Genomic DNA, 144,179 nt, shown 5'->3' on the forward strand with positions numbered 1-144,179 from the left:
AATGTATACACAAACATATGTATACAGGATTTTTCCAGCTTTATTGAGATATAACTGACATAGAACCTTATATAAGTTTAAGGTGTGCACCAATCTATGGTACTGTACTGTAAAAAAAATCCACATTTAAGTGGACCCTGTGCAATTCAAACTAGTGCTGTTGAAGGGTCAACTCTTTATCTTTCTCTCCTACTTATGTCACTCAGCATAATGCCCTCAAAGTCCATCCATGTTGTTGCAAATGGCAGTATTTACTTCCTTCTCATAGCTGAATAATAATTCATTGTATATGAATTATATACAATACAATAATACAATACAATAATAATTCATTGTATTGTAATGTATCTACAATTATATGTGTGTGTATCTTTATCCATTTATCTGTCAAAAGACACTTAGGTTTTTTCCATGCCTTGGCAATTGTGAGTAATGCTGCAGAGAACATGAGAGTGTAGCTACCTCTTTAAGATAGTTACCCTTTCCTTTGGACATATACCCAGAAGGGGGATTGCTAGATAATATGGTAGTTCTATTTTTAAATTTTTGAGGAACCTCCATACTATTCTCCAGAGTGGCCGCACCGGTTTACATTCCCACCGGCAAGGCACAAGGACTTTTTATTCTCCGTAACCTTGCCAGCATTTGTTGTCTCTGGTCTTTTTTACTTTTTAAATTCTTTATCTGGTAAATTGCAGAACGCTGTCTTTGGGTTTGGGTACCAGGAAATTATTGTGATCCTTTAGCGGTGTCACGTTGCTTTGATTTTTCATGGGCTTTGAAGTTTTGCGTTGCTGTCTTGTCATTTGAAATAGCAGACACCCCCTCCAGTTTTACTAGCTTCAAGATAGAAATACTTTCTGTCAACCTTGCTGGAGATTCCGAGGCGATCTCAGACCTTGTAAGTGTGTACCTGTTCTTTCTCGCTCTTTCGGCAGAATGCTTAAGCCAATGTGCCTTCTCTGGAGCCTCAACACATCCAGCTGAGTGCTGACAGCCTCTCTTTTGTTCTTCCAAAGCTGACACTAAAGCTCAAATTTGTGGTCCCTGTCTGGCCCACGTATTTGGCTGACTTTCTGCACTTGTTCAGTAGCCTTGACACATGACTTCACACATGTCAGAAATGTACACAGGGGGCTGGCCATAGGGTAAGGAGAGTGTGTGGGTGAGACACAGAGCCCTGGGGGGCCTGTGGGCCAGTGAGGCGTTCCCAGTGGTCAGAGCTGGGCTTCTTGATGGAATCTGAGACACAGTTAGGATCTGTGTTCCTTTAATGCCCCAAGAGTACTCTTCAGCCTCTCCCCACCCCCCTGCCCCAGTCACATAGCTCACAATTCAGTCCTCTGAATGTGGTGAGAGAGAAATGCGCCCCTTCGGCAGCATCCCACACAGAGAAACTCGAGTGCTCACTCTCATTCTCTCTCTTTCCCCCACAGGGTAAAACATAGGCAGAGAAAGATCTTTTTTGGCCCTCAGCTGGGCCACTTTAAGGTAGAGGTGATACAAGCAAAGTCAAATTGTTCCTCTTATCAATTCAAATGTGGCCAAACTTGTTTTGTTTGTCTGATTTTTTTTTTTTTTTTTTCTCTCCAGTGGAGTGCTGGAACTTTTCCTCTGGAAACGTAGAGGTCCACAAAGGTTCTCTCACCTAGGAGTGATTGTCTTAGTCAGTGTTCTCTAGAAAGCACAGCAGCCAAGGGGAATTAGAGGTGGTTCATAGACCACTGGAGGGTCCACAGCTGGGACCAAGGCTTCTCTGCCTATTACCTGGCATACAGGTGGGCTAGATGCCTCTTGGGTCCCTTGGTATATGGGGCTGGATCCCACAGCTCCCTCAAAGGCACTCTTGTCCATGGATGGATGCCAAATTTTTGTTGTTGGGGGAACAGGGCCAAAAACAAGGGATATCTTATGCTACCATGATGCTGATATCACTCCCTACACAGTATTTTTTAAAATTTTATTATCTCTTTAGCTTCAAAATTATAGACACCTCTCTGTGATGGTATTTTAAAAAGCTACTTAATGAAGTCTAATGACTTAATTGTATTCCATTCTTTTCATAATTTACTTATGTTTAAATTATTATAATGTATCTACAATTATATCATGTTAAATTATATTTATATTAATAATTTAAACAAACTATTCACAAACTTTTTAAATCTCTCCTGCCCATTCACAAACTTGTAAACAGAACTTTAATAGTGGTTAAAATGGATTTGTCATGATAATGAAACATGCTAAAAAGAAAAAAACTGTATATATTCTGTATAACTTCTAATCGTTTTACATTTTTTAAGCATCTAGCAAAACTTTCATATTATTATGGGTACATGTGAATTTTCATCTTTAGCATTTAACAGTTAGTTTGTTCTTATTGCTAGTTATATATTGTGTAAAGAAGTTTTATTTTTTTAATTTTTTTTTAATTTTTTTTTTAATGTTTATTTATTTTTGAGACAGAGACAGAGCATGAACGGGGGAGGGGCAGAGAGAGAGGGAGACACAGAATCTGAAACAGGCTCCAGGCTCTGAGCTGTCAGCACAGAGCCCGACGCGGGGCTCGAACTCACGGACCGTGAGATCATGACCTGAGCCAAAGTCGGATGCTTAACCAACCGAGCCACCCAGGCGCCCCAAGAAGTTTTATTTTTGAGTGAGGGGCCAGAAACTGTTGTATGCAGTTTGTTTACTATCTTATCCCCAGTTGTAATAATTCTCTGGCTTACAGAACACAACTTTATTCGCTGTAAAAGTTAAATATGTAAAAACTGATTTATGTAATCTTGTTTCATAAATGGGGAGACAGGCACTAAGAACAAAAAACTAAGTCTAAAATATTTTAAACATTTGGGATCAAGTGATTAGCTTTAGCCGACAATTACAGAACTTTGGGGGTGGGGGAAATATTGTAATATCTGAATAGTTTTTTTTTTTTTAAGTCACATGTATGAATAAGTATTTGTTTAGAGATTTGCAATATGTAGTTTAGTTTTACAATATTATCATCTGGTCCTCAAGACAACCCCATTTGTGGTGGGGGAAGGTGGGGAGGCTATTACTATCTAAAACAATAGAAACAAACTGATAGGGTCGAGATTTCCAACATCAGAGCCAAAATCTAAGTCTTCTGCTTCTCTCCATATCACTACTCTGTACAATAGATTGTTTCATACATTCACATACAACAATATTTCTCAGGCCTGTAGAATGAAAGAGTGCTATGTGAATTGTGTTGAGCTTAGGGCAAGATACTCAATAATAAACTTAGACAAGCAGGCTTACAAGATCTTGTCCATTTTTGCTAAAACCAGCACTCCATGATGCTTTATATAACTTTGAAGTGTTTGGACCAAATGGATGTGGTCCTGTGGCGACTCAGGGTGGATCATAAAGATAACTTTGGTCAAACTTAAATGGCTTCTTTGCTGTCCTTTCCCCTGGGCCCACATTCATGTGTAACTGATAAGAGGGAAAGAATGGCAGGTTTAGACAAATGCCTGTTAGGAAAGTGTAAGCACCAAAAGAAGAGTGTTTGCCTCAATACTGAGTGGAGACTAAGACTTCTCAAGGCAATGTAGCCTCCAAGTTGATGCAGATCTTTCGGCCTGTGGGACAAAAGAGTATTATTAGTCAGCTAGGACCACCATAATAAAATACTACAGATTTGGTGGCTTCCACAACAGAAACCTATTTACTCCCATTCTGGAGACTAGAAGTCCAAGGTCAAGGTGCAGACAGATTTGATTTCTCCTAAAGCATCTTTCCTTGGCTTCCAAATGGCTGCCCTCGCATTGCCTCTTCACAAGGCTGTCCTGGGAAGCCCCTGGTGTCAGCCCCTGCTGTCTTTCCTAATCTGTTTTTATGAGGAAATCACTCAGATTAGACTAGGGCCCACTCCCCTGCCCTCATTTTAACTTAATTACCTTTTTAAAGGCCCTATCTTCAAATATGGTCACATTCTGAGATAGTAGGGGTTAGGGCTTCCCCATGAATTTGAGACGATAGAGTTGATCCTATAACTGAATCCGAAGATAGAAAAACTTCCAGGAGGTAGACACAGTGAGTATACACACCGAGCCCTTGGTCCTGGAGTGTTCCCTACCTGGACACAATGGTAGGGAAGAAGTGGATTGGGGATCCCTTAGCCCTCACTACAAACTAGCTTTCTCAGCCTTTTTGTTTCTTCTGTTAACCCAGTGGACATAAAGACATAGGGTGTGATCAGCCAGGCCTGCTGCTGTGCCTCTCAGGGAAATCTGTATATGCTTTCAAGGACCTCTTCAACGACCTTTCTCTCCTCTCCTGTAAACCCACCTAGTAACAGAAACGATCAGATCCTTAGGTCAAACCCTCCCTGGTGTGGTCTTCAGAAGCCTTGAAATCAGGTTAAGATAGTCCATAATCACTGTCAGTGCTATATCACAACAGGGCCAAATCCAATTCATTCCATTTCCCCTCTCAAATAAAGCTCCCACAATCTTGCCCATCCACACTCAGGAAAGCTTATAAAAACTACACTAGATATTATCAGAATTCAAATAAGACATTTCCAACATTTGAAATGCTCAACTTCTGTCTGAATGTGATTTCATGTAATAAAATGAGAACATTCTCATTATGCTCAGAGAGAAATGAATGCTTCAACACGTCTTGATTCCACAGGAAAATAAAATCCACAAAATCTATACCAAATGTCTGTCTGCTGCCTTTTTCCCCTAAATTTTCTCTATATCATCCAGGAGGGCTTGGGGGAGGGGGTACTTCCCAGTTGGGGGCCCTTCCAATGTTGGTTGATTCCAAAGCCCTTCCCCATGTGTCCCCCTTTCTAGCGTTCAGAATAATCTACAAATATTAAATTGTGCCCCCACAAAAGAAAATACAGTACACATCAGGATCTAATGTGACCACAACAACTAATTACTATAAAAACCTAAATCTCCTTAGGCAATAGTGTTTTTAAAACTCAGCCCTGTCATTGTGGTACTTAGAATTCACAGTCCCCGGTGTTATGAAGTAAATTATATGTAAATATAAGTAAATGATATTTTTTATGTAAATGAAAAACAAGTTTTCCAAATGTTGATTTATCAAAGCTTGGTGAAGGCCTAAAATATGTCTTTTTTTTCCCCTTTTTTTGCTTTGCATCTCTTATAATGCTGGCTGGCAGTATGGGCAAAAGATGCTGGATGAATGATGACTTTATAATAAATGGGCAGAGACTTGAGTCATGATAAAAAAAAGAAAGTGAGAAGGAAGAAATTAAATTACAAGATGAATGTCTTGATTCTGCTTGAAAATGTAAATATGGTTTTTTTTCTGTGGGGTTCTCTAAACAGTAAATGATCCATTCACTGATGCCAGTCAGTGACCTGATCTTCTACGAAGCTGACACTTTGTTTAATTCACCTTATAATGCAAGCACACAGAAAGGTGTAGAGCTTAGTCTGGATGAGGTGTCCTGGAGTAGGCTGGGGGTATGTGGGCCGCACCTAGAACAATGGAGAACTGTAGCCTGATACCTAGGCAAGGGCGATCTTAGAAGGAAGAGGGTCAAGTTAAAGTGTTACATAGAAGTTAATCTTAAATCATGGTGTAGACGCAGAGACTAGGAAACAAGGAGAGAATAGGAGAGAAGATGAGAGATGACAGAACACAGGATGATAGGAGGTAGACTGGTAGAGCCTGGACAAACTCCTAGGGGCAGGATTATTCAAAGGCATGATCCCTTTATAGTAAGGGCCCCAAGCCTTTCAGCGGTGAAGGAGTAAATAAGAACTCTAAGTTAGTAGAACAAACAGTTTTTTAATGTTTCTGGTCTGTGATGTAAATGCTAACATTTTATCTCTTTTTCTAATATAGTTTAGAAAAGTGTTTACCTTGGGTATTTTTCATCATGATTGGATTCCGTTTCTTTCTGGTATTACCACCATCTGTTTTCATGTAATTAGAGAATTGGACTTAACTTGAAGGAGTTTATTATTCATTCACCACCATAACTGCAATTGGTTTTGGAGACTATACAGTAGGTGAGGCTTAATAATTTTGAAATAAGGTTAGCTATCATAGAAACAGATTGAAACAGGATGTAAAATAAATGATCAAAGGGAAATTTTAACAGATTTCTTTAAGAGAGAAGATAGAGGTCAACCCCTTTTACATAAATGATCTTCATTGTATAAATAAACTCACCCTGTCCAGCTCCCTCTCTCCGCACACCACAGTGATCACTGACCATGGGAATAAGATACAGAGTAATTCCTGTAAACTAAGTATCTCTGCTTGATCACACATAAGCAAAAGACATATATAATCAAAACACCAGGCTTAAGTGATTAACCCTATAGCATGTACCTTATATAAATTTTTCAGAAAGCATTTCAGATTGCTTCCTAAAATAAAGGGGGGAAAGGAAATGGATAGATCCATACAGACCCTAAATGTTTTCATAAATAGCTGAGTCAAGATTAAATAGCGCATAAGTCCTTTTGGATATAGATTTGTAAGCTAGTACTTTAATAACTCCATTTCATTCTCTGGTTTCCATCGATTTCTGATAAGTCAACTGTTAGTTTTATTGTTGGTCCTTTGAGGTCCAGAGCCGTCCCCTTGCACCTCATACTTCCCCAGCACCACACCTGCTTTTAAGCTTTTCTCTTTGTCTTTGATTTTCAGCAATTTATTATCTACTTCAATGTGGTTTACTTTGTATTTATTTTGCTTGGGGATCACACAGATTATTGAATTGAGGAATTGATATTTTTCATCTGTTTTGAAAATTCTCAGCTACTATCTGTTCAAATATTGAGTATTCCTTGTTGTCTGGGACACTAATTACATGAATGTAAGACCTCCTCACTGGGTTTCACATGTTCTGATGTACTTTCTGTGTTTTCCTTTTTTTTTTTTTCTTTTGTCTTCTCTTAAGATATTTTTTGTTAACCTTCTAGTTTACTAATTCTAATTTCTATATGTAATGTGCTTTTAAATCCATTTATTGAGTTCTTAGTATCATATTTTTTTTTTTTAGTTCTAAATTGTGCTTTTGTTCTCCCACCCTTTCGGTGTATTTGAATTCTCCGGTGAAATTCTTCATCTTTCCATCTATTTTTCCATATTATCTTATATTTAAGAATATATAATCATGGTTATTGTCAAGTTCTTATCTACTAATTTCAATATCTGGAACACCTGTAGGCCTATTGAATAGTCTTTTTTTCTTCTGATTTTTGGCCATATTGCCCTGTCTCTTGGCATGCCTGCTAATTTCTGGTGGGAGGCTGTACATTGCATATTTTAAAAATTGTAGTTGCTTCAGGTAATGTTATCTTCCTGTGGAGAGGTTTTACTGTTTCCTCTGTTAAACATATAGAGATATAGGAGTGTGGGAGGATAATTGAACACTTTAATTCAGTCAAGGAATGATCTGATTTGAGACTAGATTGAAAATTTGGTAAGGCTGGGGCACCTGGGTGGCGCAGTCGGTTAAGCGTCCGACTTCAGCTCAGGTCACGATCTTGCGGTCCGTGAGTTCGAGCCCCGCATCAGGCTCTGGGCTGATGGCTCAGAGCGGAGCCGGCTTCCGATTCTGTGTCTCCTTCTCTCTCTGCCCCTCCCCCCTTCATGCTCTGTCTCTCTCTGTTTCAAAAATAAATAAACATTAAAAAAAATTTTAAAAAATAAAAAAATAAAAAAATAAAAAAGAAAATCTGGTAAGGCTTAGTCTCCTTTTGGTTTCTTCTTATTCCCAAATCATAGTTCTTCATGACCTTCAAATGAAAGCCTGTTGTGTTCAGAGGGTCATTCCCTTAGGTTGATCTTGAGGCTAATTCTTTTGTTTCCTGATGCTTGGATCTACTGGAAATTCTGTTTTGCTTTTTAAGGTCTTTGGCTTAACTTTTTAGCCTTCAACCTCATGCAGCTTCAGAATATGGCAGTATATTGGAGGGGAAAATGAACTGTAGATTTCAAACCCTTAAATCTGCAACTTTGTCAATCTAGCCATGTAGGACTACCAAAAGCTCTGCTGATGTCCCTGTTCCTCAGTCATGTCTTTCTTCTTAGATAAAGCCCAGATCCATAACCTCTTGCCTGTGCCCAGAATTAGCAAAAATGCCAAGGGAAAAAACAGTTGCAGATTTTCTGCCTTATTTTCCTTACCTGGTATCTTAATCTTTTTAGTCTTTATTACTTTAGCAACTCTTTAGTGCCTTTAAACGTACAATCTTTTAAAATTTATCTGATTTCTCTAGTTCTCATCTGGAGCATTGTTCTATCACTAGCTACTCCATTCTACCCAGAAATGAAAGAGTCCCCATAATATTTATTTTTAATCTAAATAGGACTAAAAATTAAATCATGAATAACATCTAGGTTGATAACTTTATAAAAATAAACATTTTGAGGCTACACCTAAAACTGTAAGAACTATTTTTTAAATGTTTATTTATTTTGAGAAAGAGAGAGCATGCACAAGCAGGGGAGAGGCAGAGCGAGAGCGAGAGCGAGAGAGAGAGAGAGAGAGAGAGAGAGAATCCCAAGCAGATTCCATGCTCGGTCCAGAGCCCAAAATGGGGCGTGATCCCATGACCATGAGATCATGACCTGAGCCGATATCAAGATTCAGATGCTCAACTGACTGAGCCACCCTGGCAGCCCTCTAAGAACTATTTTTAAATTTTTTTTTTCAACGTTATTTATTTTTGGGACAGAGAGAGACAGCATGAACGGGGGAGGGGCAGAGAGAGAGGGAGACACAAAATCGGAAACAGGCTCCAGGCTCTGAGCCATCAGCCCAGAGCCTGACGCGGGGCTCGAACTCACGGACCGCGAGATTGTGACCTGGCTGAAGTCGGACACTTAACCGACTGCGCCACCCAGGCCCCCTCTAAGAACTATTTTTAAATATCACTCAGAAAAGTCTGTTACATTTTTCCCAGAGCAGAGATAGTTGGTACTTTCTAGGCATTCCCATAGAAATTTTCTACTAATTTTATTCTAGAATTTTTCATCTTATATTATGTAGCTTACTACCCATTTTTCTAATCATATTCTCTTATCATAAAAAGAATAATAATTCAGGGCGCCTGGGTGGCTCAGTCGGTTGAGCGTCCAACTTCGGCTGAGGTCATGATCTCGCGGTTGATGAGTTCAAGCCCCGCGTCGGGCTCTGTGCTGATGACTCTGTGCTGATGGCTCAGAGCCTGGAGTTTGCCACAGATTCTGTCTCCCTCTCTCTCTCTGCCCCTTCCCCGCTCATGCTCTGTCTCTCTCTGTCTCAAAAATAAATAAACATTAAAATTTTTTTTAAAAGAATAATAATTCTATCAGCTCCTATCAATATGTTACCTGAATTCTCTACATCTAAAAAAAATCTTCACCCACTTGACATAATTAGTATGTATAATTCTGTATCCTTTTATGTAGATCAGGATTTCCCTAAGTCATTAAAAAGTCTTCATAAATGGAAATACCTGCTATTTTAAATAAAATTTAATATTTCACTTACAGCTGATTTTAAAGTTCTTGTCAGCTATTTCAACATTTTCTATCATTTCTGAGTTTATTTCTATTGATTGATTTTTTTTCCTCCTGGATAAGGATATTTTCCTGCTTCTTCGCATGGCTGGTGAGATTATTTCTGATTCAAATATTGACTTTGTTTCATGTTGCTTTTACCACACCACCGGGAGCTGCCAAAACCAATCCTCTAGTGTTCTAGAATCGGAAAATACCTTCAAAGAAAAAATGGCTTAGGTACTTTGGTATTCATAACGTGGCCCAGTATTTCCCTAAACTTTTATGTTTTCTGATGACTTTAACATTTTAAAATATGTAATCAAATGTTTTCATTTGTCTTTAGTGTAGAAAGTTGGTCTAAATATCCTTGGTTGCCAATACCATAAATGGAAGTTTCTTTAAATATGCTTTCTTTTGAAATTGAGATGTAACTTAACTATGGTAAAATACAGATATAAGTATTCAGTTCAGTGACATTTGGTTAGCATATGCCTCGGTACAACCGCTCAGAAAACAGTATATAGAATATCTCAGTGTTGTGATCGCTCTGGAGAGGCAGAATAGACCTTGTAACAAAAGTTGGTTTAGATGTTGAGATGATGCCACACACATACCCCAGGAGTATATGGGGAGTAGTGGTAGACTGTTGTATATAGAGTAATGTGTAATACAGTTGACCGTCGAACAACATGGGGGCTAGGGGCACTGACCCCTGCACAATCAAAAAATGCATGTACAATTTTGGACTCCTCCAAAACTTAACTACTAATAGCCTACTGTTGACTGATGGCTTTACCAATAACATCAACGGTTGATTAACACATATTTTGTATGTCCTATCTATTATACATCGTATTCTTACAATAAAGTAAGCTAGAGAACAGAACATTTATTAACATCGTAAGGAAGAGAAACACATTTACAGTACTGTACTGTGTTTATTTTTTAAGAAGCTGGGTATAAGTGGACCCATGCAGCTCAAATCCATGTTGTTCAAGGGTTAGCTGTAGTGGTATAAAGTCATCACACATGATGAAGCTTTTTGGGTAGAGCAGGACAACTCTCAAGCAGGTCTACAAATTGCCCGAGAGAGCAAGAAAGAGTGGCTGGCTTTGGCTTTTACCGTGATGAGGGCGTGGGGAAGGGATGAACCCCCCCCCCCCCGAGTGGGCCAGTGTCAGTGTGGTTGAACTTCCCACCATCAGCAAGGGAGGGAACATGAGGGCTTTCTTGTAAGTTTGCCCAGATGTGAACCAAGACAGAAAGAAGGAGAGATGAGGCTTGGAAACTGTCAGCAAATACCAAAAATGAAGCCAGATTTTGTCACATTCCGTCACCTCAACAGTATCATTATGATCCTTTACTATCAATTCCTGCAATGAATTCAGATTCCTGAACTGATCGAGGGGTTGGATATGACCCTAAGGTGGCAGTAGCATGCATGAGCTTTACTTGAGCTGCACTCTGACAGGTTTGCAGGTAGGGTAAATTCCTCACCACATGAAAGCATCTAGAGGCTACAACATGGAGGCCATTGCCCAGGACAGGAGAGAAAGGGAACTTCTGAGCAGAGGAGAATCAGGGGGTCTTGTGGATCTAGGCAGTGTTGCTCAGCAGCCTGGAGTTAGGGTCTCTGTGTGGGAGAGCTCTAAGAGCAGCAGTGGTTTGGAGGCTTTTATAGCTACTATGTTTATCTTATGGTTACCAGGTGCTGGGTACAGTTTCACAGGATGTGCAAAGCATGCAGGTGCTAAATGACTAAAAATTGGCTTAGTTAGGCTATTTTTAAAACAGTCAGGTGTAGAATAGTTCGAGTTAGTGCTTGTGGGCTTTTGAGCCAGTGGCCCGGCCTTCTGTGAATAAATAACATAGGGCTAATATACAAAAATTTTCTTTGGCTCATTTCTATAACACTTCCCTCTCATTCAAAGAAGCAACCACTTTCTGATTTCTGTCAGCGGAGTTATTTTGCATGTTTCAAATTTCAAATGAATAGTAGTATAGAGTATGCTTTTGTGCTTGTCTACTTTTGCTTGATGTGTTTTTGAGATTCATTCACACTTTTGCATTGTTAGTTCATTGTTTTTGTATTGCTGTATAGTATTACATTGCATGAATATACCACAATTTAAAAGATCTAGTCTCTGGTTGATGGACATTTGGGTTGTCTCCAATTTTTGGCTATTATAAATAAGGTTGCTACGAACATTTCATACAAGTTTTTGTGAATCTGTGTTTTAATTTTTTCTGAGTAATTAGGTAAGGGTGGAATTTTATCGGATCATAAGTTGATGTATATTAACTTTATAAAATAAAGCTAAAATCGTTCTTCAAAGGGGTTATATCATGTTACACTTTCATCAGCAATATATGAGAGTTCTAACTGTCCTACAAACTTACCAATATTTGGTATCGTTTGTTTTTTCTGAATTTGACCATTGCAATGGGTATGAAATTATATGTCATTGTGGGTTAGTTTGCATTTCCCTGGTGACAAATATGGCTGAGCACATTTTTATGTGCTTATTGGTCATTCACACATCTTGCAGTGTGAATTTTTTCCAACTATTTTATTGATCCTAGGTATTTCTTCTTTTAAATTTACAGATAGTAAAATTCACATTTTTATATGTAATTCAGTGAATTTTGAAAAACGCATGAAGTGCATGTAAGCACTACAAAGAGGATACAGATGGTTCAAATACCCCACCTGTAACACGTATGTGCACGCACACATACAAATTTCTCCTGTGCTAACCTTTTATAATCGAATCCCCTCCTTCTCATTAGTCCTTAGCAACTACTTATTTATTCTCAGAATGTTATTTAAATGGAATGATACAGAATGTTGAGTTGTTAGACTGGTTTCTTAGCATAATGTATAGGAGATTCATCCTTATTGTTGCATATATCAATAATTCTTTTTTTTTTTTTTTTCAATGCTGAGTAGTTTCCCTGGTATGGGATATACCATTTGTTTATTCAGTCCCTAGATGAGGGACAGTTGTGTTGTTTCCAGTTTGGTGCAATTATGAATAGCACTGCTATAGATATTTACATATAGTTTTTTTGCAACAAACTTAGGTTTCCATTTATGTTGAATAAACAGCCAGGGGTGAAACTTCTGGGTCATATGATAAATGTATCTGTATAAAAAAATTACCAGATTATTTTCTAAGTATCTGAACAACTTTAATTCCCAATAGCAATATAGGAGAATTTGTTATTGTTCAACCTTTGGATTATGCCTTTTCCCTCTCTCTCTCACTCTCTCTCTCTTTTAACTGTAACCATTTTAATGGATTCGTGGGGGATCTCTTTGTAGTTTCAGTTTGCAAGTCCTTAGTACCTAATGATATCGAATGTCTTTTCATGTGCTTATTTGAAATCTGCATTCTTCTCTTTTGAAATTTGTTCAAACCTTTTGTTTTCTTACTGAGTTTTAAGAATTCTTTGTATATTCTGGATACAAGTCCTTGGCTAGATATAGTATTTGAAAATATTTTTTAATATAATTTATTGTCAGGTTGGCTTCCATACAGCACCCAATATTTACTTCCAGTCTATAATTTGTCTTTTAGTTCTTTTATCAATCTCTTTTGCAGATCAAAAGCTTTTAATCTTAACTGAGAACAAACTGAGGGTTGATGGGGGGTGGGAGGGTGGGTGATGGGTATTGAGGAGGGCACCTTTTGGGATGAGCACTGGGTGTTGTATGGAAACAAATTTGACAATAAACTTCATATATTGAAATAAATAAATAAATAGATAGATAGATAGATAGATAGATAGATACCAAAAGGAAAAACAAAAGCTTTTAATATTAATCAAATATCACTTACCATTTCTGCCTGATGGACCATGCTTTTTATATCATAAGAACATCTTGCCTAGTCCCAGGTCCCAAAGATTTCAAACGGAGATCCTGGAGATTCTGTTCTTTTTTGTTAAGTTCTTTTTTTTTTTTTTCTCTTTGTCCTTAATGTTGAATAATATCTATTGAACGGTCTTCAGTTTCACTGATGATTTCCTTTGCTGTATCCACGATAAGCCCATCACATGATTTCTTCACTTCCTATTCTAGCATTTCTATTACTTTTACATTTCAATTATTTCTAGCATTTCCATTTACCTCTCATTAGTTTCTTTCTCTCTGCTGAAATTTCCCCAACTGTTATCCCCTATATGTTATCCGTTGTTTCTACTATATCCTTTATCATATTTGTGGGAATTATTTTAGATGCCTATCTGATCGTTCTAATACTTTGTCCATCTCTAAGACTGTTGACTGCATTTTCTCTGGAGCCTGTGTCACATTTTATTTCTTCTTTACATTTTTATTGTATGCCAGCCTCTGGTAGTAGAGACTGCAGAGAATAATGTTTACCTTCAGAAAAAGGCATACCCATACCCTTTCTTTTTCCAGGCCACTAGTATGGGGGGGGGGCGGTGTCGGGGTAAAACTATCGCATTTTTAGATAGTCTGGATCTGGGCTTTGTTGCATGAAGCATTGGCTAGATTTAGTCCACCACTGGCTTGTTAATATTTTGAGGCAAAAATGAAAACATACCCTTTGGCAAGGTTTGGTTACTGAATGCCGGTGAGACAATCACAGGATTGCATCTTTTTCTAGTTCACAGCCTGGTTACAGCCGTTTGCGTTGCTGGGTTGTTCTTGTTGTTCTCCAGCTTCTCTGCTGTCCCGGCTGCTGCCTTCGCTCAGTGAAACCTGGTGTGCTTCAGGCAGGTTCCCTCTGTTCTCCCGCCCCGCTTCCAGGCTTCGGCGGACAACCTCTCTTGTACTTGGAATACACCCACAGCGGGTATCACTCCACAGGAAAACAAGTCGCCACGCATAGCTTCTCTCCTAGGAACGGCTGTCACTTTCTAACGTTTGGTTCATTTAGGATTTTTTTTTCCATCTCCTCAGCTCTCTGATTTTTTTTTTAAAATAAAGTCTGATCTTGCAGTTTATCTGGTCTCTTTCTCTGTTAGTGTGGCGATGATCATCTCTTGTGATTTTCCACATACTAATGCAGAAATTCCTTACATTTGCTTTTTTTAGCTAGTAAACAATGCACTCAGATTATGTCAATAGATTGGACTCTCAGTCTTAGATATATTTTGCTTTTATTAGTGGGTGTGTCTGCGCATGCACACACATACACACGCACACATGTTTTGGGAGGCCGTATTTTGGAGAAGCTACATCAGGGACAGTTAACCAAATATCCTTTTAAATCAAAAGTGAGTGTAGCCTTCCAGTTGTCCTTATTCAGTTTACTCTCTGATAGTTATACTTCACCGATCTTAGCTGATTAACTTATGAAATTATAGGTAAATACTGAATAATTTAATGTCTGATAATTTAAAATATTTTCTGTTATTTTATGCTCTCATAAGCACAGTTAAATTGCATTCTTGTGATACATCACAATGTGTTTATTGGGTTATTGGTTTTTGGTTACTTCTCTTTGCCTTCAAAGTTCACACTCTTTTCACCGCGTCTCTTCAAACATGTAGATTGCAGTCATGAAAAACAAATGACAAGACCCAAAGGGAAGGTAAAAGTTACAGTATTGAAGTATTAGGATAATTGAATTATGAGTGATTTTCTTTTCCTTCTTCAGAGAGTTCCTCAGGATTTCTAATGACAAAGGCAATGAATTTCTAGAATTTTAAACTCAGAAGTACAGATAAGTGGCACAGTGAAATGAACCGTAATTTTGTTAATAAAATCTGAATCCAATTTTAAATGATTTTGTTACATACTTATCTTTTCCTTCCCTCATTTCAAAGGTTTCCTAGCAGTAACAATGGTAAATAAATTACTAACTGCAAAATATTATACTTATTATGGTATTCAATAGGATAATTTTCAAAGGGAAAGAGAATTTTTACCCTCTAGATGTGCTCTAAAAAGCAAGAGTCTGAATATGTGTAATTTATAGTCTTTCCTTGAAAGCAATGATAATTTTAGATATACCTTATTTTATTTTATTTTTAATGTTTATTTTTTTTAATTTTTTTTTTAACGTTTATTTATTTTTGAGACAGAGAGAGACAAAGCATGAACGGGGGAGGGTCAGAGAGAGGGAGACACAGAATCTGAAACAGGCTCCAGGCTCTGAGCTGTCAGCACGGAGCCCGACGCAGGGCTCAAACTCATGGACCATGAGATCATGACCTGAGCCGAAGTCGGCCGCTTAACCGACTGAGCCACCCAGGCGCCCCTGATGTTTATTTATTTTTGAGAGTGGGTGCATGCACACAAACAGAGGAGGGGCAAAGAGAGAGGGAGACACAGAATCCAAAGCAGGCTCCAGGCTCTGAGCTGTCAACACAGAGCCAGATGCGGGGCTCAAACCTGTGAACCATGAGATCATGACCTGAGCTGAAGTCAGATGCTTAACCGACTGAGGCACCCAGATATACGACTATGCCCCATATGCCCCTAGATATGCCTTATTTTAACTAATTTGTCCTCAGAATCAGATTCTAAAAGGAGGCATTTTTCTAGGTACTAATGAATAGAAAGAAAATATGGAGAAAAGTCACCATCTGAGTATTTGCATGTTATTTCCATCCTGTCTTTAGTTTCAAATCCTGTGAAAGAGAATAGGAACATCATTTATTCAATCTTATTATTAATTTGGAATCTCCAAGGTCTTGCCTTGATTGCTCTTCTGTTTAACTTAATAACCAATTGTTTTCAAGAAATGGAATCAAAGCTACATAAAGACACATCTGAGATAGAAGTTGGAGAAGGAAAAAGAAGTCAGGTGCTAGATATCAATATTTAGGAGGTTTCCTCCACCCAAACTGCAAAGGGTTTATATGGAACACATCCAAAAGTGTCAGAACAGGAAGAAGGAATAGTAAAACAACCAAGTGTTTCTCCCTAAACCTCTTGTGCACATTATATTTGCACAAAAAACATTTATTTATTTTAATTTTGTGTTGTCATTAAGAAAAATACCTTAAAAATATAATGCAAATCTCAGCTCTCCGTGTCAACTTTCCCCATATCTGCCTTACCCCACACTTGGACTCACACTGGCATTTGTATACAATAGAAGCTCATTCTGAAAGCCGGGTTTGCATTGTTTTTGTCCCCTCATGTATTTCAGTAAAGGTAGAAATACACACGTACAAAACTGTATAAGGCTCTTTTCATTGAGATCTGTTTCTTCACATATTATTTCTAATTATCAATCCATTGCCTCTTAAAATTTTGTGCATTAAACAAAAAGTATGTTAACCCTAAAGTTAGGGCATGAGAGATTTATTTCAGAAGGTATGATCCATAAATTGTAGCATTACCCTTTTTGGGAAAGTGAGGAAATTTAGTCTTTAACACTATAAAATATTGCTCACTGTGTTCCTTTAAAAAAATTTTTTTTTTATTTTTAAAAAAAATTTTTTTTTCAACGTTTATTTATTTTTGGGACAGAGAGAGACAGAGCATGAACGGGGGAGGGGCAGAGAGAGAGGGAGACACAGAATCAGAAACAGGCTCCAGGCTCTGAGCCATCAGCCCAGAGCCCGACGCGGGGCTCTAACTCACGGACCGCGAGATCGTGACCTGGCTGAAGTCGGAGCTTAACCGACTGCGCCACCCAGGCGCCCCCAAAAAATTTTTTTTAATGTTTATTCTTTGAGAGAGGGGAAGAGAGAGAGAGAGCATACAAGCAGGAGAGGGGCAGAGAGGCAGAGACACAGAATCCGAAGAAGACTCCAGGCTCCGAGCTGTCAGCACAGGGCCCGACATGGGGCTCGAACGCAGGAACTGGGAGATCATGACCTGAGCTGAAGTCAGACGCTTAACTGACTGAGACACCCAGGTGCCCCACACCGTGTTCCTTTTAAAAGACCGAGTGTGATTTCTCTCTATGTAGACATAGGTGTGGGTATGGACATAGACAAAGGTGTGTTTGTGTCTACAGTTAAGAGCCTTTCTGTAGCTTACAAAAAGCCCTTTATCTCTACAGTGGAAGGTCATAGCTGAACAACAGCCTGAAAACCTAGTTCTTAGAGTCACAGCACTCTAGAAACCTTTGAATGCTCAGTCAAAGCAGGTATATTATGCAAAAGCTTGACTCTACATCCTTCAGGCGTGGACCCCCTGCGCCTGCAGAATTGATTCACATTTTTCCCTGTTAAGAGAAGCCGTTCTGCTAGAAAATGCTTCAGGGGGTCTCTCTCAGACAAGCTACTAAATGTTCCCCTCAGAAGTAACATCCACTGCCTTTCCTGTCTGCCAGGCCAACAACTAGAGTTAAATCCCTGCATAAACTTCCAGGGGACATGGTGGTCTGTTAAGGAAGAATAGATATTGTAAAACCAAAGAATTGCAAGAATCATTGGCCTGTACTTGGGACTGGATTTGGAGTGTATGTGACCAAGAATGTAAAACTGGTCATTCAAGAATCATAGGCTCTTGACAGCATTTGACCCTGTATTAGTCTGGGTTTTCCAGAGAAGCAAAACCAATCTTTTGTTTATATATATGCATATGCGTATGTATATATATATATATACATATATGCGCATATATATTGTTAAAGTAAACAGGGAGGCCATTAGACTGGGGTGATTTTTTTTTTCTTTTTGTTTTTTTTTTTCAACGTTTATTTATTTTGGGGACAGTGAGAGACAGAGCATGAACGGGGGAGGGGCAGAGAGAGAGGGAGACACAGAATCCGAAACAGGCTCCAGGCTCCGAGCCATCAGCCCAGAGCCTGACGCGGGGCTCGAACTCACGGAAGGCGAGATCATGACCTGGCTGAAGTCGGACGCTTAACCGACTGCGCCACCCAGGCGCCCCTAGACTGGGGTGATTTCTAATGCCTTGGCAGCCTAAGGAAGCAAACCCAATCTAAGCCTGCCAGTGCCTCAAGGTTAAGAAATCAAAAAACCTGAGGACAACCAATTACAAACAGCCAATTAGATTTTCCCAAGTAAGGCAACTTGCCTGAGCTATAGCCAATCAATTAATTTCCTTGCTTTGCTTCTGGGTCTTTCCTATAGCTCTTTTTTTTTTTTTACTTCTATGCATTTTATTTATTTTTTTTATTTTTTATTTTTTTTAAGATATCACTGAAAATTTATTTTCTTTCAATATATGAAATTTGTTGTCAAATTGGTTTCCATACAACACCCAGTGCTCATCCCAAAAGGTGCCCTCCTCAATACCCATCACCCACCCTCCCCTCCCTTCCACCCCCCATCCACCCTCAGTTTGTTCTCAGTTTTTAAGAGTCTCTTATGCTTTGGCTCTCTCCCACTCTAACCTCTTTTTTTTTTTCCTTCCCCTCCCCCATGGGTTTCTGTTAAAGTTTCTCAGGATCCACATAAGAGTGAAACCATATGATATCTGTCTTTCTCTGTATGGCTTATTTCACTTAGCATCACACTCTCCAGTTCCATCCACGTTGTTACAAAGGGCCATATTTCATTCTTTCTCATTGTCAAGTAGTATTCCATTGTGTATATAAACCACATCTTCTTTATCCATTCGTCAGTTGATGGACATTTAGTCTCTTTCCATAATTTGGCTATTGTTGAGAGTGCTGCTATAAACATTGGGGTACAAGTGCTCCTATGCATCAGTACTCCTGTATCCCTTGGGTAAATTCCTAGCAGTGCTATTGCTGGGACATAGGGTAGGTCTATTTTTAATTTTTTGAGGAACCCCCACACTGTTTTCCAGAGTGGCTGTACCAGTTTGCATTCCCACCAACAGTGCAAGAGGGTTCCCATTTCTCCACATCCTCTCCAGCATCTATAGTCTCCTGATTTGTTCATTTTGGCCACTCTGACTGGCATGAGGTGATATCTGAGTGTGGTTTTGATTTGTATTTCCCTGATGAGGAGTGACGTTGAGCATCTTTTCATGTGCCTGTTGGCCATCTGGATGCCTTCTTTAGAGAAGCGTCTATTCATGCTTTCTGCCCATTTCTTCACTGGGTTGTTTGTTTTTCAGGTGTGGAGTTTGGTGAGCTCTTTATTCTATACCTCTTGTACCCAGCTCCTGTTGGCAGAGTGCTCCTAAGCACTTCTGTTTTGGCACTGACATTTATTTTTGCTCACATTTATTTTTGCTCACATAAACTCACATTTATTTTTGCTCACATAAACTCCTAAAATATTTAATATGTCTCAGTTTATCTTTTAACAGTATAAACCTTCCTTGACTTACAGTGAGGTTGTGTCTGGATAAACCCATCATATGCTGAAAATACCATAAGATGAAAATACATTAAGTATACCTAACAAACATCATAGCTTAGCCTAGCCTACCTTAAATATGCTCCGGACACTTGCATTAGCCTACTTTGGCCAAAGTCATCTAACACAAAGCCTATTTATAATGGAAGGATGAGTATCTCATGTAATGTATTGAGTACTGTGCTGAAAGCGAAAAACAGAATGGTTGTATGAGCACAGAATGGTTGTCAGCCTATTGGGTGTATGTCCTTGTGATTGCGTGGCTGACTGGGAGCTGGTTAGTTTGGGATTAGCTCTCTTGTTGGAGAGATCCCACAGAGATCCCCAGCCCCCTTCCACCATGTGAGAAGGCTACAAATCAGGAAGAGAGCCCTCACTCCGCCATGCTGGCACTCTGATCTCCGATCTTCCAGGCTCCAGAACTATAAGAAATAAATTTCTGTTGCTTATAAGCCACCTAATCTATGGTGTTTTGTTACAGCTGCTTGAACAGACTGAGACACATGGGTCAAATCTGACCTGAATGGCCTGTTCGCCCCAGCAGACCCCAGGATCAAGGGGAGAGAGGCGACAAGGAAGAACACTGCAGCCTTCTTTTTTCTTTCCACTTCGGGATGTATTTACAGGTATGATATAGAGGGATCAGATGCAACAAGTAACTTCTATCTTCTGGTTTCAAGAATGTTTAATGAAGCCCTGTTATTCCCCTGGCTGCCTCATCATGACAAGAAGGCAACTATGTTGCAATAAGCAAATCTGTCCAGTAATGACCCTGGGAATTCATTCCAGGTAGCATGGAGATTAAGGTGGCAGGAACTAGGGGTATCTACCCTTGTGCCAGAGCTTCCCTCCCCTGGCCCTGACACCATCCCCAGAAGGGGCTACAACTTCCCACAGGTCCCAGCATCTCCAGGTGCTGGGCAGCCGTGTTTCCCAGGCCACTCCCTAAAGGGCTGCATCTAAAGCCAGAATGCCTGGCACCTAAACACTCGTGTTTGTTTCAACGTTTATTTATTTTTGGGACAGAGAGAGACAGAGCATGAACGGGGGAGGGGCAGAGAGAGAGGGAGACACAGAACCGGAAGCAGGCTCCAGGCTCCGAGCCATCAGCCCAGAGCCCGCCGCGGGGCTTGAACTCACGGACCGCGAGATCGTGACCTGGCTGAAGTCGGACGCTTAACCGACTGCGCCACCCAGGCGCCCCTCGTGTTTGTTTCTAGTAAAGTCAGCCTCATGCCTAACCAGTAAGAAGTGTGGAAAGAAATGAAGACAACTCAGCTGAGAACAAACAAGGGTTATCAGAGCTCCCCAAACTTTTAATGGCTGAACCCTTAAAGAAAGATCTGTGTCATTAATACATTACTAAGCTTTAGGCTGAGTGTTTGGGCGATCTCTTTCTGCTTCGTTGTACTTCTCACAAAAGGTTTAAGGTGCCAAGCCAACCTCCCTAAAATGTACAAATGTATCATGCAAGTGTATTGGCCTAGACTTCAGAGAGGATAAAAAGAATTTCTTTGAGGTCTCCTTCACTCAATTACCTATGAATCCTCACTAAGCTATTTGCCTCCTTAGTGGAAAAGTCTATTTATACTCCTACTGATAAAGATTCTCTAGGAATCTTTTAGACAGTGGGTACACGTACTTCACCTAGAAGCTAGTTTAGGGATTGTACATAACAAATATTACTTCCCCACTGCCGTGTATATGTAATAATTTGATCCTTTACATTGCTGAACATAACCCCATACGGCCCAGACTTTACTCAAAGACTGAGTACGTGATCTGAGTGTTGTTAATAATTTAAGTCTGTAGTTAGTATCTTCCATGGAAGGCAAAAACTTGTCCTGGTGATCCTAGGTAGCTAGAAGTTGCCTTGTTCCTTAAGAGGAAATGGTCTTGAAGAAAGCAAAATTATACTATCACCTATGAACAGTACTGGACATTATTAGAATCAACAGAATCAAGGGAACCACACTGGAAAAGGAGAGAAAAGAATCAACTAGCATCTTTTAAGTAATTGTTGTGTGATCCTTTCTATTTCTTAGTCCCTGTTAAGCTGTGTGTTCAGTCTTCATACCCAAAGTTTTTGAGCCTACGGCTAACCCAAAACATGCTTCTGTTTGACCTCAAGGACTTTCTACTTTGCTTTAATCCCTTCCGTGATTGGTAATATCAAGACGCTCTGTCCAGGGTTAGTCAGCGTGGTTGACCTAAAATGGATCCCTCTGATTTTGTGAAACAAAAATGTATATGGCTATTTCTGTCCTAACCAACGTTTGGGGTTTTTTGTTTTTTGTTTGTTTAGTCAGATTTTTTTTCTCATTGAACAATGTCCTCTTTATCATGGAAAGTAAATGAGGCTATTCTAATTTTACTTCAAGTTCAAAGCTCTTTATTACATATTTGCAAAGTTCTTCATGGTGGGTGTGGCCAAACACCACCCAGACTATTCCCTCTTTTGTCTTTTTCTACTACATGCAATAGACAGAGGATCTTGTCCTGATGCCATCTTCCTGAGAAGATAATCTGGATAAGTGAACATGAAGAGAGTAGAGGGAGAGTAGAGCCCAGGCCAGATTCACCCTGGGCTACCTCATAGTCCTGAGTGTATGGAGGTAGAGGGCATGCGGTTCATTCACCATCAAGCTTTGAAGGGCCACTGCAACTCAGGAATTCACACAGGGGACTATGGCAGTGAACAGAGCAGGAGCTCAATGGACGTGTCATTTTGGACACAACAGGGGACGAGTGCTTCGGCTGTGGCCAGAGAGGCTGCCTGCTCAGCCTCTCTGAGTGTAGCTTTGATATAATTTCAAAGAACCAGCTTCGAGTAGTGGGTTATGGGTTCAGCTTTTGGCTTTGTCCAGCAGAGCTGAGGACGGCAAAGGACTAGTCAAGACTCCATGCAAGTCAAGAGAGGTGAGCAAGAGGCTATGAGAAGTCTCCCCAAGCTGATCTCAAGCTCCCGTACTTATTAAACATACATTCAGGGAAACAATGTGCAATAAATTGGTGGGCTACGTGCCAGTAAGAACGTATTGAAAATGTGCAGAAAAACAAATTAAGACAGGATAAAATATTCTGTGTGACAACGTGGTCTAAGGAATTTGTAAGCATAGGCAGGACCCAACCTCTAGATATATGTTAACTAGATAAGTGAAGTATGGCCCGCTGTTTTCAGCAAGTCCAGAAGGCAGTGTTCTGCTTTGCAGTGCATTCCCCGTAATCTCCCAACCCAGGATATAGCTATTTGATTTCCCACAGTGGGTGTGATGTTCTATAGCCTTAAGGAGATGTATCTGAGTTCTAGATCCTGGGGCAAAGCAGGAGGAACCAATGTTAGTCCTTTGGACAGGAAATGCTTCACAAAGACTTCTGGGGATTACCTACAGAAGGAGGAATGCCAGGAGGAACAAAAGCCATTTTAACCACTATCAAGACAGGGATTCCAGCAGTTTGATCGGAACATGGACAGAAGATCGGGTGCCTGGGTAGCCCTGTCAGTTAAGTGTCTGACTCTTGATTTCAGCTCAGGTCATGATCTCGTGGTTCATGAGATATAGCCCCACAGTGGAATGCTTGGGATCCTCTCTCTCCCTCTCTCTCTGCCTCCTCCCCACTCATGTGCTCTCTTTCAAAAATAACATTGAAAAAAAAAGAACATTAAAATGTGTTGAACTCTCTTGTCTACTGATGGCCTCCCTCCCCTTTTCTTCATTAGTCTGGTTTACCTGAATAGAGTATTGACTTAAGGAAAGGTGAACTTGGTAAGTTGAATGCCTGGGAAAATCTGATCTATGAATCTGGGTCAAGTTAGAGTACATGATTCTGCAAATCAGTGTGTTGTACATACTGGAGGGCTGGGACTAGGATGATATGAGCGAGGCACTTATTCATTGCCTTGGGTACAAAATTTAAGGGGACATGCACCAATTGAGTCAAAATTATTAGAAGTATCAAAATTTATAAGTTTATTTATTTTGAGAGAGAGAGAGCATACGTGGAGAGGGATAGAGAGAGACAGAGAGAGAGAATCCCAAGCAAGCTCTATGCTGTTAGTGGAGCCCGACATAGGGCTTGATCTCACGAACTGTGAGATCATGACCAGAGCTGAAACCAAGAGTTAGATGCTTAACTGACTGAGCCACCCAGGCACCCAGAAGTATTAAGATTTTAAATAAAGACAGGATTAGTGACAGTGCCATTCTAAGCCATATTGAAGTCTGAAGCAATAGGAAAAATCGGTAATACTGATCCTCTTTATTTAAAATTTTAGTATTGTGCTTATCACAGATTTTTTGTATAATTTTTTATTTAAAAAATATTATACTGACATTTGATGGATCTTGATTAATGAGATTTTTGGAGCTCCTTAAATTTTGTGCAAGCCAGTGAGATTGAAGGAGCTGGCACAGGGGGATCTGGGTGGCTCAGTCAGTTAAGCCTCCGACTCTTGATTTCAGATCAGGTCATGATCTCATGGTTTATAATTTTGATCCCCTTGTGCGGCTTCACACCGACAGTGCAGAACCTGCTTGGGATTCTTCCCCCTCTCTCTCTGCCCCTCTCCCATGTGTTCATTCTCTCTCTCTCTCTCTCAAAATAAATAAACAGGAAAAGGAAGGGAGGGAGGGAGGGAAGGAGGAAGGAAGGAAGGAAGGAAGGAAGGAAGGAAGGAAGGAAGGAAGGAAGGGAGGAAGGAGGAAAGGGAGGAAAGGGAGGAAGACCTGGCACATAAGTAAGTGTTTGCAAAGTATAAGAAGTTTTTTATGACCAATCAAGAAATTGTCGCTCTGCCATTTCCTAAAATATTTCCTTCATTCACAAGGTTGAGGATGGCTCACTATACAAAGGCAGAAATTTACCTACTTGTCTCTTCCCACTTAATCTACTTCTGGTCCAGGCTGGGGATGGGAAAGGTCAGAAATGGAGAAGCACAGTATCTGGACATTACAGGAACTAAAATGCTAAATCATTGAATGAATAAATACTTGCAATGTCGATACCACTACCAATAGTGCATAAACTAGACTCATGTATAAATAAGGCAGAAAATGAAAAATTATGAAACCTATGATCAAAATCTATAGTTCAAAAACTGCTTGTAAGCACAATGGTTCAGTTATAGCCAGTTCTATGGAAAGTAAGAACTGGACACTTGTATCAGAACCTTTGGTATATCTTTTTTTTTCTTAATTATATATATTTTATGCATGGTAAACGGTAAAAAATTTTCATTAAAAATTTTAAGCACTAGGGGAGCCTGGGTGGCTCAGTCAGTTAAGCATCCGACTTCAGCTCAGGTCACGATCTCACGGTCTGTGAATTCGAGCCCCGCGTCGGCTCTGGGCTGATAATGGCCCAGAGCCTGGAGCCTGCTTCCGATTCTGTGTCTCCCTCTCTCTCTGACCCTCCCCTGTTCATGCTCTGTCTCTCTCTGTCTCAAAAATAAATAAGAAAACGTTAAAAAAAAATAAAAAAAAATTTTAAGCACTCAAAAGAAATAGCAAAGCTGACATACAAGTGGCCACCACTGAAACAGAATTGATTGAAGAAACAGAAAAGTGGTTTAATAGTTTAAATTTATCCTTTAATTTGAAAATATAAAATATCAGGCAAAAATAAAAGTTATTCAAGGTATTAAAAATAAAAAAAGTAACAGTATTAAATACACACTAAAGAGAATATCAGAATAAACACTGCTTAAAAATGCAAATTAGAAGAATATCAAGAAAAATTCACCAAGAATTTCTAAATTCATCATCTTGAAGATAATCTTCTACCAAATGCTATCTACTAAAATTCAGTGTCTTTCTGAGAAAGACCTGGAAAATCCCATTGCTTGATGGAGAGCATCTTTCAGAAATAACCAGTATATAACAGAGATAGTCCTATCTAAGTAAGGAAAAAATTAAGTTGCCTTTAATTACCACTTAAACAGTATTCTGGAGGTATTTAATGTAATAAGGAGAAAGAAGTAATGGATAAAGAAATAATAAATTCTAAGAAGGATGTCAAATATTGGTTCCCTAGACAATATAAGGAAACAATGAATAAACTACATTAACCAAGAACAACTAAAGTATTAAATCAAGTAGGAATCAACCATAATAGTGCCATGTTGGGATAAAAATAAATATATAAACTTTAATGAATTTTAATACCAAAACTGGCTTTAAATATAATGGCAGCTGTAAAAAATATCCATCTCCCATCTTTCTCAATAGTGTACTCAGGTAAGCCAGATTGACGAAGAAGAGAGAAGGAAGGCCACCAGCAGATGAGAGGTTTCAACAAATTTCTGGAAGAAAATTTCTAAATTATAGGAGAAAATCTAGGTAACCTTGGGTTTGATGATGAGTTTTTGCATGCACAATCCATGGAAGAAAATATTTGCTAAATCGGACTTAATTAAAATTAAGAACTTCTGCCTTGGTGCAGGCAATGTTAACAAAATGAAAAGACAATCCACAGATTGGAAGACAATATTTGCAAAACATAGATCCAACAAAGGACTTGTATCCAAAATATACAAAGAACTCTTAAAACTCAACATTAAAAAAAATGGGCAAAATATCTGAACACACAGCTCATCAGAGAAGATATTCAGATGGCAAAGAAAGTTAGGAAAAGATGCTCAACATTAAATGTCACTAGGGAATTGCAAGTTAAAACAATAATTAGATAAAACTACATACCTATTAGGATGGCTATGACCCAAAACACTGACAACATCAAATGCTGGTGAGGATATGGAGCAACAGGAACTCATTTCTTGATGGTGGGGATGCAAAATGGTACCGTCACTTTGAAAGACAGCCTGGTAGTTTCTTAAAAGGCAAACTTAGTCTTACCATACAATCCAGCATTTGTGCTCCTTCATATTTACCCAAATGAGTTGAAAATCTCCACACAGGAACCTGTGCATGAATGTTTATAGTAGCTTTTTAATAATTGCCAAATAGGTGAATGGATAAAGAAACTAGTGTATCCACACGTGGAATATTATTCAGCAATAAAATTAAATAAGCTATCAAGTCATGAAAAAATGTAGAGGAACCTTAGGTACATAATGTTAAGTGAAAGAAGCCAGTCTGAAAAGATCACATATATATAGTATGATTCTATACAATATTCTGGAAAAGGCAAAACTATAGACAGTAAAAATCAGTGGTTGGATGAGGTTCAGGGTAAAGCATGGAGGGAAGAGTAGGTAGAGCACAGAGGATTTTTTGAACAATGAAACTAATCTGTATGATAGTGTAATGGTGGATACGTTAGATTATGCATTGTCAAAATCCATAGAACTGCACAACACAGTGAACTTGAATGTAAACTAAGGACTGTAGTTAATAATGTACCAATATTGGTTCATCAATGATAACAAATGTATCATGATGCTAATGCAAGATGTTAGTAACAGAGGAAGCTGCTTTGGAGAAGAGAGGAAGAAGAGGTATACGGGAATTCTCTATTTTATGTTCCATTTTTTCTATAAACCTAAACTGCTTTTTTAAAAAAGTCTATTAATTAAGGAAAAAAAACCACTGAATTGGCACTTTTGTTGTAAGTGTGATATTTAAGAAAAACTAGGATTCCAGAGAAAATAGAAAATTCTTTATGAATGAAATCCCATCCCAATATTTTTGCCAGGGTCAGAAGAAACCTTGCACTTTTTGTCTCCCATAAAAATCACTCTGCTCTATGTATATTTAGTGCTGACATTTTTTCTGTTTTTTCTTTTTGTACTGTTATGAAATAAAAATTTTCTTGTCTTGTCACTTCAATATAATCTGCTCCCCAAAAGCAATCCATAAGCATAAAAGGACTATGAAGTCTCATTGGTGGGTTGGTTGGTTGGTTGGTTGGTTAATTGGCTGGTTTTTAGAGTGGACTTTAATTTAAAACAGCTTCATCCTTAACCTAGAAGGCCTTTCCAGTTACCAGAAGCATGCATAGATCCTCACTGGAACACTAATATTTAGATGCTCCATTCAAACCTCTTCCTCCAAACCACCACAGTCTCTAACTTAGAGTAATACAGAGGCTTCCTAATTGATTTCTGCCCTTTCCAGGCTTACAGTCTATTAGCAGAAGAACCAAAGATGTTCTAAGTCAAATCGTGTCACAACTACCGAAAATCATAAGGAGTCTCATCCCACTCTGGTATCCCACTCTGGTCCAGCCCCACTAGCCTTCTTGCTGTCCCTTGAGCCTTCACCTTTGTAGATGCCTCTGGCTGGAGTGCCCTTCCCCCGGGGCTTGTTGGCTTGCTCCCTCAGTCCCTTCAAATTTTTGCTTACATGCCACCTTTCAGTGTGGCCCACATTAACTGATACACTTTAAATGTTTCCGTCTCTTCTTTGATTTGTAGAAATTTTTAGTTTCTAATACACTATTGTTGTTTATTTATTGTGCTTATTGTCTTTCATTTCTAAGCTTCAAACCCCTTTAGGGCAGGGATTGTGTTTGCTTTCTTCACAGCTGTATTAACACTTAAAACTTGCTTGAAACATAGTAGGTGCTTGGTAAATATTTATTAAACGAGTAAAATGGATAACAGTGCCCTCTGAGAGCAAACTTCTTCTTGAGATTTCTGTAGCAACACCTGCAATAAATCTGAGCCACTTTATAGAGGGATTGACATGGTTTTCATAGACATGAAACAATTATCTGATTTACCTCTCTAGTAGAAATAGCTCTGTGTACTGCACAGCCATAGAATGTAAAAAATATTAGATATGGTCTCTGATACTCTTGAATATTTTTGAAGACCCATAGGCTATCTATCACAATCATATAATTTTTTTTTTCGAAGAGCAAGTGTTAAATATAACCCTCTATCCATATTTTATTTGTGGTTAAAGGTGTCCAACTTCTCAGTACTATTTTTATGGTACAATATCTTATGAAGTCAGAGAAGCTGACCTATTTATTACCTTCCTAAAATCAAAGAATGGTTATTGTACATTTGTAATTCTATTGAAGGCAGTAGAGGAACCTCAACCCTCCTACTATTTGTTAGTAATTGCCTCAATCAGTTGAGTTCATACTGACATCTGGAGGTCAAGTTTGGTACTACATGAGGGCTATTTCACTTCAGAGTTCTTCGTGCCTTTAACCCCTTTAAAAATAAGTAAAACATCTGAAACACTAAAAATGTCAAAAAGTAGTGAGAAAAAGTTTGTATTTTGTATATTCTACAATATCTATGTTGCTTGGAGAATTTGGGTATAACTCCGGGAAAGAATAACGGCAACCATGATTAACTTTGCTGGAGTACCAGCTAGATGTCAGGCAGCACACTAATGCTTTGCTTGCAGCAACTCATTTCATCTTCAGACCACCCTATGAAATAAAGACTATTATTATCCTTATTTTCCAGTTGAGATGCAGGCTCAGAGTGGTTGGTAATTCCTCAAGGTCACTTAACTAGTCATGGCAGAGCAGAAGTGGAACCCCAATCTATGTGACGGCAGAATCGAGTCCATTGGCACTGTTGCAGAGAGGAATGTGTTGTGGGGTTAAAAGAAATTCCTGTGAAGAATAAATCACTCTGGGCCATTCCCACAAGGAGCCAACTTGTAGAACTTCCCAAGTCATAAGCATTCAAAATATCCCCCCCCCCCCCCCGCCCCCGGCCCTGCCAAAAAAAATCTTTCTTAGGAAAAGAGTTGACAGAAAGGGGCAGGAATGTCTCAGAAACATTATCATTTGCCAACTAAGTCTGAGGTCTATTTGTGAACTACTCTCTTGGGTCAAATGAATTGGGCCCAGCCCTACCCTAATGGGCACCTGAGATGCCATTTATTTAAGGCCCACATTTGTGAAGGGCCTCAAATGTGGATCTCCAAATGGGATGTACTGAATCCATTGCAAGACGATGACTTCCATCATACAATTTCATGATTGGGTCTGATTAAATGATGGCCCAGCCCCATCATGTGTTATAAATAGGTAACTTTTGCCAATGTTGTAATTATCTTCTAAAACGGTATAATTCTGTTGTACTGTATTTCTGCATTAAAAGTATTAAGTGTAGACATGTTATACTTCAAGTGTTAGAACTCTTTAGCATTTAAAGAACGTTTTTAATAAACTAAGAACCTCCGAAGATGGAAGGGGGCCACATCACTCTTGAGCTTTTAAATGCCCTTGCTGAGCAGCTCCATAATCCCACAACTGCACTTGGAGCCGTTAGCTAGGAAAGTGCTAATCTTTGCTTTAAGGCCCCTCTTCTAAAACTCAGCCTTCTTTTCTAGTACTGTCTCTAAGGTATTGGCAGGACTTGACTGATAAGTCAAAACACCTCAAAAGCTAAGACATGGTCAAAGATAATGTCTAAGAAATTAGAAGAAATACTGTGCTTTGGGAAGATGGCTGATTAATGAAATTTACTCAGAGCATTTTGGCCAGTGTGATTCTTGTACTTGGCTAAAGGGACTTAGTTGATTTCGATGTCTCTTACTGATTTCATACTCCCAATAATGAGTGTGTGTGTGTGGTTTTTTTAAGAAAAAGGAAAGTTTTCTGTTATATTAAGGTGGTAACAAGTAATAAACATCTCAAGAGAAAGAAAGTTAATGAAGTTTTCTATCAAATTTCATGGTAGGACTGGAAAATGTCAGTAGTCACAATGTTTTCTCTCTTCCTATTCCTAGCCATATGCCCAGAGATCATAAATGAGGGGATTACTTCTTACATTTCATCCCTCCATGTTTCCCTCTGTTACAAACTCATCAACTCAATATGTTGACGATAGCAGTCTGGCAAGAGCCAGTGTCTGTCTACCAGTTTCAGAGAGAAAGGAAGATCTGTTAGGATTAAGACTGTTTCTCATTATTGCACTATATATGGTTTCTGTAAACCAATTAAAGACTCATTTCAAAACTATTCATGTCTCCTATTCTGGAAAAATGCAATCTGCTATTATTATTACTTACGTGAGAATCAAATGTAATAATTCGAGTAGTTGGAATAGAAGATATTCAAGATGGAACTTCAGTCACCCTTGACTCCTTGCATTCCTTCATACATATCCACTCAATCTCTGATATATAGTGTTTTTGATTCTTCTTCATAAAAACACTAAAATCGTCACAAGATCTCCATCCACGCTGTCACAAGGTTGTAATAGTCTTCCTGCCTCCAGCATACAACCCTTCAAATGTTCCTTCCATGCTAGAGTGATCTGGTGAAGGGTGGTTAAATAGATGAGTTTGAACCACAACCCTATCATTTACTAGTTAGGTAACCTTGGGCAGGCTTCTTACCCTCAATTTCCACTTCAATAAAATGAGGATAATAATTATATTTAGTTCATAAAGTATATGAGCACACTCTCATATGACTAACAGAGGCTTCTGTAGAAGTTCATTGAAATGTTAAGGGTTTATATTCATAAATTGACTTTTTAAAAGGCAATTTTGTGATAGAAACTCTGATGATTAATAGTATGTATCAACTTTATTAGAATACAGGGTACCCATTTATCTAGTTAAATATTCTAGGGAATGTCTATGAGGATGTTTCTGCATGAGATTAACATTTGAAACGGTAGACTGAGTAAAGCAGATTGCTCTCCCCAGTGTGGATGGATCTCATCCAATCTGCTGGAGACCTGAAAAGAAGAAAAGGCTGGGTAAGATGCATTTGCTCTCCCTGACTGTTTTTGAACCAGAATATTGGCTTTCCAGATTCTCAGACCTTTGGGCTCAGATTGCAACTCTACCAGTGGCTCTCCTGGATGTCTGGCTTGCAACAGCAGACCATGGGACTTCTCAGCCTCCATTATCAAGTGAGCCAATTCCTTATAATCTCTTTATACATACAGGTTCTAGATATAGTCTCTCTCTCTCTCCATATATATATATATATATATATATATATATATATATATATATATGAATGATATGGCCTGTTTTCTTTTTCTGGAGAATCCTGACATAGAAACCAAGCTAGATTCTACACTAATTTGTGTAACATATCTGAAATGTTACTATGTTAGTAAGCAATTCCGAATGAATTAATGTTTCTAAGCATTGTAATTTATTAGATCTTATCCAAAAACATGTAGAATGTTAGTTTTTGCCTATTTATTAAAAGAGGCAAAGAAATTATGAAACCAATTGAAACGGTCTGTTTTTGTATACTAATTAAGGAAGCTGCCAGGGTATTAGGGTGATACTCACTGGAAAGTGCCAAACACTTTTGTTTGCAAATTTACTCAATTTGGTAGTCATAATTTTTCAAAGTCACCACTTTGGAATTTGTTATTTTGATGTCCTGAATCATAAGTACTTGAAAATGGTCTTTGGTGTTAGACTACAAAAAGAACAAAGTAAAATGTCTGGAATGTATAAGTCAAATCCCTTAAAATTGAACACCATGTGCTGAGATAACCTTATTGAAACTTCCAATACTATTCAACAACTCTGGTGTACTAGATCTCTTAGAAATCCACTTCTATGTAAAATACGTCTATTTTTTTTTTATTACTAAGCTTTGTTTTCAAAATATATTGTTTCATTTACCAAAAGCATCGTTCATTTAGATAGCTGGCTTTAGATATTCTCCCAGGAATGTTATTATATTCACTTATAAACAACAGGATTAAACATTGCACTTCTGGCTGTGTTTTGGATGAGTTCGTATCAGGACACTTTGCTCTGTCAGTGTTATTTCTGTTGATGGTATATATTGAGGCAGTGACACTGCTGGTTTGCATTTTCATTCCCTCAAAGTCTCTGCTTATCTGTGAATATTACTGAAATTAAGTAAGCCTCTTGAAAATAATTCAGTATACCATTTCTTTCAGGATGCCATTTAAAACTTCCTAAATATTGTTCCGTTTCAGTATGTTCTGGTTAGCAAATATCTATTCTGTTAGCTTTCATACTTGCTTATTGTTGAGAATTTTTTTGCAAGTGCTTCAAACTTTTTTTTTAATGGACTTCATTGTTATTTCAGTTTCAATGAATGAATATCTTTACATTTAAATTGCTGGTGAAATTTCATAGCTATGGGTCCGAATGATGACATAAAGCTAGATTTATTTAACTTAATTAATTTATTTTATTATTATTATTTTTTAAATTTACATCCACGTTAGTTAGCATATAGTGCAATAATTATTTCAGGAGTAGATTCCAGTGATTCATCCCCTATGTATAGTACCCAGGGCTCATCCCAAGTGTCTTCCATAATGCCCCTTACCCATTTTGTCCATCACCCATTCACAACCCCTTCAGCAACCCTCAGTTTGTTTTCTGTTTTTAAGAGTCTCTTATGTTTTGTCCGCCTCCTTGTTTTTATATTACTTTTGCTTCCCTTCCCTTATGTTCATCTGTTTTGTCTCTTAAATTCCACATATGAGTGAAGTCATATGATTTTTGTCTTTCTCTGACTAATTTTGCTTAGCATAATACCCTCTAGTCTATCCCCATAGTTGCAAATGGCAAGATTTCATTCTTTTTGATTGCCAAATAATATTCCACTGTATGTATATGTGTGTGTATATATATATATATATATATATATATATATATATATATATATGTGTGTGTGTGTGTGTGTGTATGTGTGTGTATCACACACACATACACACACACACACACACACACACACACCTGATTTAGGACTTCTCCAGTGAATCAATAAAAATGAATGTGTTAGGTATATATTTGTATTCATAATGGAATTTAAAGTTCTATATAACTGTGATTAATCAGAAAAAATTCAAGAACGTTGCAGGAGGTGAGAAGTTTTCTATAACTTTAATTTAGTGAGATTAATATCCTGCAGCTAGTCACACATATGAACTATTTTACCATGAACCATAATTTATACAGGTATATATTTAGTATAGCTTGCACAGAAATATTATACGATAAAAATACAGCATTTATCTATTCGATAAGGAATTAATGTCCATTTTATGGATATACTGCATAGAGTTTATTCATTCATTAGTTAATGGGTATTTGAGTTGTTTCCACTTTTTGGCTATTATGAGTAACCCTGCTATGAACATTCATATACAGTTTTCTGTGAAAGCAAATGTTTTTATTTATTTTGGGTATATACCTAGGAGTACAACTTCTGGGTCATATGGTAACTCTTTTTAGCATTTTGAAGAATTACCAATCTGGTTTTCATAGTGGCTGTACCACTTGTCCCACCAGCAAGATAAGAGGGTTCCAATTTCTCCACGTCCTTGCTAACCCTTATCATATTATTATTACTATAGCTGTCCTAGTATGTGTAATGTGGTATTTTATTGTGGTTTTGATTTGTATTTCCCTAGTGATTAATGATGTTGAGCATCTTTTTTATATGCTTATTATTCACTTATGTATCCTTTTTGGAGAAATGTCTATTCAACTATTTTGCACATTTTTAAATTCGGTTATTTGTCTTTTTATTGTTGTAAGAATTTTTTACATATTTTGGATACTAGATCTTTATCAGATATATTATTTAATAATACTTTCTCCTATTCTGCATATTATCTTTTCACTTTCTTGATAGTATATTTTGACTCATAAAAGGTTTTAATTTTTAATGAAGTTCAATTTACCTTTCTTTGGTTCCTTGTGCTTTAGGTATCTTGTCTAAGAAACTATTGTCTGATCAAAGGTCACAAAGACTCACTCAAACTTTTCTTCTAAGAGTTTTAAAATTTTAGCTCTTATACTTAGATCTTTGATCCAGTTTGAGTTAATTTTTCTATGGGATGTTAGCTTAGACAGGGGTCCAAATTCATTCTTTTACCTAATACTATTTGTTGAAAAGGCTATCCTTTTTCCATTGAATCATCTTAGCATCCTTGTCAAATGTCAGTTGACCATGACAGGATATACAACACAAGGAGTAAAACCTAATGTAAAACATGGACTTTTAGTGAATAATAAATATCAGTATTGATTCATCAGTTGTAACAATTGTACCACATTAATGCAAGACATTGATAATAAGGAAAACTATGAAGTGAAGTAAGGAGTATCTGGAAACTCTACTCTTTTCAATTTTCCTGTAAACCTAAAACTGCTCTTAAAAAATTAAGTTTATTAATTATTTAAAAATCAATTGACCAGGGCGCCTGGGTGGCTCAGTCGGTTGAGCATCCGACTTTGGCTCAGGTCACGATCTCGCGGTCCGTGACTTCGAGCCCCGCATCGGGCTCTGGGCTGATGGCTCGGAGCCTGGAGCCTGCTTCCGATTCTGTGTCTCCCTCTCTCTCTGCCCCTTCCCTGTTCATGCTCTGTCTCTCTCTGTCTCAAAAATAAATAAAACGTTAAAAAAAATTTTAAAAATCAATTGACCATAGATGTATGTGTTTATTTCTCCACTCCTATTCCTTTGATCTGTATATCTATCCTTATGTGAGTAACACATTTTTTTATTGCTATAATGTTGTAATTTTTTTAATCCAGGAAGTAAGAGTCCTCAAACTGTCCTTTATCAAGGATGTTTTTGCTCTTTTGAATTTCCATATGAATTTTAGGATTAGCTTGTTAATTTCTGCAAAAAGAAAAAAGCCGTTGGAATTTTCACAGAAAAACTCATACATTGAATATGTACATCAACTTTAAGAGTATCTTCAAGAAGGGGTGTAGTACCTGGGTGGCTCAGTCGGTTGAAGGTCTGACTGTGGCTCAGGTCATGATCTCAGGGTTCCTGGGTTCGGAGTCCTGTGTCTGGCTCTGTGCTGACAGCTCAGAGCCTGGAGCCTTCTTCAGATTCTTTGTCTCCCCCTCTCTCTGCCCCTCCCCTGCTCACACTTTGTCTGTCTGTCTCTCTCTGAAAAAATAAATAATAAAAACATTAAAAAAGAATATCTTCATGGGGCGCCTGAGTCACTCAGTTAGTTAGCATCTGATTCTTGATTTCGACTTAGGTCATGATCTCACAGTTCATGAGTTTGAGCCCCGCCCGCATCCGGCTCTACACTGACAGTGCTGAGACTGCTTGAGATTCTCTGTCTCTCTCTCTGCCCCTCCTCACTTGCGCGCACGCTCTCTGTCTCAAAATAAATAAACTTAAAAAAAAGAGTATCTTCTTCTTACAATATTGTTTTCCAATATATAAACATAAGTCTTTCCACTTATTTAGGTTTTCTTTAAAATTTTCAAGAATATTTTGTAGTTTTTAGGGTACAAGTCTTGAACTTTCTTCATTAAATGTATTTCTAAGTATTTCATTCTTGTTGGTGCTATTGTGAATGGGAATTTCTTAATTTTATTTTGAGATTTTTATTTGCTAGTGCATAGAAATAGAACTGATTTTTATATATTCCTCTTATCTCCTGCAACTTTTCTGGCTTTCATTCATTCTCCTTTTGATTACTGAGTCAATCTCCTTACTCCTATAGATTTGTTCATATTTTCTATTTATTCATGATTCAGAGTTGGTACATTTTATATTTGTAGGAAATTTTTTCTTCTAAGTTATCCTATTTGTTGGTATATATTTGTTCATAGTAGTTACCTATGACTTATTTCTGTGGCATCCGTTGTAATGTCTCTGCTTTCATTTCTGACTGACTGTATGTATGCATGTATGTATTTTGAGAGAGAGAGAGAGAGCAGGGGAGAGGGACAGAGGAGGGGGGGGAGAGAGAGAGAATCTTAAGCAGACTCCACACACAGTGTGGATCCTGACACAGAGCTCAATGTAAGAGGAATGAAATGAGCCAAATGAAATGGGATCATGACCTGAGCTAAAATCAAGAGTTGGACACTCAACCAACTGAGGCACCCAAGCATCCCTGTAATTATTTGATCCCTCTCTTTTATCCAAGTGTGTTTAGCTAAAGTGTTGTCAATTTTATTTTTTTAATCAACCCTTAATTTGTTTTTGTATTCTCTATTTCATTTATTTTTGCTCTAATTTTTATTATTTATTTCTTTATGCTAACCGTGGGCTTAGTTCAATATTTTCTAGTTCCTTGAAGTGTAAAGTTGGGTTGTTTATTTGAAATCATTTTTTTTAATGTAGGCATTTATTGCTATAAACTTCCCTCTTAGTACTGTGGTGCAGCATCTCCTAAGTTTTGGTATGTTGTGTTTTCATTTTCGTTTGTCTTAGGCTATTTTCTAAGTTCTTTTTGATTTCTTCTTAGATGCATTGGTTGTTCAGGAGTGTGTTCTTTAATTTCCATATATTTATGAATTTCCCAGCTTTCTCTCTGCTATTGATTTTTAATTTCATTCCCTTGTAGAAAAGATACATGGTATGATTTCAGTCTTTCTGAATTTGTTAAGACTTGTTTTGCGACCCAACATGTGATCTATCCTGGAGAATGTTCCGTGTCCACCTGAGAAGAATGTACAGTCTGCTGCTATTGAGTGGAATGTTCTGTTTATGTCTGTTAGGTCCATTTGGTCGTTAGTGTTGTTCAAGCCCACTGTATGCTTGATTTTTGGTCTGGATGTTGTATCCATTATTGAAAGTGGTATATCAAGTCTCCTGCTGTTGTACTGCTATGTATTTCTCCCTTCAGTTCTGTCAATGTTTGCTTTATATATAGGTGCTCTATAATTGTTATGTTTTCCTGGATGAATTGGCCCTTTTATCTTCATATAATGACCTTCTTTATCTCTTGTAACAGTTTTAACATCTACTTTGTCTAAGTATAACCACCCTTATTCTCTTTTAGTTATCATTTACATATAATATCTTTTCCCATCCTTTCACTTTAAGCTCATTTATGTCCTTAAATCCAAAATGAGTCTCTTATAGATGGTATATAGTGAAATCTTTTTATAATGTTGTTTTTGTTTTGTTTTGTTTTTAAATCCATTCAGCTCTCTGTGTCTTTTGATTCGGGGGTATAATTCATTTGCCTTTAAATTTTTTTTTTCAACGTTTATTTATTTTTGGGACAGAGAGAGACAGAGCATGAACGGGGGAGGGGCAGAGAGAGAGGGAGGCACAGAATCTGAAACAGGCTCCAGGCTCTGAGCCATCAGCCCAGAGCCCGACGCGGGGCTCGAACTCAAGGACCACGAGATCGTGACCTGGCTGAAGTCAGACGCTTAACCGACTGCGCCACCCAGGCGCCCCTCATTTGCCTTTAAAGTAATTACTGATAGGGAAGAACTTGCTGTTGCCATTCTGTTAGTTGTTTTCTATCTATCTTGAAGTTCCTTCATCTCTCTGTTCCCCTCATTGTCTTCCTTTGCATTTTTGTTGATATATTGTATGAATATGCTTGATTTCTTTTTCTTTTGTGCATCTTCTCTAGGTATATTCTTTGTGATTACCATGGAGCTTACAAAAAAACAACTTATGGTGGTTATGACAGTCTATTTTAAGCTGATAACTTCAATCAGACACCAAAACTCTACGCTTTTACTTCCCCCAAACACATTTGTTATTGATGTCACAATTTACATCCTTTTATATTGTGTATCCATTAACACATTTTCATAGTTCTTAATGCTTTTGTCTTTTAACTTTATGCTGGAATTAAAATGGATTTACCCATCATTATAATTTACATTATCCTATATTTGTCTTATATTACCTTTAGCCTTTACTTACTTTTACCAGAAAGTTTTGAATGTTCATATGCTTTCCTATTACTGTTTAGCATTGTTTCATTTCAACTTGAAGAACTCCCTTTAGCATTTATTATAAGGCAGTTCTTGTGATGATGGACTCCCTTTGCTTTTGTTTGGGAAATATTTTCATCTCTCTTTCATTTCTGAGGGACAGTTTTGACAGGTATAGCATTCTTTCAACACTTTGGATATACCATCCCATTCCCTTCTGGCCTGCCAAGTTTCTGCTGAGAAATCTGCTGATCGTTTCATGGGGGTTCCCTGGTATGTGACAAGTTGGCTTTCTCTTGCTTCTTCCAAAATTCTCCATGAGGGTAGATTTTAGGTGTTCTCATCACACACACACACACACACACACACACACATTATGTACCTAATCAGCATGACTTTTTTGAATTCAAAGGGACAAGATAAATTAGAATGCACTTTTCTTGATGTAGAGCCCTGCTCTTCACTCTCTCTTACCCATCCTTCCAAATAGCATTCATTAACTTCTTTCCCACATTTCTAAGGTGTATGTCAGTGTAATGTCTTTAGTAAGTAATTGCCTTACAAAAATTTTAAAACACTCTATTTGATTTTTGACAATTTGATTATAATATGTCTAGGTTCGGATTACTTTGAATTCATCATATTAAGATTTTGTTGGGTTTCGTGGATCTGGATGGCCATTTCCTTCCCCAGATGTAGGAAGTTTTCAGCCATTATTTCTTTGAACAAGATTTCTGCCCCTTTTTTCTCTCTCTTTTCCTTCTGGAACTCCTATAATGCATATATTGATACGTTTTGTGGTGTCCCATGTGTTCCTTAAGCTTTCTTCAGTATTTTGCATTATTTTTCCTATTTGTTCCTCTGATAGGATAATTTCCAGTGACTGGTCTTCAAGTTTTCTGACACTTTCTTCTCTTTTAGTCTGTTGTTGAGCTTCACTAGGGAATTCTTCATTTTACTTATTGTATTCTTCAGCTTCATAATTCCTGTTTGGTAATTTTAAAAATTACCTGTCTGTTGAAGTTGTCACTGTATCCATGCATTGTCTTGATCTTGTAGATGATCCTTATAATAGTTATTTAAAATTTTCTATCAGGTAAATCTTATATCTCCATTTCATTAGAATCCGTTTTGGGAGATTATCTCGTCATTTTGTTTGGGATATATTTCCTTATTTCTTTATTTTCCTTGATTTTTTTTGTGTTGGTTTCTGTGCATTAGACAAAACAGCCACTGCTCCCAGTCTTCAGAGACTGTAGGAAGATATTCTAAAGTATTTGTGACACCATGCCAAAGCTGCTTCTGCTTCCTACCCAAGGGTAAAAAGCCTAAAACAATGGTAGATCTTGTTTGGCTAGATCCCTTACTCAAGCATTTATACCAAAAGATGAAGTCCTTGGCTTCTTCTCCAGCACAATACTGGGCAATGATTCATTCATCTTTTAAGACTTTTACACCTGAGTGGACACTTTGAGCCTGCCTAAATGATTTATCCCTCCACTTCATAGTTCCATTTGAAGCCTTGGCTAGTTCCTGCTCCCAATTATTACCATGTCTATACAGTGGCCAACACCAAGAAACTTTGTCTTTGTGATTAACAGACTCTGAGCATCATAAACCTTCAGAGTTTCTATTCTCTCCTAAACTCTTTCAGTTAAATCTTATCCCATCATCACTCTTTAGTCACAGATGGGTCCTACTTCCATCCATGATGCAGCTCTCTTCTGTAGTCATCAAATCTTGTATTCTCAACCTCACCTCCTGCCCTACTGGTCTCTTTTCAAGTCTCCATTTTCTAGGCACTGTTAACCTTGTGCCTTTGCCCCTCAACCTCCCAACCTGCTAGACCTACTAGAGTCATTTTCAGCCATCCAAACAGAGGTCATTTCCACCTTCTTATTGATGCTAACTCTGATTTTCTTCCACTATATCCTAGGCATCTCCCTCTTTGATCCCAAAGTACTGTGATCCTAATTATGGTACTCACTTACTTATATAAAATGGTATGGAGACACCAAAAGACATAAATCAGTGCTCTTTACCTAGCAGTTCTTTAAATGTAAATGCTAATTTATTTGGATTATTTCATGTTTTTCTTACAGTATATAAAAGATGACTTGGAAACATTACTGTGTCTGAGTGAACTATGTTCAGCACCTAACCTACTGAGTGACTTGGGCAAATTATCATAGATCTATTGCTTCATCTGTAAAAAGGCATTATTTACCTACTTCTGAGGTTATTATGAATATTAGATAAAATGATGAATGCAAAATATTTAGCATATGAGTGCTCAATACATCTTCGTTATTCAAAACATTTACCAGAGTGACTGGCACACAATTGGCATTCATTCATCTGCTTCCAATATTAGTCAATGTTTAATTACCATTTAAGACAGTGACTATATTTTCATATTCCTCACAATGCTTAGGGTAGTCACTTACATAAGTTAGGTCTTTAATTAATTTGGTTTAAATACATTAATCAGAAAATATCTTTGTCACTTTGAGGTATGGAAGAAGTTCTAAAACAAGATTGGAAAAGTGGTGATTTTAAGAGAAAAAGATGGGGGCGCCTGGGTGGCTCAGCCGGTTAAGCGGCCGACTTCAGCTCAGGGCACGATCTCGCGATCCGTTAGTTCGAGCCCCGAGTCGGGCTCTGTGCTGACAGCTCAGAGCCTGGAGCCTGTTTCAGATTCTGTGTCTCCCTCTCTCTCTGACCCTCCCCTGTTCATGCTCTGTCTCTCTCTGTCTCAAAAATAAATAAACGTTAAGAGAAAAAGATGAACTACATTAAGAGCTTGTGTTTATCAAAAGGTATTCTATAGACTGAAAAGATAAGCCACAAACTGGATATGATATCCTCAGTAAATACAACTGAAAATGGGTTAGCATTCAGAATGTACCATAAAGAAAATACTCCTACAAATTACTAAGTAGAAGACAAGTAACCCAGTAGAAAAAAATGGGCAAAATTCATGAAGTGGCAATTCACAAAAAAAACAAAAAACAAAAAAACAAGAATGACCAGAAACACAAGGTGCTCAACTCTATGGTAATTAGAAATAAACAAAGCAAAACTATAATTAAATAGTATTTTATACCCATTATATGGGCAAAAAATTTTTTTAATCTGCCAATACCAAAGTGAAAATATGGAATAATGGAAATTCAAATGAACTTCTAGTATAAGCAGAAATTGAGTAGCTACTTTAAAAAAATAACTTTGTACCTATGCAATAACAACATGGATGGATATAGCTCTTTCCTCTGGGGAACAAGGAGGCTAGGATTGGGAAGGTACACACAGGTAGCTTCAATTATATTGTCATTAGTTTTACATCACAAGTTGTATGATGGGTTCATGGATATTTATATTTTTTTAACTTATGTGATTACATAAATTGTTTTAAATATATTAAATATTACATAATGAGAGATTTTGAAAATGGAAGATTTGGTGAGGATGGTTGAGATTTTGTATTTTTAATTATTTATTATAACTCAAAATAAAATATGAATTACAAAACTTCACTGTGGGTGTGACCCATATGGCAGGTAAATTTTTAAAGCACATGTATCCTCTTTTGGATCATCTTGTCCCACTATTTCAAAAAGAAAGTTGAGATGTTCTCTTTGATTGTGAATCCAGAGAAGGCCAGAAATATGAACTTTTTTCATAGATGACATTCTTCTGTTTGACATAGCATATCGCAAACAAGCTTTTTTTTTTGAAGATTTGTCCAATATTTTTGAAAATAAATCAAACAGAAGAGTAATCCAAGCAAGACCAAAAGTACACCAAAGTATTATTTTTTTTTAATTTTTTTTTAACATTTATTTATTTTTGAGACAGAGAGAGACAGAGCATGAATGGGGGAGGGGCAGAGAGAGAAGGAGACACAGAATCGGAAACAGGCTCCAGGCTCTGAGCCATCAGCCCAGAGCCTGACGCGGGGCTCGAACTCACAGACCGCGAGATCGTGACCTGGCTGAAGTCGGACGCTTAACCGACTGCGCCACCCAGGCGCCCCGAACACCAAAGTATTATTATTGCTGGGTAAATTTTTGAGTAATTCTGGGAAGGATTTATACCTAAAGGCAAAAAGTAAATCACAAAAAGTAAGTCATTGGAACATGACTTTTACTTCTGATTTTTTCTTCTCCGTCATAAACTATACTACATTAGTCTAAACCCATAAAACTGTCCACATTTAGAGTCTAATTGCTGATTATTAAAGATCAACTGGAAATAAGAATACTTCTGAAATGAATATTATATTCCATATGACTATTTATACCATGTTTGTCTTTTCAGTGTTACTTTTCTAAATATGGGACTAACAGATCGTCCCACTTCTGTGACCTAGTAATCAATAAACAAAATTCCAGATATCAATACATGTTCCTTCTGGGAAATTAGAGCTTGGAGCCTCCTTCAGATTTTGTGTCTTCCCTTCTGTCTGTCCCTCCCCCACTCATGCTCTGTCTCTCTCTCTCTCTCTCTCAAAAATAAATAAACATTAAGAAAAGAAAGAAATTGGTTAACATTAGAACTAAAGGGGTTTTATAAGTATTCTTCCTGGACTGTCAGTTATTCCTCACTCTCAGACTGCTTAGATTATGCTTCTCCTTGAAGACTCACCTGTAGCCATAGCTGAAGCATGTGGTAAGCCTTTTTCTTCTTCCTTGATGACATCATTGCACTATACATTGAACTCAATTATGGCATATTGGAACTTGATTTGTAACTGTCTATTTACATATCTAAATCTTCCCTACTCCAGTGTGTGCTCCTTGTAGACAGGAGCCAAGTTTTAGTCATGGCTAATTCCTCAGCATACAACAATTAATATTTTCACATGGAAAAAAATCAACTAGTTCAAAGTTTTCCTCACCCCAGCTATTTTATATTAGATCAAATTGAATCCTGTTGGCCAAGTAGCTTGTCCAAATTGACCCAGAGAGACTGTGGTAGAGCATACATCAATGTTCTGATTCTTGCCTTTGTCCTTATTATGTAGAGTACTAATTCTTCTATATAAGTGTGAGGCATATGCATGCATGCAAAATGGGGTGGTATACCTATGTTCTTTGGGCTAACTTTTAAAAAATATGTTCATAGTAAGAATAATGTTTGATATGACTCTTATTTTGAGGCAGAGATGAGCCAAGAACAATGGTAGTTTCCCAAAATACATAGCCTAGAGACTTACTTTGTTCCTTTAAAGGATTTATAAACACAAAAAGCCTTTATAAAAATAATCTTACAAAATACTTTTTTGATATTACTGTTGAATTTTAGGTATGTATGTAAATACTTAGTGTCTGGGGGTCTTTATTTCCTTCTTATACAGTATATTTAATCTAAGGTGAAAGTGGATTTATCTATTGGGAAAGACACTAGGTGCATGTTGCATGGGATTTCTTTTGTACTGGTATTTTCATTACACATGAATTTTGGATACCTGTATGAGCAAATGGTGACATGCTTTAAAAGGAATTCCTCTGTTCCATTTTCCAATAATTAGTGTACTCTGTGGCCTCAACAAAGAAGGAAGTTGGATGGAAAGGAATTATTTTAGATTCTCTCATGGATTGTCAGATGATTGGAGTTTGTAAAATAGTTTTGGCCTCTACCCTAACCCCTATAGTTAAATGCTATGTTTCTGGCGATACTTTTACTTCAAATCTTGTTAATTCTGTGGCTATGAATGCTAATACAATTCCAAGATTCAATCGACTTACCTAGTACATAGTCACCAAACCCAATGGTACTTAAGGAGATAAATGCAAAATATAGTCCTTCCTTGTAAGTCCAGCCCTCTGTATGCATGAAAAGTAATGGTGGTAGATGAAAATGACAAGTCCAGTCACCAAAAAAAAGAGGAGTGCGTGAATGTTAATTTTTCTCTAAAAATAAAAAAAGAAAGAAGTAAGGAAAAAAGGGGACAAAGGGAAGGAATGAGGGGAGGGATAAAGAGGGAGGGAGGGTGAAGGAGGAAAAAAGAGAAAGATGATTATAATTTATGCATAAATTATAAGAGAAAATAAATGAATTTTCCCATCTTAAAATTGGATATTCCCTTTACAGCCTATGTCATATTAATTAAAATGTTTTTATAATATGGGGCACGTGGGTGGCTCAGTTGGTTGAGTGTCTGACTTCAGCTCAGGTCAGGATCTCACAGTTTGTGAGTTCCAGCCCCACATTGGGCTCTGTGCTGACAGCTCAGAGCCTGGAGCCTGTTTCAGATTCTGTGTCTCCCTCTCTCTGCCCCTCCCCCGATCACACTCTGTCTCTCTCTGTCTCTCAAAAATGAATAAACATTAAAAAAAAATAAATTAATTAAATAAAATAAAATGTTTTTATAATATAATTCAAATTCATTCAATAATCATTTATTGAGGTTTTTTTTTTCTATTAGTACCATGAGAAATACTCAAGATACAGAGTAAAACTAAGACAGTTTTTCCACACAGAAATTACAGTTTTGTGGAAGGAGGGAAGAGACAGATAAGTAAACTGATATTAGAAATAACATGTTTTAAACTTTCACTTATAAAGTACCTCGTACAGGAGAGACGTTACTGACAGCTATACATGCCTTTTGATTTATTATTGTAAAGGGACATCTTGTCAATATTTCCTTAAATTTTAGTGTTTATATATGTTTATTGCAATAATTATATTGCATTGTGAGATTTGCAGTATTTTTTAAATTTGTGGGACTATGGAGCTGATGTAATAAAATTCTTATATGTCGTTTTTTTCCTAGAAATTTGAAAACAGAGATTCATTTTCAACTTTAAAGATGCTCAAGCCTATATAACCCACCCATAGAAGATTAGGGCAGAATTAGAGGAAAGTAGAAGAACTAGACAGCTAACTTTTAGTATATATTTTGGGACTGTTAAGGAACTTTAGGAACAAGAGATTAATATTCAGGATTTCATTTTCTAAGGTTACTTCTGTTAATAGCTCCTTTTGTTTAACTTTGTATGATGGTGGCAAACTCAGGGTATGCTAGGTCACTGATGTAATTGTATTTGGGTCATTCTGTTATCTGGTGCACCTCAGTGACTCTCTCTGATGAGTTTCTTTAGATATATCTATAACCATGTAAATAAGGTACAGCCTTGGCCTCCAATAGGCTTTGGAAGGCAACATCCAAGAGATGCTGAGTTTCTGAAATGGCCAAGTCTTTGATATCAGACATAATTACAATTGTTGATAACATGGTCCCAGGTGGGAGTTGGGGTGGAACAGGTAGAATCTTTTCAGATGCTATATGATCTCCTTCCTTGAAGGGGCAAGAAACTTCTCTGGTTGAACTGTTTCGCAGAGAATTTTTGGTCCCTAAGATATGCTCAAAGCTCTTGCCTCTCTATTCACCCCCAAGAAAGAATTGCTGGTAGGAATGGGTAAAGTACAAGAGCATTCATTGACCGCTACTGCACAGTAAGTGGCCAAATAATCTCCAAGGAGTTTCTTTCTCTGGACTCCACTTCCTTGAGACTGGAAAAGGAACCACCAGCTAGCACTCTTACTCAGCACTGCTCTGTCCTAAGAAGGCCTGGGACAACTGGCTTAGAGCAGGCCTGTTTAGACATCAAGCTGGCCTTTCAAGTATCACTCTTAAGCCAATGCATATGAGTCCAGAGAGGAAGGGAAGGGAGCATCCTGCCTCAGTTGTGTATTTTAAATGGATTAGTTAGGCTTAAGGGGTCATTGCTAAGGTGCAGTCTGGGTTGCAGGAACACCTGATCCAAATCCTGCTGGATTTGGAACAAATATTTGCTTGTCTTCATGTTCTCTGCATACCTCTTTCTGGGATATCTTCAGCATCAGGAATGGGCCATCCTCTCACATCATCTCTCTCTTTCTCACTTTGCCCCAACTTAAGACAAATTGCCTAGCACTTTTCCCAATAGCTCTTCCAATGATATACTTTTGTAACCTATAACCTTAAAGAATTTCTTGCCCTTAACAGTATCAAGAAATGGATTAGGAGGCAAGGGAGCTCAGAACCTAGAATCAGAAGAACTGAATTTAAGAGGATAAACTCCTGTAGAAAATCTACATGTTAGGTTTTACCATACTTAGCTCATAAGGTGGTCCAGGGAATCAAAGAAAATCATGGTTATAAATATGTGTATGTAAATCTATGTAGATGCATTATATAACATACTACAAGTGTTCTTTCAAATAATACTTATGTTTTCTGAAGAGGAAAAATAAAGCGCTGCTGTTATTTTGGTCTGAATACCCTTTTCTTGATCTAGGAGTTCCATAAAAAATACAGCCAGGGCAAGCATAACAAAAACACATACAAACACATATATAGCTGCACACACACACACACACACACACACACACACGCACACACACACACACGCACAGATATTTTAGCATGCATTTAACAAGAATTTATTTAGTGTGTGTACTTATTCTATGTAAGGCTATGAATCCAAGCATATATAAGAGAAAAAAAAATCATTTAGTAAACATTACTTCTCTCATTCCCATAGTCTGAAGGTGTTTACTAAGTCCAGAAAATGGTTGTGATTACTCACAAATTTCAGTAATGTAATAGTTAGAGGAATCCCCAATAAAGCATAGAAGACACAGAATGTCTGACCCCTAGGAGTTCTGGGAGCAATTGACCCATAACCTGATGGATGATAAAAAACAAATTTATTATCTGCTCAATACTACTATTCCTTGGAACATGCACTTTTGATGTTTTGTTGTCAATGCTTTGTTGTGACTTATAACTTTTAAAAGTATTATCCAGCCATTTTATATCTGGGAATTTCTCCTAGGGAAATGATCAGAAAAGTGTATAAGAATATCACTAAAGCATTATTTGACTAAATAATGGAAACTAACATAAGTATCTAACATTAGAAGGCATATGCTGAGTAAAATGGCCCAATAAAATACTTACCAGTCTTTAAGAATTACATTGTGGAAGTATATTCAATGATATGTGAAATTAATCATGTATTGCTGCACACAAAAAAGACTTTTTTTGTGGATTCTGCTATAACCACTTATAAAACCTATTTATGGGATAACAAAAATGGAGAATTTTGCTACTTTGCATATAGTTAAACTTGAATATGTCAATCTTGCTGCTGAATCTAATTTTAATCTATACATGTTGGTATTTGGTGCCTATAGATAGCACAAAATGTAACATAATTTCATTTCTGTAAGTTGTGGATTTTGGTTGCTTTTGTGAAAGCAGTTGATGAACTAAACAATTTTATTCCTTCTATGCCCATGGCTCTTAAGTTCAATTTTTATTTTATTATTTTATTTTATTTTATTTTATTTTATTTTATTTTATTTTATTTTATTTATAACGTTTATTCATTTTTGACAGAGACAGAGCATGAGCAGGGAGGGGCAGAGAGAAAGGGAGAACCAGAATCTGAAGCAGGCTCCAGGCTCCAAGCTGTCAGCACAGAGCCCAACACGAGGCTCGAACCCAAGAACCATGAGATCATGACATGAGCCAAAGTCAGACAGAACCGACTGAGCCACCCAGGCACCCTCAATTTTTATTTTCAATGCTACAAAAGAATAGGAATACACTATCAACACACACACACACACACACACACACACACACACACACACAGGTTGGGGAAGAATGCCATACCAAAGTTTCACAATTCTTCATGGACTTCACACAAAAGCTCCCTTCATTGCCTGTGGTGATATTTTAAACAGCCTGGCAATGTTAAAGTCATTACAACATGAGGAGTTCATGCCCATTTAAAGTCATGCCTGAACTCCTACAAATTCATAGTTCGCCTTAACTCACATTTGTTTAAAAGAATGTGTCTTGGGCGCCTGGGTGGCTCAGTCGGTTAAGCGGCCGACTTCGGCTCAGGTCATGATTTCACGGTCCATGAGTTCCAACCCCGCATCGGGCTGTGTGCTGACAGCTCAGAGCCTGGAGCCTGTTTCGGATTCTGTGTCTCCCTCTCTCTGACCCTCCCCCATTCATGCTCTCTCTCTCTGTCTCAAAAATAAATAAATGTTAAAAAAAAAAAAAAGAATGTGTCTTAAGAATAAAGGCAAAGTAGGCTTATTGACTGGTTCCAGGACTGCAAAGTAAGGACTACGTCCATTCTTCAGGCAAGCTGGTACTTTGATTCTGTCTCATCAAGAAGAAAATATGAGAACATCATATGATAGAGAATGGTCAAATGGTTTCACCCCTCTTAACCCCCTGTTAAACAGAACCATTGAATACGGTTGAACTGCCTGAAGTTAGAATTATTCATCTACTGTGGCCCAGACTGGAATGGCTTAGGGATCAGATGACAAAATTTGCCCACTGTTGCAAGCAGGCTATAAAGGTACATACATGAGTTGTGTCTTTCCACAGTGTCAGCTCTATTTAATCATAAAGCAAGGCTAACATAATTGGTTTTTTTTTATTTTTTTTAACATTTATTCACTTTTGAGAGACAGAGACAGATCATGAGTGGGCAAGGGGCAGAGAGAGAGGGAGACACAGAATTGAAGCAGGCTCCAGGCTCCGAGCTGCCAGCACAGAGCCCGACGCGGGGCTCAAACTCACAAACCGTGAGACCATAACCTGAGCCGAAGTCGGATGCTCAACCAACTGAGCCACCCAGTCGCCCCGCAAGGCTAACATAATTGTAAAGCAGGTTCAGTATTCCAAACCCGATGACATTTCACTACACATTTAACTTAGCTTCTTATGTATCACACAAAACAGAGCATAAAACAAAATCACAAGGAAGATACAACAAGGGGTAAGAACTTAGTGAAGCAAATGTGGAGTCTGTGCATGAGTGCACAAGTGAGATGAGGGCTCGTTTCAGCCTGGGTCAGCTCTCTGAACACGCTGCTTATTATATTCAAGCAGTGGAAGATCTCTGTTATGTTCAGAGATCAGTCAGGCAGACCTCTCATCAGCAACTGCCTTTCTGATGCAGTCAGATATGGAAGGGTCAGCTTCTGGAGGGCTGACCATTGCTGCAAAAGTCCTCTCTTTTTGAAGATGCTTAACCAGTCTTAGGCCTTTATGGGCCTCTTCTGGTTCTGCTGTGTCATCAGCCTGTGCTGGTTTCAGCAACATCTCATCTTAGCACCAATGCCCTTGACTGCCTATGTCCCTGCTTGACATGAGTGACTCCATCTTGCTCTCTATATCCACCAATCAGTTGGACTTCTGTGCGCACCACCAGGCCATACACCAAAGGAAGCGGTCATTCAGACCTTGTTGTTATTATCCTCAGGGCAGAAACCATGGGTCACGGTGACATCCATTCCCAACAGTCTGATCTTATGTGGATCCCTAAAAGTCCGAGATTCTCCCAGTTCTTTTACTGAAATATAATAAGCAAGTAAGAACAGTTTCTAACAAATGTGATTATTTTGCTGGGAATTTGCAGGCATCACATTCTCCATAACTGTAAATGTGCACCCTATTTTTAGTAAAGGAAATATATCTGAGCATGCCATACTGAGAATAACAGTCATTATTAACCTTCTCTAGTCCTAGTCCCATGAGGAGGAAAATTCCACAGCAGTGCCAGAGGTCTCTGGCAGTCTAAACTGGTATTTCCTAGGAGTCTCCTTACGGTCTTTGGCAATGGCTATCTTAAGTTGTGCTTATTCTTTTTGTAAACCCCAATAACTCTTAGTTGAAATTAAAATACCCTATAATTGTCTAAAGTTTAGTAGAAACCTATGGTAACTTTTTGTTTTAAAAATTACAAAATTGTCTAGCCAAGTTTGAGCTGAATTCCAGAGAAACTTGTAGACATCTTAGATCTATCAGCAGTCCTGGAAAATCTGACTGGTTCTTGCTTTGCTACTTATCTCACTCGTATGTTGGAAGACAAGATGGAAATGCCATTGCCAGGACCACCCACTAAAGAGAAAAGACACATCAAATTTGTTATGGAAGTGACAAATGATCTAAAAATACAAATAAAGGGGAGGTTGCATGTACTGATGAAATGTCATCTTAACAATAAAAGCAGGTTCTGAATTTGTAGGTTTGAAGGGGTTATGACTTATGCAAAGTTCCGTGCATTGGCATTCTAAATTAAAAAAAAAAACTAAATTAAACTAAAAACAAAGCATCTTACTCACCTATTGTGCTTAATATAGATGCCACAAATGGAAAAGAATTCTTAAAATTCCAACTAAAATAAAGAATTTCATTTCCTAAGGGGATTACTCCATTTTTTTACAGAAAAGGGCAGTGTCCACAAGGTAAAACCAAAACAAGTAAGCATTAACTTGGTGAAATGTATGAACTTTCCCTTAAAGCAATATGGAAAGAAATATGCCACTGTGGAATTTAGATTCTAGCTTAGGGAAATAAATATAAATATTGTATAATGTTAGGAGGTGATAAGAGATAAGTAGAGCACAATAAGGTGGGACAAGGGAGATAGTCAGAGAAAGCCTCACTGAGAAGGTAAGACTTGGGCTGGACTTAGAGGCAGTGAAAAAGTTAGCCAAATACTTGAGAAAAGAACATTCCAAGCAGAGGAAACAACTAGATCAAAGGGAAGAGCCTGGACTATTCTAGCGACATCAAGCACAGTGACCAGAGCAAAGTTGAGGGCAGAGTAATGGAAAAGGAAATAGAGGAGGAAGACCAGTTCATGTAAGATTCAAGACTTTTACCTGAAGGAAATGGGGGGAGTCACTGAAAGTTTTGAGCACTTACCTACCAAAGGGATACCAGAAAGATCACTTTGGCCGCTGTATTTAGAAGAGAATATAGAGAGCAAAGTCAGAACCAGGAGACCTGTTGGGAGAATACTGCAGAACTCCAGAAGTTCCAGAAGAGACCAAATGGTGGCCCAGTGAGACCAGGTGGCAGCAATGTTGGGGGAGGGGAGGGAGGAAAAACAGTGGGAATCTAATATGTTTCCAAGGCCCAGCCAGTAGGTTTTCCTGAGAGATTAAAACTAAGAGAAAGAGCACAGTCAAGGATGATGCAACTCTTCACCTGAGCAACCAAAAGAATGGAGTTGCCACCAACTGAAGTGAGGAAGGTGGTGGTTGGGGTGGGTGGCAGATTTTCCTTTTGAAAGGAAAAGAGAGGTGCTCATTGTTGGAAATGATGAGCCTGAGTGCTTTGTTGGACATCCAAGTGGAAATTTCAAATAGGCAAGTGGATTTACAGTCTGGAATTTGTGGGAAAGGCTTCAGCTGGAGATAAAAATGGGGGCGTTCTTGGCACATACGTGATATTTACAAGCCATGAGAGAGACGAACCACAAAGGAAACAAGTATAAAGAGAAAAGAGAAAAGGTCTGAGGACTGCACCCAAGAGCTCTTCAACATTATTGAGAAGAATAGAACCAGCGAAGGCAACCAAGAAAAAACCACCTGTAAAACAGGAGGAAAATCAGAATTAGGAGTGTGGTTTCCCAGAAGCCACGTGAAGAAAGTCTGTCAAGAAGGAGAGAGTCACTGGTGGCAAATGATGCCGATAGGCTATGTAAGATAAGGACAGACTGTAAACAAATTTTAATTATGGCCATGTCTCTGAGTGACTCTCTAGGAGGGCTGTGTGTGGATTGCTGGTTGAAATGGTGGACACCAAAATCATTTGTAAATAGTATACAAAGAATGGCATAAAGGTGACATTAGGGCTACCTGTAATTTTAAGTAGTGAGATGGGCTCTTTTTTCTTGCCTACTTACCTAAAATTCCCTTAAAATAATTCCCAAAACCACACAAAACAAAATAGTAAAACGCTGCATTGAAAAGCAAGAATTATAGTTAAATCTGAATTGTGAAGTACTGCTAAAAGCCATTAAAGAAATGAAATTGATTACTAAAGAAACAGAGACAAAAAGCCCAAATTCAAAAGAAAAATAGACACAATCTGCCATGAGTATGAACACTGCTTTTCACATAAATTTCCCAGAGGTACTTCAAGTTCAGCATTATTCGTTAGACGTGGGGCAGGCAGATATACACAATAGTTATTAAAGGAAGGAAGGTAGGAAGGGAGAAAGGTAAGGAGGTTTTGTTCCCAACGCTCTCTGTAAGACTTGCATGACTGATGGCAAAACTAGACAACAGCAACATAAAATGATTGCACAACTCTGAATATCCTAAAAACCATTGAATTGTGAACTTTAAATAAGTAAATTGTACCATATGTGAACAGTGTCTCAATCTTTTATTTTTTTAATGTTTATTTATCTTAGAGTGAGAGAGAGACAGAGTGCAAGTGGGGGAGGTACAGAGAGAGGGAGACACAGAATCTGAAGCAGGCTCCAGGCCCTGAGCTGTCAGCATAGAGCCTGATGCAGGGCTTGAACCCACAAGCCGTGAGATCATCACCTGAGCAGAAGTCGGACACCTAAACGACTGAGTCACCCAGGTGCCCCTAGAAAGCTTTTTTTTTTTTTAAAGAGCATGTAATGACTTCTGTAATTACCACTAAAATCAAGATTCAGAACTATTGTATCAACAAAACACAAAAATATCCCTCATGCTACCTACCCCTTTATAGTCACATCTACCAAAACAACCCCTATCCCTAGCCTCTGTTAACCACTAATCTGTTTTCCATCTCTATAATACTGTTAGACAGTTTTTTAAGCATTCCAGGTACTTACAGTAGAAAAATTTTCTGTCTTTCCTAGATTTTCTTAAACTATTAACCATACTTATTTTAATGTCTTTAGATGATGACTCTTTATCAAATTGTTGGTCTCTTTCTAATGCCTGTGGTTCCGTTAGTTTCCAGTCAGTTGTTTCCATTTTTAATCATACCTCCTAATTTTTCATTGGATGCTGGCCACTGTATATGAAAATATGTAGAGACTCGGAATGATGTTATCTTCCTTAAAAAAGAGGGTTTGGAGTTTTATTTGGCAGGCAGATGGAATACCAGCAGATTTCCTTACTCCTGTTGAGAGTAAATGATATAATTTGTTAGAGCTTGCTGTATTTTCAGTTTTACTTCTAGGGTGTGGTGTTTCTGGGATCTCAACAGACAACTCAGGGTGGTCACCAAATCCCTCTAACTTGGTGAGTCTTGAACTCCAATTTCTGTCTCCCCAGCCATGGATGGCTGCTAAAGTCTCTACGCAGCTCTTTAGAATCACAGATGCTGCTTTCATTTGTTTCTCTAAGGTCTTACTCTGCAAATGCATAACTAAGGAGTTGGCCAACAGCTTGAGAGGAATTCATAGCAGACTTGGCACTTGTGGGCTTTCTCACTTTGAGGAATCCTCCTTTCTGGGAATTTCTTCTCAAATCTCAGCCACTGTTAGAACCCCACATTCTGACTTCTTGTCAGTTCAGCCTAGTAAGGCTGCTGCTTTCTGCTAGGACTTACTACCCACCACCAAGGTAACTGGGAAGTAACTCACAGAGGAAAAGACAAGTAAATGTGGACTTCAGCTCACGTATTGCTTTAAATGGTCATTCCCTTTTTGGGACCCACCTGCTTTGCTTATACTCCTGTGTTTTCAGACAGTTATTTTTGTAATATTTGTTTTGTTTTGCTTTACAATTAGTGTCAATGGAAGAGTTAGTTCAATACTAGTTATTCTTTCCTGACCCTCAGGATATCTTTTAGAGTTCCTGTGCCCTTGCTGTATCTGCTCTGTCATTTTTCCTCTTACCTGTATCTATCTTACTCCTTTGTATTCTCTTACTGTTTTCCTTATGTCTCCTAGAAGGGCTTATACCTTTTTTCCCTCTCCAGATGACAGAAAACTAGTGCTATTACAATGCAAGTTTAGGTAAAACAGACAAGAAGGCATTCTATAAAACCTATCTACAGCAAGACACATGATCAGCAAATTTATAACTTTCAAAACAAAACCCCTTTATCTCTTACCTGCAAAAAGATTTCAAGCTCTTCTGGAGTGATGTTGGCATAGTTACTCATTAAAGCTTCTCTGGCCTCCAAAAAGGAATTTTTCAATTCCTCCTGAATGTCTGTCTCCAAAGCTTGAAATATCTTCGCCCCCATCAAGTAGTAGGCCACAAAAGCAATCAACAGTATGTACCTATAGACTGGGAAGCAATCATCTTTATTACATAGTACAGACCAGTAGAATGAGAGGCACAGGAGGCCAGATTGCCTTAACATAAGATGGCTCCTCCCCCAAAACACAAAACACGCAACAAGAAAGATCTCTTTCCCATCTCTTTCCCAGAAAAATGTGATCTCATATTTAAACAATATACGGAAGTAAACAATCCCAAAATATTCACACAAGGCGAAATGAAATTTGAACTCCAGTTGTATCCTGACATAAACTATTCTGGTCTGTGAAAATTTAGGGGGGGGGGGGAATCTGTTTCTGAGGAATGTCAGTCAACTTAAGAATAGAGAGGGGACTTTGTTCAAATATTACCGTTTAATCACTTATATGCTGGCATTTAAAGGCAGATGAGTCCAATATAGTTTATTCTTGGGAAATGTTTCTGTAGGCTCAAAAATATGTACTATTAGTTAGTTTGCCCAATCAAGATGAATTTGGATAGATTATCTACCCTGAGGTCTTTTTCTAGTCCTCATTTCCTATTCTTTTCCTTGCTGCTCAGCATGAAGGAATAAATACTACCTATTGGGGAGGAAAATAACCATTATGTTGATGAAACCTGACTCTAATATGAGACCTGACAATGCAGCCAAATGATTGTCCTATTTCTCAGAGAAATTCTTCGGAGATAGCCTTGGTGTTTATATAGCTATTCCTATCAGATCAAACCTACCTCACAACCTACCATTCTCTTCCACCAGTGAACCAGATCTTGTGAATCACAAGCCCTTGGCACTGTGGAATAACTTTTGTTATTATCTGATTTACAAACTAAAAATATATTTTGGAAGTGTCACAGGACAATTAGAAACACTTCCTCAAATAGGTACCTATTAAAGTCAATATACCAATTGGAGTACATACTTTGAAATAACAAATGCATCAATATAGAAATGATAGATATTCTTGAAAGGACCATAAATCTAATCTCTCTATATACAGATATTTCAACTTACATTGAAACAATAAAAATTGTAACTTTTTTTCCAGATTTGTGGTATGAATAGATTGTTTGCTAGTGTGTGTTTAAAAAATGGTATTAGACTTCAAAAAGAAAAGAGACCCAAGTAAAGTAGGATTTATCAGATCCTATTTTATTTTTATTATACTCTATGAATAAGGAAAAAAAACATTCTAAGATTCACTGTAAGAGTATGAAAAAGGAAAATGCATCCAGTGATTTGTCAAGAAACATTTATTATACTATTAGGAGAAAACAACCCCCAGGGAAGTCTTCGCCCAGGATCAGTCCCTAACTCACTAGGCTAAGCTTCCACTCAAATAGAATATCTTTAAGCAGTCCTACCTTTAAATGTAAGTTTTTCCTTATAATTTTTCATGGTGTGCTGAGGCAATACTTCTTCAGGATCTGAGTGGTAATGTAACCCTTCTAAGTGATCTCACATCAACACCACAATTATTTCTGGAACCTTGGGAATAGCTAGTTCTACAGATGGTCCCCACCGCCCCCCCCCCCGCCCCCGCCTCGTTGCAGTGGATTAGTTTCCCATGGCTGCTGTAACAAATTACCACAACCTTAGGGGCTTAGAACACAAATTTATGATTATAGTTCTGGAGATCATAAATTCAAAAGGGGTCTCACTGAGCTACAGTCAACGTGTCAAGGGGCTATATTCTTTCTGGAGGCAAAAGGGAGATATGCATTTCCTTGTCTTCTCCAATTTATAGAGGCTGTCTGCGTTCCTTGGCTTGCGCCTCTTCCTTCATCTTCAACATCAGCATCTTCAAGGTTCCCTGACTCTGACACTTCTGCCTCCGTCTTTTACTTAAAAGAACCCTTGTGACTATATCGTGCTCACCCCGATAATCCAGAGAAATCCCCCCATCTCAAGGTCAGGTTATTGGCAACCTTAATTCCTCCCTTGCCAAATAAAACAACATATGTATTAAACAAAATAATACAATTAAAAATCTTGGCTCAAGTCAAGGACTAAAAAAAATATAACTATTTTTAGTACCATGTAAACGGCTAGCATAAGGACCAATGTGTAGCCAATGGCCACTAAATTCAAACTATAACTATTAAGAAGTGTCAAGTTTATTCATCATAGTAATTATTATGTTTGATATGGGTCCTGTATCACATTCTTCTTAGTATTTCTCACAATTTTACAGTGTATGTAGGTATGCAATGTATGTCTGCTATATGGATTAGTCAGGATTCACTTGGTTAAAAGTAACATCAACCCAACTCAAATTTTCTTAAACGAAAATAAGCAATTTATCAGTTCGCACATCTGAAAAATGACGTCATGGATGACCCCTGGAGCAGGCATGATTGGTACTTGCCCGAGGACCTACCTCTCTGTAGTCAAAGTCTGAGGGTTTGTATCTGACTCTGGGAGCAATCCCAGCCCTTGCAAAGGGCAAGGCAAAAGTGCCAAAGGGTTAATCCCTGCCCTGAAATCAGCCACAAAACAAAGATACCTGGCGAGCTGGTGAAAAACTTCTCCAGCTTCCTTGCCCCTCAGAGAGGATGACTGTGACACATGTCCAATACTGTCTCTCAAGATCCTCGGTGGGATTGAGCTTCAATTGCCTACAATATTAATATGCTCGAAAATGGATCCTTTATGGTTTTCTTTCATTTTTCAATCTCTTTTCCTCACCCCTTACCAGCATTTCCTGGGTTCATCTTCTGAATAAATTACTTGCTCTCAACTTCACAGCATTGCCCCCAACATTTGGGCAGCAACTATAACCCCCCAGGTATTGCCCTTAGCTGGTGTTATAATCAGGTCTTAATAAGGCATTTTACCCAGTAAGGGTCAGAGTGATAGAGAATGAACTCAGAGGGTTGAGCATCTTGTAGAGTCAGAGTTGGAGGAGTGTGAAGATTTAGGAAGTCAAAGAATGATGGAATTCATCTTAATGGTTTCTTAGTTTTATAATATTCGTAGTATTTCTTAATTTTAGGGGAGGTGGGCAATCAATTTAATTGTAGTGTCCTTTTTGCGACTAGTCTGTTGGGAACCTTGGAAGAATCACATGAATAATGTTGAAGAAGCAGGAGTAGAGATCACCTTCTCTAAAGAGGTGACGGGCAACGTATCTTCCTGGGATTGTTTCAAATTCTGTAGACGGGGCCATCACCTACAGCCTGGAAAGTTGCGCATGAATCCAGCATGAACAGCAACCCTGGAATTGCTTTGTGCCACATCTACATCCATATAGAGTCCCTTTCTATAGCCATCTATCAAATCCTGATAAGAATTAAGGCTTGGGAAGGGGTGGTCTCACCAGGAGCACTGTTAATAATAATGAGAAATTGAAGCAGCCTAATCAGTAAAGTGTTAGTTAGTAAATGGAATCTTCTGCAGACTTTTAAGACTATAGTCAATCTATTTAAGACACAGGAAGAGTCAGAGACATGTAAAATAGAAAAGAAAGGGTATAAAAGTTTTTGCTGGTTTTATATTGACTTCTGTATTTAAATGCATCAGTATGTTTGGGTGTTGGCTCAAAGCAACTCTTTCTAACAAAGTGACAGCAAGACAGAATTCTCATGGCTATGTCCCCTGGTGCCAATCTTTAAAGTAAGAGTCCTTTAAAAACCTTTAGTGCAAGCTTTCTGTAACAAGCCGCCTGTCATCTGTCTAACTGTGGTGAGGATCATACCACCCATGTTAACATAATCATATCTGCTAGACACAGTCTTAGAAAAGATAAATATGATGCTTAAAATTAAATGTAAATGCAAAATGTTGAGTGTTTCTTACCATGTGAAATGAGATATAGCCGGTTCTGCTCTGTGAAATAGGGCTAGGAATTCGGATCACATTTGCACAATTAAGTAATGCAAGAATTTCTGAATTCTCGAGACCAGTGCACCTGTCTGCCAGCCCTGGCTCACCTTCTCAAGTGGACCAAGAGACCGGAAATAGTACCTTAGGTAAGGACTTGGTCTATACATGGCAGGTCTCATTTTGATTGTCTTCTGTGTTTGAACTGGTGACACACACACCTTCCTTGCACCCCACCCCCCGGCCAAGAAAGCCTCAAGTTTCATTTAAATCATCTATTTTTCTACTCTCTTGAGAATCACAGGTACCCATCCATACTTCAGCTTACCTGTTGTGCCTGCATAGTTTGAATCCTCAAAAATAAAAAGTGGGGTGTCAATGATAATTTCAGTTATTCATTTTTAGGGGTGAACTGAGATTCAAGGGAGCAAATTAATTGGAATTCAATGAATTTCTTACTGTCACTGTATGAGAAAAAGAATGAAGCCCTTGGGGAAAAAATCTTAACTGGGTAGTTGTAGGGAATCTCAGTTGAATCTAAGAGATTGGCCAAAGTTCTTAGGCAAAAAAGAAGTGAAGCTGACCCAACCTGATGCCAAACAGCTGCTTTAAATGTACAATTAAAAGAATGTCCGTTTGTGCAAGATACGACAGACAAGGTTGATTTTTACGTTTCAAAATGAAAGGAGAAAAGTTACATGCCTTCATTAGTTCTAGTGCACTATTTTTAAAAATGATTTATATTTAACATGTGCATGTTATTATTGTTTGTTTGCTTTTAAAAATAAGTTCTTGAGCTTTCTAAAAGAACTCTAAACTTAGAGCTCTGAACGTGTAGGTTTAATGTAAACCATTTGGGTTTTCAAATGCCCTTCAAAAGTCTCTATGCTTAAAAAAACGTTTCTGTTTGGAAAAGATACCTTCCAAGCAACCAGTTAAAATATTTGAAATATAAAGCTTCCATTTATAAAAGGATTAAAAACAGTTTTGTTTTTCAAACTTGTGTTTGAAAAAATGCGTGCAGCTGTTTTTTCATGAAAAATGAAAAAATATATATGACATTTCTCAGTTTCAAGATAAATCCCTAATCAGTACATCTAGGATGTTATTACAAATTAAATTGTATTTTAACTTATGCTTTGGCTTCTCAACAAAAATTTATGCAAAAAAATTAATTCCTATGCATTTGAGAACTGTAGCATGGCAAAATACACTAAGACGTAATCTTTACATACATAAATTGGAATATAGGTTCAGCTCTATTTTCCAGGGGTCCAAAACAGTAGTGTATTGACTAAGTTCGTTAGAAGTTTATTTTTCTCTAACTCACCAGACTGGAAGTAAATGGTGCCATGCTGGTTTAAGAGATCTGCTCCATGAAGTCCCTCAGGGACCCAGGGACCCAGGGTCTCATGTAGGTGCAAAGGAGGTAGGGACTTGGTGAAAATTCAAGATGTCTACTATAGAGGAAGAAGAGAATGGGGACTGGGGATAGCTAACAAGCAGTTTCTTTCACAGACCTCTTTTGCCACCCGAATATCCAACTGCACATGACTCACCATCCCTCTTCCTATAGGAGATGTTCCCAAAGTCCCGTCCGGTTATATCCTCAAGTTCCAAGTCTGTGATCTGTTGGTGAATGGCACTGCTCTCCATTATGTGGCTTTTTTGGTCTGATCACCTACAGTTGAAGAGAAAGATCTTTTCCCACCAGCAGTGATAGATTCAGAACAAAAAAGGGAAAAAGAGGAAATATACCACAGTCACTGTTTCCAAATCCTTCTAGTCAGAGATAGTGAAGACCCCCTGTCCTGGTGAGGGAGCAAGTTCCTGATTTAGCTCTGAGAGGCACTCCCTACTGTCTGTGACTCTTGGCTGTGGAAGGCGATTCCTTGCCCATCAGCCCTGTGGCCACATTTGAAGGCATTGAAGAGTAAACGTTTCCTGGGGACTGCAGAACTTGTTTGTGCAATCTGCTAATGCTGGGGCATGTTTACAAATCCAGAGGTTGCTTAGAGAGACTAATACATATGAAATCATAAGTTCATATTAATACTTCCAATCCCAATTATCTCTTCATCTCCTTGCCCCATTTTAGTTTCATACCGTCTTTATCTCAGTCAGAGTCTGTTTCTCCTGCTTTGTGATTTATCTACTACTTTTGACTAATAGAAATATCAATAAAGACATAGCCCCAGAAAAGGACATTAAATGGAAAATGTTGACTGCCTTAATGTTTAAAGTGTACTGGTACACAAAGAGAAATAGGCAAAAGACATGAACAGAAATTTGCCCAAAACATTATAAATGGCCAATGAACTAATGGAACCTATGTCACTGCGCTATCCTTTTTTTAATGTTTGTTTATTTTTGAGAGAGAGAGAGAGAAAGAGCAGTAGCAGAGGAGGTACAGAGAGAGAGAGAGACAGAGGATCCGAAGTGAGCTCTGTGCTGACAGCAGTGGGGCTCGAACTCATGAACTGTGATATCATGACCTGAGCCGAAGTCAGACACTTAGCAAACTGAGCCACCCAGGCACCCCTGTCACTGCACTATTTTGAGAAGATAAGATGTGTGATTATCATAGCAGTTGGCCACATACTAAGTCCTAAATAAATGTTGTGATAATGATTATCATGATGATTATTCTGAGGTATACCATTGACACTGAACAAAGTGATGGTGTACCATTTCTCATGTTTTGGATTAGACAGTTTTGAAAAAATTGTATTTAATATAATGGTAACACGTGATGTTGGTGACAGTTTTCGGAAAGCAACTATTCTCATACACTTTCTGTGGGATATAAATTATTATTTTTTGGAGGGCAACTTAACAATATAGATCAAAAACTTTAAAGTTTTTCAAATTCTTACTCAGCAGTTGCATTTTAAGGCAATTATCTTAAGAGTATAATCAAATAAATGTGACAAGATTTATGTACAGGAATGCTTGCAGGCCAAGAAACAAACAAACAAAAAAGAGCCCCACCCCCCCCAAATATCTATCTATAAAGAATTGGCTAAATGAATCATGATGCATCCAGCCTGTTTTAATTTTCTTTAGTCCCCCTGAATCGTTCAACTATTTTAAGCTCTTTTTACCACCAGATATTTAAAAATAAAAATAATTCTAATTCTTGGATATAAGAGCAAAATAAGTGACATGTCCACTCCAGCCCCAAACTCTCTCACCCTTGTCCTAGTAAAAGACTTTCATTGGTCCAGATATACTTCCTTCAGAATAGATGTGTTTTACTCCTCCTGCTCATGGACCATCTACATAAGTCCACAAGATTTCCAACATAGAATGATCTAGAAAGAAAACGTTGGGCAGGATTTCATTCAGGCAAAATAAAGGTAATACTGACTGCAACAGCTTCAGTGTGTCCAGAGTGTAGAGCATTTATAGTGTCTCTCCAGATTTCTGTCCACTAGAATAGCTTGTTATCACAGCTGAGGGCTGTTACGTTGGGAGAGGCAGAGGTAATTTCTCTCTTTGGTCTATGTTTCACTTTAAGACTCAGAAAGACAAGAGCAGGTCAAACTAACATTGGCTCAACTGTTTTATCTGACATAAGGAGATAAGTCTAATAAATTAGAATATTCTTCTGCCTGGGTCCAGTTGACCTTCACCAAATTATCTTTTAGTTCATGAGAATTTCTATTCTCTCTTAGCTCTGAATACGGGTATGGCCCTGGTTGCGGTATTTATACAAGAGGAAAACCATCTGTAGAAGAAAGTTCCCACTTGCAGACAGAATCCTCTTCACCATCATAATCCCAAACCTTAAGTTAGATCATCACAATCAGAATATTAAAAATTGTCACCACACCATAAAATAGAATCCTTCACAGACATTGAAAGAGATGGTGTAGATCCATATTTGTTGATGTACAACAAACACATCTGGCAAATGTTTAAGTTAAACTGCAAACAACTATGTATGGTATTATAACATTTTTATGGAGACTTTCAAAGGACATATGACAAAATACTAACAATATTTGTCTAGGATATTCCTTAAGGTAATTATTTTTATTGCTATTCATATAATCATTGTATTTTTAATCTCGTTTTATTTTACAATTAACAAAGATTTTTTCTAATCTTAATCATTTTGGCTTTTATTATACCATCTCATCTCATTTTATAGCAAATTTTATAGCGAATTTTATCCCTTTATTTGAAAAAAATAACAACTTTTAGGTCCCATTTTATCAGCTCGAAGTTCCAAAATAAGTCCACATCTCCTTTTAAGGTTCCAACGCAATGGTTTGATTCTACATCTTCCCTTAGAAAAATTGTCTCTTCTTAGCAGGGAGACAGCTTCAATGACAATACCATATGTCCATGGAATACTCTTTTTAGTTTATAGCATTAGGCCAGAGCTAGAAGATATCCTGGGTCAAGGCAGGTTTCTGTCTTCATCCTACCATGACCAACACATCAGTCCTCTTTGACAACCATTGCGGGATCCTCTCTATGTCCTTGAGATGATTGTGTGTAGAGTTTTATTCCCCCCTTTTTTGTCACTGGGTCATGGTGACATGACCTATGAGCTATCCAGCCCACCCAAAAGTTTCAATTACTTTGAATATCAGGAAAAAGGGAATGAGATCTGGGTCTCCTCCTTTCCCCAATGCTCTGGGAATTCTCAGGTAAATTACTTATCTCTTCCCTAGAGACCGCAAGTTCATTTCACCCATATATTTTTTCATAGAGAAAAGCATGTCAGCTTCTGCCTGGACAGTGCCTTGTTACATAATTAGTTTTTTCTGAGTCTAAAAATCATGCTTTCTCTTAATAAAGAATGTGTGTAATAAAGGAATATGCAGAAGTAAAAAGCACTTACATTATTTCCAACACATGGAGAAAACATTATTAATATTTAGATGAATTTCCTTATATTTTTATTTTTAAAAATTTTTATTTAAATGCAAGTTAGTTAATATATGTTATAATAATGGCTTCGGGAGTAGAATTTAGCGATTTATCACTTACATATAACACCTAGTGCTCATCCCAACAAGTGCCCTCCTTAATGCCCATCACCCATTCAGCCCATCCCCTCCACCTATCTCCCCTCCAGCAACCCTCTGTCTGTTCTCTGTATTTAAGAGTCTCCTCTCTGTTTTTATCTTATTTTTCCTTCCCTTCCCTTGTGTTCATCTGTTTTGTTTCTTAAATTCCACATGAGTGAAATCATATGATATTTATCTTTCTCTGACTGACTTATTTTGCTTAGCATAATACACTCTAATTCCATCCATGTTATTGCATATGGCAAGATTTCATTCTTTTTGATCACTGAGTAATATTCCATTGTGTGTGTGTGTATGTGTGTGTGTGTGTATACATATATACATATACACCACATCTTCTTTATCCATTCTAGATGAATTTCTTTATTATCTTCTAGATAATAAGGAAATACTATATATACAGATATCCTATATAAATATTATATATATATAGTATATATAAGGGTGTACTATATATGTAATGATATACTATATATATCACTATATATATAATAATAAAATTCTATATATAGTAATAAATTCTAAGTGTTTAATATATAGTGATAAAATTCTAAGTATCTTAACATTTGCACTAAATTAGTTTTATAATAATATTTACTATATACTCACTTAACATTTATATCTGAATTTTCTAAAATTACTTGTCTTCAAAAGTGTAATTTTAAAGGGCTGCAGAACATTCCAATACATGAATGTACCATAATTTATTTAACTCAATTCCCTTTGCTAGATTTCTATTATGGTTTTCTATTCTTTATTACAAATAAAGCTAAAACATTCTTGTACATAAATCTTTTTTCATCTCTAAATATTTTTTAGAATGTATTCCTGTAAAGGACTTTACTGGACAAGTCTATCTGTAAAACATTTAACATTCTCCTTTGTAGGACAGATCAAAGGGGAATAAAACTTTTATCATCAATGAGCAATAATGCTGCTTTTCCTTTGACTTCTTACTTTTAATTTGTGATCTAGAAGTTTGCCCTGGAATAATCCATGAGTAGATAGGACTCTAGTTTGTAAAGTGTCCTTTTCCACCCCAGGCTTATTCCCTTCAAAGATGAGAACAAAGCATACAAATTGATACTTCCCTTTTTATTATTAAAATTTTTTTGAGTATAGTTGACCTACAATGTTACATTAGTTTCAGGGGTACAACATAGTGATTCAACAACTTTATATATTATGCTATGCTCATCACGAATGTAGCTACCATCTGTCACCATACAATATCATTGACTATATTCCCTATGCTGTGCCTTTGATTCCCAGGCCTTATTCATTCCATAACTGGAAATCTGTATTTCCCACGGCCCTTCATCCATTTTGCTCATTCTCCCACCTCTCTCCCCTCTGACAACCACCAGTTTGTTCTCTGCATTGATGCATCTGATTCTGCTATTTCTTTGTTTATTCATTTGTTTATTTTTAGATTCCACATAGGAGTGAAATCATATGGTATTTGTTTTCTTCGGTCTGACTTAATCTCACTTAGCATTAGTGGATCTATCCATGTTTTCTGAAGATCTATCCATGTTTTCTCAAATGGAACAATCTTATTTTTTTTTTTGGCTGTATAATAATTATTCCATTGTGTGTGTGTGTATATAGTAAATATAACATATGATTACTTCTTTCAAAGAACAATAATCAATGAATTGTAATCTACAGATCAAATAAATTAGATTCTGGCATAAACCTAACAGTGAGCTTAGCCATAAAGACTGCTTCAGGTTCTGTATCACATTATAGCTGATTTTGAGCGGAACACTGCAGTAACCTCCTTAGAGATGACATCCAAGCATGATCATCACTGGTAATGTACAGTTTGGATGTGATCTGGGAGTTTAATGACGACTTCCATGTTGATTTTCAGGGCATGGCAGGGGAAGGGTTCCCCACCTGGGAACTGCTTTCCCAACCACCGCTGCTGACTTTGTCATTCAGGCCCACCCAGCTTGTGCCCTTTGGTTATGCACATTGCTAACTTTGGCTCATCTCTGTGTACCTTAAGAAGTATTAACTCCCTTTTCGAGACTACATTTCATAATGCTTTAACTACATAGGTTCTTTAGCACAATGCTCTCTACAAACTGATTTCAGGTATATTTTTAAGCAGTAAAAATCCCCCATACCCCAGAAAACCTTGCATGAAACTCCAGCATATGAGAAAAACCAAAGCTGCTCTGATTGAAACCAGGCAGGGTTTCTCCCCTAAAACTTTACTCATCCCTAGTCTCAAGGCAAGTGCCCCCCAAATCGTTTCAGAGAATCTGTAAGTTTAAAAAGCAGAGGCAAAAAAACCAACCAACCAAGGGCTTATCCCAAACACAAATTTGGTTCACTGAAAAAGGAAGAAAGGACAGTCATCAAGGTATCCAAATGCATACCCGAAGCACTGCCAAGCAATTGAACTTCTTTTAAAAAAAAGATCTTAAAACTTCCATTGTTCCATGTATGCAACTGAAGTCAAAAAGGAAGCCAACAGCATATTTACTTTGCAGGTGATTGCATCCAGTTCAGCACAGACTTCATTTTGCTAAGCAATTCTAAGGGCTAATTAACCAATCTTACATGTTGTAAGTGTTAGATAATTATTCCATCCCGTCCCACTGGCATGAGCAAGTCAGACTATAGTAGCTTTATTTGAAGCACAAAGGAATACTAAAGTAAACATCTTTGTTTTACACTTGTGGTAGTCTAGGATTTAGACAGCAATAAATCTGAAAGGCAACACAAGGTTTATCCAGGGCCCAGTAATTTATGGGGTCACATGACTTCTTCCATACTTCTGGAAAGAAATGATGATGTAGCAAGGTCTTCTAGGCCTAGAAATGTTAGTTCCTATTCATTAATATTATCTTAATCATGCAGACGTTTAGGTGTCATATTGTGGTACACTATGGTCTTCTTTTTATTAACATTTATTAACAAAGCATGTTGCTAGTAATTATTAACATGGAATATACAGGTATAAGCCAACTCAGTTATGCTTCAGAACTGAGAGCAAACCACAAGATATAGCAGCACAGCCTAATATACACTAAATAGATTATCTCACACCATCTGTAATGCTCTGGGATTTTCCTTGGGTACTAGCATAGAAAGAGACACTTTGTAGTTTGCATGTTCTTTTTATTGCATCAGAGGATTTTGAAGTCATCATCTCCTAATTCTTAGAAATCCTTAACATCTATATAAGAACTGAAAAACATAGAAACCCTTGAGTCCATGCAGTTCAAATCTATGCCCTCTTCAGCCATAGAGTTACCATAATTGGATAAAGAGGGGATTAACAGAAAAATTTCAACGGACCCAGTTGAAGCACACAAGTGTTTTTAATGGCAGTGCATAAAAATGTATGGATGTGGCTACACAAAGCAGGAGACAATGCAGCATGCTCTCCAATAAAGGTACAGCTTCCCAGATTACCACAGACTGTCACCAGCACTGGGCAAAGATTCCACCAGGCATGAGCAGTTGCCCTTGTATTTCTCAAAGATGACTTTGCACCTCTCTGCTTGCCTCTGCTCCTGCCATACTCTCCTACTGCTGCCAACTGCTCTGAATACTACACCTGTTCCCCAGGTGAAAGTAACATACCAAACAACTCCAGGCCGAGAGTTCCAGCCCACTGGAAATATATGGTCCTATAGGATGATCATACAGACAGAATAAAATGGCTTGTAAGATAAAAGCTAAAAAACGTAAACAGGAAGTGAAGAAGCAGACAAGTGATCTCACTCTGACTTGTTTTGAAGATACTGAAACTTCTTGTAGGATATGTTCCCTAAGTTAATCTTGGCCAACTGGTTGGCGTGATCATCATTTTACTTATTTAATTTTAGCAAGTCTTTTAGCCCTGAACGCGCTACATAATGAACAGAACCAAGTTTACATAGTCTACTCTATGCTTGTTTTGGAGTCTGTTCATAAAAACAAACTTCATAAAAAAAGAGGCTGCATATAAACGGTAGAAGGAGGAAGAAGAATTTGATGATTTATAAATGGTTGATGGTTGACCAGCTGCTTTAAGACCCAGTTCGAAATTAAAAAAAAAAAATTACACATTTTCTCTGATTGGTCACAAATACTAATTTGAAATACAAATTGAAAACGAAATATAATTCCTTAATTGAGTATGCACTATGGTAAGACTCAGCATATAACCAGCATAATAACCAGGTAAGAATCAAACCTGGTACACAAATGTACAATAAGAGGTTGAAAGACTTTAGTTAGAGAGTGGTACCAGGTAGGGACAAGCCTCAAATGACAAATGGGCTTCTAGAACACTATGTTACACATAAGTATTTGATTGTTCACCCATTTGGTTATTTTATTAGCTATGTCCTTTGCTGCTGCAAACATGCATTGGGCAGCATATAGAAATAAGTAGTGTGTAGTGTGTTTTAGAGACGGAAAGCTATGTTCTTAACCAGACTTTTTGGAACTCGCCTTATTTGTGGGATGTTAGTAATCCCAAGACGATTGAAACCTGTTTCATATTAACAGATAATTATAGTGATGCAAAAATTTCCCTCTTTACTCTTCTTTTTCCCCAAGCAATTGAAGTCTGTTTGTTTTGCATTTTGGGTCTCCAAATACTACTCACAAAACCGGATTTGTTCCTGTGACTCATATTGTTTTTAATTAATATCATCTGTTCTTGTTCTAATTTTTGTTATTGTCTAGTTCAATTTTTAGAAATTAATTTTCAGTCACTAACATAGTAAACTTAAATAATGGCTTGTGGCTGAAACAGAACAGCATCTGTGGGAAATTTATAAAGACTAGGAAATCATCATGCACCCAGCAGGTAGAGTGACAAGATTTCCTAGGGAAATCTGGCATTATTACGCCAGGACAGGAATGGCACATTCCAGACGGCTAGCATTTGCTGAGCTCTGCTGCATCCAGGGTTGGCCCTGTCATTCATCCTACTTAAAGGGCAACTGGGGGGTACCCGGGGGGCTCAGTCGATTAAGCAGCAAACTCTCAACTTCCACTCAGGTCATGATCTCATGGTTTGTGAGTTCGAGCCCTGCACCAGGCTCTGCGCTGAGAGCGTGGAGCCTGCTTGGGATTCTGTCTCCCTCTCTGGCCCTCCCCTGCTCGCTCTCTATCTCTCTTTCAAAATAAATAAAATAAATAAGTAAATAAACTTTGAAAGGGAAACCCGAAACACCCTCCCTTCATTTGTGTCCCTTAATCTACATTTGGCCAAAAGAAGCTCAAGGACCCCCAAATGTGGCCATAAAGCATCATATATTAAATAAAGTGGGAACGGAATTGACACAAGATAGTTGTCCTTGTCGTTCTTCTAGGCCCCTTTCATCTGGTGTGTGACCATACTGAGGGAAGTAGTCTGTCCTGGGTCAGCTTTCCAAGAGAAGATAAAAATCTCTTTTTTTTTTTTGCACATATCCTCAATTGACTTTTTTTTTCATGAGAAGTCAATCCTAGCTTCATTTCCCGAGTAGGAAACTTCCTATAATGTAAAATGCAGGCACAAAGGAAAAGAAAGTCTTTTTATACAGTACTTCCCTCTCCCCCTTTTTTTTTTTAAACAAAATACTGCATGCCAACTTGCAAGTGAAGTTCTGAAAGCTCTAATTTTCCTCTTTGAAGCCGCGAAGGGTGGCATTGGCAAGGATAGATCCTCTTTCACATACATAGCCAGCCAGGTTTCCTCCCAATTGCTAGAAACATCTGGTATCACCCTAGGGTCTCTTTGAGATCCATAATTATTTCTTTACCGTGTTAATGATGACAACTACCTCTTTCTCACTACCCGGCTTCTTCCAGACTTTTCTTTTCTTTACTGTTGACACACCATTGTAAGAAAAATAAATAAGACAATTCCTAATTCCATGGCTGAGGTCTCTGCCTCACAAAACGATAATCTTCAACAGGAAGAATGGTTCCATAAGTAGTGGTCTGAACCAAGTGACTCTAACACCAAATGTAAGATAATTGCTTTTCTTAGAAACCATCAATCTATTGTTCTATCTTCACTACTCCCTGTGGATCCAAAATCCTTCTCTCCATGGACATATTTTGGCCGCCAATGCTGTGGGGAAAATTTTTCTTAACAGTGCCGGTAATTTAGAAGAAGACCACCCAATCTTAATCTGCCTTCCTTCCATGTTTTATCTTTCTATTGGCAAGGAAGCCAGATTTTCAAACCAACACCTCATTTAGGCCTGGGAAGATATTTAGCCATAATGGATCTGCCAACCCATGACCCCTGAGTATAAAAATTTCCTTTAACCAACCGGACACATTCAAGCTGGGACAGGAAAGACATTCCTTGTACATGAAGGGTTATCTGCTCCATAAACATCTCAGAAATCACCAATGGCTTTTTTACTAAACGAGAGGAGGATTCTATAACCCTAGAATTATTCAGCTCTAAGGTCAAAGGAAATACACCAAAGTCAATATTTCCATGTTATGTCTTTAACTATAATAATGACAAAGTACAAATTCTATGATGGAAAAAATCTGAGATCTCACTGTGCCTGAGACTGAAGGTTTATAGAATCCTACCTGACCTCTGTGGACCATCTTTCCTTAATTAGCTGGTGTGCTCAGATATTCCAGTATATGCTGGGGAGTTTGCAATACACCATTTCTTCTTAGAGAGTGGTCCAAGAGCCTAAGTGTTATATGACATTTCCCTTCTCATGACATATAATTAGACTGGGACAAGACAGGAGCTATCATTCTGTCTCTTCCCTACTAGAACATGAGTGCCCTGAGGGCAGGATTCTTGTCCCCATGTACACAATAGCCTCCCCAGTGCCAAGAACAGAGACTGGCCCACTCAGCAGGAATTCAATAAATATCTGTTGAATGAATGGATGAGAGAAAACTTTAGGACAATAAATTATCAAAAGCCTCTGTCTGGAGCAATCTGTGAGCACGGGAGGGGTTCTGAGGATGAGCAGAATAAGTGGACCAGAGTTGTTGGAACAAACTTAGCAGAGATGGTAGGGCTTGAACTGGCCATGAAGGCAGAGCAAGATTCCAGTAAGTGGAAGGCTCTCCATAGGATGGGACTGAAGTCAGGCATAAGAGCCAGCACTAGCATTAAAAGGAGATCTGCAGGGAGATCCCTTTCTCTTTACCTTCTCCAAAGCCTGTTGGACTGTGGAGGGTGTTTAAACTTTGGTTCACCATCTGGGGTCTGCATCCCTCAGCATCCAATGCAGCCACCCTCATTTATGGCCACTTTTTTGTACCACTTCTTGGAAGTCAGTTACCAATCCTCTCACAACTCCATCCCATAGGTGAGCAGAGAGGAATGTGCAGGACCCCCAGCCTTCCATCCCTTTCTAATCCCCAGTAATGTCTCCTGTATGTCTTCCTCTTGCTCTCTCCAGAAACTTCTCTCTCTCTTCCCTCTCTCTGGAAAGCCAGCATCATCTTAACAACAATGGGGTTGAGCTTTTGTGAAAGCTAAAAGCTTCTAGTGCTTGTGCTTTCCTTAATACAAAGATTCCTGAGGTGGGCTTCCAGTATGTCCAGGTAATCTTAGCAAACTGGGGAGAGAGGAAAATGCAGGGAGAAAAAAATATGTAAATATTTCAGTAAATTATGCTTCTACAATTTCTGCCAGTGGCTATAGACCTCTTTCTGCTTTCCTAAAGCACTTTAGATATAACTAAATAAATGTAAGATTTGTCAAGAAGAGTTGGAAAGCAACCCAAAATGCTGGGTTCAAACTTGATCTGTGTCCTCTAGGGCGCTTAGAATCTAACAGAAAATGATACAGCACAACCAGGACCTTTCTTGTCTGTGACCTTGTAAATTAAGTACTACAACAGTGGCTGGTGTGAAAGTAGGACTGCATGTGACTAAGATAATTAAACTAAGGAAAATACAAACTGAACTGAAGCAAAGAGATTTAATTTCCTGGATGAGTCATCCAAAGAGAGTGAGGATTTACAAATTTTCAAATTTTAAAGTTTTTTTTAATCAATGAATGGAACAAAAACAAAAATAGGTGAGCTAATTTAGACTGAGAAAATGGAGTCAATTCTTCTTTATCAAAGGAATCTCTGGGGGTTTGCTGGGAAGGCAGTTCACCCTCTCGAAGCCTCTTGCCTCTCCTTCAGCTGTGGGCCTCCTGGCAGGCACATAACAGCATCATGTGTAATTGCATTAAATTAGAGGACACCCAGGGGTGGTGTTAATAGCATGTCTTCATATGCTTTCGTGGCTTAAAGAGCAACTGATTAACTACTATAGGCCAGAATTGCTTTGTGCTGGAGATACCCAAGACTGGTCAGTTCTTTCTGTTTATCATTAATTTTTCTATCCATCTATTGACCAGTCATTTGATTTATCAACCACTCAACAAACTTATCTCTGAATCTTCCTTCCTTCCTTCCTTTCTTCCTCCCATCCACCCTCCCTCCCTTCTTGTCCCCTCTTCCTCCAAACTAAACCTAGAGTCAGGAAGTATCTTGGAAGTTGAGCTCTGAATTTTCTAATCTTACCTTGGGTCCTCACTAACAAGATAACACCTGATCTGAGTCACCTGTAACTTCCACACCCATTGAATGAAAGGATTAGATCATCTCCTTACACTGTAGCCACTAGTTAAAGGCATACCTAGCCTCTGGATCAGAGTGCCTCCATATAGATCCCTGACTTACCAACCACTTCCTGTTTATGTGAGCTTGGGCAGCTTATTTAACTTCACTGTGCCTCAATTTCCTTATCTGTGAAATTTGGGTCATAATTGGTCCTGTTGGCTATAATCTTCTAAATCTCATAATCTTCTAAATAGCCAGTAGGACCAATTATGACCCAAATTTCACAGATAAGGAAATATATATATATATATATATATATATATATATATATATATATATATATAAATAACTTAGAACAAAGTGTGGTACATATTAAATGCTCAATAAATGTTAAGATTATTAAATTTTTATTTTATTAATTTTTTTACTGTTTCATTTTTTATTTTAATTCCAGTATAGTTAATATACAGGGTTATATTAGTTTCAGATGGGCAATATAATAATTCTGCAATTCTATACATTACTCAGTGTTTATCATGCTAAGGGCACTCTTAATCCCCTTCACCTATTTCACCCATCCCCCCACCCACCTTCCTCTGGTAACCATCAGGTTAAGAGTCTGTTTTTTAGCTTGTCTGTTTCTTTGCTTTTGTTTCTTAAATTCCACATATGATTGAGATCATATGGTATTTATCTTTCTCTGACTCGCTTCTTTCACTCAGCATTATACTCTCTAGATTTATTCATGTTGTTGCTAATGGCAAGATTTCATTCTTTTTAATAGCCCAGTAATATTTCATTGTATATGTACACCATTTCTTCTTTATCCATTCATCTATCAATTGACATGTGGGCTGCTTCTATAATTTGGCTACTGTAAACAATGCTGCAATAAACATAGAGGCCCATATATCTCTTTGACTTCATGTTTTTGTAAACTTTGGGTAAATTCCCAGTGGTGGAATTACTAGATCATATAGTAATTCTATTTTTAATGTTTTGGGAAACCTCTATACTGTTTTCCATAGTGAGTGCACCAGTTTGCGGTCCCACCAACAGTGCACGAGAGTTTCTTTTTCTCCAAATCCTCACCACATTTGTGGTTTCTTATGTTTTTGATTTTAGCCATTTTGACACGTGTAAGGTGATATCTCATTGTGGTTTTGATTTGCTTTTCCCTGATGATGAGTGTTGTTGAGCATCTTTTCATGTGTCTGTTGGCCTTCAGAATGTCTTATTTGGGGAAATGTTTGTTCATGTCTTATGCCCATTTTTATTGGATTATTTGTTTTGGAGGTGTTGAGTTGTAGAAGTTTTACATATTTTGGATACTAATTTAGTGTTGAGTTTTATAAGTTCTTTATATATTTTGGATACTAACCCTTTATCAGATATGTCATTTGTAAATATCTTCTCCCATTCAGTAGGTTGTCTTTTTGTTTTGTTGATTATTTCCTTTGCCATGCAGAAGCTTTTTATTTTGATGTAGTTCTGATAGTTTATTTTTGCTTTTGTTTCTCTTGCTTCAGGAGATCTATCTAGAAAAATGTTGTTACAGCCAATGTCAGAGAAATTACTGCCTGTGCTCTCTTCTAGGCTTTTTATGGCTTCAGGTCTCACGTTTTGGTCCTTAATCCATTTTGACTTTATTTCTGTGTTTGGTGTATGAAAGTGGTCCAGTTTCATTCTTTTGCTTGTAGCTATCCAGTTTTCCCAGCACCATTTATTGAAAAGATTGTCTTTTTCCCATGCATATTCTTGCCTCCTTTGACAAAGATTAATTGACCATATAATTGTAGGTGTATTTCTGGGCTCTTGATTCTCTTCCATTGGTCTATGTGTCTCTTTTTGTGCTAGTATCATACCGTTTTGATTACTATAGCTTTATAGTATATCTTGAAATCTGGGATTGTGACACCTCCAGTTTGTTCTTCCTTTTCAAGATTACTCTGGCTATTTGGGGTCTTTTTTTGGTTCTACCAGATTTTAGGATCATTTTTTCTAGCTCTGTGAAAAATTTTTAAAAATATTTTGATAGGGATTGCACTGAATCTGTAAATTGTTTTAGGTAATATAGAGATTTTAACAATATTTGTTCTTCCAGTCAATAAGCATGGATTATCTTTCCATTTGTGTTATCTTCAATTTCTTTCATGTGTTTTATAGTTTTCAGAGTACAGGTCTTTCACCTTCTTGGTTAAGTTATTCCCAGGCATTTTATTATTTTTGATGCAATTGTAAATGGGATTCTCTTCTTAATTTCTCTTTCTGCTGCTTCATTATTAGTGTATGGAAATGCAACAGATTTTTATATATTGATTTTTTATCCTGTGACCTTACTGAATGCATTTATCAGTTCTAGTAGTTTTTTGATGACATCTTTAGGGTTTTCTATATATAGTATCATGTCATCTGCAAATAGTGAAAGTTTTACTTCGTCCTTACCAATTTGGATGCCTTTTACCTCTTTCTCTTGTCTGATTGCTGTGGCTAGGACTTGCAGTACTATGTTGAATAAAAGTAGTGAGAGTGGACATCCTTGTCTTGTACCTGATCTTAGGGGGAAAGTTCTCAGTTTTTTTCTATTGATTATAATGTTAGCTGTGGGTTTTTCATATATTGCCTTTATTATGTGAAAGTTATGTTCCTTCTAAACCTAATTTGTTGAGGAACATTCATCATGAATGAATGTTGTACTTGTCAAATGCTTTTTCTGCATCTATTGAAATGATCATATGGTTTTTATCCTTTCTCTTATTGATGTGATGTGTCATGTTGATTGATTTGCAAATATTGAATCACCCTTGCATCCCAGGAATAAATCCCACTTGATCACGGTGAATGATTTTTTTTAACGTATTGTTGGATTCAGTTTGCTAATATTTTGTTGAGGATTTCTGAATCTATGTTCATAAGAGGTATAGGCCTGTAGCTGTCTTTTTTTGTAATGTCTTTATCTAGTGTTGGTATCAGGGTAATGCTGACTTAATAGAATGAATTTGGACGTTTTCCTTCCTCTTCTATTTTTTGGAATAGTTTGAGAAGAATAAGTATTAACTGTTCTTTATATATTTTGTAGAATTTCCCTGTGAAGCCATCTGGTCCTAGACTTTTGTTTGTTGGGAGGTTTTTGATTACTGATTCAATTTCACTGCTATTAATCAATTTGTTCAAATTTTCTATTTCTTCTTGCTTCAGTTTTGGTAGGTTATATGTTTCTAGGAATTTATCCATTTCTTCTAGTCCAATTTGTTAGCATATAATTTTTCATAATATTCTCTTATAATCTTTTGTATTTCAATGGTGTCAGTTGTTATGTCTCCTCTTTCATACATGATTTTGCTTATTCATATTCTTTCTCTCTCTCTTTTGTGAGTCTGGTTAAAGGTTTATCAATTTCATGGATCTTTTCAAAGAACCAATTCCTGGCTTCATTGATCTGTTCTATTGTTTCTTTTTTTTAGTTTCTATACCATTTATTTCTGCTCTCATATTTATTATTTCCTTACTTCTATTGGTTTGGGGTTTTGTTGTTCTTTTACAGGTCCTTTATGTATCAAGTTAAGTTGTTTGAGATTTTTCTTGTTTTTGAGATAGGCCTGGATTGCTATCAACTTTCCTCTAGGAAAGGTTTTCCTGCAGCCCAAAAATTTTGGACCATTGTGTTCTCATTTTCGTTTTTCTCCATGTATTTTTTTGTTTCCTTTTTGATTTCCTGGTTGACCCATTTGTTGTTTAGTCACATGTTATTTAACCTCCGTGTATTTGTGTGCTTTCCAGAGTTTTTCTTGTGATTGATTTCCAGTTTCATAGTACTGTGATCAAAAAAGATGCATGATGTCACTTCGATCCTTTTGAATTTCTTGAGATTTGTTTTGTGTCTAATATGTGAACTATTATGGAGAATGTTCCATATACACTTGGAAAGAATGTGCATTCTGCTGTTTTAGTATAGAATATTCTGGGGGTGGCTGGGTGGCTAAATCAGTTAAGTGGCCAACTTCAGCTCAGGTCATGATCTCGCGTCGGGCTCTGTACTGACAGCTCAGAACCTAGAGCCTGCTTCAGATTCTGTATCTCCCTCTCTCTCTGCCCCTCATCCACTCACGCTCAGTCTCTCTCTCTCTAAAAAAATAAATAGATAAACATTAGAAAAGAAATAGATTTTTAGGATGGAATATTTTGACGATATCTGTTTGATCCATCTGGTCCAATGTGTTATTCAAAACCATTGTTTCCTTGGGGCACCTGGGTGGCTCAGCTGGTTAAATGTCTGATTTTGATTTCGTCTCAGGTCATGATCCCAGTTTGTGAGCTTTAGCCCCACATCAGGCTCTTTGTTGACAGTGTGAAGCCTGCTTGGGATTCTGTCTCCCTCCCTTTCTACTTCTACTCCTTCCTGTTCACACTTTCTCTCTCACTCTCAAAAATAAATAACCATTAAAAAGAAAAACACACTGTTTCCTTGTTGATTTTCTGTTTGGATGATCTGTCCATTGATGTAAATAGGGTGTTAAAGTCCCCTATTATTATTGTTTTACTGTCAATTACTTCATTTTTGTTTGTAATTAGCTGCTTTATGAATTTGAGTGCTTCCATGTTGAGTGTATAAATATATACAATTGTTATATCTTCTTGTTGGATTGTTCCCTTTATGATTATATAGTGTCTTTCTTTGTCTCTTATTACAGTCTTTGTTTTAATGTTTATTTTGTCCAAAGAAGTACTGGCTTTTTGTCACTTCCATTTTCACAATAAATGCTTTTCCATCTCTTCACTTTCCATCTGCATGAATTTTTAGGTTTGAAGTGAGTTTCTTGGAGGCAGCTTATAGATAGGTCTTGCTTCTTAATCCATACCATCACCCTATGTCTTTTGATTGGAGCATTTTGTCCATTTACATTCGAAATAATTATTGATAGGTACCTATCAGTTGCCATTTTGTTACTTATTTTATGGTTGTTTTTGTAGTTCTCCTCTGTTCCTTTTTACTACTGCTCTCTTCTCTCATGGGTTGCTGGCTTTCTTTAGTGATACGCTTAGATTCCTTTCTCTTTAGTGTTGCATACCTATTACTGGTTTTTGATTTGTGGTTACCATTAGGCTTGTATATAACATCTCCTTGCATATAGCTGAAGGATGGAGGAGGACCATCCTCCAGCTATGGTCACTTAAGTTTGAATCTATTCTTTACTCCTCTTCCCCCCCCCACACACACACATTTTAGGTATACGGTGTCATACTTTACATCCTTTTATTTTATAAATCCCTTGACTGATTTTTATAGACATACTTAATTTTACTGCTTTTCTGCTTCCTATTTTTCTTGCTCCTACTTATGGTCTTTTCTTCCACTCAAAGAGTCTTCTCTAACATTTGTTGTAGGACTGGTTTAGTGGTCATGCGTTACTTTAACTTTTGATTATCTGGGAAATTCTCTCCTTCTATGCTGAATAATAGCCTTGCTGAATAGAATATTCTTGGCTTCAGGTTTTTGTTTTTGTTTTTGTTTTTCTTTCAGCACTTTGAGTAAATCATGCCACTCCCCTCTGGCTTTCAAAGCTTCTGCTGAAAACTCAGCTGATAGCCTTATGGGGTTTCCCTTTGTATGTAACTGTTTTTCTTTTCTCTTGTTGCTTTTAAAATTCTCTCTTTACCACTACTTTTGCCATTTTAATTACTATGTGTCTTGGTGTGGACCTCCTTAGATTGATTTTGTTGGGGCTCTCTGTGCCTCCTGGATATGGATTTCTGTTTCCTTTCCTGGATTCAGGAAGTTTTCAGCTATTATTTCTTCAAGTAAATTTTCTGTTCCCTTCTGTTTCTGATTCTTTGATTCCTATAACATGAATGTTATTATACTTGATAGTGTCACTAAGTTCTCTAAATCTGTTTTTATTTATTATTTTTTCTTTCTCTTATTCAGCTTGATTGTTTTCCATCCCTCTGTCCTCCAGGTCACTGACCCACTCTTCTGCTTCCTTTTTTATTAATTAATTAATTTATTTATTTTTATCATTTATTTTTTAATTTGCCTCCAAGTCACTTAGCATACAGTGCAACAATGATTTCAAGAGTAGAATCCAGTGATCCATCCCCTGTATATAACACCCAGTGTTCATCCCAACAAGTGTCCTCCTTAATGCCTCTTGCCCATTTAGCCCTTGTCCCCACCCACAATCCCTCTGGCAACCCTCAGTTTTTTCTCTATATTTAAGAGTCTCTTATGTTTTATCCCCCTCCCTGTTTTTATATTATTTTTGCTTCCCTCCCTTTATGTTCACCTGTTTTGTATCTTAAATTCCACATATGGGTGAAGTCATATATTTGTTTTTCTCTTACTAATTTCACTTAGAATAATACACTCTAGTTCCATCCACATTGTTGTAAATGGCAAGATTTCATCCTTTTTGATTACTGAGTAGTGCTCCATTTTATATATATATATATATATATATATATATATATATATATATATATATATATATATACCACATCTTCTTTATCCATTCGTCTGTCGATGGACACTTGGGCTTTTCCCATACTTTAGCTATTGTAAATAGTACTGTTATAAACACTAGGGTGCATGTGCCTCTTCAGAAAAGCATATCGGTATCCTTTGGATAAATACCTAGTAGTGCAATTGCTGGGTTGTAGGGTAGATCTATTTTTAGTTTTTTGAGGAAACTCCATACTGTTTTCTAGAGGGGCTGCACCAGTTTGCACCCCTATCAGCAGTGCAAAAGGGTTCCTCTTTCTCTGCATCCTCACCAACATCTGTCATTGCCTGAGTTGTTAATGTTAGCCATTCTGACAGGTGTGAGGTGATATCTCGTTGTGGTTTTCATTTGTATTTCCCTGATGATGAATGATGTTGAGCATTTTTTCATATGTCTGTTAGTCATCTGGATGTCTTCTTTGGAGATGTGTCTATTCATGTCTTTTGCCCATTTATTCACTGGATTATTTGTTTTTTGGGTGTTGAGTTTGATAAGTTCTTTATAGATTTTGGATACTAACCCTTTACCTAATATGTCATTTGCAAATATCTTCTCCCATTCTGTCGGTTGCCTTTTAGTTTTGCTAATTGTTTCTTTCACTGTGCAGAAGGTTTTTATCTTGATGAGGTCCCAATAGTTCATTTCTGCTTTTGTTTCCCTTGCCTCCTGAGATGTGTTGAGTAAGAAGTTGCTGTGTCTGAGGTCAAAGAAGTTTTTGACTGCTTTCTGCTCGAGGATTTTGATGGCTTCTGTCTTGCATTTAGGTCTTTCATCCGTTTTGAATTTATTTTTGTGTATGGTGTAAGAAAGTGGTCCAGGTCATTCTTCTGCATGTCCCTGCCCAGTTTTCCCAATACCATTTACTGACGAGACTGTCTTTATTCCATTGGATATTGTTTCATGCTTTATCAAAGATTAGTTGGCTATATGTTTGTGGGTCCATTTCTGGGTTCTCTATTCTGTTACATTGATCTGAGTGTTTGTTTTTATGCCAGTACCATACTGTCTTGATAATTACAGCTTTGTAATACATCTTGAAATCCAGGATTGTGATGCTTCCAGCTTTGGCTTTCTTTTTCAGGATTGCTTTGGCTATTCACTGTCTTTTCTGGTTCCATATAAAATTTTGGGATTGTTTATTCTAGCTCTGTGAAGAATACTGGTGTTATTTTGATGGGGATTGTATCAAATATGTAGATTGCTTTGGGTAATATCAACATTTTAACAATATTTGTTCTTCCAATCCAGGAGTATGGAATATTTTCCCATTTTTTTGTGTCTTCTTCAATTTCTTTCATAAGCTTTCTATAGTTTCAGCATACAGATCTTTTATCTCTTTGGTTAAGTTTATTCTTAGGTATTTGATACTTCTTGGTGCAATTATAAATGGGATTGATTTCTTGATTCCTCTTTCTGTTGCTTCCTTATTGGTGTATAGAAATGCAACTGATTTCTGTGCTTTGATTTTATATCCTGCGACTTTGCTGAATTCCTGGATCAGTTCTAGCAGTTTTTTGGTGGAATATTCTGGGTTTTCCATATACCGTATCATGTCATCCGTGAAGAGTGAAATTTTGACTTCCTCCTTGCTAATTTGGAGACTTTTATTTCTTTGTCTGATTGCTGAAGCTAGAACTTCCAATACTATGTTGAATAACAGTGGTGAGAGTGGACATCCCTGTCATGTTCCTGACCTTTGGGGGAAAGCATTCAGTTTTTCCCCACTGAGGATGATATTAGCATTGGGTCTTTCATATATGGCTTTTATGATCTCGAGGTTTGATCCTTCTATCCCTACTTTCTTGAGGGTTTTTATCAAGAAAGGATGCTGTACTTTGTCAAATGCTTTATCTGCATCTAGTGGGACGATCATGTGTCTCTTGTCCTTTCTTTTATTAATGCGATGTATCACACTGATTGATTTGCAGATACTGAACCAGCCCTACCTCCCAGATATAAATCCCACCGGATCGTGGTGAATAATTCTTTTAATGTATTATTGGATCCAATTGGCTAGTATCTTGTTGAGAACATGAATCCATGTTCATCATGGAAATTGGTCTACAGTTCTCCTTTTCAGTGGGGTCTTTTTCTGGTTTTGGAATCAAGGTAATGCTGGCCTCATACAATGAGTTTGGAAGTTTTCCTTCCATTTCTATTTTTTGCAACAGCTTCAAAAGAATAGGTGTTAACTCTTCTTTAAATTTTTAGAAGAGTTCTCCTGGAAAGCCATCTGGCCATGGACTCTTGTTTTTTTGGGAGATTTTTGATTACTAATTCAATTTATTTGCTGGTTATGGGTCTGTTCAGATTTTCTATTTCTTCCTGTTTCAATTTTGGTAGACTATAGGTTTCTAGGAATTTGTCCATTTCTTCCAGATTGCCCATTTTGTTTACATATAATTGCTCATAATATTCTCTTATTATTGTTTGTATTTCTGCCATGTTGGTTGTAATCTCTCCGTATTCATTCTTGATTTTACTTATTTGGGTCCTCTCTTTTTTTCTTTTTGATCAAACTGGCTCTGGGTTTATCAATTTTGTTAATTCTTTCAAAGAACCAGCTCCTGGTTTCATTTATCTGTTCTACTGTTTTTGTTTTGTTTTGGGTTTTTGTTCTTTTGTTTGTTTTGTTTTGTTTTGATAGCATTGATTTCTGCTCTATCTTTATTATTTCTTGTCTTCTGCTGGTTTGGGGTTTTATTGGCTGTTCTTTTTCCAGCTCTTTAAGGTGTAAGGTTAGGTTGTGTATTTGAGACCTTTCTTCCTTCTTTAGGAAGGTCTGGATTGATATATTCCTCCCTCTTATAACTGTCTTTGCTGCGTCCCAGAGGCTTTGGGCCGTGGTACTATAATGTTCATTGGCTTCCATGTACTTTTTAATTTCCTTTTTAACTTCTTGGTTAGCCTATTCGTTCTTTAGTAGGATGTTCTTTAGTCTCCAAGTATTTGTTATCTTTCCAAATATTTTCTTGTGGTTGGTTTCGAATTTCATAGCATTGTGGTCTGAAAATATGAACAGTATGATCTTGATCTTTTTGCACTTGTTGAGGGCTGATTTGTGTCCCAATATGTGATCTATTTTAGAGAATGTTCCATGTGCACTCAATAAGAATGTATATTCTGCTGCTTTAAGGATAAAATGTTCTGAAGACATCTGTTAAGTCCATCCAGTCCAGTGTGTTATTCAAAGCCATTGTTTCCTTGTTGATTTTCTGCTTATTTTATTTGATGTGTCCATTGTTGTAAGTGGGGTGTTGAAGTCCCCTACTATTATGGTGTTATTGTCAATGAGTTTCTTTGTTTGTGATTAATTGATTTATATATTTGGGTTTTTCACGTCGAGGGCATAAATGTTTGCAATTGTTAGATCTTCTTGGTGGATAGACCTGTTAATTATGATATAATGCCCTTCTTCATCTCTTGTTACAGTTTTTATATTAAAATCTAGATTGTCTGATACAAGTATGGGTGCTCCAGCTTTCTTTTGGCGACCATTAACATGATAGATGGTTCTCCATCCCCTTACTTTCAATCTGAAGGTGTTTTTAGCTCGAAAATGGGTCTCTTGTAAACAGTATATAGATGGATCTTGTTTTCCTATCAATTCTGTTACCATATGTCTTTTGATTGGAGCATTTCGTCCATTGACATTTAGAGTGAGTACTGAAAGATATGAATTTATTGTCATTATGTTGCCTGTAGAGTTGGAGTTTCTGGTGGTGTTCTCTGGTACTTTCTAGTCTTGTTGCTTTTGGTCTTTTTGTTTCATTTCATCTTTTCTCCCCTACAAGAGTCCCCCTTAAAATTTATTGCAGGGCTGGTTTAGTAGTCACAAACTCCTTTAGTTTTTGTTTGTCTGGGAAACTTTTTAACTCCCCTTCTATTTTTAATGACAGCCTTGGTGGATAAATAATTCTTGGCTGCATATTTTTCCAATTCAACATGTTGAATATATCCTGCCATTCCTTTCTGGCCTGCCAACTTTCTGTGGATTGTTCTGCTGTAAACCTGTTCTGTCTTCCCTTATAGGTTAAGGACTTTTTTTTCCTTGATGCTTTCATAATTCTTTCCTTTTCTGTGTACTTTGTGAATTTGACTCTGATATGCCTTATTGATGGTCAGTTTTTGTTGAATCTAATGGGAGTTCTCAGTGCTTCTTGGATTTTGATGTCTGTGTCTTTCCCCAAGTTAGGAAAGTTTTCTGCTATGATTTCCTCACACAAACCTTCTACCCCTTTTTCTCTCTCTTCATCTTCTGGGAGTCCTATTATTCAGATGTTGTTCCTTTATAATGAGTCACTGAGTTCTCTAATTCTTATATCGTGCTCTTTTGCCTTAGTTTCCCTCTTTGTTTCTGCTTCATTATTCCCCCTAATTTTGTCTTCTGTATCATTGATTCAATGCTCTGTTTCATCTATCCTTGCCACAGTGGCATCCATTTGAGATTGGATCTCAGCATTTTTAATTATGTCATGTCTAAATTCTACTTCTCTTATCTCTGCAGAAAGGTATTCTATGCTTTTTTCAACCCCAGCTAGTATTCTTATTATCATGATTCTAAATTCTAGTTCAGACATCTTGCTTATATCTGTGTTGGTTAAGGCCCTGGCTGTAATTTCTTCCTGTTCTTTCTTTTGGGGTGAATTGCTTCATTTTATCATTTTGGAGGAAGAAAAAGAGTTAAATAAAATTAAATTAAAATTTTTAATTAAAAAATTAAAAACAACACAAAACATTGGGGCGCCTGGGTGGCTCAGCTTGTTAAGCACCCAACTTTGGCTCAGGTGATGATCTCATGCTTCGTGGGTTCGAGCCCTGCGTTGGGCTCTGTGCTGACAGCTCAGAGCCTGGAGCCTGCTTCAGATTCTGAGTCTCTTTCTCTCTCTGCCCCTCCTCCACTTGTGCTCTGTCTCTCTCTGTCTCTCAAAAATAAATGAGTATAAACACACACACACACACACACACACACACACACACACACACAAACATCAAATAAAAGAAGCTAGATCCTAGGTGTGTTTTGGTTTGGTTTTTGAAAGAATCTTGATAGAATAGAGAAAAAAGGGAAAGAAAATAAAATAAAAGAAAGTAAGACAATCTTTAAAATTAAAACAAATATATACAATAAAATAGGATAAAATGAAATGAAGAAAGTAAAATACAATTTAGAATTTAGAAAAAATTAAAAAATATAGTAAAATAAATAATTTTTTTTTACAAAAACAGAAAATAAAAATAAATTTTTTCTCTTTCTATACCCAAGAATAATAAAAGAAAAAAAATGAATAGATGGACCAGCAAACAGAATGAAATCCAAATGAAATTGCATCCAGTTCTGGGACACCTGGGTGGCTCAGTCAGTTAAGTGACTGACTTCAGCTTGGGTCATGATCTCATGGTTTGAGCCCTGTGTTGGGCTCTGTGCTAAAAGCTTGGAGCCTGAAGCCTGCTTCAGATTCTGTGTCTCCCTCTCTCTCTGCCTCTCCCCCGTTCATGCTCTGTCTCTCTCTCTCAAAATTATATAAACATTAAAAAAATGTTTTTAATTTGCATCCACTTCCCCCTAGAATTCCGACTATGAAACACTTTATAGTCCATACACTAAGCAAGTAGAGAGACTTGTGGTCCTATAGGGCCTTGGTTGCCACAGTTGAACTGGGTTTGGTGTAATGACTCTGTTATCCACTAGGTGGTGCTGCTTAGCTTACTGGGGTGGATAGGTGTGGTGCGCATGCATGTGCATGGGTACGCACATGTGCAGGAAAGGTGACTCAGCTTCCCAGTCTCTGGCACAGGAACACTGTACTCTCACCAACTGGCAATCAAGCACCCCTCCTTTGTCTCCAGCTTCCATCCATTCCCTGCTTCTACACTGTCCATGTCCAACCCATCAGCCTGCCAAGTGGCATCTCCCTCCTGCATTTTATCTCAGATGGGTGTGTGTTTCCAAACCCCTCACTTCTGAGGGCCTTGTGCTTAGACCCTCTCCAAATCTCTAGAGTTGGGTCTTGCTGAGCAATGGCTGGGTGCCAGCTTTCCCCGGGAACATTCATGGTATCCTGCTGCTGCAGAGGCTCAGAGATTGTGGCCAGGTGCCAGCTTGCTCCAGAAAAAGTTTGTGCAATTGCATGGCAGCAGAGGTTCAGGGACTATGGTAAATTACAACGCACAACTGGAACCAGGTTTCACCGTACCCTGGTGTCTTTGTTCCAATGCCAGCGAGTGTGGCTCTTCTCCGGGGTCAGCTGGGACCTTTGCCTATGGGGAGGCCCTATGGTCTCTACCAAATGCCCTCCTAGCAGGGGAACCACTTCTCTCCATGTGGCCTGCATACCCTTTGGGCCTCGCTGTCTGTTCCTGGGGATTCACCCTTCCCACCAGAGCACTGCCAGATATTGAGCTGTGGAATTTCCGACTTTACTGTCCCCTGTTTATAGAGTCCTAATGGTATTGAAACCCTCTTCTTTCTCCTTCTCCCTTTCTTGTTCAATCACTTGTGGGTATTTCCATTTTTTCTCTTTCTCTCCAGCTACTTTTAGGGGGACTGCTTTTCCTATACTCTCCCCCCTTTCTCTGTCCTGTCTCCACAAAAACAGCTCCCTACCCTCCGTGGCTTCTCTCACCCATAGTTCACCTGTCCATACTATGTACCTGCCAAATTCTGTGGCTCAAGTTATGCAGATTGTTGTGTTAATCCTCAGATCAGTTTTCTAGGTGTGCAAAATGGTTTGGTGCTGATCTAGTTGCATTTCAGGGATGAGAGAAGCAGAGAACTTCCATGCTGCCCAGCCATCTTGGCCCCTCCCTTGCTTCCTCTTATCTACTATTTTATTTACTCCAACTAGTGTATTTTTTATTTCAGTTATTGGGTCTTTCATCTCTGATTGGTTCCTTTTTATGTCTTCTATCACTTTGTTAAAGGTCTCACTGAGGTCTTCCACTCTTCTCTAGTCCAATGAGTATCTTTATAACCATTACTTTAAATTCTCTATCAGACACGTTACTCGTCTCTATTTAGTTTAGATCTCTTGCTCTGATGTTCTGTTCTTTCATTTGGTACATAGTCCTCTGTCTCCTATTTTGTCTAATTCTCTGCATCTGTTTCTAGGTATTAGGACAGTCCGCTATGTCTCCTGCCCTTCAAACCAGTGGCCTTATGAAGAAGAGGTCCTGTAGTGCTCTGCAGTGCAATGTCCACTGTGCACCAGAACCTTGCACTTCATGGGTGTCTCCTAGTGTGTTACATGTGCCTACTGTTGGGGGTGAACCACTTTTGCTTTCAATTCAGTTGCCTGCAATGATTTTCTTTGCCTGTTGTGGGTAGAGTTTGTTCCCTGTGTTGTTTGTGGGCCACTCTGGGACTGCCTTGGGCTTGAGCTGAGTCAGACCAGGTGTTTTCCAGAGATACAGTAGCACCAGACTTCAGGGCACTTTCCCTGTATTGTCCGCTGAGAAGCTTTCATTGGTGGGCAGGGCCTGTGGTCAGATTAGATGCCTGCCCCAGTCCACTGCTGGGCTGCAGTTGGTGTGTGTAGTTATCTTCCCTTCTCCCCAGGATAAGAGTCACTTTGCAGTGATATTAGCCCCAATTGGGGCTGCTTGCACACTGCACACTTGTGGCACTGCTTTGGATGGGCAATAGCCAAAGACACATTGGTGAGGGGGAGGGCTTCAGGAGAACAAGGAGGTGGACACATGGTGTTATCAAGATTTGCAGGGTCTGCTGTGGAAGGAGACCTGGAACCAAGGCCTGCCTGGAGGGAGTACGTCCACAGGAGAATGCAAGGTTGGACATGCTGTTAGCAAGCTAGGTGGAGAGTACTGGTGCTAGACTGGTTCCTGTAGGTGTCCATGTATCTAGGCCAGAGAACAGAAGGCAGATATACCTCCTGCTCCTTTGTTAGTAGAGAACTCTCCCAATGATTCCTGCCCCTCTAAAACTCTGAGATTAGTAAAAAAATCTCCCTCCCCTATACCCCAGATGTTTTTCAAACTACTGCTTCTACACTATATCTCTGCAGGGATGTTTATTGTGCTGTCTCTTTAAGGGTGCGGACCTAGTTTCCTCTTACCCTCCCAGCTCTCCCAGAACCAAGCCCACTGATTTTTAAGGTTTCAGGTGTTAAGCTTTGCTAATTGTAAGAACTTGCAAAATCCAGCCCTCTGTTTCCAAAGCCAAGTGTTATGGGATTTATCTTCCCCATGTGCATTTTCCATGTAGGTTCCTAGTGTGAGTCTGTTTTTCTCCCTGCTCTGTACCTGCAGTGTCCCTTCCTCCCTCAGGACAGTCCCTCAGTCTCCATCCTTCCTACCCTCTTCTCTACATTAACCTATGGATAGACTGTTGTGCTGGTCTCTCAGGTCATTTTCTGGGTTATTTACACTCGCGTAAGTGTTATCTAGTTGCATCCGTGGGATGAGATGAGCTTATGGTCCTCCTATTCCACCATCTTTCCCAGAAGTCAAGATTATTAAATTTTTCTAAGTAAAAGCAAAGACATTTGCCTATCTGAGAGATGACACTAATTAGATTAAGTGACACCTGGAAACGTAATACCACTGATTTTCTCTCTGTAGCCTGCTTTTTAGTCTCCTGAGACCCTCCATTGTCCTAGAAATGAATAAATCAGGCATGCGCTGCAACAGTGCTAAGCTGATTAAGAGAAATATCATGTTTGAATTGTACAATAAAATGGCAATTAGCTGAAATGCTTGAAGAATAGAATATAATGGTTACCTCAATGTTAGCTCAAGAAGCCAGATATATATATATATATATATATATATATATATATATATATACACACACACATGTATATACATATGTATATGTATATATATGCATGTGTATACATATGTATATGTATATATATAATTTTACATAAAAAGCTAGAAAATGCATTATGAAATCATTCGACTCAGTGAGCCCACTTTCCTGCCTCAGTAAGCAAAACACAGTGAATATAATTAAATTCTTGTGTGTAATTATATATGGAACTTTATATAGAAATATATAAATTTATATATGTCATTTATATGTATAATATTTAATTATATTAAATTCCTTTTAAAACAATAATTCTAAAACTTATACTGCCTCCAGGTCATGTTTAAATGCACTCCTAAGGGGACTAGTCTGGACGTTCCACTGTATCCTAGCAGAGCTCAGAATGTTCTCTGAAGAGGAGTGTTGATGAGGAAGGGGATTCATGCCTCCAGTTCCAGTACACAGAAATTATGTTGCATGGTCATCTACCAATTCACACCAAGCAGTTTTTTTTTTTTTACTCACCCTGGGAATGTTTTTTTAATGCTCAAATCCATGTATCAGTGGTTCTTTTTTATTCTTTTATTTTTTATTCTTTTTATTCTCAAGTTAGTCAATATACAGTGTAGTCTTGGCTTCAGGAGTAGAACCCAGTGACTCATCACTTACATGTAATACCCAATGCTCATCCCAACAAGTGACTTCCTTAATGCCCATCACCCATTTATCCCACCCTCATTGATCCTCAGTTTGTTCTCTGTATTTCAGAGTCTCTGAAGGTTTGCCTCCCTCTCCGTTTTTATCTTATTTTTCCTTCCCTTCCCCTATGTTCATCTGTTGTGTTTCTTAAATTCCACATATGAGTGAAATTATGTGATATCTGTCTTTCTCTGACTGGCTTATTTTGCTTAGCATAATACCCTCCAGTTCCATCCACTCTTGCAAATGGCAAGATTTTGTTCTTTTGCATCGCTGAATAGTATTCCATTGTATATCTTTTTAATCCATTCATCTGTTGATGCACATTTGGGCTCTTTCCATAATTTGGCTCTTGTTGATAGCGCTGCTATAAACATTGGGGTGCATGTGCCCCTTCAAATCAGAATCTTTTGTAGTTTTTTGAAAACTACAGAAAGATTATCCATTTAAGTGAGAGTTCCAATCACTTGGGCTTCAGTTAACTGGGGTTTTCCAGTTTTCCAGGATTCTGTTCTCTCCATATGTTACTGGTCAATCCATCTCAGCTGCTAACTCAGGAAATGAAAGGGTAAACCCTGACACTGCTGTGGCCAACTTCTCTGTCCTGGGGAGTCCTAAGGGGGCTGGACAAATTGGGAGCACAGCTCCTGGCTGGGTTTGCCAACAATGTCATCCAATAAACTTGGATAAACTTGTCATAAGAGAGACCAATGACTCACGAGGCAAGTGTTTGAGAAGGAGAAAGGGAGAGATTTATTTTAGGTGCCAGCAGCCAGAGCAGGTGGCAACCTTAAGCCTTAACAACTTCTTCTCCACTGGCAAGATGGACACCCAGAGATTTATAGGGAGAGAGAGGCTTTGGGGGGCATATGCAGGAGAGCAGGCAGAGAACGTGTTATCATAGGTTGGGCTAAGTATGTGTTCAGTGGTGATTATGGACAGAAAAGAGGACATACAGGACGTGGTCTTCCAGGCATTCCAGAGCTTTTCTGGCCTAGTAATTGGAATGTTCCAGTCACTGCAAAATATCTTCGTCCATGCCTCAAGAGGGTGCTGTAAGAAATAAGAACAATGGGTTTCAGCTAGAGCATGAGTCAAGTGGTCTTGCCTATCTCTGGTTTTAACTACTGGGGTCTGTAGTTGAGCAAAGGGGCTCACTGACATCTATGGCCGCACTTTGTAGAACAAGATAAAATGGCAGCCTCCCTAAACTGTGGTCAGAAGGGAGCACCAGGAGAGGAGCATGCATTGATTTTACCAAAGAATTATTCATACTTTGGTTCTGAAGCCAGTCAATCACCATCTGTTGACATATTTGCCACTTGGTATTCTAGGGAACTTCAATTTAACTTGTTCTCATGGTTGTTGCTCTGTGTGTATATCTATGTTTATATGTGTGTGTGCATGTCTTTGTGTCTGTGTCCAGTCTGAGCCTCTGACCAGTACTGAGGTCAGCAGTGGAGCAGGGGTGGAGGCTGCTGCTAGAAGGTAGAAGAGAGTTGCCAATCATCCATCTCTGACATGGGTGGGCATGGTGCTTTTGGGGGTGTTTGGAGGGAGCAAAGCTAATCTTACACAGAGGTGAGGTCACTGATGTCCTCCTGTCTGCTGAAGCAGCACCATTTCCCTTATCTGGCTGGTATCCCATCTCCTGGTTTCCCTATGTTGCTTCTCCCTCAGGGCTGTCATTCCTAAACCTTGCTTCCCCATTCCCCTCAGCCACTCCCATGCCCCAGCCATTCAAAATGCCTGTTGTCTTAGAGGAGCTTGCTCTCAGCTAGTTATCCTGTGGGATAAGATTTGCTAAGACTCATACTAAGGTTCTAGAGATTGTTAACAACTTAATATGTAACTTCTCCCATGTAACAAATTCAAAATTAAACCAGAAGTCCTCAGATGGTGTTTTAACTTCCCTTCAACTCCCCTTATATAATCATCTGATGGTGGACTTCGAGAAATCTCATTACAGAAGAAGTGTGAAGGGAAAATAGAACTAACTCTTCTGACATCCTCTGTTGTCACCATGATAGTGCCTTCCTGTTTCTACAAGCAAGCCAGGGCCTGTGCAGTATCCCCCAGTATTCAGAGGTACCTGCTGCCATACTAGGATTTATGGTGCATTTGGCTCATTACTTTCTACTGAAGCCTCAAAGCCAGAATACCGTGTAAGAGATGTGGTGGCCAGAACGTTGTGACTGAATGCTCACATCGCGTTGTTCTCACTGGCTAATAGCCCGGTTTTTACCATGCTTATTGCAATATGTTAACATCACCAAAGTGGGTCGCAGAAATGAGATACACACCTCAGCTGACCTGGGTAGACCTAGGGTGGCAAGGACCTGTTTATTTTAATGTATTTTAAAATAAGTCAAGCCCTGTTTACTGTCTCTGGCTATGTTTCTTAGAAACCTCATAATTCTGACCTAAATCCAAGTTAAAACGGAACATTTGGGAAACTATGGAAAAAATGTCTTGGAACGCCATCTTTATTCAGGAAAGTTTTTCCATGTGAATTCTGCATGATTCCCCTACATAGGGGCAACTTTGTAGGTAACAACATAAAATTATGTATTCTAGGGTGTTTGTCCCTGTATCATAAAAGAGGACACATTCTCTTCTGTTCCTGAAGTTCGTGTCTCAGATGATTAAAGAGACACTTCCACTATATTGGGAGTGTTGGAAAAGAACTGTTCTCCCTCCTTTCCATCATTCATTCTCCCTAGGGAGGAATAGTAACCCAAACTAATGAGCACACCTGCCCTCTATCACACAGGGGTCAAATGTCAACAACAACTGCCCACGTGTGGCTTCTTTCTTCCTCTCTGGCCTCTATCTAGAGAGATGGCCTCCCTGAGGCTTATAAACTTTGGTTTGGATATGGGCATATGACCCAGTTCTAGCTAACAAAGGGAAAGTTTTAATAGGGCCTTCAGAGGGAAAAGCCTCCTCCTTCTCTGAGAAAAATAATAGAACCACTCTCCTTTCTCAGTGTGGAAAAGAAGCACGTAACCCTGCAAACTTTAGGCAGCTATCCTACAGCTATATAAAGGAGTCAGGCTTTAGAAGGAAGCCAACAGTACATAAGGTAGTGCCCAGACATGAGAAGAAATTGAGGAGTTAATGGCATGATTAAACTGCTGAATCTAACCACCTCTGAGGCCCACATTACCACTGGGCTTTGTCATTTCATAACCGATTATTGTTCAAGACAGTCTGGATTGGCCTAATTATTTACAACCAAACTCACTGTTTCTGACTCGATGGCCTTTAATTTGTGAATTTCCTCTAGGGTGTGATTGTTTTTCTCTTCCCCATTTTCATCCATCTCCATGACTCTAGTAACCATTTATATGTTGACAATCAAAATTATATCTCTAGACCAGACCTCTCTTCTAAAGTCTAGACAGATATACTCAACTGCTGACTAAATATCCCCCTGGGTAGCTCACAGGTAACTTCAACTCATCAAGTCCAAAACTAAACTGATCTCTGACCCCACAACTCCCCCACCCCACCCCTGCAGGCACTCATGTATAGCCTGTGTCTCCTACAGGGTTCCCTGGTTTAATAAATGCTCAAAGCCTGACACTTCAGAGTTATCTCTACCTGACTCCTCACACTTAATCAATGATCACTTCCTGCCAATTCTTCCTTCTAAGTGACTCTAATCAATCAATTCCCCTCTATGTTTACTGCCCCTACCTTAGTCCAGACCTCCAACATCTTCGCCTGAAATATGCAATAATCTCTTCTAAGTGATCTCCCTGCCTCTACACATTACCCACTTTGCAACCTGAAGGAGCTTTGAAAAATGAAAATTTGATCATGATGTTCACTGCATATGCTTTTAGAGAGTCCAAAATCGTTATAGTGAATATCATCACTCACATTAATTCTGCCCCCTCAAATAATAACAATAGCTTTCTATTTCATCTATTTTGTTCGTTTCTCAAACTCCTAAGTTCTTTGCAATATTTCATTTACTCTTCCCAATAACACCACAAAGAAGTTACTACATTGTCATTCATTTGCAAGAGGGGAAACTGAGGTATAGAGGGGAGACCAAGTAGCTCTCCCTAAGTTACCCAGTTGGAAATAGGAAAGTTAGGGTTTTGGGGCACCTGGGTGGCTCATTCAGTTGGGCGTCTGACTTCAGCTCAGGTCACGATCTCACGGTCCGTGAGTTCGAGCCTCGCGTCGGGCTCTGGGCTGATGGCTCAGAGCCTGGAGCCTGCTTCCGATTCTGTGTCTCCCTCTCTCTGCCCCTCCCCCGTTCATGCTCTGTCTCTCTCTGTCTCAAAAATAAATAAACGTTTAAAAAAAAAAAAAGGAAAGTTAGGGTTTTAGCCCAGGTTTGCTCAGTTCCAGACACTGAATTCTCAATTGACAGATCATATGACTACAAGTCCTATCTATGATTTGATCCCTCCTCACCTTTCTAGCTCCATCTCAGGAAACTCTTTCCAAGGCAAATAATCCAGCCATGCCAGTCTTCTTCCTGTTCCTCAAATATGTGACCCTTCCTTACCAGTTCCTTCTGTCTGAAGCATTCTGTGTCTCCCTGCTTCTCTGAGACAGGTCAGATATCAGAACTTGCTGATGCAATATCTCAAAGATATCATCAAAAACTCAGGTTTTTATGCCCTTTGCTGTATAGTCCACAGCCTCTATTTCATCCATCTGGGCTATGAAACAGCACATGCAGCACTTGGCCATGCTGTGGGAAGGGCCAGCTTGGTTGACTTATTGGATTTCCTAGGTCTGATTTTCCTTACCGTGATTTGGGCCATTGGGACATGGACATTGAGACATGTCCTTGAGACATTTTGGCACTTTGCGGCCAATGAATACAATCTGAATTGCAAGAGTGTATGTTCCAAACAGTGGAACACTGGAGGCTGAAGCTGACAAAGGCTTGTGTATACATGAGAGCTAGTTCAATGTTTTTGGCAGCGGCTGGAATTTGCAGATAACCTCCATGGTCATCCCGAGTAGCTAGAATTGTTAACAACACACCCTTCTTAATGGAAATTGACCCAAAGACTCGATAGTACCTCAGGCTCTCAAAATCAGAGATATCTGTGATTTCCCATGACATTCTGGATCAGACCCTCAATGACCATTCAAACTCAGCATGAAGCATTTTGTTGAAGCATCAGAGAAAGAAGACCTAAATATCAGTGTTAAGGAACAGAAAATGGATACGCTTCCCATCCAAAAAACAGAAGCATATACCATTAGCATACATGGTTGAGAAAGGAACCGGTAGTTGAATTAAAATTTAGAATACGCAGAGGGGCGCCTGGGTGGCGCAGTCGGTTAAGCATCCGACTTCAGCCAGGTCACGATCTCGCGGTCCGTGAGTTTGAGCCCCGCGTCGGGCTCTGGGCTGATGGCTCAGAGCCTGGAGCCTGTTTCCGATTCTGTGTCTCCCTCTCTCTCTGCCCCTCCCCCGTTCATGCTCTGTCTCTCTCTGTCCCAAAAAAAATAAATAAATGTTGAAAAAAAAAATTAAAAAAAAAATTTAGAATACGCAGAACGTATGAAGAATGCAGCAATTCTTATCATTTTTGTGTTATTTTTTAAAAAAAATGATTATTTGAAATGAAAAAGGATATTTGGAGTCAAATCATGTATATTATAGGTATTATCTAAAATCTTCTACTAGGTAGTTATTTTTCATGAAATGCTGATGTATTTTAAAATATCTTCAATGAGGAGATGTCACAGATAAATGTATATTATACATTTTTAAAAGCTCTCATAAACTCTCATAGTTATAAGATGGCTGCCAGTGACATATGGCAACATCCTTCCTCTTGCACATCTGGCTGAAAGGAGAGTAAATGCTTTTCATTTTGTTTTGTTTTTAGTTTTAAGTTTATTTTATTTGTTTTGAGAAAGAGAGCACACAGGAGGGCAGGGATAGGGGGAGAGAGTAAATCCCAAGCAAGCTCTGCACTGTGAGCGCAGACCCCGACCTGGGGCTCAAACCCACGAACTGTGAGATCGTGACCTGAGCCGAAATCAAGAATCAGATGCTCAGCCAACTGAGCCACCCATGCGCCCAAGAGAGTAAATGTTTTTCCCCAACAATGGAACAACATTTCTGCCCCTCAATCTAACTGGGTCAATTTAGTCATGGGCTTTCTACTGCTAAACAAATAATTGTCACCAGAGGTATGCCATATGTGACAGGGGATATGGGGTAACTAATGTGGCTTAGACCAAATAGTATCTATCCTGGAAGCAGAGGCCAACTCCCCAAACTGTACTGTGGTGACACATGGCCAATGGGTGGAATAAAGGGTGCATTTGTTGGTCCCGTAATGTTCTCAACATCACCCCTTGCCACGCTAAGTCCCGTTAATATTTCAAGTCTATGTTTAAAATAACCCAATGAATTCATTCAGTAAACATTTTTTGGATGCCAGACAGTAAGCTAGCACTAGGTTTAAAACAGTAGGCAGCTCCCCAAGGGCCACAGCTGGGGAGCGGTATGGGAGCCAGAGGGTTGAACTTTTAGGGTGCAGCTTGCTCATGAGGTATTGGAATCGGCATCTCACCCCTACACTTCTTCAGTCCAAGAGGTAGTCTGGGATCTGGCATTAGGCCCAGACTTTTGCGCAGGCACTTCTGCCTGGTTACTTACCACCTCTGCACCTGCTGTCTTGAGATTCAGCCCAGCCCCGGGCATTTCCACCTGCTCCCCAGCCCCCACCATCTCCCTGTGATGCCTGAACTTTGTGTACTGTGTCTCAGATCCAATATATGAATTGCGAGCAGGGTTCATGTATTTTAAACACAGATGTTTGCAGAATAAAGACTATCTCAAACCAGAAAAAATAAATAAGTACAACAGTGAGCAGAATAGACAGGCTCCCTGCTCTATGAAGTTTATAAGTTAGTGGGAGAGACAGAGATAACAGAGGAAGAACACATGGAACAAACATGTAATGACAATGTATGTTGGGTGCTCTGAGAATAGGTTTGTGACAGCAGGGGTCACAGGTAAGGTTTGGTGTTAGAAATGGCCATCCTGAAGAAATGCAGTTCAGCTCAGACCTGAAAGATGAATAGAAAAAAGGCAGGCAATGGGAGAAAGAAACAGCAAGTGCAAAGAAGCAGAAGAAACAGCCCAAGGTTACTGACAAACTAGCCGGTCTCATCATGTGCCGCTCCATTTTTCCTTTCCAAACGATGTGAACATCTCAAACATCTGTGGAGATTTGTAATGTAATGTAAAACTTTTAAACCTAGATATTGTCAGAGTAAAGGCATCGCCTCCAGCAGGTGAAAGGGAGAAGCATGGAGGGAAGGTGCAGGACAGGAAAGGTAGCTGATGTCCATGAGGAGAAGGCTAGAAATACTTCCTACATTGATGGGACTAGAAATAAAAGTATAAATATGTTATTTAAATATCTTTAAGGGAGCGGGGCACCTGGGTGACTCAGTCGGTTGAGTGTCCGACTTCAGCCAGCTCATGATCTCACAGTTTGTGAGTTCGAGCCCCCCGTCGGGCCCTGTGCTGACAGCTCAGAGCCTGGAGCCTGCTTCGGATCCTGTGTCTCCCTCTCTCTCTGCCCCTCCCCTGCTCACTCTCTGTCTCTCTGTCTCAAAAATAAATAAACATTAAAAAAAACTTTTTTTTTAATCTTTAAAGGAAAACTTGAGTTTTAAGAGACGAGGCACAGGCTTTGGCTTGCTGTCCCTTCCAAGTGCCAGTGAAGTAAAAACATAGAAGTACTAAGCTGGAAGGAACCACAAGATAGCAGGGAACAAAAGAGGGAGAGAAAGGCCTTGTCCCAGCACTTCAGGCTACTTGATACCATGGTTAACAATATAGAAAAAATTTTTAGTTGTTCCTAACAGAATGTCTTATAAGCTCTACTAACAGAAGTTTCTCTGGGCACCTGGGTGGCTCAGTCAGTTAAGCATCTGACTCTAGGTTGTGGCTCAGTTCATGATCTCAAAGTTTGTGAGTTGGAGCCCCACATCAGGCTCTGCACTGACAGTGTGAAGCCTGTTTGGGTTTCTCTCTTTCTCTCTCTCTCTCTCTCTCTCTCTCTCTCTCTAACCCCTCCCCTTCTCTCTCTCTCTCTCTCAAAGCAAATAATTAAACATTTTAAAAAACAAACAAACAAACAAAAGAAAAAACCCCAGAAGTTTCTCTGCTTTCTGTCACATAAAAGTAATGAACAGAGCTTTCTTTTCTTTTCAATTATTCCTTTTTCAATTTTTTTATTAAATTTTAAGGCTTTTTTTTAAAGTTTTATTTATTTGTTTTGCAAGAGAGAATGTGTGAGTAGGGGAGGGGGAGAGAGAGAGAGAGAGAGAGAGAGAGAGAGAGAGAGAGAGAGAGAGAGAATCCCAAGCAGGCTCCACACTGTCAGCACAGAGCCCCATGCAGGGCTCAAACTCACCAACTGTGAGATCATGACCCTGAGCTGAAACCAAGAGTCGGATGCTTAACCGACTGAGCCACCCAGGTGCCTCAATTATTCCCTGTTTTTAAGCAGTAAATGCCTAGACCCAAAGCCAGACAAGAAAGACCTCCCCGTGTGCTCCTTCTAATAGTTGGTGTTGCACCATCATGATAGTGTGTCACTGGTCTCTGAAGAAGAAACCTGAGATGTTTCCTTTAAGACTTCAGAAGCATTTGAATATTTTATTAGCTTCATTTGAAACTTGAATATCTGAAATTATATGCTGTAGTCTACAGTGTGCTGCAAAAAAAGTATGTTTAAAAATAATATAATTTCAAGTAATAGTGGTAGAAATTCACTGAACTAGTGGAATCTGATCATTTAAAGACTAGTGTGGTTTTCGAGGAAACATGAGAAATTCTTCAAGCAGGGAATTGAGTTTGCCCCTCACCCACCTGGCAACAAAATTTAGGAAGTGAGGTGAACCACACATTTGGCAATAGCTATGAGAATTATCAAGTCCTTGGTGGGGAAATTTAGAAGTACCATCCGTGGAAAACCTGAGAAAAGCAAGGCCTTCCGGAAGGAAAGTTCCGTGCCCTAAAGCTCTATGTTTTCCTGGGATGGTCTCAGTTTCAAGTCTCTGCCTTTCTCCATTTAAAGTGAGCAGGGTGCAGTTGCATTCAGAATTGTCAACAAACAGAGCCAAAGAGTATTAGATTTCTTTTTTTTCTTTTTCTTTTTTTAATGTTTATTTATTTTTGTAAGAGAGACAGAGCTTGAGCAGAGCAGGGGCAGAGAGAGAGGGAGATAGAATCTGAAGTAGGCTCCAGGCTCTGGGCTGTCAGCACAGAGCCTGATGCGGGGCTCAAACCCACAAACTGTGAAATCATGACCTATGCCAAAGCTGGACCCCCAACCAACTGAACCACCCAGGCACCCCAAAGAGTATTAGATTTCCAACCTAATGGTGGAAATGGGCAAAGTCTATTTTAAACGATTAACATTAGCAGATATTTCACACATCAAAATATTCAGATGGCAATCCAGCAGGACAGGTCTAAGATTCACATACATGAAAATTACCCAAGTCAAGTCTTGGAAAAAACTCAGATTTAGGTTCTGACAACCTGAGATCTTCCCCCCCCCCCCCCCCCACACACACACACTGGAAATTTTCTAGCTTTCAACATAGCCATAAAGATAATGCATACCACACAGGGTTGATTTGAAGATCATTTGAGATAATGTGAACATTTCGTAAACCATGGAGCACAGTGCCAAGTATCCTCCTCTATCTCCATTTACCTGTTTCTGGATGATATCCTTTCCACCACCTCTAGGTTTTTGTTCTGTGAAGAATTCCTGACACACACGGAGAAGAGAACCATGTGAGGATGGAGGCAGAGATGGGAGTGATGTGTCCATGAGCCAAGGATTGCTGGCTACCACCAGAAGCTGGGAGAGAGACATGGAACGGATTTTATTTCAGAGCTTTCCTCCTGGAAATCCTTCTGGAATCCTAAGATTCTCCTTAGGGGAGTCTCCTTAGGAGAAACCAGCACTGCGGACGCCATGATTTCAGGCTTCTGGCCTCCGAAACCGTGAAGGAGCAAATTCAGTTGGTTCAAGCCACTGGATTTGTGGTTGCTTATCACAGCATCCCTAGAAAACAAATACAGCCTTTCATCTGAAAGCTGAACCTTCAAATCCCTGAACACTCAGCAACCCCAGTCCTCAGAAAATGCCCAAATAGGAAGTTTTTGCATGTGAACACCCTATTCATAAAATGATGCATTTTGCTCACAAAATGGCACAACTTATTCCATCACTGATTGGATAATGTGATATGGTCACAAAGTGAAATATTTATACAGCAATGAAAATGAATGAGCTACAGCTACATGAAACCACATGGAATAATCTTAGAAATCCCATGAGAGAAAAAGTCAATCCCAGAAGACTACCTATGGTACAATTTTATTTTTATAGAACGAATACTAACAAGGTTAAACAAAATATTAAAATGTACACATATCTGTGATTAAGCAGTTTCTTAAAAACTTAAATATGTGTGTACCATAAGATCAGCAATTTCACTTTTAGGCAGTTATCCCAGAGAAATTAAAAGTTAGGTTCACACTAAACCTGTACCCAAAGGTTCATGGCAGCTTTATTCATAATACACAAAACCCAGAAACAAACCAAATGTCTCCAACAGGTGACTAGTTCAACAAGCTGTGGCACATTTCTACCATGGAATACTACTTAGCAATTAAAAAAAAAAAAACAAAACAACTTGGATGGATCTCAGAGAATTATGTTGTGTGAAAAAAAGTCAGTCTCAAAAATTTTGCATATGGTATGATTCCATTCATTAGCATTCTCAAAATGTCAAAAACTGGAGGCAGAGAACAGGTTACTCATTACCCGTGGTCAGAAGGAAGTAGAGGAAGAAAGGCAAAACTGGCTATGAAAGGCTGGCAGGAGAATCTTTGTGATGTTATTATTCCATTTCTTGACGGTGCTGGTAGCCACACAAATCTATACATGTGATGCAATTGCATAGAACTAAATATATATACAAATCCATGCATGTAAAACTAGTGAAATCTGAATAAAGTTGATGGATTGTATTAATGTTAAAAAAAAAAAAGTGAATTCCCTTTCTCCCCTGTAACTTCAGACTCTCTTCATTCGTTGATTCAGTGACTCGTTGAACAAATATTTGCTGAGTGTACTGTGTATGAGCCACTATGACATCAAACTGATTCATCGAAGTTGTGAAATGTGCTACAATAGAAAAATGTCCAGTTCCTTCTGAATGTGAAACGGGGAGACCTCACCTTGTCATTTGGGACAGTGAAGGCTTTCCTGAGGAAGCATTGCTTAAGTTAAAACCTAATCGATGAGTAAGCAAAAATTAGGTAAATAGCTAGGATTCTTGGCATTGTCTCAGGCAGAGAGAATGTATGCGTTCACCCAAGTGTTGTCTTGAGCTGGGAAGCAGCATGGATTAATGGTTTAATTAATGGATTAATGAGCTGAAAGATGTTCAACAAGACTGGAGCAAAGAGACTGGGAGAGACAGATACAAGATGCCGATGAGTTATTCAGGAGGGACAGACAGAGAGAGGAGAGGGAGAGAATCCTAAGCAGGCTCCTTGCTGTCAGCGTGGAGCCCTATGCAGGGCTTGAACCCGTGAACTGCAAGACTATGACCTGAGCCAAAGTTGGAAGCTTAACTCACTGAGCCACACAGGCACCCCTTGTGATGAAATTCTGAAACTACAGCAGGATTTTTTCTGCCTAAAGGCTATTGCATGTGGTGTTCCCACTGCCTGTGTCATTACCTCGGATGTGAATTCATGAAACAGGGACCTTGTCTGTCTTGTTCTCCAAATGATCACTCATGCCTGCCACAGTGCCTAGGACAATGGGGACTCAAAAAGTACTTCTCAAGTGAATGTTGAATGAATGGTAGAAACAGAGTAGAAAGTACTAAGGCTTACCTCGACAGCAGAGGCTGTAGTTGGGAAGATATAATTACTGATGTCCAGTTTATTGCCTGAGCATATCTCTTCCTTTGTTTCCTACTGCTGGTGTTTTTCACCCCTATATATTATCAGTCAACAGTTTGTTCCCATTTCCAGCTTCCTCTAAATGTCTTCAACTGAACTCCCACAATGATGTCAGGCTGACACTTATCTCTCAAAATTTTACCTCCTCCCATATTCCTTCTTTCTTATGGCTTCCCCTTTAATGACTCACCAAAATCAGAAACCTGATATTTATCTTTGCTAGTTGCCTTTATTCACCCTTAAATCAATTCTCTTATAAAATTCTTTTTATTTTCCCTTTTCATGTATTTTTTAAAGTTCACTTATTTATTTTGATACAGAGAGAGACACACACACAGAGAGAGAGAGAGAGTGAGCAGAGGAGGGGCAGAGAAAGAAAGAGAGAGAGAATCCCAAGCAGGCTCCACACTGCCAGCACAGAGCCTGATACACAAACCCACGAACCATGAGATCATGACTTGAGCCAAAACCAAGAGTTGGATGCTCAACCAACTGAGCCACCCAGGTGCCCCTTATTTTCCCTTTTTAAATAGGTTTCAAATCCATTCTCTCCTCCCCAGCCTTATGACTGATCCCTGCCCACCCGTCTTGCTCCATTTCCTACTCTCCTCTCCTCCCCTGGTACATTGTTCTCCAGTAATATTGAATGCCTACTCTTAAACGTCCTTATATTTATGTTCATTCTGTTTCCTCTACTTGGAATGCCCTTCCCACCATCCCCTTTTAACCTGAAATTCCCAGGAGAACAAGGCAACCTTCAAACACTAAATGGGCACTCTCTTAGAAAGAATGATGAAGGGAGTTGAAATGGGGGTGGGGGTGGGAATAAGGTTCCTATTGTGCCTGAAGTCTTTAGGAAAAAGTTTCAAATTTTTTAAATACGTGAAGCCCAAGTGCCTGTGCATTCCGCCCATAGGAGACTCCTAAAAGCAAGAGGGAAGAACTGTGAAAATACTAAGTACTATCCCCTCCAAAAAACTAGCAGATGCAATTAGAATGACTAGAATAGCAAGAAAAGCTGGCAACGACTAAGTTCCTGTGGAGCCCACATTAACTTTTGTCATAAGGATCAGAGGTACCCATGACAGGAGCCCTTAGGTCCTTAGGTCTGAAAGGTGTTACAGCCCCTCACCATCACCAAGTCTCAGTAGCTAACCTGCTAAGCTCAACTCAAATCTGAAGTCAATAAATGAACTAGTTCTCAGCATCATTATGACAAAAATCAAAAAGCACGTTGTCTTGATGCCTGATCTTTTACAGCACAATCACTCAGTAATTCTGAAATCATCTGTGCAAAGGATATGATTTATGATATCTATATAGTTGGAAAACATTTCAAAGAGGCAAACAAGTTACTGTGGATTGTAAATCATTTTCTCCATGAGGTGGAAGGAAGAGACTGTTCCTAAACCAACTGCAATGTGTTGCGGGATGGGGTGGGGGCGGGGAACATCCCCACACCACCACCAAGCAATGCTCTGGACACCAGCTGGGTGTTCTGCAATTCAACTCAATTCTGACACTATTTACCTTGGGATAGCATCGGGTTCCACAGATTAAGGGCTCAGCTTACAGGACTGCCCCCACCCCTCCACATCAGAGGCCAGTCACAAGTCAGGTTATGGGCTGTCCTTCTGGCCAACCAGCTATAATGAGATTCCCACGATCCCCCCTTCTTCCCTGGGTTCGATTAATTTGCTAGAGTGGCTCACAGAACTCAGGAAATATTTTACTCACTAAATTAATACTTTATTATAAAAGGATACAACTCACGAACGGCGAAATAGAAGAGATGCATAGGGTGAGGTGTGAGGGAAGGGTGCGAATGTTCCAGTCTCCCAGGGCAATGCTCTCCCAGAGCTTCCCTGTGTTCACCAACCTGGGAGCTCTCCAAACACTGTCCTTTTCGGTTTTTATGGAAGCTTCATTATATAGCCATGACTGAGTAAATCATTGGCCATTGGTGATTGATTCAGACTTTAGCCTCTCTCCCTTCCCTAGTGTCTGTAGGTGGGACTGGAAGTTCCAACCTCCTAATTACTTGGTTGGTTACCCGGACAGCCAGCCTCCATCCTTACAAGCTTCCCAAAAGTCATTTAATTAACATAACAAAAATGACTTTATGGTTCTCTTCACTTAGGAAATTCCAAGGGTTTGGGGAGCTCTGTGCTAGCAAGAGGACAAAGGTCAAATATATATTTCTTATTATAAATCACAATATCACAGAGACCATCCATTTTTTTTTAAAGAAGGACATGCTGTTAACAGGGGAAATCAGACCATTGTAGATCACATTAAAGAATGAGGCCAAGGATCTACCAGTGACATAGATGTCACCTCTTCTGTGAACCTTTTCACTACCTTCTACTTCAAGATAGAATTAAGCCTCCTGTGACCCTCTTCTGCATCTCATAAATCCTTATATTATTGTACATATGTCACCCTATTATTCATTCATATATCGTCTCCCCTACTGGATTGGAAGCAATTTAAGAACAGAGACACTTTGCATGCATTTGTACTCTCCGTGTCCGCTCAGGCTTGACCCTATAGCTGCCTGATGAGCTAATTATATGTAACTAGAGAAAGACTCTGTGTCCTCCCAGAAATTGTTCCTGGCACAGGAACACTGTAAGCAAAAGTAAAGAATATGCATGTATTATACTGACTAGAACTCTGATACCTAGGTAAAAGCAATTTCCAAAACAATGCCAAGTTTCCTGACAGAAGTTTAAATCAAATGTTCTTTGCTTTGAGACTCTATCTGAACCTCTTGCTTCCTTTGTCTAACTCTTGGTGATTGCTTAATGCTTTCCAGCTGTTTTTACTTCCAAGGTTTTAAGTTTTTCTTTCACTGGCCAAAAGGCACTGAGAAATTTATAAAGAAATAGGATTTTTTCTATTTTTTTAAAGTTCGTTTATTTATTTTGAGGGAGATAGATGGCATGAGTGGGAAAGGGCAGAGAGAGAATCCCAAACAGGCTCCATGCCGTGAGCACAGAGCCTGATGTGGGGCTTAAACTCACAAACCATGAGATCATGATCTGCTCTGAAACCAAGAGTCAGACGCTCAACCGACTGAACCAACCAGGCACCCCAAGAAATAGTATTTTGAGGGGCGCCTGGGTGGCGCAGTCGGTTGAGCGTCGGACTTCAGCCAGGTCACGATCTCGCGGTCCGTGAGTTCGAGCCCTGCGTCAGGCTCTGGGCTGATGGCTCGGAGCCTGGAGCCTGTTTCCGATTCTGTGTCTCCCTCTCTCTCTGCCCCTCCCCCGTTCATGCTCTGTCTCTCTCTGTCCCAAAAATAAATAAAAACATTGAAAAAAAATTAAAAAAAAAAAAGAAATAGTATTTTGAATAGAATTATTTCTTATATTACCTCCCAATTTTGTACCCCTATCACGATCCACCCCAAACAAAATCTGGCCTCTCTCCATTTATAGCTATGTGTGTATTCTATCACCTTAGATTCCAGTGTAATCCAGATTCCTCTTATATAACAGCTTGGCACATCCATCCATCCCAAGGCTTGGATGTAGTTTCTACTCTGCTTTCCTTTTATACATGCTAACATCACTGCTCAATCTATGAACTTGAATGGTCTATGAAAATGACACCAAAAGGTGCAGTCCCTCCATTTTTTATTAAGTTTTTTTATTTTAATTCAAGTATAGTTAATATTCAGTATTATATTCATTTCAGGTCTACAACATAGTGATTCAACAATTCTAATGTTTATTTGTTTATTTTTGAGAGAGAGAGAGAGTGCATGAGCAGGGGAGGGACAGAAAGAGAGGGAGAGAGAGAACCCCAAGCAGGCTCCGAGCTGTCAGCACAGAGCCTGACACAGAAGCTTGAATCCACGAACTGTGAGATCATGACCTGATTTGAAATCAAGAGTCAGATGCTTAACCAACTGAGCCACCCAGGTGCCCCATGGTTCAACAGTTTTGTTACTCACTGTTCATCATGATAAGTGCACTCTTAATCCCCTTCACCTATTTGACCCATTCCCCCTCCCCCCACCTTCCCTCTGGTAATCATCAGTTCTCTATAGTTAAGAGTCTGTTTTTTGGGTTGTCTCCTGCTATCTCTCTGTTTTTTCTTTTGTCCATTTGTTTCTTAAATTCCACATTTGAGTGAAATCATATAGTATTTGTCTTTCTCTGACTGGCTTATTTCACTTAGCATAATACTCTGTAGATCCATTCCAGTTGTTGCAAATGGAAACATTTCATTCTCTTTATGGCTGAATAATATTCCTCTGTGTGTGTATGTGTGTGTGTGTGTGTGTGTGTGTGTGTGTGTGTGTGTACCAATTCTTCTTTATCCATTTATCTGTTGATGGACACTTGGACTATTTCCATAATCTGAGTATTGTAAATAATGCTGCTATAAACATAAGAGTTCATGTATCCCTTTGAATTAGTGATTTTGTATTTGTATTGTTTCTCAGCCTTTTGGCTAAGATCAAGTGTAGTGATATTGTATTTGTTTGTTAAATACCCAGAAGTGTGATTGGATCATAGGTAGCTGTATTTTTAACTTTTTAAGGAACCTCCATACTGTATTCCACAGTGGCTTTATCTGTTTATATGCTCATTAACAGTGCATGAGAGTTCCTTTTTCTCTACATCCTCACCAACACTTATTGTTTCTTGTGTTTTTTTTATTTTTAGCCATTCTGATAGGTATGAGGTGATAACCTCACTATTGTTCTGATTTGCATTTTCCTGATGATGAGTGGTGTTGAGCATCTTCCCATTGTAGGTTGTCTTTTTGTTTTGTAGCTTGTTTCCTTTGCTGTGTAGAAGCTTTTTATTTTGATGTAGTCCCAATAGTTTATTTTTGCTTGTGTCTCCCTTATCTCAGGAGACATATCTAGAAAGATGTTGCTATGGCCAACGTCAGAGGAATTACTGCCTGTTCTCTTTTCTAGCATTTTTATGGTTTCAGGTCTTAAAGTTAGGTCTTTAATCCATTTTGAGTTTGTTTTTGTGCATAGCATAAGAAAGTGGTCCAGTTTCGTTCTTGTGTGTGTGATGTAACAAAGCTGTCCAATTTTTCCAACACCATTTGTTGAAGAGACTTTTTTCCCATTGCATATTCTTGCCTCCTTTGTCAAAGATTAATTAACCATATTAATTGTGGGTTTATGTATGGGCTCTCTATTCTGTTCCATTGATCTATGTCTCTATTTTTATGTCAGTACCACACTGAAATTTTTTTTTATTACTACAGCTTTGTAATATAAATTGAAGCCTGGAATTGTGATACCTCTAGTTTTGTTTTTCTTTTTCAAGATGGTTTGGCTATTTGGGGTCTTTCGTGGCTCCATATAAATTTTAGGATTGTTTGTTCTAGTTCTGTAATAAATGCTGTTGGTATTTTGATAGGGATTTCATTAAATGTGTAAATTTCTTTGTGTGGTATAAACATTTTAACAATATTTGTTCTTCTAATCCATTATCACTATTAGCATAGATGTCTTTCCATTTCTTGTGTCATCCTCAATTTCTTTTGACAATGTTTTATATTTTTATAGTATAAGTCTTTATCTCCTTGGTTAAGTTTATTTCTGGATATTTTTATTATTTTTGATGCAATTATAAATGGTATTCTTTTCTTAATTTTTCTTTGTACTGCTTCATTATTGGTATATAGAAATTTAACAGATTTCTGTACGTTGATTTTGTATCCTATGACTTTACTGAAATCATTTATCAGGTCTAGTAGTTTTTTGGTGGAGTCTTGAGAGTTTTCTATAGATTATATCATGTCATCTGCAAAAAGTGAAAGATTTACTCCTTCCGACCAATTTGGGTCCCTTTTATTTCTTTTTCTTGTCTGATTGCTATGGCTAGTACTTGCAGTACTATGTTAAATAAAAGTGGTGAGAGTGAAGATCCTAGTCTTCTTCCTGAGCTTATAGGAAATGCTCTCAGTTTTTCCACATTGACTATGATGTTAGCTGTGGGTTTTTTATATGTGGCCTTTGTTATGTTGAGGTATGTTCCCCCTAAACCTACTTTGGGGAAGGTTTTTATCATGAATGGATGTTGTTCTTTGCCAACTGTTTTTCTGCATCTATTGAAATGATATGATTTTTATCCTTTCTCTTATTGATGTGACATATCACACTGATTCATTTACAAATATTGAACTACCCCTGTATCCCAGGAATAAATCCTACTTGATCATAGTGAATAATTTTTTAATGTGTTGCTGGATTTGGTTTGCTAGTATTTTTTTGAGAATTTTTGCATCTATGTTCATCAGAGATAAAGGCCTGTGGTTCTTTTTTTGTGTGTTGTCTTTGGTTTTGGTATCAGGGTAATGCTAGCCTCATAGAATGAATTTGCAAGTTTTCCTTCTTCTTCTATTTTTGGAATAGTTTGAAAACAGTAGGTATTAACTTTTCTTTAAACGTTTGGTAGAATTTGCCTGTAAAGCTGTCTGGTCCTGGAGTTTTGTTTGTTGGGAGGTTTTTTGTTTTGTTTTTTTTTTAATTTTTTTTTCAACGTTTTTTATTTATTTTTGGGACAGAGAGAGACAGAGCATGAATGGGGAAGGGGCAGAGAGAGAGGGAGACACAGAATCGGAAACAGGCTCCAGGCTCTGAGCCATCAGTCCAGAGCCTGACGCGGGGCTTGAACTCACGGACCGCGAGATCGTGACCTGGCTGAAGTCGGACGCTTAACCGACTGCGCCACCCAGGCGCCCCTGTTGGGAGTTTTTGAAATTACATATTCAATTTTATTGCTAGTAATTGGTCTGTTCAAATTTTCTATTTCTTCCTGCTTCAGTTTTGGTAGGTTATATGTTCCTAGGAATTCATTCATTTCTTCTACCTTATCCAATTTGTTGGCATATAGTTTTTCATAATATTCTCTTACAATTTCTTTGTGTCAGGTGTTATTTCTCCTCTTTCATTTGTGATTTTGTTTGAGTCCTCTCCCCCCCCCCCACCCCGCCACCTCATTCTCTGTCTCTCTCATGAGTTTAGCTAGAGATATATCGATTTTGTTGATCTTTTCAAAGAACCAGCTCCTGGTTCATTGATCTGCACTATTGTTTTTTAGTTTCTATTCTGTTTATTTATGCTCTAATCTTCATTATTTCCTTCCTTCGGCTGGTGTTGGGTGTTGTTTGTTCTTTTTCTAGCTCCTTTAAGTGTAAGGTTAGGTTGTTTATTTGAGATTTTTCTTGCTTCTGAAACTATTGCTGTAAACTTCCCTTTTAGAACCTTTTGCAGTCCATACATTTTTACATGGAAAAGCTTCTTGAAGAAATGGCCTAAGAATGACTCTGTTCATATCCCAATTGCCCAATAGAAAGCATTTCTTTTCCATGATAATATTTCTAGCTATCCTGGTAAAATCGTGTTCTTTTTCTGTATTCTTTGCCCGAGATGTTTAGCCAGATATCCCTGCCTATAGAAAAAAAGCAGAGGACTAGAAGTCATGAGTCTAAGTTTCCAGACCCAGCTTGGAACTAGCTCTGTGATCTTGGTCAAGTCACCTACTTCTTTCTGTTGTCATTGTTTTGTTTTTGTTTTTGTTTTTTAATTTTTTTAACATTTATTCATTTTTGAGAGGCAGAGTACAAGCGGGGGAGAGGCAGAGAGAGAGGGAGACACAGAATCCGAAGCAGGCTCCTGGCTCTGAGCTGTCAGCACAGAGCCTGATGCAGAGCTCGAACCCACAAACCATGAGATCATGACCTGAGATGAAGTTGGACACTCAACCAACTGAGCCACCCAGGTGCCCCTCTGTTGTCATTGTTGATTTCACCAGACAAGCACTTGGGCTATTAAAAAAAAAAGTAAAATGTACAAAACTTGTGGTAAAGGTCAAGAGCTGTGAAGGGTCAGGGCACCTGGCTGGCTCAACGGTTAAGCATCCGACTCTTGATTTTGGCTCAGATCGTGATTTCATGTTTCATGAAATTGAGCCTTGCATCAAGCTCCATGCTGGCAGTGCAGGGCCTGCTTGGTATTCTCTCTCTCCCTCTCTTTTTGCCCCTATCCCCCTCTCAAAATAAATAAATAAACTTTAAAAATATATTTTTTAAGAGAATTGTGACGTGTTGAAAGACATTACCATACTTGAAATCCAATGAGTTAGCCTGCCACAATTTCATGAATACTGGCAAAAGGACGCACACAAACGCACACACACACACATACACACACACGAGACTTCTGGATCAGACACAAAGGACTTTATTATTATGACCTAGCAAGCAGCTTGAGCATCAGGATATTTCTGTCACTTGTTCTTGCCCCCAAGTTGCATGGGTAAGACACAGATGGACCCAAAAGGAAGCCTGCACACAGTTGGTTGCATTTCAGGACAGGAACTCTGAATATAGGGTACATGAATCTTTTATAATGAGCAATAAACATGCCTGACTTTGCTCCAGAATAGACACTCTATTTCCTAAAGCTGTTTGCTATATAAATATCCTTGTAAATATAGTACAGAACAAAAAGCAATCAATGCCTTCCTCCTAAGACATGCAGAAATGGAAGAGACCCATGCAGAATTGTCCTCTAGAATTTGGCAACATTTGCATAAAGGAAGAATTATGCTTATCTATCATTTTATTGGGAAAACTATTTCCAGAAGACATACTTAGTTATGATCTCTCATTAGAATTCAAATTTAATGCAAATGATAGCATGCCTTTTCTATAAGCATATAGTAAAGCTTCCCTTTCTAGGAGCCCTATTCTCTCAAACACCAAATATTAGTATTATATCTATTTAATGGGATTTCATGTTGAGATATTAGCATCTACCATTACCTGAGGCTCTAATATGGACCAGATACTGTGCTAGGTAGGTGCTTGACCTGTATTATCTCATTTCATCTTCAAAAAATACTGCAAGATATTTTACTTGAGTATTACTTTAATATTTAGAAACTGAGGCTAAGTAAGTAATCAAAATCTAGGTACTTCTGCTTCCTCAAGCCATGTTTTTCCACAAACCTGTGGTGGCTTGGTAGCCAACCATTACCACATGGAAGTTGAAGTGGTCCAATGCCTGAAGCACTGTCACTGACAATAAAAGTTTCAGTAAGTGCTGCCTGAGCATTAGTCCTTCTCACTAAGCCAGTTCTTCAGTTCTTAGTGTGTATGAGAAATATCTGGGGGAGCATGTGAAGTGGCAGTCTCTTGGGCTTCAACCCAAGATTCTCTGATTCAACTGATCTTTTTTGTGATCCAATAATCTCTATTTTAAAAGCATCTTTTTTTTAATGTTTATTTATTTTCAGAGAGAAAACGTGAGCAGGGGAGAAGCGGAGAGAGAGAGAGAGAGAGAGAGAATCCCAAGCAGGCTCTGCACCATCAAAGCAGAGCCCAATGTGTGACTCAATCTCACCGAACTATGAGGTCATAACCTGAGCCAAAATCAAGAGTTGGATGCTTAACCTGAGCCACCCAGCACCCCCCCACCAATAATCTCTATTTTAAACAAACTCCTCAAAATGTTTTAACGCAGGTGGCCCTTGAACTTCATCTTAGAAACACTGTGACCCCAAGCTATAAAGAGAATGATATAAGACAAGGTTGCCACTCTAGAACAGATGACAGATTTCTTTTATGAATATGAGAGTGCTGATGAGTTTGGAGAGTCACTAAGAAGCTAATCAGAAAGGAAAACACCAATCAATCAATCAATTAATTAGAAACACATTATTATCAACTAGATACAGGATTTGGCTATGAAAAAAATACAGGTAAAGATAATGTGCAAAATATGTAACTACAGAAGTGATCAGGCTAGTTATTTCATGATCTAAATTAAGGATTCTAGATCCTGGGGCAGCTGGGTGGCTCAGTTGGTAGCGTCCAACTCTTGGTTTCGGCTCAGGTCATGATCTCACAGTTTGTGGGTCCAAGTCTCACATCAGGTTCTGTGCTGACAGTGCAGAGCCTGCTTGGGATTCTCTCTCTCTCTCTCTCTCTCTCTCCTCCCTCAAAATAAATAAACAAATAAACTTTTTAAAAAAATGGATTATAGATCCTGAGTCTGTTCATAAGGAAAATTTATTTCTCACTTCCCAAAGGTTTTATGAGAAATAGTGAAGATTGCCAAACAGAAATATTGTGAAATTTGCAGCCTCTCTGAGACTCAGCAAAATGGAAAAAGTAAAATCAGCTTCTTAGAGTTGTTATAAAGAGTAAAATTATTTTTCCAATGCCTAGCATAATGTCTCTACTAAAGTTTCATATAGTTTTCGAGTTTGTCTCTAATACAGCTGAATAAAATCAGTGATATTTAATGATTTTGTGTATTTTATAAATATAATAGATCTAATTCTAGAGAAATGAGACATGTATTATATTTTAAATGAAGGGTATAGATAATAAGAAAAAGTAAAGGTTGCAATGTATTTTAGGTTGGTATTTAAAGGTTACTTGTTGTTCTGTGTCTGAAAGTTGCAATATATAGTCTATTTGCATTTGCTTTTTCATTTTTGCTGTTCAAATCCAGTCTTCAATACAGTGAGCTGAACGATTCCTTTCATGCCCTCTACTGGATATTTGAAGTTAAACGTCAATAACACAGCCGAGTAACCAAAATAATAATACACATGATCTTCAAAACCTTCTTTTCTGGCTTTTGAATTTATTTATTTTAATTTTTTAAGTTCGTTTTTTTTGGGAGAGAGAGAGAGCGCGAGCAAGCACAAGCAGGGGAGGGGCAGAGCAAAGGAGAGATGGAATCCCAAGCAGGCTCTGCCCCATCAGCACGGATGCCCGGATGCCCGATGCAGGGCTCAAACCCACAAACCTTGAGATCATGACCTCAGCTGAGATCAAGAGTCAGCTATGGCCCCCAGGCACTCTACAGCTTTTGAATTTAAAATTCAGCTCTGATGGTTCACTGGTGTAAGAATTCCTTTTTCTGTGCCTGAGATGTAAATTTCAGAGTCAGCCCTTCCTATTGTGTGGAAATTATTGGGGAAGGGAGTGAGTAGATGTGGTTTGTATCACTGCCACCTTTGAGGAGTCTCTAAAGGGTACTGTGCTGCCGTGATATTTAAGAAGGCTCTATTTAATTACATCCTGGTTTAGTAGTAATATCTCCCAGCCCATGAAACTTGTATTAGAAGGGCAGCGTGGTAAAGCCAGCCTATTACTAAAGAACTTCTCCCTAACAGCTGTTCATCGCACATATAAAATCTATCAGGAGGAAGGTAAAGGAGTACTCTACTCGGTCATCTGGCTGCCTTTGGCCATTCCTACAGAGTATGCCTGGGGTGTGTCTGGGAAGGTTTCCTTCCCACCCCAATTCAGCTGGTCCACCCTTTCCCAGGGCTGATTTTAACTCAGCAGAGCCACACCAGTTATTAAATATTGAAATGTTTTTATAGTGGTCGGTCTGCACCCACTGCCCTTGTCTACTGCATGCTTCTCACCACATTTTGACCTCTGGGGCCTCCTCCGGGACTCCCTGGACTTCCCCACAATCAAGCAATTAAAAGGTTACGGGCTGGTCTACTTGCTTCACGAAATTGCCTGACCCAGTCCACCCAGCCCCTTAGATCCCTCTGGCCCTGTGAAGGTTGTATGGATACAGTGCTGTCCGAATTAACCATGACCTTCAAACTTCACTCCCATAGTGTCCCTGCATAGCTGCAATTCAGCAACGCCAAAGAAGAAAGGAGAGCCTCCAGTTCCCAGCTATGTTTTTCTCTCTGCCTAGCAGTAATAGGTAAGATTTAGGAAGCGCTTCTGTGCCAGACACATATGCATTATTTCAACCACTCTTTACCACAGCCTTACTTTACAGTTGAGTAAACCAGAAACAGCCAGTAACTTGCATGAGAGCCCACAGCTAGTGCATGGGAAAGCTAGAATTTGAAGCAGATCTGACCAATACCAAAACCAGGTGTCAGGTGAAATTCACCAATGTTGCAAACCCAAGACAGTCCAAAGAATATGCAGCAGGCTCTGAAGAAACTTCCAGCAAAGGAATTCCACAAATAATTTTACACGGAGGCAGGATCACTAGGATGATTATAGAGTCACCCAGCCGGGGGTAGGGAGCATCACCCTGGGAGATGGACAGTCTCCTGCATTTTGTCACCAGATGGTCTCGGTTAGTCTCAGCAGCACCCTCTGCTCCCAAGAGGGCAAGGGAACTGAATTTCAGAATACCCGTGATGCAGTTCCCATAGAAACAAAATGGAAAGAGGTCCCAGACTTCTGTTTTAATGTCGAATATTAAAGAAACTTAAAAAACAAAGTACAGTCATAACTCTAATAATAATATAAAGCAAACAGGTAACAAACTTTCCATTTAACTCATTAACTAAATGAGGAAATTAGTAAAATGAGGACCTCAAATAACTCAACAGGAAACCCAGTTAAATGGACATAACACATTGCTTGGTGGTCAAGAAAGAGAATAAGGCTTTATTAACAAGTAGTTCAGAGGAGAAGCCAAAAAGCAGAGACGTTGATAAATCAGGAACACTGAAATGAATTTGCAAATGGAAACAAAACTCGTGCTTCTGGGGAGGGAAGTGGGAAGAAAGTCAACCCTCCACTGGACAGAATTTATCTGTATGTCTCTTGACATATTTGCATTGCTCTCTGTTATCTACAAGCTGCCTTTCTCCCTCCAGAATTACAAGATAGCCTAGTCAAAGACAAAGGTGCATATTACTGTAGGCGGATAATTCCCCAGTCATTATAACATTCCCTTGAAAAGATACTGATCTTGTTTGCTATTTCAGTGTCTTCAGTGTTTCCTTACATGGATCAAGTGGAAGAAAAAGGAATCGGATTGGTCCGTGAGCACTGTTTGGCCTGGGGAATAGGTAAGAAAAATCAGGAAAATTCACCATCTACTCTTCAGCACCAGTCCCTCAGAGTATTTCAGAAATGGGTTATAAAAGCAAAGACATTTTCACATGCATTCATTCATGCGATCAATTCTTATTGACACATACTATATGCCCCAGCTCTAGGAAAGCCACGAGTCCACATGAGTTTCCAGAAAACTACTCAGCAACTGTAAATGGAAACATTTAACTGCAAGTAAGATGAGCTACAAGTCTGAAAACACACTGTGGAAAATCCTGTTTACCTGTTCACCTCTTAGGCAGGCTGTCTGGCCAGCTTGCTCATCCATTTTTTTCCACGACTGATACAACTTATCTGTGAATTTTTACCATACGCTTCCTGCATCCACTCTTTCATCCCCAACCCTAATTCCAGAACATTCTTGGTCATGGTAAATGTCTATTAGAATATCTCCAGTAAAGTAGTAGTTCTTAAAGCCAATATCCTAGTGGGCTTGGGGTAAGATTTTAATATCAAATCATAGCCCTCTCCAAAAAGAGAACAAGTAAAGGGAATTAGAGGCCTTTATATTTAGCCATCTTAACTAAGATATTATTTAGATTTGATTTAAAGGCTGCAAAACTTCAAATCAGATCTGTATTGATCAACACACCAGGTATGGATGGGCAGGAGTGCCATTGAAGGGCTGGAAGAAAGGTGACATGTATCTACCAGAAGGTGGCAGTGTTGCTTCTCCAAATACCTCACAGATTAGACAGGCTCTTGAATCTAAGGCTAGAAACAAGGTTAGGCTATTTCTGGACTTTCCGCACTTAGTTCACGTGTATACTTTACAGAAAGGAATGTGAATTAGCTGTACTTTAAAGTTCACCAGTGTAGTAATCCTCAAAATATACACAGAAGTAAAATATAATAAGAATTTTTTAAAGCACGATATGAGTCTCAGTAGACATGTATTGAACCTATGTGGAAGTTTCCTTGCTGGGAGTTCTATGTGGAAGACATAGAGAAGCCAAGGACCTTAATTCTTAACAACTTTGGAATATACTTGGGAAGCAGAACTGTATTCATAAAATCATCAGAATTTCTCTTAGAATTCTGGTCCCGATCTAGATGCTCCTAGATCTTTCCTCCTCTGAGACACGACACTGGTTGCTTCCTGTCTAATCCGTAGGGTCTTTCTCCATCCTTAACCTATCATGGCCATATTTGCTTTATCATTTTCATCTGTTTGGCTTGAACTATCTCCGCACTCTTTATGTTTGGGACTGGAAGGCAAAGAAAAGAAGTCTTGGAGCAGCCCCACTCCAGTGGAAATAAAGGACATTTTGCAGCCTGTCTTCCCAGACAGCCAAAGAGCTCTGAACCCCAAGATTCTGGATGATTCCTGACTTGAGCCTCACAATCCTCCCAAAGCCAGCATGATATTTCCCGCAAAAACCCCAGCAGCCTGACCGCCTCATCAAAAGTTTAGTAGCCGAGAACTTAAAAAGAAAAAGAAAAAAAAGGCTACTATTGCTTATGCTCCCGACATCAACCATTTTACAAACTGCATTTCAGAATATTTGCTAACATGTCCTGACAAAGAATAATAATTAATCAGAAGCTCCCCAGCTTGCGTGAAGAACAACAACAATAATAGTCATTAAGAGCCTGTTCTGGGTCTTTCTCTCATGCTAAGGCTCGAGTTTGGTTGTGATGAAAAGAAAGTCACTGTAAGAACATTACATCTACGTTACTCAGCTCTCACTCAGGAAGCTTATTAATCTCAGTGAGTAGATCTGGCACAACTTTGCAGAACTCTGGAAGTCACATAGCTGGAGTAGAGGGAGCGATTCTGTGTATGTTATTTCACCACATTTACAGACCATAGAAATAATGTAGCCAATCGACATGCCCTCACTGACATCTAGTGCTCTGATTTCTCTCCACCAGCTCTGATTTGAGATGGTTTGACTAGTTAAAGCTCATTGCACAATGGCTGGTGCTACAGAGCCGGAAATGCCAGGTCAGCAACCAAACCACTAAAGTCATAAGCGCCTGCTGCATAAATGCCCATGTTTCATCTTTAGCGGGCTTCAAAGTTAAATAGCGAAGACAGACAATGCAAAGAAAAACATGACTGCGGTAAAACACGGCAACTACACGATGGCTAAAATTAAGTCTTCATATCAATCATGCATTTTTAATGTGAACATTTATGGAAATCTCTCTTAATGTTTAGGCAGTATTTTTCTTCATTGGTTATTTATGATGCTGTGAGCTGCAAGCACAAGCTAAATGGGAAAGCCAGAGAATGGGGTTTGCTTAACAGTCGACAACCTTGTCCTACTGTAAATAAAAAAGAGAAAGCCCATCATCTCTTCAAGCGCATCTTCATAAATAAACTTAAAAAGAAAAGCCGTCAGAGTCCATCACATCTTTTTTCCTTCCTAACCTGGAAGTCCCTATTCCATAATGCCTGACTGGTTTCTTTTCTCTACTAGGGGCTCTCCACCATGCGATTTAGTTCACTGTTATTATTTGGCATGTGAATATCAGGGAAAACATTTTTTAATACAATTGAAGAGCTAATAATTGAATGCCTTCAGCCAAGTGAAAATAGCTCGGGGGGGAGGGAGGGTAGTGCTGGAGTTTAACATAAAATCAGATCTGAGAGTAGAAAAAAAGGAAGGGGCTTGAGAACCCCAGGAGTGAAACTGGCCCCCTCGTTTGTTCGGTTCTTCAGTGTTGATGTTGACCTCTCTTTGAATGTAGTCTTTAGTTTGGAATGTGAGTGTGAGATTCCCTGGGAGAATATTAAAGGTCTGCAGTGGACATTGCCCTGGGACTGAGCTTCGGCAAACAAATTCTCCCCTGTAAAAATGACTAACCGAGCCCACGTGCTGAGGCTCAAGGCTGGACCGTTGTTTATTTATTTGCACATCCCCCAAATGAAGATGTATGTCCTAAACAGCCATCCAAGCTATTCTGCCACCTTTGGAGAAACTGAGACTTGATGCTGGCTCCAAGTCTTGAGAAAATGCATTAGTGCCCACTTTATACTCAGAATAATCCCTAGAAATACCATAAACAGACTTAAGGTGCCTGGAGTAAACAGGAAAGCTGGAACCCACCAGAGGGAACTTGTGAGGCAGCTGACTTGTGTTTCAGGAGGTGATCCCGTGAGTCACTCGTGACCATTCCCATGTCTACAAGAGCCTTTCCAAGTTCTGTTTTTACAAAGCCAGGAGATTTTGCCCCCCAGGGGAAATAGAATACAGCAAACAAGATATAATAACTGCACTAAGGAGTTCCACCAGCCCGTTACCTGGCAGGCATGATGGCTTTCCTCTAACCAGACTGTCATGATTCCAAATCTTAAGAGCAGATCTGCTGATAAAGGTGAACTTCACTTAGCCCAAACCTGACAGACTGCGGGCCATGCTGATGTCTACCTTTTGTTGAGCTCATTTCTAAAATAGTACCTTCCCGCCTGGGCACACCACCTGAGGCGATGCGTATTGCCAGAAGAGAGCAAGATAAGAGGGGGCAAAGCAAGTTAATGGAAACTACACGCACTGTCAGCCTCTCGGAAATGGCTCCAAACAGGAGCATTAGCTGGGCTGGCCCAACAGGCAGGCTGATGATCAACACAGAAGACGTTTGGATCAAGCAGATCTCCTTGCTGTGTAAACAGAGGGTAAAGACTTCGATTTCTAGAAAGATTTCCATTTCCATTTCTAGAAGTATTCTATAGATTCACACCTAGACTTGGTGCTAACCATCTGTGGGTCAACACATGTGACACCGAGAAGTGTTTTTAAAAATAAAATCGCAATTATTTCTCATTCCGAGTTGTGTTACATGAACGTGTTCGCTTTGTGAAAAATTATCGAGCTCTCCACTGAAAGTTGTGTATGCTTCCCTATACTTCAAGAAAAAGTTTCCTTTTTTTTTTTGTTTTAAGGCAGAGGATTGTTCTAGATATGGGGCCAGCAAATTATGGTCTGTGGGTCAAATTCTGCCACCTACTTTTTTTTATGACTGTGGGATACGAATGGTTTATATAGTTTTAAATGGTTGAAAAAGAACAACAAGAAAACATCGTGTGGCATGTGAAAATTATAGGAATCTCATAAGCTCATAAGTAAAGTTTTATTGAAACAGCCACATCCCTTCCTATCGCATATTATTTATGGTTCCTTTTATGCTGTAACAACAGAGGTTAGATAGTTGCGAAAGAAAAGTATGAGCTGCAAAACCCAAAATACTTATATTTATATTATTTCCATATTGTAGTATATTATTTATATTACATATAAATATTTGTATTTATATCTGGTCCAGACAGCGTTTGCTGAAGAGGGTCAGCAGATTTAAGGAGACCAAGAATATGAGACAACCAAATACATGATTTTTGACTGGACCTAGATTAGAAAAAAAAAAAAATACTATAAAGGACATTTTGGAAACAATTTGGGAAATATGAGTAAATTCAGTGTATAATTGCACAGTGTTTTTATAACCATGTTAATTTCCAGTGTGATGGTGGTACTGGGGTTATGTGGGAGAATGTCCTTGATCTTAGGAGAAACTGCAACTTGCAAATGGATGGGAGAGATGTATACACAGAGCAAACAAATGTATCACAAATGTGACAAATGTTAACAATCAGTAAATGTAGGTGAGGGATATAAGAGGGTTTATCCTACTATTCTTTAAACACTTTTTTTTTTAATGTTTATTGTTGAGAGAGAGAGACAGAGACAGAATGTGAGTGGGGGAAGGGCAGACAACAAGGGAGACACAGAATCCGAAGCAGGCTCCAGGCTCTGAGCCGTCAGAACAGAGCCTGACGTGGGGCTCGAACTCACAAACTGTGAGATCATGACCTGAACCCAAGCCAGACGCTCAACCGAGTGAGCCACCCAGGTGCCCCTAAACACTTCTATAGATTTAAGAGTTTTCAAAGCAGAAAGTTGGCGAAAATGAAAAATACAAACCTAAAAACTATAACAACTTAAAAAGAAGTCACCAGGCAGGATGTAAATGATCGATCGGTAGTCCACGCTGAGGGTCAACCAGTTAACACGAGTGGCTTGAGGTTTACGCATAAACCTCTTCAGCAGTTATACTTCATCTATCAGCCCATGGCTCTCATCCTTGTGGTTTTTCTGAATTCTCCTTTCTGTTTTTGCTGAGCTAATTCCAGACTGCCAGGGGTTTACCAAAGATTTACTTGTTATTCGATCTCCACATTCAATGCAAAAAGGATAGTGTTTATGCTGCCTTTCGAGAAACTAAAAAAATTACCTCCCACGTAAATGTAGTTTCTAGTTTTTTTTCTGGCGGGACGTAGAAATCATCGTTAACTGTCACTTTGCCTTTTAAGAATTATTTAATTCCTTGAGGATTTATTATCTCTTTAATCAGAGCAAACTCAACACACCAGTAATGATCAGTAATGTACCAGTAATTATACACCATTTTCAACCTATATTTCATCTGTGTATTTTTATGGGAGTTTCTTTTCTAAATTATGCTTTTGTCTGTGGGCAGTAATTTTGAGGTTTAGGAACCAGCTGAGGTATAGATTATCTTGAAAGGTTGCATATGGATCTGCAAGGGCTTAGAAATTCCATCCAAAAGCCCTTGCGGGCAGGGGTCATGAAGGATTTGTGGCTCTGGAATGTAATGTCACTCTCGTGACATTATGTCATTGTCACTCTTCAGGACCAGTGCCTCGGCTCCCATGTTAACTTGTAATATAAAATTTCTCGCAATTAATTTTGTCTCCGTTTGCCAAGCAGAGACTAGGCAGGTTGTAGCTTCTCAAGGAAACCAAATGTGTTTCAGCATTTGTTTTATTAATGGAGTCCATGGTCTCTTCAAAGCAAAAACGTACATCAGAAATTATCCTTTACCTACTGGCTGAGATTTAAAACAACTCTCCAACTGTCACAGAAAGGAACTCGGCTGAATTCAATGTAAGATGCATGAACCGGTTTCTAAAAATAAAATTGGAAGTGCTTTAGTTGCTATAACCTTCATTCCAGGAAAGTGAGTTATAGGAGTGTCTTATATTGTTTTATGGGACTTGAAGATTAAAATGATTTTTGGTAGACATCATGTCGGCTTCCTATTTGAATCGGCCCAGAATGAAGCTGAATAGAATTATTGGGAAAAAGTGAATGACTATTACTGGCAGTGAAAGAACCAGGCATTGCCAATGACTTCTTAAGCGCATATATACACACTTTACACTCCCTTCAAATCTTTTATTGGCCATATCCACAGAGACTGAAGGGTCTATACCAGTGGCACCTCTCAGAGCTGATGTCTGATAGCTCAAGCTGCTTTATGGCACGATCCACTGCAAAGTTTGGAAGAAGATAATAGGGGTTAGCTCCTGGTGACCCCATTTCTCTAATTCCCGTTCAAGGGCAGCAACAGGTAACTTTATCTTCCACCTCCCAGGAGATGAAGCTCTGATGGAAATGAAATGTTTAGTGAGCCCTGTAAACGGCTTTTGCAAAGTAAAGTGCAACAGTTAAACAATCAGATGCGTGTAGTGAGAATAGTATTTTATATCTTTCCTTCTTGATAACTTATGTTTATTCTCCTTCTATCATTTATGCTGAATCTTTTTTTTTTTTTTTTGAGAGACAGAGTGAGACAAAGTGAGAGCGGGAAAGGGGCAGAGAGAGAGGGAGACACAGGATCGGAAGCAGGCTCTAGGCTCTGAGCTGTCAGCACAGAGCCTGACGCGGGGCTCAAACCCACAGACCGTGAGATCATGACCTGAGCCGAAGTCGGACACTCAACCGACTGAGCCACCCAGGCGCCCCTCATTTATGCTGAATCTTAAAGCTGAGGCATATTGCCCCCAGGGAAGAAAGGACACCAAAAATGCCAAGAAGAATGAAAGAATCAGATAGTAGTCTCAAAACCCTCTATTGAATTCCAAAACAGGTTTTTAAACCTCTGGCGGAGGCATGTTTGGGAGGGAAAAAAAAAAAAGGTTTCTTGAGCTCTGGAAAGGAAAGAACATCAGGTGCTCAGGACATAGTATTTAGATGATAAAGCACAGTATCTGATTACGAGAGTAGTTTTCCTCAAGCACAGAGGGAAAGAGGGAACACTTCAGGGACAGAGCTGCAGAGACGGGAGGGTGGAAAGACTGAACGGGAGTGAAGGACGTGTGTCTCTGTAGAAGGGCCCTCGAGCTGCCACCTCTGGGTCCAAATCCCCAGAGGGTGTTGACGGCAAGCCCCAGAAAGATGTGGGAAGACAAGGCTGGAGGGGACTGGTGCCCAGCACGCTGTCTGAGATGCTGGGAGGAAATGGCCTTCCAGCGAGCCCCAGGCCAACACCGAGTAGCCACAGTAAGACGGGAAAGATGGAGCAGGTGCAGAGAGAAAGGAAGTGAGATGGATCCACTGCGCACAGATGCTGCCGTGAGTCTCCTACACCTGCAGCACCTGAAGGAAGCCCTGTGTGATCAAGGCCTTGACCACAGTGCCGGGTTACAGAGGAGGGAGAAGGCCTCCCCCAGTACAGGCTGCAGGCTGGGCAGCCAGCGCCAGAGAAGTGATGGGAAAAGCTGAGTTTCACAAGCTCAGCAGCCAGCAGCCAGAGTTGAATCAGAAAGAGTCAATAGGGGAGAAAGCTGAACCCAGCAGAGCAATTGCCCTGAGGCGAGCCTGTTGTGTGAATAGGCTTTGAGTTACTGTCAACACTGGATGCCAGCAGAGAAGCGATTGTAGCCCAAAGGTTTCTCTTTCAATGCCAAGAGTAAACACAAATCCCCCACAGCCTCTGACCCCTCCTGGGGAGATGGGAAGGAGAACTGGGAAGAGGCGAAGTGAGGAAATGTGTATGTACCCCTAAAGAGACTGACTTTAAACTGGAAATGGCGATTCCCAACCAGGGCAATTCTGCCCCTCCAGGGACATTTGAAAATGTCTGGAGAAATTTTCTGGTTGGTACAATGGGGGTGGAGAAGTGACTGCTGGCATCTGTCTAGTCAGCAGAGGCCAGGGATGCTGCTCAACATGGTACAAGGCACGGGACAGGCTTCCCAACAAAGAGTTCTCCTGCCCAAAATGCGAATAGTGTTGAGGTTGAGGAACCCCAAGTCAAAGTGATTGAGTTACCACCATCAGCAGAAATAAAAATATGAGAAATGTTGTTATATTTTTGCACACCCAAGTTCCTATAACTAAACACACGCCCACTATAATACAGACATGGAGAGTAGAAGAAAATGGGGAGCGGAACTTCAAATGGTGAAGTGTAGTTCTGAGAACTGTCAGCATTTAAAGGTTGGGTGGGAAACCAGTAAGGAAGACTTGGGAGAGAGAGTACAAAAGGAACAAAGAGAGCGTACAGCCTCATCAAGGCCAAGGGAAAAGAATGGCTCCAGGACGGAATGGCCAAATGTGTAAAACACCCTGAGAAGTCAAGATATTTAGTAAAAAGTATATTGGTTGAATTCCAACTCCTGACTCTGAGGGCAGGTGGGAAAGGATGAGATCCAGGGAACAAGGGAAAGGATTAGCCCTGGATAGAAGTTCCTCCTTCACTCAAAAGGGGGGAAGAGAGGGGTGTAGATACAAGTAAGTTTTTTTTTTTAGTTTATTTATTTATTTTGAGAGAGAGAGAGAGAAAACGTGTGGGAGCACGCGTGAGCATGAGTGGGGGAGGGGCAAAGAGAGAGGGAGACAGAATCCCAAGCAGGCTCCATGCTGTCAGCGCAGAACCTGACTCGGGGCTCAAACTCACAAACTGTGAGATCATGACCTGAGCTGAAATCAAGTCAGATGGACACGTAACCGACTGGGCCACCCAGGCGCCCCTACACAACAAAGTTTGGAAATTTCTTTGTGAATAGATTGTGCACCTCGCATATCAGAGGCACAATCAATCATCTACTGAAACTGCAAGGGGACGTGGAAAAGAGAAGACCACGGTTGTGGGTGATTGGTGAGTCACTCAAGTAAAAAAACGTGGTAGGGTGCATGAGCTGCGTTGAGTGCCCACTTGAGGCTGGTGATCATGAAACCGTAGTGATAGCACTCAGCGTATTATGTGATAATTTCCTAGCTCTTCTTAACTGCCCGGTGCAATCACAGAGGAGAGACAGAGCTAGATGTGCCAGCATTGGGTTTTGGTAGGAGCAGTCGTTCTTAACCAGGGTTTGTGTCATTACAAGTTTTTGGACGCCCTCACACACGTGAGTAGACTACCTCCTGGGCTCCATAAGCCTGATGGTTTACCCTGGACATTTCTGTTTAGAGGAAGTTCTCCAGTGATGTGCAACTTCCGGTTAAGCACCACTCATCCATCTGGGTGCAAACAAAGACAGACTGGCAAGGGAGTTCACAGGGAGGATTAGAATGATGCGCAGTAAAATCTAAACTAGGTTGGGAAGAGAAGTAGAGACAAAGAGTCTCACAGAGAAGGATAATAGATCATTAAAGATGGAATAGAGATCTATGAAGATAGGAAGTCTTCATAAAGTCAAATACCGTGTCCCATAGAGAGACAGTTGTGATGGCAAGTTTTAGATTAAGCAGATTCAGAGTTTGTTTTCATTCTCAGAATAAATTTTAATCAAGGGGAAAAAAATAACCTGCAATTTCCCATAAAGCTGTATTTTCTTATAAAATCCCAGGAATGCTTGTCATTTCTTTGATACTAATTAAACACTGAAGTTTCCAAAGACCAGTTTTGTCATATGACGCTGCCCGCAGGGGCTACAAGCATTTCCCCTACTAGTCACACACATCTTCCCATGGTGGATGAAAGACAAAGAGACAAACACACCATAGGCACTGAAAAAGGAAACCCATGATGAAAAGGGCCGTCCCCACACTGACAACTGGAGCTGTGTGGCCCTTCAATCATCCCACGTAGGCCACAGTGTCTTGTTGTCCAAACCGTGAAAAAGTAACACTAAGGGAGAGGAAACTATGTGACTTTCTTGTACAATTTGTCCTTCACTATTTCCCTGTAAATTCACTTGCATAATCCTTTTAGAGTAAATAAAATGATTATTAAAAAGAACATGATTTAAGGATGGAGGCAGAAAGATTTGAATATCCAGGGCCCTAGGAAATGAATTTAGGAGAATTTTTATCTGTGGTCAGTAAATTATTTGGACAGATCATCTCTTTAAGACCAGTGAATCTTTAAAGTTGTCTGGTTCTAATTCAAGAATATTGGCGATGATCACTGACATTCTTATCCCTTCACAATCCTTCAGCCCAACTCTGCCAATGAGGGATTGTGGGGTAGGTCCAATGTGTAACTCAGCTCCAGTAGGGAAAGAACAGAGCTCTGTACCAGCCTGCATGGCTGAGCAAAGTCCATGAAGAGCAGAGAACACCCTCTGAAAATTGGCCTACTGGCCAGGTCCTGCTTTGACTTTGCTTGACTTCCCTTATTGGATTCTCCAACACTAAAGGGGTGGTTCCTTCTTGTGCCATTCTTTCAAGGACAAGTTGCTATACTAAAATTTAGTGGCTCCTCAGAGTTTGGGGTTTTGTTTTTTGTGTTCCCAGAATTGGGTCCAAATTCACTGGAGTGGTAGAAATACTGCTGGAGGGCAGAGGGCTGGATCAGATGATCTCTGAAGACCCCTTCTAGTTCTGCTATTTTATGATTCTAATTTAAGTTCATTGAAAGGTTATGCCAGAACTGTGGATGCCTCACAATATCTTATAAATAAAAATTAGAACAGAGGTGTCACTGGTCTTCATTGAGAAATCTCTCTCCAAAAATGGAAAAAAGGAATCACTGAAGATATACACGTGGAGACACCAATTTCTAGACAGTAAAGAAGAGGCCAAAGTAATGCATGGCTGCAGTATGCAGAGTGGCACCCAGAGATTTGAGAATTATGTTCAGGTGATGATCTATGGCTCTGGAGAGTCCAGGCCTGGGATGCCAGAATGATTTACGACTACAGAGCTGTGTATAAGAAATTTATCTGGAAGTGGAGTAAAGAATGATGAGCTAGTATCTCAAGTGTAACCCTCTGAGAAATAGCTCAATCCTTTTAAAGGTTATAACCAAATATAGGAGCATTTCTAATCTTGATCAACCTTCTGGAAGTGAAAACATATTGAATGCAACCAGAATTATTGCAGATTTCAATTAATTTCATTCGTTTGGAAATCATCTTTTATTTCTGGAACTCATTTAGTTAGGTAGTGCCTAAATCAAAGCAAAGTACAGATGCCTAGAGATGCCAAAGCCTAGAGATATTGCCCGGGGTCACTTAGATAATAAAAAACTCCTGAGTCAAACTATGCCAGACTCCTGACTCTGGACTCTTACCCATTATGCAATATTAATGTTTTACTAAAGAATTCCATTCAGTCAAATGCTTCTATTGATCAGAGAATCAATGGAAGTTTTAGAATATAATCAGCTTTGTTTTTTAGAAAGCTCACCCTTGGAGTGGAGTGGAAGATGACCTATGTGGGGAAGAGACTGGTGGCGGGGAAACAGTTTAATGTGCTATTGCAGTAGTCCAAGCAAGACAGGAGAAGACCTCCGCTTACATAGTAGCAACGGAGATGGAGACAAGGAATCAAACTTAAATTTTGGTTTTATGATAGAATTAGTAACAGTGTATGCAAAGCAGGATAATGAGAGTTGAGGGAGAAGGAGTTATCCAGGATGACTCTGTCCTCTAGCTTGGAGCTTGAGTGATGACATTAATGGAAGTGGGGAAATAGGGAGACAAAAAGGCAAGAACAAGTTGATGAGGAGACAGCAGGATAATGAATCCAGTTTGGGCGCCTGAGGTTATTCAACTAGGTAAGCAGAGCTGAAGACCGTCATAGGTAGGAGTCACGACCATATGCATAGAGGTCGAAGTCAAGGGAACGGATGAAACCACCCAGAGACAGTGTAGAGAGAGGAGAAAAAGTTCACAAACTGGAACCCATGAAACACCAGTATTTACAATATGGGCGAAAAAAGAGGAACCAGCAGAGGACATCAGAAGCAGAGCACTGAGTGGTAGGAGAACTGTGGAAAGGGTTCCAAGAGGAAAATAACGCAAGGAAGCCAAGCACAAGAGTTCCAAATATAAATCTTTGGACTTATGGGGCACCTGGCTGGCTCAGTCAGCAGAGTCTGAGACTCTTATCTTGAGGTTGTGAGTTTGAGCCCCATGTTGGGCATAGAGATTATTTAAAAATAAAGCCTTTGGGGCGCCTGGGTGGCGCAGTCGGTTAAGCGTCCGACTTCAGCCAGGTCACGATCTCGCGGTCCGTGAGTTCGAGCCCCGCGTCAGGCTCTGGGCTGATGGCTCAGAGCCTGGAGCCTGTTTCCGATTCTGTGTCTCCCTCTCTCTCTGCCCCTCCCCCGTTCATGCTCTGTCTCTCTCTGTCCCAAAAATAAATAAACGTTGAAAAAAAAATAAAAAAATAAAACCTTTATGGGTGCTTGGATGGCTCAGTTGGTTGAGCGTCCGACTCTTGATCTCAGCTCAGTTCTCGATCGCAGGATGGCGAGTCCAAACCCCACATGGGGCACCACGCTGGGCGTGGAGCCTACTTCAAAAAATAATAAAATAAAAAATTTTAAAATAAGTAAATAAACCTTTGGATTTAGCCCTTAAAAAGCTATTTAGCACCACACAAATCGAGCAGTGGAAGTCAATGTCATCAAAGCCTGTGTGGAATTAGGAATAAACTACTTTCCTGATAGAAGAAGGTTTGGGGAGTCTTACTCTGGCTTTAAAAAAGTATAATCCAGACATTTGGTATTCCTATAAATTCAAAAGCATGTGTTTAACTAGATTCAGAACACCAGCATCACTTGACCTAATTTTCTATTTAAATTCCAAGTCATAATAAGAGTGTTTCAAGATAGTGAATGCTTAACATCCCATAGTGACTTTTATGTAAGGAACAGGAGCATGTTGTAAAAAGGATAGATGCCCACAGACTTTACTGAATTCAGTACTCACATTTATTTCAAGACTAGTATTATTCAAGACTAGACCTGAATAGACAGAGCACATATTTTCATTTGCCTAAATGGCTAAAACGAAACTATCATGAGCCCAGCAACAGCGTCAGTGATCCACTGAGCCCACCAGTTTTGAAATCAATGCTATTTGTGATACATTTTTCATTTGTGGACTCTCATCTCAATTTCTGTACCTTAAGGAAAACCTTTTAATTTTTATATTGTACTATTTGAATTGAGAGAATTCAAAGTAACCACCCTGTCTATATTAAATGTTACCTTATATATTAAATACCCGGATAGGCTTTTTAGAACTTAACATTTGACAAATTCATTGGAGAATACATTTTTACTTTACCATATTACTTTGTAAGCAAGTTCTATGCAAGTTCTACTCGTATTATTTTCATTCAAGTATTAAAGTAATTTAATAACATCTTACTATTTGATACACTTCTTTAAGAAGCTGAGAGGACTTGTAAGGTGTTTGTGTCACTTTGAACTAATCTCCACTTGGAATGGGCTGCCTACCCCAACCCAGTGTTTTATGTGAAGGACATAAATTACTCTGTTTTACGGTTGAGACACTGGGTCTCTGAGAAAGTGAAAAAAAAAAAAAAAACTTGAATTATGGGCAAGTCAACAACTAAATCAAACAAAGAATGGACAGATTTCTGTGCTTCTCGGCCTGTTGTTTCCTTCTTTGTTACACCGTAAGTAGGCTGCCTTTAGACCCAGAACCTGCCCTACCAATGTGATGGAATTAATTGCATTATTTGAATTTAAAAAAAAAAAAGAAAAAAACTCCTTGTCATTTTCATGTGCGTAACTGGTAAGATAACAATCTTACAGTATCTTGAACTAGCAGTATCTGTTACCTTGATATAAAAAAATGCCAATGATTAATATGTAACAGGTCAACACTAACATGTTAACAAAGTTAACGTTGACGTCGCCTGGGAAAGAATGGCTCCATGAAGTTCGTGGAGCTGTAAGTATCCCATCGTCACGGAAAATGGGAGGGGGCCCTTTGAAGTTGGAAAGTCATTTAGTCTGGAGGCCTCAGAGGAGAACACTGCAACAACAGCAGCTGAGACAAAAGGAAAAACAACAACAACAACTTTTCATTCAGGATCTAATTCTGCAAAGACTGAGTCCTGACTGATTAGAGGGCATGTGACAGCCGAACAAGCTTGAATAATGAAACAGAGTGTGTTTTAGGTTTGGGACTAGGGAACTGGAGTCTCGAACTTTCTTTAAGTTCTTGCCAATGACTTGCAGCCTGACTTTACCTTAATTATTTATGCCCCTTCTTCCCCTCCAGTGTTTAGTCTCTTTGTCTATAAGAACAGGGGAGGGGGATCATTTGTAGCATGTTTTGTATGACACACACTGGAGTAACAAACTATGATAAAAAAAGTTCTGCTCAGTCCTGGCTGGAGACTAGTAGATATGCCAAACCACCCAGAGCTGACTTAGAGCGTGGGTGAATTCCTAAGAAGCCATTATTTTCTTTCCTTCATTTACATTTCAATTTGAAAAATATTGGTAAGTACAGAAAAACAAAAAGAATTGAAATTCACATGAATCCAGAAATCATCATTGTTGACATTGGGTGTATTTCAGTTGTGTGTGTGTGTGTGTGTGTGTGTGTGTGTGTGCTTATCGCACACTCTTAAGACACACACCATTAAAGATATTTTCAGTAAATGACAATCATACTACATATAGTGCTTTGTAGCCTGTAATATTCACTGAATAGATAATATCTACATTTTAAAAAATAATTTTTAAAGATTTTTCATGGGTCCCATTTTATTCTATTAAATGCACCTAACATTATTTATTTAGTCAATCCTGTATTTTGAGATATTTAGGTTATTTTCAACTTTTTGTCATCAAAAAACATGCTGTATTAAATATCTTTGAACGTGAATCCATGTAGCCAAGTTGATTATATGATTAAGATAAATTTTGGGTATTGAAATCACTAAGAGGATATTAACATTCTGGGCTCTTGATATATATATATATATACATATATATATATATATACGTATATATATACACATATATACGTATATATATATATATATATATATATATATATATATATATATATTTCCTAATGGCTTTCCAGGAAGGTTATACCAAATTGTGCTTACTTCAGTATAGTATGGGACTGTACATTTCCCCGAATTTTCTTTTTGCTTTAATATTTAATAGCTTTTAAAAAGAGTATTTTGCTTGCTTCAGTTTCTTTGATTATTAATGAGCAGTCTTATTGAAGTAGGATAAATATCTGTGCATTTTTAACTGAATCCCTTATTTTTCAAATTAGAAGACACAATCTACCATCTCATCACAAGAATGGCTGGCAGAGCAAATTTCTAGCTTACAGTTAAGAAGGTCTTAAGGGCTGAAATCCCCACAGGATACTCAGATATCTGCCAGCGATCTAGAACAGGAAAAATTGTGCAAATATATGGTGCCCTTGTTCTCCTTCCTGTCCCTCTGCCTTAACTGGCAGACGTCATTAAATGATGTGGCACCATTTTCTCAAAGAGCATAGATATACTCTCAGCAGTCTCCTCAACACCAGCTACTGTCATTCTGAGCTATTATCCCTCTTAGCTGGTACTTGAAATGAAACCAGTCTGACCTAGAGTTTAGCCTTCAGTTCTGTGGGAAAACATAAAGGCAGGAAACCTACAATGTTACCTGGCTGCAGCCTCTCCCTGTGTCCCAGTCTCCTTCCAAATATGTCAGCTACACACGAATGTTCCTGTTGTATATACTCCATTAATGTACACACTGCACCTGTGGGAGTTCTCGCCCCTTTCCATGTCCTCCTTAGTTTCTAGAACAGTACTCTATGAAGATACTCGATAAATAGCTGTTGGCTATCTGACGATATGATTGTCAGGATTCTTGCTAGATTTCTTCCTGCTCAGTATAAATTCCTCCTCCAAAGTTTGCCTTCACTGTCCGACATCCAGTTATGTTTATTCTCCCTTACTATTCCTTTCATTTTAATGTCCATTTTTATTTACTTTTTAAAGCGTATTTATTTATTTTGGGAGGGAGAGTGCACACAAGCGGGGAAGGGGCAGAGAGAGAGGGAGAGAGAATCCCAAGCAGGCTCCACACGGCCAGCATGGACCCCAACCCAGGCCTCGGACCCACAAACTGCGAGAACCTGACCTGAGTTGAAACCAAGAGTCAGGCGCTGTACCCACTGAGCCACCCAGGTGCCCCTAATGTCCCTTTTTTTTTTTTTAATTTTTTTTTCAACGTTTATTTATTTTTGGGACAGAGAGAGACAGAGCATGAACGGGGGAGGGGCAGAGAGAGAGGGAGACACAGAATCGGAAACAGGCCCCAGGCTCCGAGCCATCAGCCCAGAGCCTGACGCGGGGCTCGAACTCCCGGACCGCGAGATCGTGACCTGGCTGAAGTCGGACGCTTAACCGACTGCGCCACCCAGGCGCCCCCTTAATGTCCCTTTTTAATGCAACTGTTACCATTCCCTACTAAAGAGACACCATTTCATGGGATCCCGAATAGCCATGTCCCAGAAGAGGATAAGCCCAGAAGAGGATGACTGCTGTGTGGCATCTTTAGAGATCAATAAAATCACTTTTATGTAGACCAGCCATCTTGGAGAAGTGGTGCCCTTTCATTTTGCTGCAGAAGAAAGAGGCAGCTGGTGAAGAGTCAATAACGTGAGCTGCACGTTCGGTGAGAAGCAGGACCGAGCTGGAGGAATTGATGCCGAATGACTAGTCAGCCTTTCTCAGAAAGGAGCTTAGCCTGGTCCCCAGTTTCTGCATCTCCCCTCTTGCAACAGCTTGGGCCACCCACAACCAATCCTGACCTTAGGCAGAAAGGCTGTTAAGATGTTCTAGTCCCTGGGGCGCCTGGGTGGCGCAGTCGGTTAAGCGTCCGACTTCAGCCAGGTCACGATCTCGCGGTCCGTGAGTTCGAGCCCCGCGTCAGGCTCTGGGCTGATGGCTCGGAGCCTGGAGCCTGTTTCAGATTCTGTGTCTCCCTCTCTCTGCCCCTCCCCCGTTCATGCTCTGTCTCTCTCTGTCCCAAAAATAAATAAACATTGAAAAAAAAAATTAAAAAAAAAAAAAAAAAAGATGTTCTAGTCCCATTTGAGATTCTGCGCATCTGGCTCTGACCTGGGCGCAAGAATTGATCATGGGACCTCCCATACATTCAGTCAGTCATTCAGTTCTTCAACATTTTTGAGTATCTATGATGTTCCAGGCACACAGTGAGCAAGATAGGCATGATTCCTGCCAAAGACAATATAAGGAATAGTTTGGGGGAGCTTTCGATACCCCCACAATCTCCATTAGCCCTCCTCACCCCAAATAAATCCCCACCCCAAATAAATTTCTAGCCCGTCTTATAACCAGATTTTCTACTCAAATCCACTCTTATGGAAATTCTGGAGCTACTATTTGTCTGATCCCTGCCTTCAAAGAACTTAACATTTTGTGGGTCAAACACCAACAAGTAAGCCGTCAGTGACAACCCAGTACGACAGGTGCTCTGATGGGGGCACTAGCTATGCTGTGGATACTCAGAAAGGACACTGAACCAAGGTTCATGGAAATGACATTCAAGATAAGACCTAAAGCGCGATATGACTTAGGTAGCAAGAGAGGTAGGGGAAGGAGTCCTCATCAGAGGATTCGGTATCTACAAAGGCTAGAAGGAAATAGGATTTAGTCTGAGAACTCTGAGTTTGGGAAGGTAGAACGTGAGTAGGTGAAGGGTAAGAGAAACAAGGTAAATCACAAGATATGAGGTTGGGGAAATGGGCAGGGCTAGATGGAACAGGGCTATAGGTTGTGGGGTTTGGATTCTATCCTAAAAGAAATGGGAAGCCATCCTGTTTTTGGGTTTTTTTTTTAAGTGTTCATTTATTTATTTATTTTGAGAGCGAGAGCACGCATGAAGGAGAGGCAGAGAGAGAGAGAGAGAATCCCAAGCAGGCTCTTCACTGTCATCGCAGAGCCTGACAAGGGGCTCAAACTCACAACCGTAAGATTACGGCCTGAGCCGAAATCAGTAGTCGGGCGCTAAACCAACGGAGCCACCCAGGGACCCCGGGAAGCCAATGTGTTTTAAGCAAGCAAACGAACTGATCGGTTTGTGTTTAGAAAGAGTCCTCTAGCCACAGGGTGGAGAATGAAGGAGAAAAAAACAAAGCTGTAGAGGAGGGTTTCGCCCAGACTGCAGATGATCATGTGGCTGGAGCCAGGGCAGTGGCAATAGAGATGGGAAGAAGTATGAGGCTTGTGTTAGTTTTCCAGGGGCTATCACAGAGTACCATACACTGGCTGGCTTAAAACAACAGAAATGTATTACCTCACAGTTATGGGGGCTAGAAGTTTGAAACCAAGGTGTTGGCAGGGCCATGCTTGCCCTGACGCCTCAAGCAGAGAACCTTCCTTGACTCTTACAGCTTCTGGCATTTGCCAACAATTCCTAGCCCGTAGATCCACTGCCCCAGTAACATAGCCACGCTTCCCCTGTCTCCATATCATCTTCCCTCCGTATGGGTCTGTCTCTGTGTCCAAATTTCCCCTTTATAAAAACACCAGTTGCATTGGATTAAAGCCCACCCTAATGACCTCATTTAACGTGACTACATCTATAAAGACTTTATTTCCAAAAAAGGTCACACTCCGAAGTAGTGGGAATTAAGACTTCAACATATCTTTTCTAAGGGATAGAGTTTAACCCGTAACAGGGATTCTTTTTTTACTCTAAGTCCCATGCTCCACCTGATGCCCAGGGTCAGACAGGTGCCTGGTTCCCCGGGCTTTTTCCACTGGCCTCCAGAACAGCAGTGGCTTGTTCTTAATAGTCCTCATTCCAAAGGCCAGAGACTTGTCTCAGCCAGGGAAACGGGGTCTTTGGGACTTTCCTCCTGCTACTGCTTGCCAGTTCAGCTCTCAGAATATTCTCTGTATCTGAATTCTTCAGCCGAGGCTCTGTCCATCTTCCACAACATCCCATTCCCAGGAGGCAACATTCCTGTTGCCAATTGCCATCCCTGACTATCATCTGTTACCTATTTTGCAATCCACTAGATTAGTGTTTCTCAGAGTGTGGTCCACAGACTACCTGCAGCAGAATCACTCAGGAGTACTGTTAAAAATGTCATTTATTTTGACCCATCCAACCCCATTGAATCAGAACCTCTAGGTGTGGGGTCCACGACTCCATGTTTCTGACTAGCTATCCTTGTGGTTTTTTTGTTTGTTTTTTGTTTTCAACGTTTATTTATTTTTGGGACAGAGAAAGACAGAGCATGAACGGGGGAGGGGCAGAGAGAGAGGGAGACACAGAATCGGAAACAGGCTCCAGGCTCTGAGCCATCAGCCCAGAGCCTGACGCGGGGCTCGAACTCCCGGACCGCGAGATCGTGACCTGGCTGAAGTCGGACGCTTAACTGACTGCGCCACCCAGGCGCCCCGCTATCCTTGTGGTTTTTATGAACACTCAAGTTTCAGGGTCATTACTCCTGTAGGCTCTGCCTCTCAGAGATAGCACTATATTTGAATGCAGATGTTCTTTCCAGTCAGACCCATACTGTCATGGTTAAATCAACCCTTCCGAGCCTCCAGTTTAAGTCTCACACAGAGAGGAAAGAATAGTACTGAAATAAACCATCCCTCAGGAAGAAAAGACCCAAGTATTGGGATTTCACTGCGCCTTTTGGTAAAGATGTAGAATTCCATACAACTCATGAAAATGAGAATAAAACTATTTATTGAAGGACTCTTTAAGAATATCCCCCGAAATTAAAAACCTGAAACAGTATCCCCAATAGAATCACCTAAAGATTAAAGTCATGATCTCACAGTTGTGACTTTGAGCCCTGCATTGGGCTCATTGCTGTCAGCACGGAGCCTGCTTTGGATCCTCTGGCTCTCCCTGGCTTGCGTTCTCTCTCTCTCTCTCTCTCTCTCTCTCTCTCTCTCCAAAATGCATAAACAGACAAAACATTAAACATGGTATATGTATTTATATGTATAAAATGTATATACGTATATATTTTCTGTATATGTATAAAACTGATAGCAGAGATAGATAATCCAGAGCCCTGACTGCATCTCTCAAGCCCACTCATTCCCCACCCTACTCCAAAAAAAAAAAACAAAAACAAACAAACATGTCATAGCCTGAAAGTTTTCTATCACCTGATATTTAGTTTCAAAGAGCAAGTCTGCCTTATTCTTGCTGTTTTTTAAATTTTAGGCTTCTGGAATTTGGCTGCAATATAAGGGAGTTATAGGATAGATGTCAGTATGCAAAAAATACTAATTTTTAGAGTTTGGTTCACAAATGATTTCTTATAATTTTCCTTGCGGGATAAAGGTTCAACTCTGTTTAAGCACCAGAAGAGAGAAGGCATGGGGCCCAGTGCAGAAACAACCATCCTGCGGGTACTGAGTAAATATTTGATGATGCTGACCCTATTCTTGCCCAAGGCTAAGAGACTGTCACCAACAGAGGGATAGATGATCATCCCTCAAGCGGTTTGGTCTTCTTTGTACATAAAACTCGTATCAGACTTTTACTTATTAATGACATTTTGTGTTGTAATGATGGTGGGATTTTGTAAGCACAGATGCCTACCAGTTATCTCCGTCTATAGAATAGAGTTGAGAAACTCCAAAACAATGCGTGGGTCGACAGGATGACTGATCTCACCTTTAAAGTAAAGGAAGAACTAAAGTAGTTCTTTAAATAGGTCAAGTCTAAATAAACTGACTTGAACTTCAGTGATACTTCCTGGATATTTCAGCCAAGTTGGGATGTTATTCGCTTCATTTGCTCATTTTATAAAGATGAACCCACCACAATTACACTAACTTTAAAGGAAAGGATGTTTCCATTTATTTGTTTTTAATTCAACAAACTTGCATTTCTAATAATCAACAACCAGCGTGTATGTAACCAACATCTGATATGTCTTATTAATCTGTTTTTAACCCTGCTTTCATAATTCAAAAGGTGAACTCCCGATTTCTTTTTCTGTGTTTTTACATGGATGTTCTTTAAATAGTTGATGCTAGGGTGAAGGAGTTTTATAGTAACAGGCAAACCAGAGATTGTTGAACCTCTGACTCCACCAGAGACCTGGCAAATTTTACTGGAGTAAGAGGGAGCTTGTCTTTGCTGCGTTCTTGTCTCCTTTTTGACCTGGGACCTGCTATCTTCACAGCACTCTCTTCTGAGTCTCCCCAAGTTGTCTTCTGTTGTGCACAGCCTCTTTTAAGATATCAGGTAGGTTTTACTTTCCGTCACCCTCCCCAAGTACTCTGTAAAATGAAAAATATAAAATGCCAGGGCACCTGGGTGGCTCAGTTGGTTAAGTGTCCGGCTCTTGATTTTGGCTCAGGTCATGATCTCACAGTTTGTGAGTTCAAGCTCTACTTGCGATTTTCTCTCTCCTTCTCTCTGCCCCTATCCTGCTCTCTCATGCTCTTTCTCTCTCTCTCTAAAACAAATAAATAAAAACCTTAAAATATTACATTCTCATTTTCCCCATTCTATTTCAAAGTATTTTCCTTAGTTAGGAATTAAGAAAACTTTGCTGATTAATTAAAGTGGCTCATATTGGGTCACCTAGGTGGCTCAGTCTGTTAAGCATCTGACTCTTGGTTTCAGTTCAGGTCATGACCTGAGTGGTTCATGAGTTCGAGCCCCACATCAGGCTCTGCACTGATAGTGTGGAGCCTGCTTGGGATTCTCTCCCTCCCTCTCTCTGCTCCTCCCACATGCACATGTTCTCTCTCTCTCTCTCTCTCAAAATAAAGAAACTTTAAAAAAATTTAAAAAATAAAGTGGCTCATATTAATGTTATATTATAAAACAGGAATATGTTAGATTGAATGTGGAAAGAAAGACAATGAAATGGAATTCTCAGGAGCCCTCAGCATGGCTGGCTTCTTCATGGCCTTCCTTCTCCATGACAGAGAAACAGGGGGAACAATTGGGCACCCCATCTTTGAAAGGATCCCTCCTCATCTTCCTATAATAGTGCATCCATTCCAATTCACTCTTCCCTGGTTAGGCTCAGCCTTTCACATATAAATATGACTATGCTTTGATGATCTTATATGGAAAACTCAGAGAGAGTTACTTTTTCACCCACTACCATAACGCGTTCCTTCCAAAACCCAGAAAGAAGGTACGAAGAAAGCTTTGGTTTTCCTTCATTTTGTCTTCTCTTGACACAGAGTCATTTTTCTGGTTTTAAGTACTGTTAGGCAATTTGGGAATTTCAAACTATGTAAATAAACACCCTCTTCTCTAAGTTTCAGTTATACATAAATTAAACTACTTCCTTAAAAGACTTTTTGGAAAGCAGTGGCCAGCTTGGAAACGTGTGTCAGTTTTTCATTGAACTCAATTCAGAAACAGCTCTGTAGCATGTTGTTAGTACTCATTTTTAAGGAGCAGCTCTAAAAGGATTCACTGGGACAAACATTAGGTTGAGTTTTAAAAGGCCAAGGTAGGGGAGGCTTTTAGTAGTTGCAGATTTTATAAGTTTAAAAATTGTGGGGGCACCTGGGTGGCTCAGTCGGTTAAGCGTCCGACTTCGGCTCAGGTCATGATCTCACGGTCTGTGAGTTCGAGCCCCACGTCGGGCTCTGTACTGACAGCTCAGAGCCTGGAGCCTGCTTCAGATTCTGTGTCTTCCTCTCTCTCTGACCCTCCCCTGTTCATGCTCTGTCTCTCTCGGTCTCAAAAAATAAATAAATAAACATTAAAAAAAAATTGTGAACTAGTGTCCTTTACACTCCTTATTTCTTTTCTAATGAGGCACTTTGGGTTAAGTTCTATTTTTAAATGTATCTGAGCCTATTGAGAAGAAATTTAAACAAGGGCCTAGGATGGGGCACCTGGGTGGCTCAGTCCATCAGGCGTCCGACTTTGGCTCAGGCCATGATCTTGCGGTTTGTGAGTTCGAGCCCTGCGACCTGCGTCAGCTCCTCTGTCCCCTTCTCTCTCTCCCCCAACCCCGCACGCACACGCATGCACGCGCATGCTCTCTCAAAAATAAACATTAAAAAAAAAAGTCTTAAACAAAGACCAGGATACTGGTTCCAGTCAAACTTTAACCTCCAAGACCAAAATCCACCCAAGCTGGCTGAGTTTAGCATTAGAACAAACTCAGCTTAGGGACAGTGCCATAACACAGGGTAGCAACTGCACAAATCACGTTTCGCCAAGCAGCATTTTGAGTGCAAGTCTAAAGTACGGCAGGAAGGAAAGTTTATGGCATTTTCCCTCTCCATTTTGAGATTTAGCAACCGTGCTTCACAATAGAAGGAAAAATATGACTGTCATTGAATAGCAGAATGCATGTTTACAGAAGGAATTGTGGGTTTCATCATGCAAACAACCAATTCAGCATATAAGCATTTCAAGCTGATAAAAAGGTAGATCAAGGGGAATCCACAACTAAAGCACTCAGGAGGGGAGAGAGCCTGATGTAATACCGCATACAAGTAACATTTGAAGGCATGCTCACTAGTGACACTCTTCCTGTTGTTATGCAATACTAGAAGTCTGCAGAAGAAACTTCATTTATTTCTTAGTTTTTAAAAATTTTTTCAATGTGTATTTATTTTTGAGAGAGAGAGACACATGGAGCCCAAGCAGCAGAGGGCAGAGAGAGAGGGAGACACAGAATCCGAAGCAGGTTCCAGGCTCTGAGCTGTCCGCACAGAGCCTGACGCAGGGATCGAACTCACAGACTGTGACATCATAACCTGAGCCAAAGTTGGATGCTTAACTGACAGAGCAACCCAGGTGCCCCTGCCGAAGAACCTTTATACAGGTAGTGGTGATGGTTAGAATATAGATCAAGATACTATAACCCAACACTACAGTGGCTTAAGTAAGATCGGTTTATTTCTCTCACATGTTATCGGCCAGAGATAGTTGGCCGTTCCAGGGCAAGTGGGGGGCTCTGTTTCAAGGTTACACAGGGAGCCAGGTTGCTTTGATTTTGCTGCCCTGCTTCCTGTTAAGATGTTGCTCTCATCTTCATGATTGACAGTGGCTCACTAGTACCAGACCATATGCCAACTATGAAGAGCAAGAAATGACAAAGTGGAGGGCAACCAACCTCTTTTTCAAAGACATGCCCCAGAAATGACATACATCATGTATCCCCGCCGCTAGATACAAAGGTGTGTGGGAAAATCTAAAACTCAATGGCTCTTCTTGCTCAAAGGGGAATGGATATTGGCGTTCAATTCAATTCAATTCAATTGGCTTCTGAATGTGTGTGTGTGTGTGTGTGTGTGTGTGTGTGTGTATACACACTCTCATACACAAGCATTTGTAAGAATAATTAGGGGCTTACATAGAAGGCAGGATTACCTAATGATTAAAATAGATCCATGGTAGATTTTAAGGCCAGGAAGACCTGAGCTTGAATGTTGGCTCTATCATTGACTAGATGTATAGCTCTTCTAAACATTAATTTTCTCACCTGTAAAACAGAGATAATTCTTACCTCATAGAAAGGTAATAAGGGGCAAATTAAATAATGTGTATTGTCGGATAATAAAGAATTTTTCTGTTCTTTGTCCTGGATTTCTGGCTGGGAGTTTCTAAAACCCTTGGAATTTCCCAAATGTCTTTGTGATTCATGAGCCTTTTGGGTCGCCCCCGAATTCGTGCTATCAAGACAGAGATGGTTCAGGATAGGGGCTGTTACCAAAAAGACCAAACGTGTGATTAGAGGGTTGGGGCTTTAGAGCATGGGATATCAGCCAAATCTCCTGGCTTTTTTGGAGACTCCACAAGGAGACTCTGCATTTGGGATCTTCTCATTCCTCATCCATGTCTCTTCACTTGACTGGTCCTGATTTATGTCCTTTGCAGTAAAACTTTAATAATTAAGTATAGTGTTTTCCTGAGTTCTGTGCATTGTTCTAGTGAATTATCAAACCTGCGGGCATTGTGGGAACACCCAAATTTGTAGCGAGTCAGTCAGAAGCACAGGCCTAGACACCCCCCAAGGTGTGGCTGACCTCTGAAGTGAGGGCAGTCTTGTGGAGAACTGAGCCCTTAAGTTGCAGGGTCTGGGCTAACTTTGGGTGGTTAGTGCCAGAATTGACTTCCAGTACACCAGTTGGGGTCAGAATGGGTATAAAATGCTTAGACCGTACCTGGAACATGTTAGAGCTTAATAAAGGCTAAGTACTTTTATTGCTTTCAATTATTGTCATTAAGGTTGTCCCTACTCGACTGAGTTACTGGAATCCTAGCGATGTTGAAATGATATTTAACTATTATTCTGCAGTCCTCATCAGAGTTTCATGAGTGTTTTCCTCAACATGTGGCTGTCTCCAAGCCTCTTTCTCTGAATAGAAAGCTGAAATGAGGGACTTGGATCCTCATCAAGTTCGTGAAGAAAACCGAGAACATCACCAGCCCTTCTCTCAGATGACCACCATCAATAGCACCCAGTTGAAAGGCTCCCACACGAATGCCACTTACAAAGTACACAGGCTTCTGTGCCTTTCAGAATTTGGAGTCACCTGAAGGAGGTAGAGTTCTAGTCAAACGAGAGGTGACCTCATGTCTCTATTCTGAGGGCAGCCACCATATGGAAGGGGAATCCCAACTCACAGCCCCTTGAATGGCTGAGGCCTGTGCTCAAAGCAGAATTACCAAAATTGGACGATGTGGGGAATGTGTTTTAAACACATAAGCGTGGTAGAAAAAAAAACACGGGATCTGCAGTTTGGTAGAAATGTGTTCAGATGTAGTCTTTGCAACTAGCCAACTGTATGACTGGGGATAAATGTTTTAATCTCCCTGAATCTGTTTCTCCCCTACATACAATGGAATAGCAATGAGTCACTTACGAGGTGGTTGGGAAGAAACAGCGAGATGATGCACGCATTTACCACAGCACCCAGCTCGTAAGAAGACACTGGATGTATGTGACTCCCTCTCCCCTTTGCTTCATGGGGCATGGTGAGAGGGAAATCCTTCCATTTGCTTACTATTTAAAAAGCCCAGTGCGGACAGCTTTCTAGGATTGGGTTACCAGTTATTCTTTTCCTGAAAGGCAAGTCTTAGGTTACAGTTTTATTGTAAACATCTCCAAAACACTGCAGGCAGAAAGATCAAGGAGATTTGCAGTTCCTAGAAGGTTGCATGAAGGTTTGTATTTCAGGGTTGATCTGCTGGTGGACGGGATTCTGTCGTCAGGAGTTTTCTTTCTCCATGTGGCTTCTCAGCAGATCATCTGACCTTCACAGTTTATTCCCCACAATTTGTACCTTTGTACGGGTAGTGTTTTTGATAACGTTGGCATTTAGAGAACATTCCTGTTCAGAATCCATGTATGGGATGGAACTGAACTCTTCCAGTAATGAAGAATCTTTTTATTTAGCCGGGGCTTTCAACTCTTCATCTCTCCTATCTCCCCGATGTGAAAATCCTGCCTGCCTTTATTGCCCAAACAGAAATGACTGCGAAGTTCGAGGTCACTTTCAACAGATAACTATTTATGTGGTGCCCTAGGGAGGGGGGGATATGGATGCTTCAGAAGGAATGTGCTTTTATGGCACACAGGGTCTGTAAGTTGCTAGGCTTAAAAACATCATTAGACTGATACTAATCAATGAATAATTAAGTCTTTGTAATTAAGGATGTGTGCAAACATTAATTGCAAAAATAGTCACCCTGGTATTTCTCAGCGTTTCTACCTCATAAACTAGTAATTCATTAAAAAGTAGTTAATAGTTATAGAATTCTGTATTAGCCGTTAAAAGTGAAGTTGTACAAGTATATGTATTAACATATTTGTACATTAGCAATCTACATGTGCAAAATAATGAAATTATGTACTATACAGTCCCCATTTTGGTAAAAAATAAAATTGCATATTAAAAACTAAAAACCGAATTAAAAACTACATTATCTGTAGACGAATACTACAAGGAAACTGTCTAAAAGGACATGCACTAAAATGCAAATGACAGAATGATAGCTGAATTTTATATTCTTCTTTTTTCTGGAATATAGTTTCAATCTTTCTATAGCGAACACACATCACTGACATACTTTTTTTTTTTCTTAAGATTTTACTTTTGAACTAACCTCTACACCCAACATGGGGCTCAAACCTACAACCTGACATCAAGAGTCACGGCCCACCAACTGGGCCAACCAGGAGCCCCACAGCTGGCATACCTTCTTAAAGCTATTGTTAAAATAATTATTTTCTGATCACCAGACTGGGCTCTGCGAGGTGTAAGGCAAGCGTAATAAGGTTTCACAGTGAAAAAAGAGTTTACATGTGACTAAAGGGCCGTGTAACTAAAGAGCCAGCCTCAGCTGAGCACTAGGATGCTTGTGTCCATCACAGACTCGCCTCTGCATGAGACAACCCTGGGCACGCCACTTCCGTTCTCTGTACATCACTTTTTCCACATGTAAAAAAGCACAATGACTTTCCACACCTTGATGTGATATCACAAGATTGGTTGCGGGCCTCATGCTTGCGCTGGGGTCGCAGGAAAACCCTGCACACTGTCAGCACCCTGGATTTCCATTCGTGATGTGAGCAATGAGTTTGTTGGAGTATTTATTTAGTGTTTCTATTTATTTTTGCTATTATTAGATTATGTTCTGGAAACTTTTCCATGCATCATGGAGAGAGGCTTCTCTGTGGGGAATCTTGAATTGGTAATCATTTCCATCAGGAGCAGTGAATCCTCGGCTTTTGCTTCTCTGTTAAGTTCGAGGCGCTCTTTTATAAGTCTCTGTACTGTTTGGTTTTGCAGGGCAGGCTTTACTAAAGTGAAATTTCACCAACAGCATGGCCTCTGACAATAGAACTGGGTAATTCAAGGGAAAGGAAGTTAAGAGTTTTTAGTGGCTGTTTAGACAATATGCAGGCCACTAAAGAGAAAATAGATCACAAAACACAGAGATACCATCAAGGTATACAAGTTGGTCTCCAGCTTTTATGAAGTCTTTATAATGTCTGTGTGAGACCCTATGGTTCAGAGGCTTGAGTTTTTGCAATGTCTAATGATATGGAAAAATGTTAATCTAATTATTTAAAAAGAGAGAGCAGGGGGATTGCTACCAATTGTTCCTTCAAATTAAACTTAGGGGCATGTTGAAACCGACTGGGTGGCTTGTCGGTTGAGTGGCTGACACTTGATTTTGATTTTGACTCGTGATCCCAGGGTCATGGGATCAAGCTTTGAGTCGGGCTCTGTGCTGAGCATGGAGTCTGCTTGGGATTCTCTCTCTCTCTCTCTCTCTCTCTCTCTCTCTGTCTTTCCCTCTGCCCCTCTCCCCCACTCACATACTCTCTCTAAAATTAAAAAAAAAATTTAAATATTAAACTTAATAAGATAAATCTGACCTTGGGCATTTAAATCAGAATAAATAACAATGTTGGTAAGTCTTAAAATAGGTTAAGATTGTCTTCCTGAATAGCTCTGTAACATGCACACTTCTACCTTTGGCAGAAAACTGGAATATTGGAATTCTAAGGTCACAGATGATCGATGTTGGGTGGCTGATCATGATTCATTTTTAATTCCAATCTAACCATTAATTAAAGTAGGTATCTTTGACTTAACATTCAGTGCAAGAAAAGCTCAAAGAGAAAACGTGACACACACACCCCCTAAAAAACCACCGCATGGTTCCACTATCACCTTTATATCTGCTGTTCATGGTAGCTATAGTAACTAGCATTTAAGACGCAAACACACAAAATCAAAGTCCTAGGCTGATGCAATAATTCTCAAATGGCTTTGTTCCACGTCTAAGATTTCCCTGCCTGCTCTTGCATCATATTTCATGTCCAAATCCTCAAGTGACTAACTTACTGCTTTGGGATGGGCAGGCAAAGGGGGAAAGGGTGGACGGGAGTCAGGATGCATTAGGCCCACCTGCCCTTTCAGAGAAAAAAAAAATGTAGATGCCCAGGGCAGTTAGAGAGACTCAGCCCCCTCTGTGTTCTGCTGGGAAAGAAAGAGGCTGGGCTGTGACAGCTGTTGCATTGTTGGGAGCAGTGCTTGTCCAGCCCCCTCCAGGAGCGTGGATGGGGTCAGCCCTGCCTTGTCCAGCCACAAACTTACCTTGCTTGGTAAGACCTTGCTTGGGGGCAGGGGCTGGAAGGTGGGGTAGGGGCGGGGCTTCCAATTCTAGCCCGAAAAAGGAGAGATGATTTTCCAAGGGTTGAATTCAAAGCAAAGAGAGAGCAGAGTGGGAGAGGGAAGTTAAGCTGTAAGTAATAATCTAAGCTTTTCTGAAACACAAATTGGGCCAGTGGTTTTTAGTGGGATTTAAATGAACATTTTGGTTTATTTCATCTATTTTTGTAGCAGATACGGGCAACGTGTTTAAACAGAAAAGTGGTGAATAGTCACCCTTCCATTCAGGTGTTTATATTTTCAGCATAAAGGCATCGCTGACAAATTGTATCCAAGACTGGCCTACTATGCTAAAAACACACTTTCCTGGTATTCCTGTAATTAAGAAAAATTAGGGCACTTCCCAAACAGGGGGAATTGCAGACCTCAAAATACCCCTCTTGGAAGACTATATATGACATTACATTACAGGGACATTAGCCTCGGTTGGAATAGTTTTACACACATAAACCCTTAACTGAATGATAAACTAGTAATTCCCAAGCATTTCCTTAAAGGGAGCTTAATATTTTGGTTGGCAAATGTGCCTGGGGAAGTATTACATTAATAATACTTGCTTTTTACACAGTTCCTTTCTTTACGTAGTCAGCATGCTTTATGGTGGATCAGATTCACAAACTGAAAAGAGAATGAACACACTTGAGCTTTTATGACTTACTCTGTCAAAAGAATGCTCTCAAAAAGCACAAAAGTAAAGCCCTGCCTCATGCCTGAGGGAAAGGCTAAACGATTAATGGCTTAAGAAACATAGATAAAATTGCAATAGATATAAGGTAATAATCCATTAATCAGATATGGGAAGATACATAATATTACTCTGTTAATGAAGATTATAACTGTAATCCAGCCTTGGACCTACCCAAATCAGGTTGGACCTAAATCCAAGGCCTGGGGATAAAAAATAGAAACCTATAACACAAATGTTCCATTTCCTCAGGCCCCTAGACTCAATCACATCTGTTGGGTGAGTTCTCTGACACTGCTAAGTGGAGAGATGACTTGGGGAAAAGAGTCCTAGAACTTTCCTGTATGCCTGAAGTGCCACATATGACATTTATGTCTGAAAAGCTCATTTATTCATTTAGTTCCATGGTCAGTGCCCATGTAAAGGGTGGGCAAGGGGAGGGAACTAGGAGTCCCATTCCCATTATCTTATCTGCCTTTTCAGGGCTAAGCCTAAAAGAAAAAGCAGCATTAGTGAAAGAGGTACAGCTGTTGGAAATGCTTTTTTATTTCGGTCAATTGGAAGACAAGTACAATGTGATTTCTTAATGCAAAGGGACAGATGCCATTTAATGCAGCCATTACCAAAAGAAGGGTATGTCTTATTGATTGCCGTAGCTAAGAGCCATGCTGATAAATACAAAATCGGCATTAACAAGGCATTATGCCCTGAGCAGTCCAGATATTCACTACAGGAGACACAGTCAACTAAATCTGGGTTTCAGTTACAAGTGACTTAGGAAGGCTGCTTACCCGGCTCTTTTGAAAACCTCAGTCCAAAAACACAGCAACCTTCTAAATAAAAGTATAGTGAAGAAAGTAGTCCAGTATCATTCTTTTGCATGTTGCTGTCCAGTTTTCCCAACACCATTTCTTGAAGAGACTGTCTTTTTCCCATTGGATATTCTTTCCTGCCTTGTTGAAGATTAATTGATCATATAGTTGTAGGTTCATTTCTGGGTTTTCTCTTCTGTTCTTTTGATCTATGTGTCTATATTTTTGTGATCATACCATACTGTTTTGATCACTACAGCTTTGTAATATAATTGGGCATCCAGAATTGTGATACTTCCAGCTTTGCTTTTCTTTTGCAAGGTTGTTTTGTCTATTCAGGGTCTTTTGTGGTTCCATACAAATTTTAGGATTGTTTGTTCTAGTTCTGTGAAAAATGGTGGTGGTATTTTAATAGGGGTTGCATTAAATGAGTGGATTGCTTTGGGTGGTATAGACATTTTAACAATATTTATTCTTCCAATCCATGAGCATGGAATATCATTCCATTTCTTTGTGTCATCTTCAATTTCTTTTAGCAATGTTTTATAGTTTTCAGAGTACAGGTCTTTCACCTATTTGGTTTGGTTTATTCCTAGGTATCTTGTTGGGTTTGGTACAATTGTAAATGGGATTGCTTTCCTCATTTCTCTTCCTGCCGCTTTATTATTGGTGGATAGAAATGCAATAAATTTTTGTGCATTTATTTTCAATCCTACAACTTTACTGAATTTATGTATCAGTTCTAACAATTTTTTGGTAGAGCCTTTCGGGTTTTCAATATAAAGTATCACATCATCTGCAAATAGTGAAAGTTTGACTTCTTCCTCGCCAATTTGAATGCCTTTGTTTCTTTCTGTTGTCTTTTTGTTGCTGTGGCTAAAACTTTCAGTTTACTACACCCTATACAAAA

General features: G+C 39.2%; 2 long non-coding RNA genes across 2 annotated transcripts; one reads left to right on the forward strand and one right to left on the reverse strand.

Annotated features, from left to right (window-relative positions):
- Positions 1-1,675: 1,675 nt before the first annotated feature.
- LOC111560884 lies at positions 1,676-116,389 on the forward strand. Its single transcript, XR_006599655.1, has 5 exons — positions 1,676-1,778; positions 20,234-20,378; positions 31,449-31,549; positions 111,368-111,459; positions 112,487-116,389. It is a non-coding gene; the product is annotated as an uncharacterized LOC111560884 (long non-coding RNA).
- Positions 48,863-54,422, reverse strand: LOC109500860. Its single transcript, XR_002158671.3, has 3 exons — positions 54,190-54,422; positions 53,115-53,250; positions 48,863-49,687 (listed from the first exon to the last, which is right to left on the reverse strand). It is a non-coding gene; the product is annotated as an uncharacterized LOC109500860 (long non-coding RNA).
- Positions 116,390-144,179: the final 27,790 nt, after the last annotated feature.

Source organism: Felis catus, chromosome B3 (assembly GCF_018350175.1).
Source record: "Felis catus isolate Fca126 chromosome B3, F.catus_Fca126_mat1.0, whole genome shotgun sequence".
In the NCBI taxonomy this organism is placed as follows: Eukaryota; Metazoa; Chordata; class Mammalia; order Carnivora; family Felidae; genus Felis; species Felis catus.